The 120,412-nt window shown below is 45.6% G+C and overlaps 2 protein-coding genes across 5 annotated transcripts in view; both read left to right on the top strand.

Moving 5' to 3' along the window:
* The window catches only part of PLEKHM1 (pleckstrin homology and RUN domain containing M1), a gene marked incomplete at its 5' end in the record, with an annotated part of 19,837 nt that extends 14,999 nt beyond the window's left edge, over positions 1–4,838 (top strand). The window contains 1 exon segment of the mRNA XM_077458520.1: positions 1–4,838. This exon segment is cut by the window's left edge and continues 573 nt beyond it.
* Positions 4,839–11,009: 6,171 nt separating this feature from the next.
* LOC143935157 (uncharacterized) lies at positions 11,010–117,272 on the top strand. Of its 4 annotated transcripts, XM_077458810.1 has the most exons (24): positions 11,010–11,320; positions 24,623–25,332; positions 27,567–27,689; positions 29,123–29,245; positions 30,864–30,983; positions 31,427–31,549; positions 32,258–32,731; positions 33,135–33,605; positions 34,119–34,529; positions 81,343–81,753; positions 84,575–84,763; positions 84,860–84,940; positions 88,652–88,762; positions 92,012–92,088; positions 98,561–98,648; positions 103,509–103,613; positions 104,182–104,289; positions 107,112–107,199; positions 108,682–108,783; positions 108,857–108,955; positions 112,137–112,214; positions 114,335–114,469; positions 115,762–115,867; positions 116,886–117,272. In XM_077458810.1, exons 2-24 carry the CDS (start codon positions 24,640–24,642, stop codon positions 117,055–117,057), a joined length of 4,488 nt encoding a protein of 1,495 aa, XP_077314936.1. In that variant the 5' UTR covers positions 11,010–11,320; positions 24,623–24,639; the 3' UTR covers positions 117,058–117,272. The 4 variants fall into 4 exon arrangements, with proteins under 4 accessions (XP_077314936.1, XP_077314938.1, XP_077314939.1 ...); XM_077458812.1 differs by lacking the exon at positions 29,123–29,245; XM_077458813.1 differs by lacking the exon at positions 27,567–27,689.
* The last annotated feature ends 3,140 nt before the right edge of the window (positions 117,273–120,412 follow it).

Genomic DNA, 120,412 nt, shown 5'->3' on the forward strand with positions numbered 1-120,412 from the left:
TTCAGCCAGGCAGCAATCTCCTCCATCCTCGCTAATATGAGAACTGTCCGCCACCAGAGCCTCAGCCAGGCAGCAATCTCCTCCATCTTCGCTAATATGAGAACTGTTCGCCATCAGAGCCTTGGCCAGGCAGCAATCTCCTCTATCCTCGCTAATGAGAACTGTCCGCCACCAGAGCCTCGGCCAGGCAGCAATCTCCTCTATCCTCGAACTGTCCGCCATCAGAGTCTCGGCCAGGCAGGACACCCCTCTTCCTAACTAGTATGACAACTGTGCGTTATCAAAGTCTTGGCCAGGCAAGAATCCCCCTAATCACTAATATGAGAACTTCCACCATCGGACCTCCCTTCCTTTCTAATACAAGAATTGTCCTGCATCAGATCTTCAGGCAGGCTAGACAACCCCCTTGCTAACTAATATAGGACAGCTGTCCAAGCCTTGGCCAGGAAGGACACCCACTTCCTAAGTATTGGAGAACTATTTGTCTTCAGAGTCTTAGCCAGGCAGGACACCCCCTTCCTCACTAATACAAGAACTCTCTGTCATTGGAGCCTCTGTGAGGCAGGACACGTCTCCTCCGAACTAATATGACGGCTGTCCACCATTGAAGCCTTGGCCAGGAAGGACACCCACTTCCTAAGAAGTAATAAGAGAACTACCTGTCATCAGAGTCTCAGCCAGGCTGGGCACCCCCTTCCTCACTAATACAAGAGCTGTCCACCATCAGAGCCTCGGCCAAGGAGGACACCCCCTTAACTATTAATAGAAATAATATGAGAATTTCCACCATCGAAGCTTCTGCTAGGCAGGACACCCCCTTCCTTTCAAATACAAAATACTTTATTAATCCCTTTGGGAAATTGTTAATACAAGAATTGTCCTGCCTCAGATTTTCAGCCAGGTTGGACACCCCCTTGCTAACTAATATGACAGCTGATCAGCATTGAAGCCTTGGCCAGGAAGGACACCTACTTCCTAAGTACTAGGAGAACTATTTGTCTTCAGAGTCTTAGCCAGGCAGGACACCCCTTTTTTCACGAATATGAGAACTGGCCGCCATTGGAGCCTCTGTGAGGCAGCTGTCCACCATTGAAGCCTTGGCCTGGAAGGACACCCACTTCCTAAGTAATAGGAGAACTATTTGTCCTCTAGAGTCTTAGCCAGGCAGGACACCCCCTTCCTCTAGATTACAAGAACTGTCTGCCACTGGAGCCTCTGTGAGGCAGGACGCCCCTCCCCCGAAAAAATATGACCGCTGTCCACCATTAAAGCCTTGGCCAGGAAGGACACCCACTTCCTAAGAACTAATGAGAGAACTACCTGTCATCAGAGTCTCAGCCAGGCTGGGCACCCTGTTTCTTACTAAGATGAGAGCTGTTCACCATCAGAGCCTCAGCCAAGGACACCCCCTTCTTCACTATTAATAGAACTGTCTGTCATTAGAACCTCATCCAGGCCGGACACCCCCTTCCCCACTAATACGAGAGATTCTCGCCATCGGAACATCAGCCAGGCCGGACACCCCCTTTCTAACTAATGACAACTGTCTACTATCGGAGCCTCGGCTAGAAAGGACACATCTCCTTCCTCACTAATCCTGACGTATCATGAAGAGTTACTCTTTATTATTTTTATGCAAATATGAAGTTTACAGCTTGTAATATTTTTCTAGTTTTAATCATCTTTTTAATGAATCAGGTGCCTTTCTGACAATGGACAGTAGTGAGTAGTAGCCAAGCATCATGGGAGTTGGAGGAGGACAAAGCAGGGTACGTTGACTGTCTTTGTCTTCCGAGTAGATTGACTGAAGTCCACTTATAGGGTGGATGACTCCTGATTGGACAGCAAGGTGAAATTGCAGCATTACCACTTCACCCAATCACTGTAGGAAGATCCAGTCCCAAGTTTTGGGCTTATAGTTCAGGGAAATCTGGATCCTAACAGTTTGCGGGCCTATACAACTGTTCTAGGCAATTCCTCCGTTTACTTTAACAGATTGTAATGTGTGAAAAATCCTCTATTTTTAAAGGAAATTTTCCATTTGGTGAAGAAAATCACTCTCATTCTAAGGTGAGCGTAATTCGTTATTTTTAGTGGCGGGAAGCTGATAATGACACTTTCCTCAAAGCATCTTTTTATTTTGTTTTCAGTTTTTTTTTTTTTTTTTTCAATTTTTGTCATACCATTCAAAATCCTATGAAGGAAAGGCTAAAGTGCCACAAAAGGGAAGTCCTAAATTTTGCTGATCTTTATGAATACGTAATCATGGTCAACAACTCCTCCAGCAGCCAATCACTATAAATATCTAATCATGGTCCTCAACCCCTCCAGCAACCAATCTATATAAATACCCACTTATGGTCAACAACCCCTCCAGCAGCCAATCAATCTAAATACCTAATCATGGTCCACAACTCCTCCAGAAGTCAATCTATATAAATACCTAATCATGGTCCACAACCCCTCCATATAAATACCTATTCATGGTCCACAGCCCCTCCCGCAGCCAATCAATATAAATGCCTAATCCGGGTCCACATCTCCTCCAGCAGCCAATTTATATAAACACCTAATCATGGACCACAACCATTGCAGCAGCCTATCTATATAAATACCCCATCATATCCCATGACTTTTCCAGCAGCCAACTTTTCAAAATACCCCAGTCATGTCCCAGGGTTCAACAGCATCCTATCCTATATTAATGCCCTTTTATGCCCCAAGAAAAATCGTGTCCTATGACTCCTCAAGCAAACAATCTTTATAAAGGCCAACCCTGTTCTATGACTTCTCTAGCACTCAATCATAAATACCAATCATGTTTTATGATTCGTCCAGCAGCTTATCTTTATAAATACCAATCTCGTCCCATGACCCATCCAGCAGCCAATCTATTATCAATTAATTTAAATACTACATCTTGTCCCATTACTTGTCCCCCCAACCACTCTTCATATCTACCTCATGAATGTTGCTTTTAGCAGCCAATCTTTAGAAAAGACCCATCGTGTCCCATAACTTCTCCAGTATTCAAACCTAAGGCCCTCATGCACATGGAAGCTTTTGTGTGTCTTGCACAAATTGAGAGCATGCGGCAGCCGCAGCATACAACCACCCATAGTAATAGATGTTTGAATGCTAGCTGTATGTGGGTCTACACCATGCTTGCAAAGGTGGGCATATGTGCTGGAACATAGCTGTTGTATGTTCTGTGATTTGAGTTTATGCTAAGTACAGCTAGCATCCAACCATTCGTTACTAGGGGTGGCTATACACTGCATGCCCGCAGTTTACATGAGAAACATAAAAGTGTCCCTGTGCATGAGGCTCAATTAAAATACCCCATCATAGCCCATGATTTTTTTACCAACCAATCTTTATAAATACTGCATCATATCCCATGACTATTCCAACAGCCAATCTTTATAAATACCCTATTCTGTCCCATGACTCTTCCAACAGCCAATTTATATCGATACCCCATTCCGCCCTATGACTCTTCCAACAACAGCCAATCTTTATAAATAACGCATCGTGTGCCACGACTCTTCCAACAGAGTGTCTTTATAAATACCCTATCGTGTCCCATCGCTCTCCCAACAGCCAATCTTTATAAATACCCCATTTTTTCCCATGACTTTTCCAACAGCCAATTTATATAAATACCCCATCGTGTCCCATGACTCTTTCAACAGCCAATCTTTGCAAATACCCCATCGTGTCCCATGACTCTTCCAACAGCCAATCTTTGCAAATACCCCATCGTGTCCCATGACTCTTCCAACAGCCAATTTATATAAATACCCCATCGTGTCCCATGACTCTTCCAACAGCCAATCTTTGCAAATACCCCATTGTGTCCCATGACTCTTCCAACAGCCAATTTATATAAGTACCCCATCGTGTCCCATGACTCTTCCAACAGCCAATTTATATAAGTACCCCATCGTGTCCCATGACTCTTCCAACAGCCAATCTTTGCAAATACCTCATCGTGTCCCATGACTCTTCCAACAGCCAATTTATATAAATATCCCATCGTGTCCCATGACTCTTCCAACAGCCAATCTTTGCAAATATCCCATCGTGTCCCATGACTCTTCCAACAGCCAATTTATATAAATACCCCATCGTGTCCCATGACTCTTCCAACAGCCAATTTATATAAATACCCCATCGTGTCCCATGACTCTTCCAACAGCCAATTTATATAAATACCCCATCGTGTCCCATGACTCTTCCAACAGCCAATTTATATAAATACCCCATCGTGTCCCATGACTCTTCCAACAGCCAATCTTTGCAAATACCCCATCGTGTCCCATGACTCTTCCAACAGCCAATTTATATAAATACCCCATTGTGTCCCATGGCTCTTCCATCAGCTAATCTATATAAATACCCCATCGTGTTCCATGACTCTTCCAGCTGCCAGTTTTATAAATGCCCTGCTCTGCCACATTCCTCCAGCCACCAGTCTTCATAAAGACCCTATAATGTACGATGATCCCCACACATTGACACATGATTCTGTTCTGGAGAAGCAAAATAACTGACATATCCATATTATATTTGACTGCTCAGGAAGGTTGCAGTCATTGCCCATTGGGCTCTTCTTCCTGTAGCCCGGCCTTGCTGGATTTGGAGGTTGTAGTTGACCGCACAGTAACCTGATGGTGTGATTAGCAGCTTCCATCCTTCCAGGACTCAGAAGACGTAACCTAATCTAACTCCTTTATCTGGAGAGTGGTAATGAGGAGCTCACGTGCCAAACGTTTACTAACCAAACCTGACATCTTTTTAAATTATTCTGTCAATAAAAAAAAAATTTGCCCCTATGGTGTGTGTAGTTTCATTTCATGTGTGTTCAGATTCGTTTCCTTATTCCTCCAGTGTTGTACACTTATAGAAAGAGATGAATACAAGACAACCCCCCAACCTCACCCTTCCTGTTTTCCTGTATCCTCTTCTGTAGACTGTCACACTTTAATTACAACATTATACAGTGTGTGTGTGTGTGTGTGTGTGTGTGTATATATATATATATATATATATATATATATATAGTGATATCTCTCCTGAATAATAATATAACTTATGTCTGGAGAGCGGTGTTGTCACTTCTGAATAATGTGGATGATATTTAGGGCCGGTTCACACTGCGACGCGAGGCGACACGGCTCGCCTCGCCTCGCTCCCGCAAGTCGCCCCCATTCAGTACTATGGAACCGTTCTGAGAGGAGCGACTCGAGTCGCTCCGACTCAGAAAAAAGGTTCCTGTACTACTTCGGGGCGACTTCGGGGGCGACTTGCATTGACTTCTATGCAGAAGTCCTCTGCAAGTCGCCTCTGAGGTCCCCGCAAGTCGCGGCGAGGTAAGTCGGAGACGCCTCGCCGCGGCTCGCTGTGTGAACCGGCCCTTTAGAGAGCAATGATGTTGCTCCTGTACAATATAACATATCTGAGGAGAGGCAGTGTCACTCCTATATAATATAAGATATCTGGAGAGCGATGATGTCACTCCTGTATAATATAACTTACAGTATATCACAAAAAGTGAGTACGCCCCTCACATTTTTGTAAATATTTGATTCTATTTTTTCATGTGACAACACTGAAGAAATGACACTGATGCTACAAAGTAGTGAGTGTACAGCTTGTATAACAGTGTACATTTGCTGTCCCCTCAAAATAACTCAACGCACAGCCATTAATGTCTAAACTGCTGGCAACAAAAGTGAGTACACTCTTAAAGTGGTTGTAAACCCTTACAAACCACTTTGACCTACAGGTAAGCCTAGATTAAGGCTTACCTGTAGGTCCAAGAAATATCTCCTAAACCTACACGGTTTAGGAGATATTTAGTAAAAGACGGTGACAGCTGTCTACGGCGCATGCGCCGTAGACAGCGGCACGCAGGCGCGCTATCGCCGTTAGCAGCATGCCGCTGCTAACGGCGATATGCCGTTAGTGGCGGCTCCCGTGCGCATGCGCGGGAGTGACGTTATCGCTGCTCCGGCGCTGTGAGTGGCCGGAGCAGCGATACCCAGAAGAAGATGGATGCTCCAGACTACAGGGGACAGCGGAGACATCGCTGGCTCCTGTGTCAGGTAAGTGACACATAATGGGCTACTATGCAATGCATAGTAGTCCATTATGCTTTACCTTTGCAGGGAGACAAAGAGGAAGTAAACCTATCAGGGCTTACTTCCTCTTTAAGTGAAAATGTCCAAATTGGGCCCAAAGTGTTAATATTTTGTGTGGCCACCATTATTTTCAAGCACTGCCTTAACCCTCTTGGGCATGGAGGTCACCAGAGCTTCACAGGTTGTCACTGAAGTCCTCTTCCCCTCCTCCATGATGACATCACAGAGCTGGTGGATGTTGGAGACCTTGTGCTCCTCCACCTTCCGTTTGAGGATTTCCCACAGATGTTCAATTGGGTTTATGTCTGAAGACATGCTTGGCCAGTCCATCACCTTTACCCTCAGCTTCTTTAGCAAGGCAGTGGTCACCTTGAAGATGTGTTTGGGTCATTACCATGTTGGAATACTGCCCTGCGGCCCAGTCTCTGAAGGGAGGGGATCATGCTCTGCTTCAGTATGTCACAGTACATGTTGGCATTCATGGTTCCCTCAATGATCTGTAGCCCCCCAGTGCCAGCAGCACTCATGCAGCCCCAGACCATGACACCCCCACCACCATGCTTGACTGTAGGAAAGACACACTTGTCTTTGTATTCCTCACCTGGTTGCCGCCACACACGCTTGTCACCATCTGAACCAAATAAGTTTATCTTAATCTCATCAGACCACAGGACATGATTCCAGTAATCCATGGCCTTAAATTAAATCTGATGGTCAAACACGATCCATACCCCCACACTTGAGGCCCCACCACTGCGCCTAGGACACTTAAATATGAATGCTACCAAGTAAAAGTTAACTAATAAAAATAAAGCTGCCACTTTAAATCAACGAAATATAAAAAAGTGTTTACCATATAAATAAATAAAAGTAAATAGTGGTACTAATAACTCTAATCAAAAACACCCAGTGTTACGTGTTAACAGACTAAAGATACATAAGTATAAATAAATGTGATCATCATCTGTGACTAAATAGTCCAGATATAAGACATGATGTTTAAAACCGTCTTCGACAAAACGTGATCTTGAGTTCTTCCACCACACCACGTGCAACTCGGTGACTCCACTCCCCTCCGGATGTGCAACCCTCACAGGGTTAAACATTCACCGATATCCAATCGTGAACCGGATGTCATTAGACTCTCCACATATAATAAATCAAAGTGCTCCAATAGTGCAGTAACGTTATGGTGAATTTTATTAAATTTTAAATTTAAAACCTGCACTCGCATGAAAGCAGATATACAACAGCATAAAAGTATCCACGTGCAGCAGCATGTACTGGCGTGGTATGGTCACAGTGGACCCAGCGTGTGTGTGATCTGTGTCTCGCCCCCACACAAGATTGCAAGCCCTCGGAACGGCACTTCCAGTATTACAGCAAGCGTCACAAATTGTCGCCGCAGAGCCACGTCCCGACGCGTTTCGTCGTCACAACTTACTGTACATATTGGCTGTACGGCATGACAACCTCCCCTTTTATAGTATTTCATCTAATGATGATAAGCATCCTGTAGCCCATGCGCCGCCTTCGTGTCCCCGCAACCATATTGCAGCCAGCACTTCCTCTGCTTACAATTAATTTGCGGTATATCATAATAATCAAAATAAGCATATTAATACTAAAAAGACATGACATCACACGTAAGCGACTCTGCAACTACTCATGACCGATTAAACAAAGAAAAATGCAAACTATATGATCAATATAGAGGCACGTTAGTAACTAATTAACATAAATACATTAAATTAAAACCTATATATATATATATATGTGTGTGTGTGTGTATGTATATGTGTATATATATATATATATATATATATATATATATATATATATATATGCACCATTTATTTAAATCTTAACGTAAAGCTGTGAGATAATCACTCAATAACTTTTACAATATATTCCTTATATTTTTTTCTTTTTTGTCTAAGACTGTTTGAAACCTCATGTCTTGTATATGGCCTATTTAGTCACAGATCACATTTATACTTCTGTATCTTTAGTCTGTTAACATTGTGTTGTGTTTTTGATTAGTTATTAGTGCCACTATTTACTTTTATTTTTTTTATATGGGAAATGCTTTTTAAATCCATGTCCTTAGTCTGCTTGTCTTCAGCAAACTGCAGGCTTTATTGTGCATCATCTTTAGAAGAGGCTTCCTTCTGGGATGGCAGCCATGCAGACCAACTTGATGCAGTGTGCGGCGTATGGTCTGAGCACTGACAGGCTGACCCCATCCCTTCAACCTCTGCAGCAGTGCTGGCAGCACTCATACGTCTATTTCCCAAAGACTTCCTCTGGATATGATGCTGAGCACGTGACCTCAACTTCTTTGGTGGACCATGGTGAGGTCTGTTCTGAGTGGAACCTGTCCTGTTATACTGCTGTATGGTCTTGGCCACCGTGCTCCAGCTCAATTTCAAGGTCTCTGCAATCTTCTTGTAGCCTAGGCCATCTTTATGTAGAGCAACAAATCTTTTTTTTCAGATCTTCAGAGAGTTCATTGCCATGAGGTTCCATGTTGAACTTCTAGTGACCAGTATGAGAGAGTGAGAGCGATGACGCCAAATTTAACACACCTGCTCCCCATTCACACCTGAGACCTTGTAACACTAATGAGTCACATGACACCGGGGAGGGAAAATGGCTAATTGGGCTCAATTTGGACATTTTGACTTAGGGGTGTACTCACTTTTGTTGCCAGTAGTTTAGAAATCAAAGGGTAAATTCACCTTTACAGAAAAATCTGTAAGGTGAACTTGCACAGAACCCCCTCCTTAACCAGCCGTCCCCCCTTAGTGCCACTAGCCCTGCTGTGGCCGCCTCACTGGACCGGGGCTTAGAAATCCCCTTGGCTTAATCTCTAAAACGTCTCCCATCAGGAGGTACGTTTTGGAGCATTCTAATTGGTCGGCACATCACATGAGAGGCGCCGACCAATCAGATCCCACGTAGCCCGTCCTGTCAGCGGGGAAGAAGTAGAATGCTGAGGGGATTTCTAACCCCCGATCCGGTGAGACTGCGACAGCAGGGCTCAGAACAGGAGATTGACACATTGCAGGTCAGCGGGACGGAGGGGGGGGGGGGGGGGTGTGAGGGGGGTTCTTATGTGTAAGTTCATCTTGCAGATTTTTCTGGAAAGGTGAACTTACACTTTAATGGCTGTGTGTTGAGTTATTTTGAGGGGGACGGCAAATGTACACTGTTATACATGCTGTACACTCACTACTTTACATTTTAGCAAAGTGTCATTTCTTCAGTGTTGTCACATTAAAAGATATACAGTGGAACCTTGGATTGCGAGTAATGCGGTTTACGAGCGTTATCTTGCAAGATGAGCAGGATTCAGGCCTCTGGAGTGTGCAGTACCGCATTTGGCCAGTAGTGTGGGGGGCGTCGGAGCCGCTCGGAAATGCTCAGAGACACTTGGAAACACTCCGTTCCCGAGTGTCCCTTAGTATCTCCAGCGCCACTGCTCCTCTGGCCACATGTGGTACTGCAGAGACAAGCAGTGGCTGTGGAACGGTTATCTGAGTTTCCATTATTTCCTATGGGGAAACTCGCTTTGATATATGAGTGATTTGGATTACAATCATTCTTCTGGAACAAATTATGCTCGTAATCCAAGGTACTACTGTACTAAGTGATTTACAAAAATGTGAGGAGTGTACCCACCTTTGTGAGATACTGTATATCTGGAGAGCAGTGATATAGGTTATATTATACAGGAGTGATATCACCACTCTCCAGAGATAAGTTATATTATACAGGAGTGATATCTGGAGAGCGGTGATGTCACTCCTGTACAATATAGCTTATATCTGGAGCGCAGTGATGTCACTCCTGTATAATATAACATATCTGGAGAGCTGTGATGTCACTCCTGTATAATATAACATATCTGGAGAGCTGTGATGTCACTCCTGTATAGTATAACTTATATCTGGAGAGCGGTGATGTCACTCCTGTATAATATAGCTTATATCTGGAGCGTGGTGATGTCACTCCTGTATAATATAACTTATATCTGGAGAGCTGTGATGTCACTCCTGTATAGTATAACTTATATCTGGAGAGCGGTGATGTCACTCCTGTATAATATAGCTTATATCTGGAGCGCGGTGATGTCACTCCTGTATAATATAACATATCTGGAGAGCTGTGATGTCACTCCTGTATAATATAGCTTATATCTGGAGAGCTGTGATGTCACTCCCGTATAATATAGCTTATATCTGGAGAGCTGTGATGTCACTCCTGTATAATATAACATATCTGGAGAGCTGTGATGTCACTCCTGTATAATATAACTTGTATCTGGAGAGCTGTGATGTCACTCCTGTATAATATAACATATCTGGAGAGCTGTGATGTCACTCCTGTATAATATAACTTATATCTGGAGAGCTGTGATGTCACTTCTGTATAATATAACTTATATTTGGAGAGCGGTGATGTCACTCTTGTATATTATAACTTATATCTGGAGAGCTGTGATGTCACTCCTGTATAATATAACTTATATTTGGAGAGTGGTGATGTCACTCTTGTATAATATAGCTTATATCTGGAGAGTGGTGATGTCACTCCTGTATCGTGTTTATCTTGGAAGGATTTGACGCAGAGGATGAAGAAGATACTCTGTATTTTTAGTAAATTTGCTTTGTATGTTGTATTGCGAGTACCAAAGAGGTATTGCATGATGACTCCTGTGTGCGGTCAGTCTGTGCCGGCATCTCCTGTGATTGTATGTAAAGGAAACGTGTGAATCTCATCTCTGAATTGTACTGAACAGGAAATATCAGAGGCAGGCTGAGACACAGCCTCTCCGACAGGCGCGCCTTCCGTGCTCACTGAAGTGCTGCCTCTCTCTTTACAGAGGTTTTGGCACTGACTGCTGTGCTAACCTCCCAGCTCCTGCTGCACCTTACACTGACCCCGGACACTGTTCTCCATTACACTTACCAGTTGCCACTGGATACCCTTGTCCCTGTCCCTTGTTGGTGACACTTCCCTACCCAGTGTCCCCGTCTGCTCGGTAGGCAGCGGCTGGCTCTTAGCTGTACAGGGGGCATCTAGCAGATCCTCTGTGTTTCTGTACTCTTCGGGGATGAGGATGACGGTGGATGTGTCCACTCATCACACAGTGCTTTGAGGATTGCCAGGTAAGACGTTTTACTCCTGCCGGATATAAGATATTTCTGTTAGTATCGAGTATGAGATCTCTGTGTTAGTATCGGATATGAGATCTCTCTTTTAGTATCGGGTATGAGATCCCTCTGTTATTATCGGGTATGAGATCCCTCTGTTAGTATCGGGTATGAGATCCCTCTGTTAGTATCGGGTATGAGATCCCTCTGTTAGTATCGGGTATGAGATCCCTCTGTTAGTATCGGGTATGAGATCCCTCTGTTAGTATCTAGTATGAGATCCCTCTGTTAGTATCTAGTATGAGATCCCTCTGTTAGTATCTAATATGAGATCCCTCTGTTACTAACAGAGGGATCTCATATTAGATACTAACAGAGGGATCTCATATTAGATACTAACAGAGGGATCTCATATTAGATACTAACAGAGGGATCTCATACCCGATACTAACAGAGGGATCTCATACCCGATACTAACAGAATGTTAGTATCGGGTATGAGATCCCTCTGTTAGTATTGGGTATAAGATCCCTCTGTTAGTATCCAATATGAGATCCTTCTTAGTATCAGGTATGAGATCCCTTTGTCAGTATTGGATAGGCGACCCCTCTGTTAGTATCAGGTATGAGATCCCTCTGCTAATATCCGATATGCGATCCCTCTGTTAGTATCGGGTATGAGATCCCTCTGTTAGTATCCAATATGAGATCCCTCTTAGTATCGGGTATGAAATCCCTTTGTCAGTATTGGATAGGCGACCTCTCTGTTAGTATCGGGTATGAGATCCCTCTGTTAGCATGAGATCCCTCAGCTAATATCCGATATGAGATCCCTCTGTTAGTATCAGGTATGAGATCCCTCTGTTAGTATCAGGTATGAGATCCCTCTGTTAGTATCAGGTATGAGATCCCTCTGTTAGTATCAGGTATGAGATCCCTCTGTTAGTATCAGGTATGAGATCCCTCTGTTAGTATCAGGTATGAGATCCCTCTGTTAGTATCAGGTATGAGATCCCTCTGTTAGTATCCAATATGAGATCCCTCTGTTAGTATCCAATATGAGATCCCTCTGTTAGTATCCAATATGAGATCCCTCTGTTAGTATCCAATATGAGATCCCTCTGTTAGTATCGGGTAGGAGATCCCTCTGTTAGTATCGGGTAGGAGATCCCTCTGTTAGTATCGGGTAGGAGATCCCTCTGTTAGTATCGGGTAGGAGATCCCTCTGTTAGTATCAGGTATGAGATCCCTCTGTTAGTATCAGGTATGAGATCACTCTGTTAGTATCCAATATGAGATCCCTCTGTTAGTATTCAATATGAGATCCCTCTGTTAGTATCCAATATGAGATCCCTCTGTTAGTATCCAATATGAGATCCCTCTGTTAGTATCCAATATGAGATCCCTCTGTTAGTATCGGGTAGGAGATCCCTCTGTTATTATCGGGTATGAGACCCCTCTGTTAGTATCAGGTATGAGATCCCTCTGCTAATATCCGATATGCGATCCCTCTGTTAGTATCGGGTATGAGATCCCTCTGTTAGTATCCAATATGAGATCCCTCTTAGTATCGGGTATGAAATCCCTTTGTCAGTATTGGATAGGCGACCTCTCTGTTAGTATCGGGTATGAGATCCCTCTGTTAGCATGAGATCCCTCAGCTAATATCCGATATGAGATCCCTCTGTTAGTATCAGGTATGAGATCCCTCTGTTAGTATCAGGTATGAGATCCCTCTGTTAGTATCAGGTATGAGATCCCTCTGTTAGTATCAGGTATGAGATCCCTCTGTTAGTATCAGGTATGAGATCCCTCTGTTAGTATCCAATATGAGATCCCTCTGTTAGTATCCAATATGAGATCCCTCTGTTAGTATCCAATATGAGATCCCTCTGTTGGTATCGGGTAGGAGATCCCTCTGTTAGTATCGGGTAGGAGATCCCTCTGTTAGTATCGGTATCGGGTAGGAGATCCCTCTGTTAGTATCGGGTAGGAGATCCCTCTGTTAGTATCAGGTATGAGATCCCTCTGTTAGTATCAGGTATGAGATCACTCTGTTAGTATCCAATATGAGATCCCTCTGTTAGTATCCAATATGAGATCCCTCTGTTAGTATCCAATATGAGATCCCTCTGTTAGTATCCAATATGAGATCCCTCTGTTAGTATCCAATATGAGATCCCTCTGTTAGTATCGGGTAGGAGATCCCTCTGTTATTATCGGGTATGAGACCCCTCTGTTAGTATCAGGTATGAGATCCCTCTGCTAATATCCGATATGCGATCCCTCTGTTAGTATCGGGTATGAGATCCCTCTGTTAGTATCCAATATGAGATCCCTCTTAGTATCGGGTATGAAATCCCTTTGTCAGTATTGGATAGGCGACCTCTCTGTTAGTATCGGGTATGAGATCCCTCTGTTAGCATGAGATCCCTCAGCTAATATCCGATATGAGATCCCTCTGTTAGTATCAGGTATGAGATCCCTCTGTTAGTATCAGGTATGAGATCCCTCTGTTAGTATCAGGTATGAGATCCCTCTGTTAGTATCAGGTATGAGATCCCTCTGTTAGTATCAGGTATGAGATCCCTCTGTTAGTATCAGGTATGAGATCCCTCTGTTAGTATCCAATATGAGATCCCTCTGTTAGTATCCAATATGAGATCCCTCTGTTAGTATCGGGTAGGAGATCCCTCTGTTAGTATCGGGTAGGAGATCCCTCTGTTAGTATCGGGTAGGAGATCCCTCTGTTAGTATCGGGTAGGAGATCCCTCTGTTAGTATCGGGTATGAGATCCCTCTGTTAGTATCAGGTATGAGATCCCTCTGTTAGTATCAGGTATGAGATCACTCTGTTAGTATCCAATATGAGATCCCTCTGTTAGTATCCAATATGAGATCCCTCTGTTAGTATCCAATATGAGATCCCTCTGTTAGTATCGGGTAGGAGATCCCTCTGTTAGTATCGGGTAGGAGATCTCTCTGTTAGTATCGGGTAGGAGATCCCTCTATTAGTATCGGGTAGGAGATCCCTCTGTTAGTATCGGGTATGAGATCCTTCTGTAAGTATCGGGTATGAGATCCCTCTGTTAGTATCCAATATGAGATCCCTCTGTTAGTATCGGGTATGAGATCCCTCTGTTAGTATCGGGTATGAGATCCCTCTGTTAGTATCGGGTATGAGATCCCTCTGTTAGTATCGGGTATGAGATCCCTCTGTTAGTATCGGGTATGAGATCCCTCTGTTAGTATCGGGTATGAGATCCCTCTGTTAGTATCGGGTATGAGATCCCTCTGTTAGTATCGGGTATGAGATCCCTCTGTTAGTGTCAGGTATGAGATCCCTCTGTTAGTGTCAGGTATGGGATCCCTCTGTTAGTGTCAGGTATGAGATCCCTCTGTTAGTGTCAGGTATGGCATCCCTCTGTTAAGCAAAGAAAATTCATAGCTCAACTCACTGACCAGCCTGCAAACAACCAAATTGTCCAATCTGAGATCCCTCATTTAGCATCAGGCGTGAGATCCCTCTGTTAAGGAAATGTCCCAGCTCAACTCACCAAACAGCCTGCAAACAACCAAATTGGCCTGTCTAACAGTTTTCTCTGAAAACGGGTTTAGTTTGCAAATATATGCATAAGGTGCAGAGCCTCTCCAGGGCACCCTGTATTATCTGCAGTCCTACCTCTATAAATTTTTGAGAGCGTCCATAGTGGAAGCACATGCCTTATAATGGATAGATAGAGGGCAGGTGAGCCTGGCGGGACCCCACCCCTCCTTGGCTGCCATTGTGCTGAGTGTCCAGTGTGCCCCTGTGCCTTTAAGGAGAGCTGGGCTCACCTGTCCTCTATCCATTCTTATGCATATGCTTCCACCATGAAGGCTCTCAATTATTTATAAAGTTAGGACTGCAGATAATACACGGGGTGCCGTGACGCAGCCTCTGCAGCTTAGGCATGTGTTTGCAAATGTGTGCAAACGAAACCCCTGTTTTTAACGCATACTGTTAGACAAGACAATTTAGTTGTTTGCAGGCTGGTCGGTGAGTTGTGCTGGGAATTTTATTTGCTTTTGTTTGCTCTGTTGGAATCGGGTATGAGATCCCTCTGTTGGAATCGGGTATGAGATCCCTCTGTTGGTATCGGTTATGAGATCCCTCTGTTGGTATCAGTTATGAGATCCCTCTGTTGGTATCGGTTATGAGATCCCTCTGTTGATATCGGTTATGAGATCCCTCTGTTGGTATCAGATATGAGATCCCTCTGTTGGTATCAGATATGAGATCCCTCTGTTGGTATCAGGTATGAGATCTTTTGATTAGTATCGGGTATGAGATTCCTCTGTTGGTATCAGTTATGAGATCCCTCTGTTGGTATCAGTTATGAGATCCCTCTGTTGGTATCAGTTATGAGATCCCTCTGTTGGTATCAGTTATGAGATCCCTCTGTTGGTATCAGTTATGAGATCCCTCTGTTGGTATCAGTTATGAGATCCCTCTGTTGGTATCAGTTATGAGATCCCTCTGTTGGTATCAGTTATGAGATCCCTCTGTTGGTATCAGTTATGAGATCCCTCTGTTGGTATCAGTTATGAGATCCCTCTGTTGGTATCAGTTATGAGATCCCTCTGTTGGTATCAGTTATGAGATCCCTCTGTTGGTATCAGTTATGAGATCCCTCTGTTGGTATCGGTTATGAGATCCCTCTGTTGATATCAGTTATGAGATCTTTTGGTTAGTATCAGGTATGAGATCCCTCTGTTGGCATCAGGTATGAGATCCCTCTGTTGGCATCAGGTATGAGATCCCTCTGTTGGCATCAGGTATGAGATCCCTCTGTTGGCATCAGGTATGAGATCCCTCTGTTGGCATCAGGTATGAGATCCCTCTGTTGGTATCGGTTATGAGATCCCTCTGTTGGTATCGGTTATGAGATCCCTCTGTTGGTATCGGTTATGAGATCCCTCTGTTGGTATCGGTTATGAGATCCCTCTGTTGATATCAGTTATGAGATCTTTTGGTTAGTATCAGGTATGAGATCCCTCTGTTGGCATCAGGTATGAGATCCCTCTGTTGGCATCAGGTATGAGATCCCTCTGTTGGCATCAGGTATGAGATCCCTCTGTTGGCATCAGGTATGAGATCCCTCTGTTGGCATCAGGTATGAGATCCCTCTGTTGGCATCAGGTATGAGATCCCTCTGTTGGTATCGGTTATGAGATCCCTCTGTTGGTATCGGTTATGAGATCCCTCTGTTGGTATCGGTTATGAGATCCCTCTGTTGATATCGGTTATGAGATCCCTCTGTTGATATCGGTTATGAGATCCCTCTGTTGATATCGGTTATGAGATCCCTCTGTTGATATCAGTTATGAGATCTTTTGAGTAGTATCAGGTATGAGATGCCTCTGTTGGTATCGGATATGAGATCTTTTGGTTAGTATCAGGTATGAGATCCTTTGGTTAGTATCAGGTATGAGATCCCTCTGTTGGCATTAGGTATGAGATCTTTTGATTAGTATCAGGTATGAGATCCTTTGGTTAGGATCAGGTATGAGATCCCTCTGTTGGGATCAGGTATGAGATCCCTCTGTTGGTATCAGATATGAGATCCTTTGGTTAGTATCAGGTATGAGATCAGGTATGAGATCCCTCTGTTGGGATCAGGTATGAGATCCCTCTGTTGGGATCAGGTATGAGATCCTTCTGTTGGCATCAGGTATGAGATCCCTCTGTTGGCATCAGGTATGAGATCCCTCTGTTGGGATCAGGTATGAGATCCCTCTGTTGGGATCAGGTATGAGATCCCTCTCGGGCTTCCTATGGGTGTATGAAGCTGCCGTCAGAGAACGGGTGACATTGTGTGGTGACATTGAGCCTGTCTCCGTTTTTGTCTACTTCCTATTCCATGTTATCTGATGAACCTCTCTGTGACTCTGCTGGTTTGATGTCCGTGGTTTCAGGATGTGACAGGCCGGCGGTGATTTGTCACCTAGTTTCGGTTATCTATATGAAGCAGCTGTGTGGGGTCCCGGTGACATACAGGAACCCCCCCCCCCCTTCCTGGTCTCCGCACTTGTTGTGTCTCTACAGATACATAATACAGGAAGAATTGCCCCGACAGGCCAAGAACAGGATGAGAGGTGTGGGGGGGATGGGGGAGAGTATTGGGGATCCGGACTCCCGGAGGCCCGGCCGTTTCCTCTTTTGTCATCTCTGACACGCCGCCATAGATCGTCTGCTTTTTGGCTCAGCTTGACGTTCGTAGGCTGGAATTCTGGGAAGTTGAGGCTGATTGTTCCTCTTAGAAAATGTTGTTTTTAATATTTAGTTGGAGCTGATTTTAGGAAAACGGGATGCACTGGCAATGATACCCAATCAGATTATTTTTCATGTTCTGTAATTGACGGCAACGTCTTATGGCGGGGTCTGCACTGTACACAGCGGGTTACCCCTACTCAGCACTCGCCTAGAACAGGATGCGCGCTGCTTTCTGGATTTCCTGTGTGTGCTTACAGGAAACAATGTGGTGAGCCCCTCTTCCACGTATGACTTTGCTGCACCTTAGACTTCAGCCCTATGCTATGTATTGGGGTGCCGCCACACTCCAGTCTGCACCCCTGTCCTGGAACCTGAGTATTGAGGTGCTCCGACTCCAGTCCGCACCTTTTTATCCTGAGGCTTGTGTATCGGGGTGCCCTGACTCCAGTCCACACCCCTATCCTGAGACCTGTGTGTTGGGGTGACCCAAATCCACTCTGCGCCTCTTTTTCTCTGAGGCCTGTGTTTCAGGGTGCCCCACACTCCAGTCTACACCCCTGTCCTTAGGCCTGGGTATTAGGATGACCCCACTCTAGTCTGAACCCTATTTTCTGAGGCCTATATTCAGGGTGCCCCCATTCTCTAATATGCACCCCTGTCCTGAGGTGTTTGTATACTGAGGTGCCTCAACACCAGTCTTCACCCTTTTTCCTGAGGCAGGTGCTTTAGGGGGTGCCCCACACTACAGTCTGCACCCCTGTCCTTAGGCCTGTGTATTAGGGTGACCCCACTCTAGTCTGAACCCTATTTTCTGAGGCCTATATTCAGGGTGCCCCATTCTCTAATCTGCACCCCTTTCCTGAGGTCTTTGTATACTGCGGTGCCTCAACACCAGTCTTCACCCTTTTTTCTGAGGGCAGGTGCTTTAAGGGGTGCCCCACACGCCAGTCTGCACCCCTGTCCTGTGGCCTCTGTATTGGGATGCACCCACTCCAACATGTGCACCTTTTATTTTTTATTTTTTTTAAGCCTTTGTTTCAAGGTGCCCCACACTCCAATCTGCACCCCTGTCCTGAGGTCTATGTATTGGTGTGCCCCCCACTCCAATCTGCACTGCTTTTTCTAAAGCCTGTGTTTCAGGGTCCCCTCGCATTTATATCTGCACTCCTGTTCTGAGGCCTGTGTATTGGGGTGCCCCTATACTCCAGTCTGCACATATGTTCTTGAGACCTTTGTATGCATCCCCCCCCCCCCACCAAACCCAACCTGCACTGCTTTTTCTGTGACCTAAGTTTTAGGGTGGCCCCATGGTCCAGTCTGCACCCATGTCCTGCATTTTGTGTATTGAGTTGCCTCAACACCGGTCTGGACCCTTTTTTCTGAGGCTTTTTTTAGGGTGTCTCATACTCCTCACTCCCTATTGGGGTGCTTTATTACAATCTGCACCCCTTTTTCTGAGACCTATGTTTCAGGGTGGCCCCATGGTCCATTCTACACCCTTGTAATGCATTTTGTCTGCCCCCTTTTTTCTGAGGCTTTTTTTAGGGTGTCTCATACTCCTCATTCCCTCCCTATTGGGGTGCTTTATTACAGTCTGCACCCCTTTTTCTGATGCCTGTGTTTCAGGGTCCACCCACATTTATATCTCCACTCCTTTTCTGAGGCCTGTGTATTGGGGTGCCCCCAATGCATTCTACACCCCCTTTTTTTTAATGAGGCCTGTTTTTCAGGGTGCCCCACACTCCAGCTATCACCTCTTCCTTGAGGCCCGTGTACTGGGGTGCCCCCACATACCAGTCTATATCCATTTCCTTGCAGCATGTTGTATGTCTGGTCTGTGTAAAGTGGTAGTTGGCTGGTATTTCTTATCTGTCCGTATGCAGCTGGTTTGGCTCTGAGTTGTGGGTGTCTCCTCCATGTATGAGTCAGCGGGGTGCCAGCGATAATTACAGCCTGGCTTCAGATTCCTATTGTCATAACACACACTAATTCACACATGTATATCTCATCTGCTGTACCTTTTGGAAGTTATACCTGCTGAGGTCAAGTAGGTGATCCCTCGCTGTTGTCAGGTAAAGTGGTCCCTGTCTTGTGTCGGGTAGGTAAGTGATCCCTTGCTGGTGTCTAGTACATATTTCCTTGCTGGTGTCTCGTAAACTGTCCCTTGTTGGTGTCAGGTAAGTGATCCCTCGCTGGTGTCTGGTACGTATTCCCCACTGGTGTCTTGTGAGAGGTTCTTTGCTGGTGTCAGGTAAGTGATCCCTCACTGGTGTCTGGCAAATGGTTCTTTGCTGGTGTCAGGTAAGTGATCCCTCGCTGGTGTCTTGTGAGAGGTTCTTTGCTGGTGTCAGGTAAGTGATCCCTCACTGGTGTCCGGCAAATGGTTCTTTGCTGGTGTCTGGTAAGTGATCACCTCGCAGGCGTTGGGTAATTGACTCCTTCCCACACTGGGGTCTGGTAAGTGATCCTTCAGGTATGTGACCCCCTTCCCACACTGGTGTTGGTTAACTTAATCTTCGCTTGTTTCTGGTAAGTGATCCCATGGTAGTGTCTGGTAAGGGATCCGCCATTAGTGTGGCCCATCACTGATGCCCGACACGTGATCCCTCACTGGCAACTTGTAAGTGATCCCTTGTACGGCTACACTATATTACCAAAAGTAATGGGACGCCTACCTTTGCACGCACGTGAACTTTTATGGCGTCTTAGTCCATAGGGTTCAATATTGAGTTGGCCCCGCCCTTTGCAGCTATAACAGCTTCAACTCTTCTGGGAAGGCCGTCCACAAGGTTTAGGAGTGTGTGTATGGGAATGTTTGACCATTCTTCCAGAAGCACATTGGTGAGGTCAGGCACTGATGTGGATAAGAAGTCCTGGCTCGTAGTCTCCGCTCTAATTCCTCCCAAAGGTGTTCTATCGGGTTGAGTTCAGGACTCTGTGCAGGTCAGTCAAGTTCCTCCACCCCAAATTCGCTCATCCATGTCTTTATGGACCTTGCTTTGTGCACTGGTCCAAATCATTTGGTGGAGGGGGGATTATTGTGTGGGGGTTGTGGGTAAGCGGTTGGGCTTGGCCCCTTAGTTCCAGTGAAGGGAATTCTTCAGCCCCATACACACTATCAGATTTTCTGCTGATTTTTTTTTCCTTCAGAGTTACCAATATGAGGTCAAACGTTAGGAGTTTAAATTTGTATGCAATCAGGCCGGCACTTGCACTACAAGGTTTTGGTAAATCTGAAGACAAAAATCAGCAGAATATCTGATAGTGTGTATGGGGCTTAAAAGCGTCAGCATACCAAGACATTTCGGACAATTTCATGCTCTCAACTTTGTGGGAACAGTTTGGAGATGGCCCCTTCCTGTTTCAACATGACTGCCCACCAGTGCACAAAGCAAGGTTCATAAAGACATGGATGAGCGAGTTTGGGGTGGAGGAACTTGACTGGCCTGCACAGCGTCCTGACCTCAACCCGATAGAACACCTTTAGGATGAATTAGAGTGGAGACTGCGAGCCAGGCCTTCTCATTCAACATCAGTGCCTGACCTCACAAATGCGCTTCTGGAAGAATCGCCAAACATCCCCATAGACACACTCCTAAACCTTGTGGACGGCCTTCCCAGAAGAGTTGAAGCTGTTATAGCTGCAAAGGGTTGGCCAACTCAATATTGTGCATGTAAAGGCAGGTGTCTCAATACTTTTGGTGATATGGTGTACATGGTTCATTTTTACAAGGTTGCAGCAGTAGAGCCATAGCTCCCAACTGTCCCTGATTTCGAGGGACTGTCCCTGATTTGGCGCAATGTCCCTCTGTCCCTCATTCCTCATCAGTTTTCCAGCATTGGTCTGATTTTATATAGAAGTATATAAAATGCACTTTTTATCTATCAAACCTTTCATCTGATTTCTAAATTGCTGGATTTGTAATTTCCGAAAGCCAATATAAAGGAATTGTAGTGGAAAAAAAAGCACTTGTGGGTGTAACCCAGATGTGCGTACTCAGGTTCCGGGGGTTATACCGAGGTGATGCCCGCACCTGCAGGCATCATCCTGGTACCGTTTTTCAGAGCGGGCAATTGGCTTTACAGCCATAACAAATGATGCGGCTAAAAGCCGCTTGGCTGTTATGCCGGTGGAGCGGGAGGGGACGTTCCCACCCCTCCAGCCGCCTCCCGTCGCTCTTACCGGTGCTCCCGTTCAATCGGGAGCACCGATCGCACATCCGATTCCTCCTGCGGCTGGGCAGGGACTGGAATGAAGCCATAAGCGGCTTCATTCCAGTCTCCTAATGATAAACACGGAAGCGACGTCACTTCCTGTTTACTCGGCTGCCAATGGCGCCAGATTTAAAAAAAAATACACTATTCAGAATCGATCTGAATACATTGAAGTGTAAAGGAGGGGTGGGGGGTCTTTTAGTCCCCCGATCCCTCCATAAAGAGTACCTGTCACCACCTATTACTGTCACAAGGGATGTTTACATTCCTTGTGACAGCAATAAAAGTGATCAAAATTTTTCATTTTTTTTTTTTAAAACAATTTATTAATGTAAAAATAAAAAAAATTTTTTTAAAGCGCCCGCCATCCCCGCGAGCTCGCGAAGCAAAGAAAACACATACGGAAGTCGCGCCCGTGTATGTAAACGGTGTTCAAATCACACATGTGAGGTATCGCCGCGATCGTCAGAGCGAGAGCAATAATTCTAGCACTAGACCGCCTCTGTAACTCTAACCTGGTAACCGGATTTTTTTTTAAAACGTTGCCTATTGAGATTTTTAGGTACTGTACTTTGTCGTCATTCTACGAGTGCGTGCAATTATAAAGTGTGACATGTTTGGTATCTATTTACTCGGCGTAACATCATCTTTCACATTATGCAAAAAAATTAGGCTAATTTTACTGTTTCGTTTTTTTTTAAATTCATGAAAGTGTCCATTTTCCCAAAAAGTTGCGTCTAATGGCGCATACACACAAGCGAATTGTCCAGTGGACTTAGTCCGGCAAACAATCCGGCGGATAGTCCGGCGGACTTTCTACCGAACGGACTTGGCCACACACGGACACACAGAAAGTCCGGCATTTGCTAGCGCGATGACGTACAGCACGTACGACGGGACTAGAAAAAGGAAGTTCAATAGCCAGTAGCTTCCTTTTTCGTACTTGCTTCTGAGCATGCGTCATTCTTAGTCCGCCGTACTAGCACACTGACGAACGTATTGTCCGCTGAAACCCAAGTCCGACGGAAAGATTGGAGTGCAAAAATACTTTCTTAGTCCGCCGGACTTCACGCTGGAAAAGTCCGCTGAAGCCCACACACGATCGAATTGTCCGGTAAAATGGGTTTCATCGGAATAAGTACGCCAGACAATTCGATCGTGTGTACGCGGCATAAAACACCGCTGCGCAAATACCGTGTGACATAAAATATTGCAACAATCGCCATTTTATTCTCTAGAGCAGGGATATGCAATTAGCGGACCTCCAGATGTTGCAGAACTACATGAGGCATAGCAAGACTCTGACAGCCACAAGCATGACACTCAGAGGCAGAGGCATGATGGGACTTGTAGTTCTGCAATACCTGGAGGTCCGCTAATTGCATATCCATGCTCTAGAGTCTCTGCTAAAAAAATTATGTATAATGTTTGGGGGTTCTAAGTAATTGTCTAGCAAAAAATACGGATTTTAACTTGTAAACGCCAAATGCCAAAAATAGGCGTAGTCATGAAAGGGTTAAGCAATCTTTGTTTTTGTTTTTTGTACAATTCCCCTTTAACCACTTCCCGACCAGCGCACGATGATGTACGTCGACAGAATGGCACGGGCAGGCATATTGGCGTACAGGTACGTCCAATATTCAATGCCGCCCTGCCATCGGGAGCGCGCCGCCGGCGGTGCGCTCCCGCGCTGGTCGGGACCCCCGTGAGTCCGGTCGCGGGACCCGCGGACTCGATCGCCGCGGGCATCCCCGCGATCGTCTCCCGGAGCGGCCGAATCGACGAAATGCCGAGTAAACAGCATTTCTCCATTCTGCCTAGCAACTAGTGACGCTGATCTCTGCTCCATGTGATTGGAGCAGAGATCAGTGTTCACTAAATGAAAGCCCAACCCCCCCACAGTTAGTTAGTAACACACCCCTAGGAACACTTAACCCCTACACTGCCACCCACTGGTTAACCCCTTCACTGCCAGTGTCATTTACACAGGAATCACTGCATTTACATAGCAGTGATTACTGTATAAATGACAATGGTCCCAAAAACGTGTCAAAAATGTCCGATGGGTCCCCCACAATGTCGCAGTCACAATAAAAATCGCTGATCGCCGCCATTACTAGTGAAAAAAAAAAATTTATTAATAAAAATGCTATAAAACTATCCCTATTTTGTAAACGCTATAACTTTTGCGCAAACCAATCAATAATCGCTTATTGCGTTTTTTTTTTACCAAAAATATGTAGAAGAATACGTATCGGCGTAAACTGAGGGAAAAATTTTTTTTTTATATATTTTTGGGGGATATTTATTATAACAAAAAGTAAAAAATAATGCGTTTTTTTTCAAAATTGTCACTCTATTTTTGTTTATAGCGCAGAAAATAAAAACCGCAGGGGTGATCAAATACCACCAAAAGAAAGCTCTATTTGTGGGAAAAAAAGGACGTCCATTTTGTTTGGGAGCAACGTCGCACGACCGCGCAATTGTCAGTTAAAGCGATGCAGTGCCGAATCGCAAAAAGTGGTCTGGTCTTTGACCAGCAAAATGGTCCGGTCTGCAAGTGGTTAAGGGGGCGTGGCAAGGGGGTGTGTCATATGTCTGCATACTTTTGCTGATAGGTGTCCCTCATTCCCATCTCAAAAAGTTGGGAGGTATGGTAGAGCAGGCAGGTGGGGAATGAAGTGAAGGTTCCTCAGCTCTTTCCCCGATCGTCCCTCCCGTGAATGTAAACTATGTTAGCTATGTGTGCAAGTCTGTTCTCGCATTCAACTAGAATATGAATCTCTAAGAGAATAATATTTTGATTGAGCCACGCTAGGCCTCCTCTAACTATTCCTTACCTTTGCAGGCCAGCTGACGGTCAGGATGCTGAAGGCCAGCTCTGCGGACAAGGACTATGTGCTGGTGGAACACGGCTTTGAATACACAGCCAAAGACGGCACACTTGTATCCATAAAACCCAATGAGAGGTATATCCTTCTAAAGAAGACCAATGAGCACTGGTGGCAGGTGTGCCAGGACTACAAGTCCAAGCCTTTCTACATCCCAGCGAAATATGTCAAAGTTCTGTCGCCCTTTTCCCAGAATTGCACTGGGATGGCCCGGACTGGTTCCGCGGAAACGATGGACGTTCCCAGTACGGAATATAGCTACAAATACGTGCCAGCCAGAACCGGGGCTAATGTCGATCTCCATCGCTCCAGCATCGCAGTGGGTGCCGGCGCACATTCTCTCTGCGACGTATCTATAACGAGGGAGGATCCGGATGAAAGAAAATTCTTACCGGATAAAAAAGACACGGGACTTACGCTGGGTCCGCTCAGAACGTTCCAGAATTCCAAAAAGATTCTCGACCCTCTAAAACGTATTAGCTACATGTGCCCCCCTGACTTTCAACCCAGTATTAGGCCGTCTCAATCTCTAAATGATCTACAGGTGATTAAGTCTGGACCCCCTGTACCCAGCCCCCGGCGGGTAGATGTCCAAGGTGAAATGGAGCAGCTGTCCATCCAGGAGAGTCATATGGCTGGAGCTCGGGCAGATTCACCTCCCGAAAAGGTAGGTGAACAACTGTATACTTGTGACTTCCTGTTCTTATCTGTGATTAATATCCTGTTCTCTGTACTTACCTGAGATTGGTGACTTGTGCTCTATACTTACCTTAGATTGGTGACCTGTTCTCTGTACTTACCTGAGATCGGTGACTTGTGCTCTATACTTGCCTTAGATCGGTGACCTGTTCTCTGTACTTACCTGAGATTGGTGACTTGTGCTCTATACTTACCTGAGATTGGTGACTTGTGCTCTATACTTACCTTAGATCGGAGACCTGTTCTCTGTACTTACCTTAGATTGGTGACTTGTGCTCTATACTTACCTTAGATCGGAGACCTGTTCTCTGTACTTACCTGAGATTGGTGACTTGTGCTCTATACTTACCTTAGATCGGTGACCTGTTCTCTGTACTTACCTTAGATTGGTGACTTGTGCTCTATACTTACCTTAGATCGGAGACCTGTTCTCTGTACTTACCTTAGATTGGTGACTTGTGCTCTATACTTACCTTAGATCGGAGACCTGTTCTCTGTACTTACCTGAGATTGGTGACTTGTGCTCTATACTTACCTTAGATCGGAGACCTGTTCTCTGTACTTACCTTAGATTGGTGACTTGTGCTCTATACTTACCTTAGATCGGTGACCTGTTCTCTGTACTTACCTTAGATTGGTGACTTGTGCTCTATACTTACCTTAGATCGGAGACCTGTTCTCTGTACTTACCTTAGATTGGTGACTTGTGCTCTATACTTACCTTAGATCGGAGACCTGTTCTCTGTACTTACCTGAGATTGGTGACTTGTGCTCTATACTTACCTTAGATCGGAGACCTGTTCTCTGTACTTACCTTAGATTGGTGACTTGTGCTCTATACTTACCTTAGATCGGTGACCTGTTCTCTGTACTTACCTGAGATCGGTGACCTGTTCTCTGTACTTACCTGAGATCGGTGACCTGTTCTCTGTACTTACCTGGGATTGGTGACCTGTTCTCTATACTTACCTGAGATCAGTGACCTATTCTCTCTACTGATGTGCATTTAGTGAACTGTTATCTGTGCTGTCCTTTGATTGGTGAACTGTTCTCTTTACTGACTTGGAATTGGTGACCTGTTCTCTATACTGGCATGTGATTGACCTATTATCTGTACTGACCCGGGATTGGTGGCCTGTTCTCTGTACTAACCCAGGATTGGTGGCCTGTTCTCTGTAATGACCTGAGATTGGTGGCCTGTTCTCTGTACTTACCTGCGATTGGTGGCCTGTCTCCAGGGCCGGGACAAGGGGTGGGCAGGAGGGACGGCTGCCCTGGGCACTGTGGCGCCATGTTAGGTGGAGGGGCACCACAAGGAGATTGGGGAGAGGATATTTGTTTGGGGGGGGCAGGGGGTAAGAATCGTTCCAGGAGGGGGAATTTGGGGAGGTGGGCTAGGAGTGATGATTTGGGGGGATTTATGTTGGGAAGGGGGATGGGTGAAGATTTGTGCTGGAAAGGATAATATGGGAAGGGGGAAGGGTATTTGTGCTTAGATCAGACATTTGGGGGGGGGGTGTTACGCTAGTAGGGATGTTTGGAGGGGATTTGTGCTGGGGGGGTTGGAGTAAGGGGAGAGAATTTGTGCTTGGAGGGGAAATTTTGAGGGGTAAAGGGGAGAGAGAGGATTCGAGCTGGGGAGGGCAAGGATTTGTGCACTTTTTTTTTTTTTGGTGGGGGATTTTTGCTGACACATAATCATACATCTTGGAGGTGGGGGGGGGGGGTGCTACTTGATATGTTCGCCCTGGGCTCTAGAAGACCTTGACCCAACACTGCCTGTCTCTCTACTGACCTGGTATTGGTGACCTGTCCTCATGCGACCTTGATGCATTTTTAATGTGTTTTGCATTTTTTTGGAGGTGTCTTTTGTCATGCATAAAAAAACAGAAAAAACGCAGCAGAAATGTATCAAAAAACACAAGCATTGCATTTTTGATGCATTTCAGGCCTCAGTGCCAATCTTCAGCATTCCAGCATCACACTTTTTTTTTTTCTGTGCTATATCTGTAATAAGGGAAAATCTGACAGAAATAAAACCCTTACTGGATAAAAGGGTCACTGGACATACGCTGGGTCCACTAAGAACCACATTGCACAATTCCAAAAAGATTCTGGACCCTCTAAAATCTATTTAGTTATATGCGCCCTCCTGAATTTCAACCCAATATAAGGCCATTCCAATCTCTAAATGATCTACAGGTGATCAAGTCTGAACCCCCTGCACCCAATCCCTGGCAGCCAGACCTCCAAGGCAAGATGGACCAGCTGTCCATCCAACAGAGCCTTATGGCAGGGGCTAAAAGAGACTCATCCCCAGAAAAGGTAGGTGAGCTGTATGATATTTGTGGCCTTCTGTACTGACCTATGATTAATATCCTCTTCTCTGTACTTGAGTGCTTGGTGACCTGTTCTGTATTGACCTGGAATTGGTGATTTGTAACCAGTGACCCGTTGTCTGTACTGACATGTTTGCTGACCAGGGCCGTCTTTAAGGCAGGGCAAAAGGGGCAGCTGCACTGTGCCCTGTCATTGTTGTGAGGCCCAAAGCAGCTGCCTCATACTTGCCAACTATCCCAGTTTAAATTCCCTTGTCCCTTGAAGTTTTAATCCTGTGTTGTGTCCCGATATCTCAGTGTGAAATGCTGCCCAGCTCTGCCCTATTGTTGTGTACAGATGACTCGCCTGCAGACCTTGTGTTTATATGTAAATAACTGGAATTCATATGTAAATTACTGTGGCTGGCAGCATTGATATGTAAATAAAGGCAGCATTCATATGTATATCATGCTCCCTTGCAGTGAGGAGATGATGTGCTGTAACCTCTAGCAACTAATCAGTGAGCCGTAATGTGTGCTGTAACCTCTAGCAACCAGTCAGTAATCAGTAATGATATGCTGTAACCTCTAGCAACCAGTCAGTAATCAGTAATGATATGCTTTAACCTCTGGCAACCAATTACAATTTCTGCTTGATCTGATACAGTAAACTGATTTTAAGTCTAGCTTCTATTTATTGTATGTCTCAGAGCAGGCGGAGAGTGAAATTGCATGGGGGGGGCCAAGAAAATTTTTGCCCAGGGTCCCATCAGTATTAAAGACAGCCCTGGTGCTGACCAACGAGCACTACTGTTTGGTGACCTACCTAGGATTGCTGACCTGTTCTCTGTACTGACCTGGGATTGGTGGCCTGTTCCCTGTGCTTTCCTGGGATTGGTGATCTGTCATCTGTACTGATGTGTGAATGGTGACCGATTATCCGTACATACCTGTGATTTCTGATCTGTTATCTGTACTGACCTGTGTTGGCGATCTGTTTTCTGTACCAACCTTTGTGCTGACCATTGAACACTGATGTCAAGTGTGTCAGGACTACAAGTCGAATTCTTTCTATATTCAAACAAAATATGTCAAAGTCCCTTCACCCTTGTCCTACTGGGATGCTCCCGGCTGGTTCAGAGGAGATGATGGACAATCTCAGTGTGGAATATAACTACAAATTTCTGCCAGCCAGAGTTGGTGTTAATGCCAATCTCCAGCATTTCAGCATTGCGCAGGGTGCCGACATATCTGTAATGAGTGAGGATCTGGATGAAGGGAAAACTTTTATATGGACATGGGACATATGCTGTGTCCCACTCGGAATATTCCACAATTCCAAAAATATTTTGGACCCTCTAAAAAAAAAAGATTAGCCATATGTGTTCCCCTGAATTTTAACCCATTATCAGGCCAGCCAAATCTTTAAATCATCTACAGGTGATCACATGTGAACCCCCTGCACCCAATCCCCGGCAGCCAGATGTCCAAGGCAAAATGGAGCAGCCGTCCATTCATGAGAGCCATATGGCTGGTGCTAAGAGAGACTTCTCTCCAGAAAAGGTAGGAGAACAATTGTATGATACTTGTGACCTCCTGTGCTTACGTATTATTAACACTCTGTTCTTTGTACTTACCTATGGTTTGTGACCTGTTATCTTTACTGACCTGGGATTGGTGACCTATTCTTTGTGCTTACCTGGGATTGGTGATCTCTTCTTTGTACTGACCTGGGATTGGTGATCTCTTCTTTGTACTGACCTGGGATTGGTGATCTCTTCTTTGTACTGACCTGGGATTGGTGATCTCTTCTTTGTGCTTACCTGGGATTGGTGATCTCTTCTTTGTGCTTACCTGGGATTGGTGATCTCTTCTTTGTGCTTACCTGGGATTGGTGATCTCTTCTTTGTGCTTACCTGGGATTGGTGATCTCTTCTTTGTACTTACCTGGGATTGATGGCCTGTTATCTGTACTGACCAATGAGCACTAGTGTCAGGTGTGCCAGGACTACTAGTCAAATTCTTTCTATATTCCAGCAAAATATGTCAAAGTCCTGTCACCCTTTTCCCAGAATTGCACTGGAATGCTTTGGGCGCGTTCATAGGAGATGATGGACATTCCCAATACGGGAATACGGTTTATGGATAAGATTTCTGTTGTTTGTTCTTACCTGGGATTGGTTACCTGTTATCTTTCCTTCCCTGTGTTTGGTGACCTGTTATCTATACTCTCCTGTGTTTGGTGACCTTTTCTCTGTGTTTACCTGGGATTGGTGATCTCTTCTCTGTACTAACCTGGGATTGGTGATCTCTTTTCTGTACTGTCCTGGGATTGGTGATCTCTTCTCTGTACTGACCTGGGATTGGTGATCTCTTCTCTGTACTGACCTGGGATTGGTGATCTCTTCTCTGTACTGACCTGGGATTGGTGATCTCTTCTCTGTACTGACCTGGGATTGGTGATCTCTTCTCTGTACTGACCTGGGATTGGTGATCTCTTCTCTGTACTGTCCTGGGATTGGTGATCTCTTCTCTGTACTGACCTGGGATTGGTGATCTCTTCTCTGTACTGACCTGGGATTGGTGATCTCTTCTCTGTACTGACCTGGGATTGGTGATCTCTTCTCTGTACTGACCTGGGATTGGTGATCTCTTCTCTGTACTGTCCTGGGATTGGTGATCTCTTCTCTGTACTGACCTGAGATTGGTGAGCTGGTCTCTGAACCAACTTGTGTACTGACCAATTAGCTGTAGTGTCAGGTGTGCCAGGACTACTAGTCAAATTCTTCCTATATTCCAGCAAAATATGTCAGTCCTGTTGCCCTTTCCCCAGAATTACACTGGGATTATTTGGGCTGGGCCATAGGAGACAATGGACACTCCAGATTCAGAGTATAACTACAAACTTCTGCCAGCCAGAGCTGGTATTAATGCTAATCTCCAGTGTTTTAGCATTACACTGGGTCCTGCCACACATTCTCTTTATGATATATCTGTAATAAGGGAGGAATTGGCTGAATTAAAACCCTTACCGGATAAAAGGAACACTGGACATATGCTTGGTTCACTCAGGACTTTACGTAATCCCAAAACATTCTAGGCCCTCTAAAATGTATGAGTTGTGTTTCCCCATTCATTTCAACCCAGTATCAGGCCATCACAATCTCTAAATGATCTACAGGTGGTCAAGTCTGAACCCCCTGTACCCAATCCTCAGCAGCAAGACATTCAAGGCAAACTAGGACAGCTGTTCATCCAAGAGAGCCATAAGGCTGGAGCTAAGGGAGAATCTGCAAACAAGGTAGGTGAACATCCTGCATGATACTTGTGACCTCCTGTACATACCTGGGATAGATGACCTGTTCTCTGTAAGTACCAGCTAAGTACCTGAGATTGGTGACCCCTTATCTTTGTTGATCTGTACTGAACCGGGATTGATGATCTGTTCTTTTTTATTGATCTGTGTGTTGACCAGTTAGCGCTAGTGGCAGGTGTGCTGTGACTACAAGTGTAAGTCCTTTCTACATTCCAGCAAAGTATGTCAGAGTCTTGTCACCCTTTTCCCTGAATTACACTCGGATGCTTTGGGCTGGTTCAGAGGAGATGAGAGCCTTGGTGGACATTTGCTGGGTTGACTCCGAACACAATTCCAAAACGATTACGGACCTTCTAAAACATATTAGCTACATGTGTCCTTCCTGAATTTCAACCCAGTATCCGGCCTTTACACTCTCTGATCTACAGGTGATGAAGTCTGAGTCGCACGTACCCAATCCCTACCAGCCAGATATCCAAAGTAAGATGGAGCCACCATCCATCAAAGAAAGCCATTTGGCTGGAGCTAAGGGAGATTTACCTTTAGAAAAGGTAGGTGAACGACTATATGATACGTGTGACCTCCTGTTTCTACCTGGGATTGGTGACCTGTTTTTTTGTGCTTACCTTGGTTTGGTGACCCCTTTCTCTCTACTTTCCCTGGGATCGGTTGACTTGTGCTCTGGACTGACATGGGATTGGTGATTGTGCTCTGGACTGACATGGGATTGGTGATTGTGCTCTGGACTGACATGGGATTGGTGATTGTGCTCTGGACTGACATGGGATTGGTGACTTGTGCTCTGGACTGACATGGGATTGGTGACTTGTGCTCTGGACTGACATGGGATTGGTGACTGGTGCCCTGGACTGACATGGGATTGGTGATTGTGCTCTGGACTGACATGGGATTGGTGACTTGTGCTCTGGACTGACATGGGATTGGTGACTTGTGCTCTGGACTGACATGGGATTGGTGACTTGTGCTCTGGACTGACATGGGATTGGTGACTTGTGCTCTGGACTGACATGGGATTGGTGACTTGTGCTCTGGACTGACATGGGATTGGTGACTTGTGCTGTTTGGTGACCTGTTCTCTTTACACGCTTGGGATTGCTGACCTATTCTCTCTCTACTGATGTGGGATTGGAGACGTTCTCTGTATGGACCACTGAGCAATAGTAACAGTGTGCTAGGATTGCAAGTCCAAACCTTCCTACATTCAAGCAAAATATCAAAGTTTGTCACCCTTTTCCCAGAATTACAGTGGGGTGTCCCAAGCCAGTTTAGAGAAGACAAAGGATGTTCCCAGTACGGAATATAGCTGCAATATTCAGCCAGCCAAAGCCGGCGCAAATGCCAATCCTCAACGTTTTAGCATCATACTGTGTGCTGAAACACATTCTCTTTCTGATGTGTCTGTGTTAAAGGGGGATCCAGCTGAACGAAAACCCTTACTGGATAAAGGAGACATTGGACATACACTGGGTCCACTCAGAACATTCCACAATTCCAAAAAGATTCTGGACCCTCTAAAACGTATTAGCTATATGCTTCCCCCTGAATTTCAACCCAGTATCAAGCCTTCCCAGTCTCTAAATGATCTACGAGAGATCAATTTCGAGCCCCTTGTACGCAGTCCCTGCCAGACGGATGTCCGAAGTAAGATGGAGCCGCCATCCATCCAAGTGACCCATGTGGCTGAAGCTAAGGGAGATTCACCTCCAAAAAAGGTAGGTGAAAAATTGTATGATACTTGTGATCTCCTATACCTGACCTGTTCTCTGTGCTTACCTGTGATTGGTGACTTGTGCTCTGTACTGACCTGTGATTAATATCCTGTTCTGTGTACTTACCTGTGATTGGTGATTTGGGCTCTGTATTGAACCGGAATTAGTGACCTGTTATTTGTACACATACCTGTCATTGGTGACTTGTTTTCTGTACTGACCTGTGATTGGTGACCTGTTTTCTGTACTGACCTGTGATTGGGGACCTGTTTTTTCTGTAGCGACCTGTTCTCTGTACAGACCCATGTACTGGTCAGTGAGCACTAATAACAAGTGTGCTAGGACTGCAAGTCCAAAGCTCCCTACATTTCAGCAAAATATCAAAGTTCTGTCACCCTTTTCCCAGGATTACAGTGGGATGTCCCAAGCCAGTTCAGAGAAGACAGAGGATGTTCCCAGTACGGAATATAGCTACAATATTTTGTCTGCCAAAGCCAGTGCTAATGCCGATCTCCAGCATTTTAACATCTCACCAAGTGCTGACACACATTCTCATTCTCATATATCTGTAGTAAAAGAGGATCCAGCGAAACAAAATCCCTTACTGGATAAAGGAGACATTGGACATACGCCTGGTCCACTCAGAACATTCCATAATTCCAAAAAGATTCTGGATCCTCTGAAACGCATTAGCTACATGTGTCTCCCTGAATTTCAACACAGTATCATGCATTCCCAGTCTCTGAATGATCTGCGGGAGATCAAGTCTGACCCCCTTGTACCCAATCCCAACCAGCTGGACATAGTGAAGATGGAGCCGCCATCCTTTCAAAAGAGCCATGTGGCTGGAGCTAAGGGAGATTCGCCTCCAGAAAAGGTAGGTGAACAATTGTATGATATTTGTGTTCTCCTTTACCTACCTGGGATTGGTGATGTGTTCTCTGTGCTTACCTGGGATTGGTGACATGTTCTCTCTACTGGCCTGCGATTAATATCCTGTTTGGTGTACTTATCTGTGATTGGTGATTTGGGCTCTCTACTGACTCGGGATTGGTGACCTGTTATCTGTACATACCTGTCATTGGTGACCTGTTATCTGTACATACCTGTCATTGGTGACCTGTTTTCTGTACCTACATGGGATTGGTGACGTTCTCTGTGCTGGTGCTTTTGTGCTCTGTGGTGACCTGTTATCTCTACTCACCTGTAATTATTACCCTGTTATTTATACTGACCTGGGATTGGTGATCTGTTATCTGTACTGACCTGGGACTGGAGACCTGTTCATGGTACAACCATGTACTGACCATTGAGCACTAGTAACAGGTGTGCCAAGTCCAAACTTTCCTACATTCCCGCAAAATATCAAAATTTGGTCACTTTTTCCCAGAATTACAGTGGGATGTCCCAAGCCAGTTCAGAGAAGATGATGGACGTTCCCAGTACGGAATACAAATACAATACTCTACCAACCAAGACTAATGCCAATGTCCAGCGTTTCGGCATCGCACAGGTTGCTGACACACATTCTCTTTCTGAAATATCTGTAATAAGGGAGGATCTGGCTAAACAAAAACCCTTACTGGACAAAAGAGACCCTCTAAAACGTATTAGCTGTGTGTTTCCCCCTGAATTCCAACCCAGTGTCAAGCTTTCCAAGTCTTTAAATGATCTACAGGAGATCAAGCCTGAGCGCCCTGTACCCAATCCCTGCTGGCATAATGTCCAAAGCGAGAAAGTGCCACCATCCAACCAAGAGGGCCATGTGGCTGGAGCCAAGGAAAGCTCCTCTATAGAAAAGGTAAGTGAACAACTGTATGATATTGGGATTGTTGACTTGTGCTCTATACTTACATGGGATTGTTGACTTGTGCTCTGTACTTACCTGGGATTGTTGACTTCTGCTCTTTACTTATCTAGGAATGGTGATCTGTTGACTGTACTGACCGGTGATTCTTGTTCTGTTATTTGTACATACATGTGATTGGTGACCTGTTATGTGTACTGTTTTGGAATTGGTAACCTGTTATCTACACTTGCCTGTGATTGGTGACTAATGTTCTGTACTGACCTGGGATTGGTGATTAGACATGGGCACTGGCGCGTATTTTTTTGTTTCCGTTTCATTCTTTCTTTTTTTCGGGTCATTAGTTATGGTCGAAATTCGTTATTACGAATAACTCAGAAAATCAAAAATCCAAAAAGAAGACGGATATTCGAAAGAACGAAAATTCTAAAATCAAAAATAACTGACTAATTAACTAGTAACGTAACGAATACTAATTTATCCAAAGATACGAATTGAATGGTACAAATTAATAAGGAATAATAATAATAATTTATAGAACATTTTTATTATTATTTATTATTGTTCATTACGTTTCATTCGTTTAGATGCGCCATTCGTTATTTTGGATAATTCTTAACTTCGGATAAATTCGTATTAGTTACGTTCACTAATTTTGAAAGGAAATTCCAATACCTATAATTTAATATTTATTATTAGTTATTATTTTGGATTTTGTTTCTTTTGAATTTTTGGATTTTCATTCTTATTTTTGGATTTTTGAGTTTCCGAATTTTTGAATTTCCATTTAAGATTTGCACATTTCTATTGGTGATCTGTTCTCTGTACTGACCTGGGATCGGTGGCCTGTTCTCTATACTGACCGGGGAATGGTGATCCATTCTCTGTACTGACCTGGGATCGGTGGCCTGTTCTCTATACTGACCAGGGAATGGTGATCCATTCTCTGTACTGACCTGGTATTGGTGGCCTGTTCTCTATACTGACCAGGGAATGGTGATCCATTCTCTGTACTGACCTGGTATTGGTGGCCTGTTCTCTATACTGACCAGGGAATGGTGATCCATTCTCTGTACTGACCTGGGATCGGTGGCCTGTTCTCTATACTGACCAGGGATTGGTGATCCATTCTCTGTACTGACCTGGGATCGGTGGCCTGTTCTCTATACTGACCAGGGAATGGTGATCCATTCTCTGTACTGACCTGGGATCGTGGCCTGTTCTCTATACTGACCAGGGAATGGTGATCCATTCTCTGTACTGACCTGGGATCAGTGGCCTGTTCTCTATACTGACCAGGGATTGGTGATCCATTCTCTGTACTGACCTGGGATCGGTGGCTTGTTCTCTATACTGACCAGGGAATGGTGATCCATTCTCTGTACTGACCTGGGATCAGTGGCCTGTTCTCTATACTGACCAGGGATTGGTGATCCATTCTCTGTACTGACCTGGGATCGGTGGCCTGTTCTCTATACTGACCAGGGAATGGTGATCCATTCTCTGTACTGACCTGGGATCGTGGCCTGTTCTCTATACTGACCAGGGAATGGTGATCCATTCTCTGTACTGACCTGGGATCAGTGGCCTGTTCTCTATACTGACCAGGGATTGGTGATCCATTCTCTGTACTGACCTGGGATCGGTGGCTTGTTCTCTATACTGACCAGGGAATGGTGATCCATTCTCTGTACTGACCTGGGATCAGTGGCCTGTTCTCTATACTGACCAGGGATTGGTGATCCATTCTCTGTACTGACCTGGGATCGGTGGCCTGTTCTCTATATCGACCAGGGATTGGTGACCAACAATGACTCAAAGCCATAGGAATTGATCCAGATAACCTTTATATTCATCATTATAAAAGAGGTTATTAGGAGCACAAATCCCTCTTCATCAGTGCTAAAAATTCTGAACGATTTAAATTGACTGCTAGAAACCGACGTCTAAAAACGCCCATTTAGCCACGTTTACATGCCGTGTTTAGCCGCATTTAGCTGCGTTTGCGTCTAAAAGCGTTTTTAAAAAAAACTTTTTTTTTTTTTGTTAAAATGAAAAACGTCTGTAAATGAAATGCTGCTAAACGAGAGTTACCACGTTTAGAAGCATTTACAGGCGTGTCAAAATGCCTCCAAACATCCGTCTTGAGCGCATTTTTTTGCTTTACAAAAAATGCTTCTAAACTCAACTGCCTAGAAACGACTATAAACGGCCATAAACGACCCTGTGTACATGTAATGATAAGATAACATAGAGGAGATTTCAGGGGCAGCTGCAAAAATGCCCAACTGCTCCTAAGGCCCGGTTCACACTTGAGCGATGCCAGACATCGCATATAATTTGCAGCGCACTGCTGTTCACATTACATACAATGTCTGTGCAGATAGTATGGCTGATATTGCACCACAATCGGTCCAAACACGCTCAGGACCCTTTTTTCTGTTCGGACCAGAATCGGATCACATGTGTGTTCACACACATGCAATCCAATTCATGTCCGATCTGTCAGTTTGCAGTGCGACATGTGAGCTGAAATGGGGGTGTCGTTAACATATAATGACACTCCCCAGCAGTTTGCATATGGCAATGTGAACTGCCGCGTGTGTCCGGTGCGATGCGGGAACCCTCAGTTGATTCGCAGGGTTCTCGCATCGCACAAGCGTGAACCGGGCCTAAGCGTCTGTTTAGCAGCAGCCGTGTACATGAGGCCAAAGAACTGGAAGGAGAGAGCCTGATGAGCTGGTCGGTACACTGGGAAGACTCGATTCTGGCAGGACAGCATTGCCTAGGAGATGCCTTGATGCTCTCCTGCCACTCTGCTACCCAGCCAAGTTCTTCCTTCGTTATCATCTGCAGTATGCAACCCCCAGGAGCCATGCAGTCTGCAACCCCCAGGGCCTGCAGAGATCCTCTGTGTTCCAATCTCAGGCTCTCTCCTTCCAGTAACCCTGCTTTTCAGAGGGAATTTGACAGGCAGTGAGGAAGTGCTATATCGCCTCCTCACTGCCTGATTTAACCCTGCAACATGCTGTTGCGACATGGCCCCATTGAACTTAATAGGTAAGTTTGACAAGTGAAGTCGCTTGTCAGACTCTGCACCCCAAATTAAAAATGCTGCAGCCGCAAAGCATCACGGCCACAGCATGTGAACAGCCCCATACAGCTGCTATTTTACAGTTCGGGTAGCTGGCCTGGGGGTGGTTAAAACTATGTCTCAGCCACCTGTTTTTACCATACCCCCGACCAACCATCTGAAAGAGACCTATTTCATACCCATTATTCCTAGTGCAAGGTGTTTGTAATTACGGACCTTCTCATGTCAAAAATTAATATTGAGCATGATTAAGTTCGGCCCTCTACAACAGTCCCAATTTCTCATGTGGCCCTTTGGGAAAATAATTGCCTTACCACTGGTGTAGGAGGACCTGGCAGATCTAGCTTAGGCCTAGAATTTCTTCAGTAACAATCCGTGTGCTGGGATGCTGTTAGGAAGTCACTGACGCTGGTGTTTAGTCACGTGGATGTCGGCACTCTCAGCCGACCATTCATACAGAGAGTGCTCTTCCTTCCTCAAGGTCACCATGGTTTTGTTTTCCTTCTGAGGAATGACAGAAGTTCCTGCCATTCTTCGGGATAGACACGCTCATGGGAATTGCTCCAGCTGCATGAATAGGTCACCTCCAGTTGTATATATATTTTTTTAAATGGCCTTGGTGTTATGTGATGTCAGTATCTTGCACATCCGCTACTATTATTTTACTCACCCGACAGAATACATGAATGGTGGGGAAAATCAACATGGAGTCACACTCAGAGCAGGACTTAGGGTGGTGGGGGCCCCTGGGCTTGAGTCACTTTCGGGCCCTATCTTCTATATATTACCGTATTTATCGGCGTATAACACACACCAGTTTATAACACGCACCCCAAGTTTAGGAGAGAATTGGAAGAAAAAAAACTTGTTGGGAAGTTTAAGGAAAAAGCTTACATTTAAATGCCCATCAATGCAGCCTTATAAGTGTCCATCTGCAGCCTTGCCCATCCATCTGCAGCCTTGTCCAGTGTCATTTGCAACTTTGTCATTTGCAGCCTTGTCATTGCAGTCTTGAAGTTTAACCACTTGCTTACTGGGCACTTAAACCCCCCTCAGTCCCAGACCAATTTTCAGCGCTGATGCACTTTGAATGACAATTGCGCGGGCATACAACACTGTACCCAAATTAAATTTTTATAATTTTTTTCCCACAAATAGAGCTTTCTTTTGGTGGTATTTAATTACAGCTGGGAGTTTTATTTTTTGCTAAACAAACAAAAAAAGATGCAAAAAATAAAAAATCATGTTTAATAGTTTGTTATAAAATTTTGCAAACAGGTAATTTTTCTCCTTCATTGAAGTGCGCTGATGAGGCGGCACTGATGGGCTGCACTGGTGGGCACTGATAGGCTGCACTGGTGGGCACTGATAGGCATAGTTAAGGCGGCACTGATGGGCACAGATAAGATGGCACGGATGGGTGGCACAGATGAGTGGCACGGATGGGTGGCACTAAGGGGCACTGATAGGTACCACTGATAGATGGGACTGATGGGCACTGATAGGTGGCTCTGATAGGTGGCACTACTGGGCACTGATGGGCGGCACTGCTGGGCACTGATGGGCACTGGTAGATGACACTGATGGGCACAGATATGTGGCACTGGGGTGCAGCACCTTAGTTGAGGCAGATTGTGGGCACTGCTGGGTGGCACTGCTGGGTGGCACTGTGGGCACTGCTGGGTGGCACTGACCGGGGGGGACACATTTTTTATTGAGGTGGCAAAGCAGGGGGCAGGTGGGCACTGGCAGGGGGCAGGTGGGCACTGGCAGGGCTGGCCGTGATCGGGACTGATGTCCCGATCACGTCCGCCGGTGATCGGCTCTTTTTTTTCTCCTCGCGCTGTCAGCGCGAGGAGGAATAATAGCCGATTACCGGCTCCGTTGTATCACATGATCAGCTGTCATTGGCTGACAGCTGATCACGTGATAAGGGGTCGGGATCGACCCCTTGCTCGGATCAGTGATCAGGCGAGTCTCATAGCTCGTGCACGGGGCGACGTCAATAGACGTAGTCCCGGAAAAGGAGATCCGCGCTGTAGCCGTCATTCTGCTATAGCGCGGGTCCCAAGTGGTTAAAAATGGAGCAGCCAAGATACAGAGTCCTGTATATCTCGGCAGCTCTCGGGTACCTCTCGGCGGCTCTCGGGTCCTCTCGCAGTCCTGAGCGGAGCCGAGAGTAGCCGAGTGTACTCAGCTCGGCTCACAGTCGGCTCACAGTCACGCCCAGACGCTGTGTTATGTCCATCATAGGGCGGGACAGGGCATGACTGTGAGTGGAGACCAGCCAAGTATACTCGGCTATGTATCTCGATGGGGCCCCATATTGGGCAGGGCCCATGGGCTTGAGCCCAGTCAAGCCCAATGGTAAGTCCAACCCTGGTCACACTTGACCCTGAGAGGCTTCGGTATCTAGTTTGAGGCAGAAGGTCACCTGGCTGATAGAGGCTGGATCCTGAGATGCTTCTCTGTGTTGATTTACTAAAACTGGAGATTTCAAAATCTTGTGCAGCTCTGCATAGGAACCAATCAGCTTCCAACTTAATTGGAAAAGCTCAAATTAGACCCTGATGGCTACCATGCACAAGGCTTTGTACTCTCCAGTTTTAGTAAATCAACCCCATTGTGTTAATTTTCCAAATGGCAAGTGTTCTGTGTGTATATATAAAAATACCACAGGAAGCAATCTATATTCAACAGCACAATACAATGTGGACCTTGTGGTTGGGGTTGTATGATTCGCCGCATTGTGACGTCAAGATTCTCTGCATTGTATAATCACGTAGAACAGATTAATGTAATGTGTTGCTAATGTCCACTCATTGTATGCAACTATGGGAATCCCTCTGTATTTCCATCAATTGTCAGCAGGTGGAGCTAATTGACTGCCTCTTCTGCCAGTATTACTTTACCTCTCGAGGTCTGGACGAGGGCCACTGACAGTCGGACGCGTCTAACATCATTGTGAATCATACAGTACATAGTATCTGTTGTTGTTATCAGATATTATACATAGCTGTGGATAATTGGGATAGTTGGCATTACACACAATATGTATTTGGACATAATGGAAATTTTTTATTTTTACAACAGTGTAATAACCCATGACAACCAATTAACTTACATTTTGTAGGCGGATAAGGAGAAATACAAAATATCTTTACTACAACAGATTAGATACTTCAGCAGATAGATGACTGGATAGAGAGTGCCATACCAGATAGATGATGCCAGCCTGGAGTTTGGATAGAGGGCTCAAGACCAGCTAGATCATTTCAGACATGAGACTGGAGAGAGGGTGCCAGACCAGTTGGGTGATCCCAGACTGGATAGTATGTGACAGACCAGGTGTACAATCCCAGACTGGAGACTGGATAGAGTGTACCCGGCCAGATAGATCTAAAATTGGATAGAGGGTGGCAGACCAGGTGGATAATCCCAGATTACAGATTGGATACAGGGTTTCAGACCTCAAAAATTATCCTATGCCTCAGGCTAGATTGAGGGTGCCAGGCCAGATAAATAATGCCAGACTGGTGACTTGATAGGATGTGCCAGACCAGTAGGGATGGGCTCAGGTGTGTTCAGATCCTATTCCCAACCCACCTGAGCAATCCCGCTAGGAAGCCGTCACTGTACACCGCCAATCGTAGGCAGTGAGGCACTTCCTAGCCCACAGGAGCAGTGAGGCTGCTTATGATTGGCAGTGTGCAGTGTCGGCTTCCTGGCGGGATTGCTCAGGTGGGTTGGGACTAGGATTCGAACACTCCTGAGCCTATCGATACAGACCAGATAGATAGTTCCATACTGGAGCCTGGATAATGGGTGCCAGGCCAAATGTATGATGCGACACTGGAAAATGGATAGATGATTCAAGACCAGATAGATCATCCCAGACCAGAGACCTGCATAGAGAGTGTCAGACCAGATAGATCATCCTAGACTGGATAATGGATGACAGACCAGGTAGATAATTCCAGACTGGATTAAGCGTGCCAGGCCAGAAAGATTCCAGACTGGTTAGAGAGTGCCAGACCCCATAGACAATCCCAAACCGTAGACTGGATACAGGGTTTAGGACCAGATAGATGATGTTAGACCTCCAGCTAGATAGAGGATGCTATGCCAGATATAATATTCTGTATAGATGGGTCCAGTGCAGTACAGTGATCTCAGTCTGGAGACTGGATAGAGGGTACCAGACCAGATATACAGTGGGGGAAAATAATTATTTGATCCCCTGCAGATTTTGTAAGTTTGCCCACTTACAAAGAAATTAAGGGTCTACAATTTTTATCATGGGTGTATTTTAAATAATAGAGACAGAAAAGCAACCAAAAATCCAGAAAAAAAACACATAATGCAAATGTTATAAATTGAGTTGCAGTTCAGTGAGAGAAATAATTTGATCCCCTACCGACCAACAATAATTCTGGCTCCCACAGACTGGCTACAGTTATTAGAAAATAACCATCAATCACCCGTGTTGTGGCGCTCCATACAAGAATTGGACCTCATGGGGTGAGGATGATCATGAGAAAAGAGAGTGATCATGCCAGAACTACATGGGAGAAGCTTGTAGATGATCTCAAAGCAGTTGGGACCACAGTCGCCAAACAAGCCATTGGTAACACAATACGCCGCCATGGATTGAAATCCTGCAGCACCCGCAATGTCCCCCTCCTCAAGAAGGCACACATACAGGCCCATCTGAAGTCTGCCAATGAACATCTAAATGATTTAGAGAAGGATTGGGAGAAAGCGCTGTGGTCAGATGAGACCAAAATTGAACTCTTTGGCATTAACTCAGTTTGCAGTGTTTGGAGGAAGAAAAATTCCGACTATGACCCTAAGAAGACCATCCCTACAGTCCGGCACAGAGGTGGAAACGTGATGCATCAGGGCTGTTTCTCTGCCAAAGGTACAGGCCAACTTTGCCACATTGAGGGGCCTATGGACAGGGCCATGTATTGTAAAATCTTGGATAAGAACCTTTTTCCCTCAGCCAGAACATGGAAGATGGGTGATGGATGGGTCTTTCAGCATGACAATGACCCAAAACATATCACCAAGGCAACAAAGTAGTGGCTCAAGAAGAAACACATTAAAGCGGGAGTCCGCCGGGACTCCGCGTTTTATTTTTTATTTTTTTAAAAGCCAGCAGCTACAAATACTGCAGCTGCTGACTTTTAAAATAGTGACACTTACCTGTCCAGCGCGCCCGCGATGTCGGCACCCGAAGCCGATCTGTAGATCGTTTCTCGGGTGCTGCCGCCGCCATCTTGGGTATGGGAATCAGGAAATGGAGCCTTTCGGCTTCATTTCCCGGTTCCCTACTGCGCATGCGCGAGCCGCGCTGCGCAATAAGGACGGTCCCCGCTGCCTCTGGGATCTGTGTGTTTTCCCAGCAGGCAGCGGGGCACTTGCGGAAAGGGGCGGGCACTTGCGGAAAGGGGCGTAATCTACGCCCCTTTCCGCAGAGAGCTATCCCGGAAGTGGGTTCAGTTACCTGGATTATCCAGGTAACTGCACCCCCCCTCCCCCCTGAAAGGTGCCAATTGTGGCGCCGGAGGGGGGGAGGATTCCGATGAGCGGAAGGTCCATTTTAGGGTGGACCTCCGCTTTAAGGTCATAGAGTGGCCTAGCCTATAGAAAATGTATGGAGGGAGCTGAAACTTTGAGTTGCCAAGAGACGGACAAGAAAGGTTTTAGATTTTTACCCAATGAACTGCAATTCAATCTATAACATTTGTATTGTGTGTTTTTTCTGGATTTGTGGTTGATATTCTGTCTCTATCATTTAAAATACACCTATGATAAAAATTATAGACCCTTTACTACTTTGTAAGTAGGCAAACTTACAAAATCTTCAGGGGAGCAAATTATTATTTTCCCTACTGTATAAACCCAGACTTTAGATTTGATAGAAGGTGCCAAACCAGACAGATAACCAGAGACTGGATAGAGGGTCCCAGACCAGATAGATGTTCCCTAACTGTAGATAATATATATTGTGCCAGACCAGGTAGAACAGTGTTATAATAATTTTCACATCCGAGGGAACCCCTGCTAAAAATAACTATACCTAAATCTCATAGCAGTGTAACATAATCAATAAGTTGCATGAAGGTTTAAAATAATAAAAGTTGGAGCTTACTTAGCATATTTAACACCGAGGGCAAAAAAAATTGTTCAGCACCGCCAGGGCTGGGACAAGGGGTGGGCAGGAGGGGAGGCTGCCCTGGGCACTGTGGTTTCATGTGAGGTTCAGGGGCACCACAAGGAGATTGGGGAGGGGGATTTGTGTTGGGAGGGGGAATTGGGGGGGGGGGGGGGCAACAGGAGGTAAAAATCATTCTAGGAGGGGGAAGTCTGGAGAGGTGTGCTAGGAGTGGTGATTGGGGGGGGGATTTGTGTTGAGAGGGGAGGTGGGGGAAGAGGATGGGTGATTTGTGCTAGGATGGGGGATTTGGGAGTTTTTTTGCTAGAAAAGGTAATATGGGAGGGGGGTTTGTGCTAGGAGGGGACTTTTTTGGGGGAGAGGGATTTGTGATATTAGGGATGATTGGGGGGCATTCATGCTAAGAGGGGAAATTTGGAGAAGGGCCATTTGTGCTGGGAGTGTGGGGAAGGGGCGGGGGGAGGGGCGGGGGTTAGTGCTCAGAGCGGAAATTTGAGGGGTAGATGGTTTATTCTAGGAAGGGGGAATTTTTGTGGGGGGAAGGGGAATTGTGCTGGGAGCATGTGTGGATTTAGAGGATTTGAGCTAAACATGCAGATTATCGCTCGTTTTTCGGGGGTGGGGGGGATTTTTGCTGTCACATAATGCTCATACATCATGGGGGGGGGGGGGAGCGCAGTTTGGCATGTTCGCCCTGGGCTCTAGATGACCATGTCCCGGCACTGAGCACCGCTCTACACAGCAAAATTATTTTCACTAATATTCTTGAAATCAAATAAATAGAATAACAGAAAAGAAACAAGACTGTAAAAATAATGGTGTCCCTTAACGTTAGTGGTCAGAATAGACCCCTCACATTGGTTATTTGCAGAGGTTTACCTCCTGGAGTTGGTGGCCTGTGTAGGTGAGAGATAATTTTGCAATTGCTCAAGTTACCCCTAGTAACCTCAGGTGGAACACTAGGGTTCTACAGAACCCCGGGTGAAGAGATGGATGATGCCTGACCTCAGACTGGACAGATGGCACCAGACCAGATAAATTATCAGACACTGGAAGCTGGATAGGGGGTGCCAAACCAGATAGAAGATCCCAAGATTGAATAGAGGGCATCGGACCAGATAAAAGATCCCAGGCTTCAGACTGGGTAGAGAGTGATGATCTAATCACAAACTAGAATTCCAAGTTAAAACGGTATTGTGAAGTAAAATAGTGTGCACTGGAGTGTCAACAGCTTCAGGGCCGTCTTTAAGGCAGGGCAAAAGGGGCAGCTGCCCTGGGCCCTGTCATTGTTGTGGGGCCCAAACCAGCTCCCTCATACTTGCCAACTATCCCAGTTTACATTCCCTTGTCCCTTGAAGTTTTAGTCCTGTGCTGTGTCCCGATATCTCAGTGTGAATTGCTGCTACTAATGCTGCCCAACTCTGCCCTATTGTTGTGTACAGATGACTCACCTGCAGACCCCGCGTTTACATGTAAATAAGCGGCATTTATATGTAAATAGCAGTGACATGCATATGTAAATAGCTGAGGCCAACGGAATTGATATGTAAATAAAGGCAGTAATCATATGTATTTCATGCCCCGCTGCAGTGAGGAGCTGATGTGCTGTAACCTATAGCAACCAGTGAGCAGTATTACTTTACAGTAATCTCTAGCAGCCAATCAACAAGCAGAAATCATGTGCTGTAACCTCTAGCAACTAATCGGTGAGCCTTTAAGGAGTGCTGTAACCTCTAGCCACCAGTCAGTGAGCGGTAATGATATGCTGTAACCTCTGGCAACCAATCGCAATTGCCTGATCTGATACAGTAAACTGATTTTAAGTCTAACTGCTATTTTCAATATTAAAGACGGCCCTGAACAGCTTACTTCAGAGCTCCTTGGGTAGAAACATTTCCATAGTGTATAGATGGTGGGATCATGGGGGCAGGTGGTGGATGGAGGCAAAAGAGGTTCAGACAACTCCTTCAGCTCCTCAGCTAAGATATGGGAAGGATCTTCAAAGGCAGTAGGCAAAAAACAGAGCAAGGGCCCTGGAGTTAGTAAAACCATATGCACAACAATCTTATTAAAATAGCACACTTACATGCTAAAAACTGGATGTTCAGCAAGTAAGAACCAATACTGGCCCCGCAAATATGATGGAGTACAACAGCCACAGGAAGCCAAGCCATACATGTAGCAGGTAAGGACACTGCGAACACTATACACCGCTCTGGAAGCTGGCAGGCAAAGCAGCGGTGTCAAGTGTCCACCACATGGTGTCCACCAAATGGGAAAAATAACAGCTGTCAAGATCCAACAGTGATGTCGGTAGTGGACGAGATGGATACGCCTGTCTACTGGGGCCAGTGATGTCGTAAATGAGAGAGACCACTACTTATTTCCGGGGCTCCACCTCCTTTATCAAGCAGCCTACTTGATAAAGGGGACGGGCCCCAAAAAACACATAGCGGGATCACTGTTGAATCTTGATAGCTGTTGTTTCACCCATGCGGTGGAGGACGCCTCTGCTTTTCCTGCCCGCTCCCATCGTGTGTGGTCACTGTGTCTTTACGTGCCGCATGTCCTGCTCGGCTTTCTGTGGCTGTTGTACTCCATCATGTTTGCGGTGCCAGTGTTGCTTCCTTCTTGCTGAACATGAAGTTTTTAATAGGTAAGTGTGCTATTTTTAATATGCAAGTATGCTATTTTAATAAATTATGCATATGGTTTTACTAACTCCAACGCCCTTGCTCTGTCTTTTGCATACTGCCTTCAGAGTTCCAAGTTAGCCTGTGATCTTTACATTATTATTTGTCACTGTAATGCCGCGTACACGCGATCGGATTTTCCAAGAACAACACCATGGATTTTTTTTTTTTCCGAACGATGTTGGCTTAAACTTGCCTTGCATACACACGGTCACACAAATGTTATCGGAAATCCTGAACGTCAAGAACGCGGTGACGTACAAAACGTAAGAGGAGCCGAGAAATAGGAAGTTCAATAGCCAGTGCGGCTCCTTCTGCTTGATTCCGAGAATGCGCGAGCTTTTGTGCGACGGACTTGTGTACACATGATCTGACTTTTCCGACAACAGGTGAAGTTGTCGGAATATTTGAGAACCTGCTCTCAAACATTTGTGGCCAGAAATTCTGACAGCAAATGTTCGATGGAGAGCATACACACGGTCGGACTTTCCGACGACAAGCTGACATCGAACATTTCCCGTTGGAAAGTCCGACCGTGTGTACGCGGCATTAGTGTGTGTTTTCTGGATCATTTTGTGCTTAAAAAAAGTGTCCAGTAAGTATTCAGATATAATTAAAGTACTGGCCTGTGATTGGTTGCTATGGGTTAACGTATCTGTTTTTGTGTAAATGATTAGATGTGCCCTGAGAACCAGGCAGACAACTAATTGAAGCTAAGCTTTCTGGCTGTGCTGGTTTTTTCTTGGACAGCCCCAAAGCTACTGATAATCAGATAGGGGAGTGTAGAGTCCATAGAACTAAAATCGGTTGTTGAATTTTCAAGAATATTTTTATGACTTATCTTAAGCAATCTGTCTCTGTCCCCTCTAGGCAGATTCTGCCTTGTTATCGCAAAAGAATTCTGATGACAATGTGTCTAAGCCCTTATACACACGGTTGGACATTCCGACAACAAAATCCGTCGGATTTTGTCCGAAACTAGTGTTGCATACACACGGTCGGACAAAGTTGTCGGAAAATCCGATCGTTCGTAACGTGATGACGTTATTTCGTTACGACGGGACTACGTTCAGGCTAGTAGCCAATAGCTTTGGTGTAGGAATTTGATCTGAGCATGCGTGGTACTTTGTCCGATCGGAATTCTCTACAAATGATCAGACAAAGTTGTCGGAAAATTTTATAGCCCAGCTCTAAAACAGTCCAATGGAGCCCACACACGGTCGGATTATCCGACAACACGGTCCGATATGACATTTTCCGTCGGAATGTCCGACCGTGTGTACAAGGGCTAAGAGGGGATTTCATCTCACTTTGGAGAGATTTCTTCTCGTTTCCCATTGAGAGATGAAAGGAAATCCCCCCCCCTGTGGAGCTGATAACATAAAAACAGACGGGCATTTCCCTACTCTCTCCAAAACGTAAAAAGTTCTGGTTTTAGATATAATTTAGAGCAGCCTTTCCCAAAGCAGTGTTCAGATACAACACTTGAGGAAAGAGAAGATTTTTTTGGGCTATGGACTTTCTAGGCACAATTACAACAACTTAATACTTAAAAAATATAAATTTTATTTACAAAAACACAAAAAAAAATACATGAAATAGTCATTAGTAATCAGAGGACTCGTCCCCAATTGTGTTACCGCTATTATAAAATATGGGTGCTATATTTGGTGGAAAAACACCATACATCACTCTCAAAGGTGAAATGGTAGATAATCCAAGATGGCGGAAAAACATCAATGAGGGTTGAACGATTATAATATGCTCGACATGTTTCGCATGTCTTCGCGCTTCTTCTGGAGCTTATTGTGACTGACTAATAAAGTAACAAGAAAGAAAATTAACAAAATATTAACAACAAAATAATAATTAATATAGCAATATGACATAAAGAGATATTCAGCGCAGTCTGGTTTGAGGACACGGAGCACCGGTGCACAAAAGGACAGTATGTAAGGAACACCATGGGGGCGTGTGTAACATAGTAAAAGTAAATTACATGGGGATCAAGGGGATACAAGATGTGTAAGGCCGCGTACACACGCGGGGACTGTTCGCTCAACTTTGTCCGCTGAACAGTGTTTCGGCGGACAGTCCGCTCGTGTGTGGGCTTCAGCGGACAGTTTCAGCGGACAGTCTGACGAACAAAGTTTTTCGGAAATTCCGAAAAAATGTCCGCTGAAACTTGGTTTGAGCGGACAGTCCGCCCGTGTGTAGGCTTGTTCGTCAAACTAAGTCTCGCGCATGCTCAGAAAGAATTTACACGCCGAAGGTTGCATTGCAGTGTATAGGACGTCGTTTTCTAGTCCCGTCGTACGTGCCGTTCACGTCATCGCGCACGGTTTCAGCGGACTGTTCGTTCGTCGTGTGTGGGCAAGTCCGTCCATGCTAATTTTGAGCGGACTGTCCGCTGAAACTGTTTGACGAACAAAGTTGAGCGAACAGTCCCCGCGTGTGTACGCGGCCTAATAAAACAGTATATCATGAGCCAGAACTTACTGAGTCTAAAATTGGGGATAGCTAGACCAATGCCATGCAAAGAAGACATTCCAAGACAAAGACGCACCCACTACAGATATCAATCTGCTTACGCCAATGTCTGCCCAGCAGGGCTAAGCGCTGGTATATTTGAAAATCCCCAGGATAGTGTTCTAAAATATGGATAAAAGATGAAGAATTTGTTTAAACAGGCAGTGAGACATTGCCTGATCTCTGCAGCCGCGCATCGGGGCAATGTCTCGCTGCCTCTGATTAGCGCAGCGCTGCGCCGACTTCCTGGCGGGCTCTGCACGTGTTCCATGCGAACACGCCTGAGCTCATCCTTACTGACCACCTGTGTAAGGAGGCCTTTCTCCACTGACCAGCAATGTGAGCGTAGAAAGCAAATTTCACAGTTTACATTTATTTTCTGGTCATGATATTTACTAGTTACATTTAATTGTTCTTACTGAAAATAATGTTGTTACATACACTAAGTCAGGGCTGGGACAAGGGGTGGGCAAGAGGGATGGCTGCCCTGGCCACCATGGTATCATGTGAGATGGGGGGGCACCACAAGGAGATGGAGGGGGGTTTGTGTTGGGTGAGAGAATTTTGGGGGCAGCAGGGGATAAAAATTGTTCTAGGAGGGGAATTTTTATATTGGGGGGTGGGGGGGGGGTGCACTAGGAGAGGTAATTTGGGGACATTTGTATTTGGGCTGGGATGGGGGGAGAGGATAGGGGGTTTTGGGGTGTTTGTGCTAGAAGAGGGGATTTGTGCTATGAGGGTAAAAAAAAAATGGGGGGGGGGGGGGGTTGTGCAAGCAGGAATGATGGGAGGTACTTTTGCTGGGAGGGTGGATTTCAGCAGGGAGGCAGATTTATTTTGGGAGGAGGGAGAATTTATGCTTAGGGGGGTAAGTGTGCACATTAAAGCAATTTTAATGTGCATGCTTACCCCCCACCCCCTTAATGCTCATACATCTTTGGCGCAGTTTGGCCTATTCACTCCGGACACCACATTCCTGAGATTTTGTATTTACTTTTTTATCTCAACTTCTAGTTCACAATACTGTGCATTAAGCAGTAGATTCAGTAATGATTAGCAGGGATTCCTAAGACCTAAGAAATTATTATAATGTTCCTCCATATTGAAAAAGAATAAATGGTTGGGAAAAGGCTGGTCTGTAGAGGGAAAGGCTGGTCTATAAAGGTAAAGGTTGATCTATAGAGGGAAAGGCTGGTCTATAGAGGGAAAGGCTGGTCTATAGAGGGAAAGGCTGGTCTCCAGGCTGACCAGAGACTTGCGAGTGTACTGGTCACTGGAGCTTACAATTGAATAAGGGACCGAAATTCAGGAGCCAAGCTAGGTAAAAAAAGTCTTGAAGGATTATCTAAGCTTTAACGTTGGAAAGATAATGTCACTGCCATAGTGCTCCCCTCCTGCGTCCCCTTGGATTGGAGCAATGCGCATTTTCTTGTACCACCAAAGAAGGAGGTCAGTGGATGTCAAAGACGCGTTATGTGGATTGTGAAGGGTTCTTGCAATATTCACTCTTTGTTATGCAGCAGACAGGAAGCATTGTCACTGTGAGGAGCTTTGCTGAACAATGTAGCCAGGAAGGATGACGCAGCCTGGAGGTTTGTGTGAATTATCCCTGGAAATGTCCCTGAGTTTCCAAACTGAATAACTTGACCAGCTTTTCTCAATCGCTCAGGTCCCAGGGAACCCTTACTAAAGACAATTTGTTGCCAGTCAATGGGGAAAAATGCCCTTTACATTAGTGGTCAGTAAGAAGAATGCCCTTATGCCCCATACACACAATCATAAATTCTGCCAGCAAAAGTCGGATGAGAGCTTTTGGTCAGAAATTCCGACCGTGTGTAATGCTCCATCGGACTTTTGCTGGCAGAATTCCAACCAGCAAAAGATTGAGAGCAGGTTCTCTATTTTTCGGTCGGAAAAAGTTCCGATGCGAAAATGCGTTAGTCTGTATGCAATTCAGACGCACAAAAAAAAAATCACGCATGCTCGGAAATAATTTGACGCATGTTTGGAAGCATTGAACTTCATTCTCGTCGTGGTGCTGTACGTCACCGCGTTCTTGACGGTCGAAAGTTAAGAGAACTTTTGTGTGACCGTGTGTATGCAAGGCAAGCTTGAGCGGAATTCCGTCGGAAAAAACATCCATGTTTTTTCTGACGGAGTTTCTGATCGTGTGTACGCACCATTACAGTGGTGGTCAGAATGCCACCCTTACCAACAGCTAAAAAGATATTTGATGTCATGCTACTGGCTTTGCCAAGTGCCATTGGCTTTGGAACTATGGCCTTCAAATTGAAGATCAACCAGCCACAGCTCAAGGAACCCCTAGCAACCTCTGGAGGAACCCAAGGGTTTCACGGTACCCTGTTTGAAAATGGCTGAACTAGACCATAAAGTTCCTCCTTTTACAGCAACAGAAAAACTGTCCTTGGACATTAATTCTTTACTTTTAACAAAATTGAAGCAAAAGGTAAACATTTTCAGAAATAATGTTTAGCATCGACCCGCACAGTTGTTCATAACTTTCATAAGATATTAAGTAATGGGGCCAGTTCGGGTACAGATGGGATTTTTTTTTCTATCGGACAGCGAGGTTGGCACACAGTCACTGAGATGGGCGCTGTACAGAGAGGGCGTGCAAATATTGTTCATATCCTAGATGTGTGTCCACACCTCTGGGCTAGCTGTCTCAGGTTGTCTGACCTGTGCCTGGTTGTCCTTTGGAATGAGCATTTTGCTGAATAATGGGAAACCTCCCTCCACCGCTCTGGAATCCAGTCAAGCAAGTCAGCAGCGGAAAGCGTTAACTCTGCATAAAGAGGAAAGTCACGCCACGCCTTATTTAAATGGGCTGCCACCTTGTTACCTGATCCAGGATATGTGGAGCCTCCTGACATCAACTAGGTGAGGACAAGCGTGCGCAGCTCCGAGGACCTGCCTGGCCACAGGTACTGTTCACCACATATGATTTATACCTTCTGTATACGCCCTGCGATGATTGCTAGCACTCTGCCACTCTATGTGTTACCTGCTTACAGCGTGGGATGTATTATTATACATTTTTTTACTTGTGATCACCTGGCGGTGTGGGAAGGGGGTAAATAATGCAAGCTCGCCTTTTTCGAATTTCCATAGCCCTTGGCTTGAATGCGACTCCTACAGTAATAATGCTAGAACTTAAAAAAGACATTTTGTGGTATTTGGGGGCAGTGGTGCATTGGACAACACCTTGGCGATGGGTTTACTTAGAATTCTGTCCTTTGTATATAAATGTTTCACATAGTTATTGGATGCGTTATGGAATGGGGCTGTGCCTCACCACACCTGTACAGTTACAATGACACTCTGTCACTCTGATAAATGTCATGGCTGTTTGTTTGCACAATTTACGGTTGTCATTGAGAAAAAAAAAGCTTTGTGTTCTCATTGTAAGATCAGAGAGACAATGCCTGCATACCCAGAGGGCACATAGCACTGAGCCCTGACCTCGTTATGCTCGTTATACCCAAATGGAGGGGTCCCAGGTGCCCAGCACTTTGCCCTGACCCTCTGCCTGTTTGTTATACCAAAGTGGGGAGTCAGCCATGCCCAGTACTAAGCCCCGACTTCTACCTGCTTGTTATATCCAAGTGGGGAAAGCGGAGGTGCCCAGTATGAAGCACTGACCTCTGCTTATTTATATCCAAGTGGAGGAAAGGGTGGTTCAGAGGTGCCCAGTACTAAGCCCTGCCTAACCTCCTTTTGTTTAATATATCCAAGTAGGTGATCAGAGGTATGCATTACTATGCCCTGAACTTTACGTGTTCATTATACCCAAGTGGGAGAGTTGGAGATGCCCAGTACTAAGCCTTGACTTCTACCTGCTTGTTATACCCAAGTGAGGGAATCGGGGGGGGGGGGGGGTGCCCAGTACGAAGCACTGACCTCTCTTTATATCCAAGTGGAGGAAAGGGGGGGGTTCAGAGGTGCCCAGTACTAAGCGCTGATCTTTTTTTGCTTAATATATCCAAGTGGGGTATTATAGGTGTCCATTACAAAGTCCTAACCTATACCTGCTTATTATACCCAAGTTGGAGAATTGGAGGTGCCCAGTACTAAGCCTTGACTTCTACCTGCTCATTATACGCAAATGGTGGAATCGGAGGTGCCCAGTACGAAGGTCTGACCTCTACTTGTGTATACCCGAGTTCAGGGAAGTGGGGGTTCAGAGATGCCCATTACTAAGCCCTGACCTCTACCTGCTTGACATACCCAAGTGGGAGAATTGTAGGTGCTCAGTACCTAAGCCCTGCCCTCTACCTGCTCATTATACCCAAGTGGGGGGCTCAGAGGTGCCCAATACTAAATTCTTACCTCTACCTGCTCATTAGACCCAAGTTGGGGTTATGAGAGAGCCAGGCACTCCATGGAAGCTTTAGCTTTAACCTCAATACCTGGTATATGAAAACCATGACAAGTCAATCATATGTTTCCACTATCTCATTGTTTATTTGATGTTGCTCTCCCTGTAATGCAGTTTTTTTTCTGGCATAGGTGAGCTGGGTATAAAGTAAACATTTACCCAGCCTACAGTATGTGATATTCTTGCATACCCTGCAGGAATGTTCCCCATACAGAAGCATGTAGGGGATTACCGGTATATTGCCTTCATATAAAGACCTGAAGAAAGGACTCTGGCACCGGTGGAGTGCGCACATCATGTTGAGTTTGGGCTGTTTACGTCCCTTCCGAAGGTAGTAGAGAGTCCGAAAACCATAAATATATCCCATATTTGGTGGAGCTTTATCAAGTTCTCATGTAGGATTGCAACCCAGCTGTGAAGAGGTTAAGGACAGATTTTTAATTATCCTCAACACACGCATATAATGACCCATGAGGTCTCCATGTTACTGAGTGTGCTCCTCTGCAGTCCTTATAGAAGGATCCAGCACAGCAATGTGCACCAGTCCCTCCATTATGTCCTGTGAGCCATTACTGACCACTCTGATCTGGCTGGCTCTGTCTGTGCTGCCTCTATGGTTACAGGTGGTTATCCTGCAAGCTTTAAGCCTTCTAATTATCCACAGCAAATACACGTGTGATCATTAACTGGGCCAAACCTGCTGCTGTTAGTGAGGAGGTGGACAGAAGGATAGTTAACCGTGCCTGGTGGAGTACGGCTTTGACTTGGGGTGGCCATGTGGGCCATGTATTGGAAAGCGTATTGCATTATCTCTGGATTGGCCAAGAACATGTCTGATGTGGCCTGCTAAGCCATTGTGGCAGTGACTTGACAGTTTTGGACACAGTTTCTTTGGCCACAGTAAGTTTTACTAAAGGCGCCCCAAATTTGATATGATCAAAAGAGCCCTCTTTAGTTCTGCTTGAGAGCTGAACCTTCATAATTGAAATACTGGCAAATAATTTCTTTAGGGATCAGTGTACCAGCTATAAAGCTTTCTTTCCTTTTTTTTTTTTTTTTTTTTTACTTATTTTTTAAAATTTTTATTAAATTTTTTTTTAGATAATAGCTTGAAATATAAAAAAAAAAAGAAAAGAAAAAAAACAAGAAAAGTTTGTAGATTTGTATACATTTTTTTTTTCTCTTCAAATAATTGTTTTGTAAAATACACTTATGACAACATCTTAGAACGTTATGTAACATTACGCATTCCGGTATTAATGAACGATGTCAGTTTAATTACAGTGTTATGGTACATCCGGTATGTTAAGATTTAATTAGGTTGAAGATATGTTAGGATATCAACTATCACTATAACAATTGATCTTTACGGATAGGATATATACTGTAATTGTATCTGTTCACCATGTGTATTTCCAAGATTTTCTATGTAGCCAAAAAAAAAGAGTGAGTAAACGAACCAGTTTATTTAGGAATTAAAGGGAAGTGTTGAGAAATATAGAAAGCAAAGAGTCATCCCTCAGCAAAAATAGAGACTGAACATAGAAGAGTGATAGCAGAAAAGAGACCGAGTGGCCAATGAAGTCTGTCACTTTTTTTTTTTTTTTCTGTATCTACAGTATTTTTTACATTTTATTTTTTTCTTGACTGAGTATAAGGCTGGGTTCACACCATTGGGAATTGGATGCGAGATCCCCCCATCCAATTCGCAATAGCAAGAGATTTTGACCGGCTCTCTACGGAGCCGGTTCACATATCTCCGCAGCAGGTCCAGTGCGTTTTGCAGAAAAAAAAACTATGTGCGTCTTTTGGTTCGTTTTCAGGTCTGAATTCGGGCTGAGATCGGACCTGAAACGGTGACCCAACACGCACCGGACCCCTGCTGTGAGCCACATGTGGCTCATATGTGAACCGGGCCTAAATGTTTGTCCCAAGCATGTTTACATCTATTTACTGTTGGTTGACTCAACTACCTCTGCCGGAAGTCTATTCCAATCATCAACTACTCTTTCTGTAGAATAATACTTTCTAATGCCGCGTACACACGATCAGATTGTCCGGCGTACTTAGTCCGCCGAAACGCATTTCAGCGGACAATTCGATCGTGTGTGGGCTTCAGCGGACTTTTCCAGCGTGAAGTCCGGCGGACTAAGAAAGTATTTTTTCACTCCAATCTTCCCGTCGGACTTGGGTTTCAGAGGACAATACGTTCGTCAGTATGCTAGTACGGCGGACTAAGAATGACGCATGCTCAGAAGCAAGTACGAAAAAGGAAGCTATTGGCTACTGGCTATTGAACTTCCTTTTTCTAGTCCCGTCGTACGTGCTGTATGTCATCGCGCAAGCGAACGTCGGACTTTCTGTGTGTCCGTGTGTGGCCAAGTCCGTTCGGTAGAAAGTCCGCCGGATTGTATGTCGGACTAAGTACGCCGGACAATTCGATCGCGTGTACGCGGCATAAGATTACTTTTGAACTTTCCTCCTGCTAGTTTGAGGTCTTGCCCCACGTGTTCCCTTAGCTTCATATTGACTGTGCCCCTTTCTGTTTATATACTGAATCCATGGATTCAAACCCCTTTGGCATCTCTCCTATGCTGTGATGACCAGCTTACATGCATCTGTGATCATTTGGGTTTGGTTAGCTCAAAAATGACTGAAGGTTTATATATATATATATATATATATATATATATATATATATATATATATATATATATATATATATATATATATATATATATATATATATAAAATATATGGGTCTATCTGCCCTTGTTGCCCAAAGCAGCCTCTCTCAACCTTTCTGGCCCCTTTCATGCAGGATGCACTGCAGCTGCGATCCGCTTGCGCAGCAGGGGATCTCTCTGCTGATCCCCGCTGAGCAGGCGGATGACAGGTCCATGTATGTTAATACAGAGAGGACATGGACACAGACCGCTCTCCTCTATAAGCAGCCAGATGCAAACGGACCACCTATCTGTTTACACCTGACTGCCACTGGATGGAAGGGGAACGGATCCCCATCCATCTCTTTTTGGCAGATCGGATTGGATTGGATGTAGGTGGACATATGTATGTTTACAGCCACATCTCCATAGAAAAAAAATGGAGGTTTCCGATCGGGTCCGCTCGAACATCTGTGTGAAAGGGGCATTTAACATGGATGAACCTTTGAAATAACTATTTGGTCTCAGGGATCCCTTACAAATATTGACTTTACAGTATAAGTACAGTGGAGAAAATTATTATTTAATCCCCTGCAAATTTTGTTTGCCCACTTGCAAAGAAATGAGGGGTCTATCATTTTTATCATAGGTGTATTTATGATAGAGACAGAATTTCAACCAAAAATCCAGAAAAGACACATGATGCAAATGATGCAATGTGCGTAAAATAAGTATTTGATCCCCAATCAAAACATGACTTAGTACTTGGCAGAGAAATCCTTGGTGGCAAGCTCAGAGGTGAGATGTTTCTTGTAGTTGGTTACCAGGTGTGCACACATCTCAGGAGGGATCTTGTCCACTCTTCCTTACCGATCAAGTGGCTGTCACTTAGAAACTTGTAGTGTCAGCTTCCTCCATAAATTTTCTATAGGATTAAGGTCTGGAGACTGACTAGGCCACTCCATGACCTTAATGTGCTTCTTTTTGAGCCACTCCTTTGTTGTCTTGGCGGTATGTTTTGGTTCATTATCATGCTGGAAGACCCATCTTCAGTGTTCTGGGAGTACAAGAATGTTCTCACCTAAGATTTTACAATATATGGCCCTGTCCTTCGGCCCCTCAATGCGGCAAAGTCTGCTTGTACCTTTAGCAGAGAAACTGCCCCAAAGCATCATGTTTCCACCTCCATTTTTCTTCCTCCAAACACGGCACAGGAAGGCACATGTACAGGCATGTCTGAAGTTTGCCACTGAACATCTAAATGATTGGGAAAAAGTGCTGTAGTCAGATGAGACCAAAATTGAGCTCTTTGCATTGACTTGACTCGACGTGTTTGAAAGAAGAAAAATGCTGACTATGACCCTAAGAACACCATCCCTACAGTCAAGCACAGAGGTGTAAACATGCTTTGGGGCTGTTTCTCTGCTAAAGGTGCAGGATGACTTTGCCATATTGAGGAGCCAATGGACGGGCCCATGTATTGTAAAATACTGGATGAGAACCTTCTTCCCTCAGCCAGAAAAGATGGGTGGTGGATGGGTCTTTCAGCATGACAATGAGCAAAAACATACCGCCAAGGCAACAGAAGAAGCACATTAAGGTCATGGGGTGGCCTAGCCGGTCTCCGGACTTTAATCTTATAGAAAATTTATGGAGAGAGCTGAAACTTCGAGTTGCAAAGCGACAGCCAAGAAACCTTAAGGATTCAGACAAGATCTGTATAGAAGAGTGGACAAAATCCCTCCTGAGATGTGTACAAACCTGGTCACCAAGTACAAGAAACGTCCCACCTCTGTGCTTGCCAACAAGGGTTCTCCACCAACTACTAAATCATGTTTTGATTGGGGATCAAATACTTATTTTTACTCACTGAACTAAAACTCAATTAATAACATTTGTATCACGTGATTTCTGGATTTTTGCTTAATATTCTGTCTCTATCATTTAAAATACACCTATGATAAAAATTATAGACCATTAATTTCTTTGTAAGTGGGCAAATTTACAAAATCTGCAGGGGATTCAATTATTATTTTCCCCACAAGTACCGGGATAACCCACCACAATCGCATACCAATCGATAAAGCTTTGGAAACTCATGATAACTTGATAAGTGTTTTTTTAAAGGTGGTCGGTCTCTTTGAATAAGGCCACAAACAACTCCTAAAATCAACCGTTTTAATTCCATTGAAATCCTAATGCCGCGTACACACAATCGAATAAGTCTGCCGGAGCACAGTACTCCAGACAATTAGATCGTGTGTGGGCTCCAGCAGACTTAGAAAGTAGTTTTGACTCAAAATTTGTCCGCCGGACTTGGCTTTCAGCGGACAATTCGTTGGTCAGTGTGCTAGTCCGGCAGACTAAGAATGACGCATGCTCTGAAGCAAGTACGAGAAGGAAGCTATTGGCTACTGGCTATTAAACTTCCTTTTTCTAGTCCCGCCGTACGTGCTGTACGTCATCGCGTTAGAAATCGCTGGACTTTCGGAGTGTCCGTGTGTGGCCAAGTCCGTTCGTTATAAAGTCCAGCAGATTGTTTGCCGGACCAATTCCGCCGGACAATTCGATCGTGTGTACGCGGCATAAGCATAATAGGTGATATATCTCCCCCTGTACTTAAACATAAGGCATGTACATTAGAGCATAATTCCATTCAGGACATCAAACCCTCAGTATAAGGTTATGTTTTAACCAACAATGCTCATTTCCAACATTAGACGTGTGGCACCAAATCTGTGCTGATCTCAACTTGGTCTGAGTGGCCACTTGGACCACGCTTCTATTGATTTTTGCCATCAGCCAAGCCACCTAAGGGCAACTGGGACCCCCCTGAAGGGTGATTTGAAGGGTGAAGCCCTAAAGATCTGTGACCATTGAACAATTACTGGTGGGTGGCTGTGCTACACTTTGATAGCCTATTCGTGGTCTGGTTCACTTACTATATTTTGTTACAGTTGAACAAGCGTAATCCTAACATTTGAGGATTGGACAGAACAAAAGAACCGTAATCCCCTAAAGAAACCCTCTGTGGGCGAAGCACCTCGGGAGTCATTTGATACAATATTTGTGTTTCCATTAACACTTGCATGTTATCTTATACTAAGGATTTGATGTCCTGTGTGGAATTATGCTTTAATTCAGCCTTCCTCAACCTTTTCAACACAGAGGAATCCTTGATACTTTTCCAGTCTAAGGGAAGCCCTGCTAAAAATGACTAGATCGACAACTTATGCTATATTAGTGTGATGGTCAGTGGAAAGAACTCTTCTTACGCTTGTGGTCATTGGGGAGAAATACCCCCTTACAGATGGCTAATAAGATCAATGATATCAGTGGGAACTTATCTGAGAAGCTGAAATTACTTGAAACCTTGCTCTCTAATGCAGTGGTCTCCAAACTACAGCCCTTTGCTTGCTTTTATCTGGCCCTTGGGGCACTATTTCATCCACTGATACTAACATTGGGGAATAATTGCCCCGCACTGAGACCAGTGAAAGGGCACAATACGTCCCCTATGACTCTAACGAAGGGGCACAATTCCTCCCAATGATGCCAACAATTGGGTGCAATGACGCCAATAATGAAGCACAATTGATCCCAATGGCAACAACAATGGGGCACAATTCCTCCCACTGACATCAACTATGGGGCATTATTTTTTTTCCACTGATGTTGGGACTTTTTCTACTCCCAATGGCCAGTGTCCATTCAGGGGGTCCCTAAAGTCTGAAGGACAGTCAACTGACCCCCTTTTTAAAAATTTTGGAGACCCCATGCTCTAATGTATGACTTGTTTTTTAGTACAAGGGGAGGTATATTCCCTATTCGATTTAGGATTACTATGGAAAAACATATTTTTTTTGTTATGTGACCTGTTTCTCAGAGAACATTCACCTTTTAAAATCCACTTTTTTAGATTATCGCGTGTTTCCCGAGATTAAGCAATATTACTTTACAGTATAACTGAAGGCAATTTTTTTTTTATAGTTTTAGATATAACTGAGAGATTAGAACACCTGATTATTACTGTCTGCGTTCCTGTTAGATACATTTACCCTCGCTATTTGTCCTGGAGACTGTTCTCAGCGAAAAAAGGCAAAGAAAATACCAAACCATAGGGTGGTCACCAGAACAGGAGGGGAAATCTACCAATGGGGACACTAGTTCTGGGGACACTAGTTCTGGGGACCCTAGTTCTGGTGACTCTAAAGAAAAATTTTCCCAATGATGATCAGGGGGAAGAACGTCCCTTACATTTGTGGTTAGTGGGGAGAATCTCCCCCCTTACAGATAGTTTAAAAAAGATGCTCAGATCAAATTCCTAGACCAAAGCTATTGGCTACTAGCCTGAACGTAGTCCCGTCGTAACTAAATAACGTCATCACGTTAAGAACGATTGGATTTTCCGACAACTTTGTCCAACCGTGTGTATGCAACACCAGTTTCGGACAAAGTTTTGTTGTCGGAATGTCCGACCGTGTGTACAAGGGCTAACGGAGACATTGAAACCCGCCTCCAATTTGAAATAATGTAAACCCAGCCTTAAATTCTATACACTGGTGTGGCAATCAAATGGAGACCCTAGTTCTGGGGACACTAGTTCTGGGGACCCTAGTTCTGGTGACTCTAAAGGAAAATTTTCCCAATGATGATCAGGGGGAAGAATGTCCCTTACGTTTGTGGTTAGTGGGGAGAATCTCCCCCCCTTACAGATAGTTTAAAAAAGATAATTTATACCAGTGGTTACTTATCTCAGAGGTTGAAATTGCTTGTTGCTCAAGGGACCCAAGCATCCACTGAAGGGACCCTAGGGTTCCATGGGACTTTGGTGGAAAACATTTTGGTCTAAAGCATCTCGGTGGGATATCTGGGTGGATTATTAAGCTGAGGTCCTCAAAACTTCAAAAAGAACCATGTGAAATCCCAGAAAAGACCGAGACCTTAACTTCAATCACGTAAAGTCCTGTGTGTGGTCGGTATTTTTCATAGAACGCTGTGTCCTTGTCTGTGGTGGGCGATGGTTCCATCTATTACAAGTCCCATCACATTAAGCCCTTGTACACACGGTCAGACATTTTCGACAACCAAATCCGTCGGATTTTGTCCGTCGGATTCTGTCCGTCGGATCTTGTCCGAAACTGTTGCATGCACACGGTCGGACAAAGTTGTCGAAAAATCCGATCTTTCAGAACGTGATGACGTAATTTCGTTACGACGGGACTACGTTCAGGCTAGTAGCCAATAGCTTTGATGTAGGAATTTGATCTGAGCATGCGTGGCACTTTGTCCGATCGCAATTCTCTACACATGATCGGAGTATGTCCTAGTCGGAAAATATTTCCAACATGTTGTAAAATTTGGTCCGACGGATATTCCGACGGAAACAGTCCGATGCAGACCACACACAGTCGGATTATCCGACAACACGGTCCGATAGGACACATTCCGACGGATTCTCCGACCGTGTGTACAAGGGCTAGGAGTCACGCAGATCGTCTTTCTGTACACTGTGTCTTACAGAAAGCAAATAACAAAGGGAAAGGGATGCAAATAAGGGAGGGTCAAACTCTGCGTTCTCATGTTCCTTCAGCTATAAATGTATGGAAAAGGGAGTCACTTCATATATGAGGTGTAATTACACCTGAACTTTCCCTGAGGAGCATACACTTGGGATGCACTATCCTCTGTGCTAATGTATGTGAGTTTACGTTACCGTACTTGTTATTGTTTGGATTAACCAATCAAATAATACTCTGTTATTTCCCTATGTTTGCCTGGTTTTGTTAGATCTGATAGGTGATGTGAGCAGAGAATAATTCATATCAAAATGTGTTTTCCATGGTGGAGATTTTGTTCAAGGTAGGTACTTTGGTTTCTGCTTTTTTGGTCATGATAGTCAAATCACTTAGATGGACATGTTTGTGGTTAGGAGGGCCTGGTAAAAATTCCATCTCGCTTTAACCTTGCTGTTAGAAACATCATATGTAACCAACGTATTTCAGAGGAAAATTCCCTCTTCTTCAGGGTTTGAACGCATTTTTTTAAAACAATCTAGATGGAATATAGATATAGTATATCTATATATCTATATAGTATAGAATCCTTAATTGCAGGTAGTTAGGCCAGCCTGTTTTGTTGGTAAAATATATCGCTAACTAAATACAATTAGGTCAGAGAATCCGAGAAATTCTGACATAGAGGAAAAAAAGAATGTGCTACCGTGAAGGAAATGAGATCCATGTAGTAGATCAGAGACTTATCATTGAGTGTTCCCTTAAGTCACCAACTGTTTTTTGTTGAGGGCCGTGCATTACACAGGAATGCCTATAATCCCTTGTCAGGCCTGGAATGATAGACGGGTCTTCTGATAACTTTAAGCCCTTGTACACGCGGTCGGACTTTCCGATGGAAAATGTCCGATCGGACCATGTTGTCGGATAATCCGACCGTGTGTGGGCTTCATCTGACTTTTTCCCTCGGAAATGTCCGACCAACAAAGTTTGAGAGCTGGATATAAAAATTTTCCGACAACGTGATCCGATCGGACCTTGTCCGATCGTTTGTAGAGAATTCCGATTGGACAAAGTGCCATGTATGCTCAGATCAAATTCCTAGACCAAAGCTATTGGCTACTAGCCTGAACGTAGTCCCGTCGTAACTAAATAAGGTCATCACATTAAGAACGATCGAATTTTCCGACAACTTTGTCTGGCCGTGTGTATGCAACACCAGTTTCGGACAAAATTTTGTTGTCGGAATGTCCGACCGTGTGTACAAGGGCTAACAGAGACATTGAAACCCGCCTCCAATTTGCAATAATGTAAGCCTTAAATTCTATACTCTGGTGTGGCAATCAAACAAAAATGTTTTGAGTCAATTGATGGAAACATTTGCATACTCTGTCCAATGATCTTTCACAAACGGTTGTTCAAAAATGTAACAGTGTATGGCCATTTCAACCCTGAATGTAACTGTAGCCCAATACAAAGTTCTACCCAGGGTTACCCATGGTTTGGCTGGATGGCAGCACAATCAGGCAGAGGTTTTGGACATATCTGTGTATACGACTCTTCACTGACGGGGAGGGTGCTCTAGACTTTATCTTCATGGGAGCTGGATGCATACAAGGCAAAATGGTGACCTTCAGCAACCAATCAGAAATCGCTTCTTAGCTGGTCAGACTGTAGTAAAGTATAATCCAGTAGGTTTGTAGGCAGGTAAAGTTTAATTCTGTCCCAGTCAGGAGGGTTAGTGTTAATTGGGTTTCCCGGTTCTTCTTTGGCGGCCTTTCCTAGGTCTGATCCACTGGACCAAGGGACAGGGGCCCAGATCAAAGAGGGTCGATAGGGAGAGTGGGAAAAGAGGTTCCTGCTGTCGCCGTTGCCGGAGTCTGTCCTGTTGGCCTGCTGATATGCTGAGACCGGAGTACCAACTAAGAAGCATCTGCCTTCAGGATCCATCTACAGCTTAAAGGAAATGCTGGGACCTGCAATCTGCCCTGAACCATGCCAAATATAGACCCTATCCTGTGCAGGTATGCTGGGGCAGCCACAAGCCTGAGTTAGGGATTTGTTTAGCTTTTGAAACTTTACCTTTTGCCTGGTCTAAAGTTACTTAAACTGGTTCTAAAGGCAGAAGGTTTTTTTTTTTTATTATCTTAATGCATTCTATGCATTAGGATAAAAAAAAAAAAAAAACACCTGTGCGCAGCAACCCCCCTCAGTCCCCCTAATACTTACCTGAGCCCCATCTTGATCCACCAATGTTCCATGAAAGCCTTGCTTGTCCGGGGATGCTCCCATATTGGCTCCTGCTGCTGTCAATCAAACCCAGTGAGCCAATGAGGAGGGGTTGCACACACAGAGCGGTGGCTTGGCTCGGGTGCCCCCATAGCAAGCTGCTTGCTGTGGGGGCACTCGGCACTAGGAAGGGGCCAGGATCACTGGTGGAGGATCCGAGAAGAGGAGGATCAAAACCATTACACAGAGCAGGTAAGTATAACATGTATGTTAATGTTTAAACAAGGAAAAAAAACAAAAAAAAAAAAGACATTAATATCACTTTAAGGAGGAAGTAAACCCTGATGAGTTTACTTCCTCTTTCATTCCCTGCAAAGGCAAAGCATAATTGACTACTATGCATCGCATAGTAGCCCATTATGTGTCACTTACCTGACACAGGAGCCAGCGAAGTCACCGCTGTCCCCTGTAGTCCGGCGCATCCATCTTCTCAGTGGGGTCTCGCAGCTCCGCCGCTGTCATTCGGCGAAGCCGTGATGACGTCACTCCCGCGCATGCGCACGGGAGCCGACACGCGCGGCAGCTCCGTCGTTGAAAATGCCGCGCTCAGTGCGCCGTAGACAGCGGTGCCTGTATTCGGGCAAATATCTCCTAAACCGTATAGGTTTAGGAGATCTTTCTTGGACCTACAGGTAAGCCTTAATCTAGGCTTACCTGTGGGTCAAAGTGTGTTGTAAGGGTTTACAACCACTTTAAGGGGTCAGCTAAGCAATTTGGGATATGAAGACACAATAGGTTACCAAGGGTAACAAAGGTTTCTCTAGCAGCCTGCCATAAACGTGTACATGTGACCGGTGGGGTAGCTTCTTGCAGGTGGAGCTGTTATCGGCACACACTCCGCGAGAAGGTCCGTCCATCTCCCATAGTAACGGGAGCTGATCAGCACTGCAGAAGTCCCAAGCCTGTACACCGGTACGGAAGAGTTGAATAAAGTGTATGCACGGAGTTGGCACTCGGTGCACGGCGGGCCTCTATACCGTTACTTGGATTGAGGTATCTGTGTGCCCCTCCTAAATGCATCCATTGCCCCTCCTAAATTGACCGTGGTGGTGTATAATTACACCACAGGAGTCTACTAGAGTTCAGTGGTCTGGTTTGGGTCCCTGCCTTTACTTGAACAAAGATCCTAGCGTAGCCCAGAAGAACCCAACTCCAGGGTAGGCCTCCTATGTGACTCACACTTGGCATCCAACAAGGAGGAGAACATGGAGGAAGTATCACCCGCCTACTACCCCACCCCCTCACAGTTTACAGGTTGATCTATATATTGTTTTTGCACTTTTTTTTGTTTTTGTAATATGCTTAACAATATGGATAGTATACAACAGACTGCCGAAATGGAGCAGGACATCCTGTTGCCATTCAATATACATATAAGACTGTCCACGTGAATTGTGGGCCGGCTTCCCTGTAGACTGATCTGCAGGTAACTTTTGTGTTTTGTGTGGGAGAGGAGCAAGAGACAAATGAGCGTTTCCTCTGCTCAGCTCAGCACGGCACAGGAAATGTACGAAACTTTCACAAGTCTCTCTGGCCAGCAGTTCTCCTTTCTTATCTTTCTCACAAGAGCGATGTGTATGGAAAGACCTCCTGCATGAAGTGCCAGCATGGTGGACTTCTTTGCTCGAGCCTCCCGGAAGATGAGGAGGAGAGTGCTCAGCCTTCCCAACACCAAAACGATACAGGTCAGAGGGTGGAGACTGGAAGCCATTGTGTCCTCTTTCTGTAACACCCTGTGTTGTAGGTGAAAAGAGGGGTGCGGAGAGTGTGGCAGACTATTATCTCTGAATTCGTGTCTCAATACCGGCCTCTCTATACAGACCGGAAGGGGGAATACTGCCCACCCACCCATCTTTTGATAACGGACCCTTTTTATATTCTCTTAAAGGAGAACTGCTGGTCAGAGCGACTTGTGATGCTAGCTCTGTCTGATACCAGACCTCAACACGGGCAGAAAAAGGAACAAAGGGATTAATGTCCCTCTATCTTGTGATACTGGCCCCTCTACATTGGCTGAAAGGGGAACTGAGGGGTTGTTGCCCCCTATTTCCCGATACCAGCCTCCCTGTACTGGCTGGAAGTACAGAAAAGAGTCCCCAAGACGTTCCTGGCATTGGCACAGTGTCCTTTACCTGCAACGTCAACACTCTTTGCTGCAGGTGACACTCGGGAAATTGACAGAGGGGTGCCGAAAACACATTGTGCCGCCCAGGGGTGGATTTACTTCTTTGTCGCTTGGGCAGTCTACTTTTATCTCTGAATTAGCATTTTGATACCAATCCCTCTATACTAATTGCAAGGGAAACTGAGGGGTCACTGCCCCCTATTATCTGTATTATCTGATTCTGGGTTCTCTACACTGGCTAAAAGGGGAACTGAAGGGTTACAGCCTCCCATCTTCTGGTACTGGTCCTCTATACAGACTGGAAGGGGAACTGAGGGGTCAATGCCCCCCATATTTTGAATCTGGCTTCTCTATATAGGTTGAGTGGGGTACTAAGGGGTCAATTCTGCTAGTCTTCTGATACCAGCCCCTCTACACTGGTTGAAAGGGTGGGTCGAGGGGTCGATGCCCCCATTCCCTGATAAAACCCCTCTATACAGGCTAGAAGGGGGACTGAAGCATCATCGCCCCCAAATCTTCTGATACTGGCCCCTCTACACTGGCCGAAGGAGGAACATGAGAGTGGGGTACTAAGGGGTCAATTCTGCTAGTCTTCTGATACCAGCCTCTCTACACTGGTTGAAAGGGTGGGTCGAGGGGTCGATGCCCCCATCCCCTGATAAAACCCCTCTATACAGGCTAGGAGGGGGACTGAAGCATCATTGCCCCCAAATCTTCTGATACTGGCCCCTCTACACTGGCTGAAGGAGGAACATGAGAGGTCACTGCCCCCCATCTCTTGATGCCAGCCCATCTATAGAGGCTGGAAAGGGAACTGAGGGGTCACTGCCTCCCTTCTTTTGATACCAGCCCCTCTATACTTGCTGAAAGAGGGGTCACTGCCTCTATTTGCTGATACCGACCCCTTTATACTGACTGGAGGTGCAAAAAAGTGACCCCCAAGGCAAAGTATGGTGTCAGACTGCTAGGAAATGTAGCTATTAATTTTTCTGCTGTGATAGTTCCCATTTTGTGCAGTTATTGTTGTTTTTTTTTTTTTTGCTAGCAATTGTTTCAACATGATTGATGTTGGGTTACATAATATCTACCCTCAGTTATTTGCATTTTATGGTAGAATGTACAGTAGGTGCTTGCAAGCTATACAATGGAAAGAGAGTGTAATCGGATACAGAGAGATAGGTGTGTGATCAGTTGAGGAGGGATATGGTGAGTTGAGGGATCCATATGTGGTCAAGTGAGAGGGTTCAAAAAGTATGCAAATGACAAATGTAAAGGGTGCCAGAAAAAAATTGTCAAAATTGGGCACTTTACTAATTTTGAATCCAGGTTTTTCAAATTTACATTTTCTATATTTTTACTAGTGGCTTGTCCAGCAGAAAAGAAAAGTGTGCACAGAAAAGGTAGAAACAACAGGTAGGGGATAGATATTCTGGTGTCTTTTTGGTTGTGCTCTGTACATAGTGCACCTCTTAACCCTGTACTCTGTACATAGTGCATCCCTGAACTCTGCACATAAGGCACTCCTGACAACTACACTCTGTATGTAGCATAATCTTGAAGTCTGCACTCTGTACGTAATGCACTCCTGAACTCTGCACTCAGTACATAACACACTCCTAAACTCTGCACTCAGTACGTAACGCACGCCTGAACTCTGCACCCAGTACGTAACGCACGCCTGAACTCTGCACCCAGTACGTAACGTAAGCCTGAACTCTGCACTCAGTACGTAACGCACGCCTGAACTCTGCACTCAGTACGTAACGCACGCCTGAACTCTGCACTCAGTACGTAACGCACGCCTGAACTCTGCACTCAGTACGTAACGCACGCCTGAACTCTGCACTCAGTACGTAACGCACGCCTAAACTCTGCACTCAGTACGTAACGCACACCTGAACTCTGCACTCAGTACGTAACGTACGCCTGGACTCTGCACTCAGTACGTAAGGCACGCCTGGACTCTGCACTCAGTACATAACGCACGCCTGAACTCTGCACTCTGTACGTAACGCACGCCTGAAATCTGCACTCTTTGTGTAGCATAATCCTGAACACTGCACTCTGTACGTAACACACTCCTAAACTCTGCACTCTGTGCGTAACGCACTCCTAAACTCTGCATTCTGTACATAGCCTAATCCTGAACTCTGTACGTAACGCACGCCTGAACTCTGCACTCTGAACGTAGCCTAATCCTGAACACTGCACTCTGTACGTAACGCACTCCTAAACACTGCACTTTGTACGTAGCCTAGTCATGAACTCTATACGTAACGCACTCCTGAACTCTGCACTCTGTACTTAGCGTAATCCTGAACTCTGCACTCTGTACTTAGCGTAATCCTGAACTCTGCACTCAGTACGTAACATAGTTAGGTTGAAAAAAAGACACAAGTCCATCCAGTTCAACCAAAAAAAACCATAAACCTATACCCACAGTTGATCCAGAGGAAGGCAAAAACCCAAGCAAAGCATGATCCAATTTGCTACTGCAGGGGATAAAATGCACTATATGGACCCCTTATAGATGTCCGGAGTAACGCACTCTTGAACTCTGCATTCTTTACGTAGTGTAACCCTGAACTCTGTACTCTGTACGTAACGTAATCCTGAACCCTGCACTCTGCGCACCCCATAAATACGGAAGGTATGTTTGTTATTTGCATATTTGTTCCATAAACCTTTCAAGAAGAATGTTGGCAGCATGTGAAATCCATCCAAGAATGAAATGACAAGGATATAAAATTCAGACTAAAAATAGGGTAGAGTGGGACTTTTGAGTGTGCCTCGGTGGGATTAAAATAACAATCTATACCGAAGATTTAAAAATGTACAAAAACTTTATTCACCATCCATGGATGGAGCATGGATTACCCCCATCCCTACATAGACAAGGATAGAAATTTGTGTGCCCATCAGGCTTCGCTCCATTTTGCCGCTGGCTGCCAGCGACTGAGATCTGCCTTATGTCGTGATTTGGCTGCAGATCTGTATCTGATGTCTGACCAATGTGACTCGATACCGATATCCTGGGCACAGACAGCCTATTTTATATATGTTTTTCTTTGCTGAGAATGCTTTGTGAAATATATACTCAATCAAACCTTTTCTGACTTTTGCGTATGTTTGCTGTATATTAACAAAAATTGTGTAGCGCTAACTCCCGAAGGAGCTGCTGGTTTTATTTGGGCTTACCGTTACCTCACCCGCTCGCTTCTCCGTCACAGGGGTAGAAAGTAGCCCAAATGATGTTGAATCCGACACGTAGTCCTTTTTTTTTTTTTAACATTTATTCGGGATAAACACAAAAGTCCTTCAATAGAGGCTTAAAGGATAAAGGGGAAGTTCAGGCACCTACGGTAGTAATTGCGGGTTAGCGTTATTGGTCAGATCCAGAGGACAAACCGCTCCACGGACTGGATCCAGCAACCATCGGATAGGCCCCTCTCACTTGACCTAGCAGCCGATGAGATGCCCAACAAAGTCTCTGCCACAGACTTGTCAATTAACCACTTTCAGACCGGACCATTTTGCTGGCTTAAGACCAGACCACTTTTTGCGATTTCGGCAATGCGTTGCTTTAACTGACAATTGCGCGGTTGCGCGACGTGACTCCCAAACAAAATTGACGTCCTTTTTTTTCTCCCACATATAGAGATTTCTTTTGGTGGTATTTGATCACCCCTGCGTTTTTATTTTTTGTGCTATAAACAAAAATAGAGCGACAATTTTGAAAAAAACGCATTATTTTTTACTTTTTGTTATAATAAATATCCCCCAAAAATATATATATATAAAAAAAATTTTCCCCTCAGTTTAGGCCGATGCGTATTCTTCTACATATTTTTGGTAAAAAAAAAAAAAAAATCGCAATAAGCGATTATTGATTGGTTTGCGCAAAAGTTATAGCGTTTACAAAATAGGGGATAGTTTTATGGCATTTTTATTAATAATTTTTTTTTTTTACTAGTAATGGCAGCGATCAGCGATTTTTATTGTGACTGCGACATTATGGCGGACACATTGGACATTTTTGACACATTTTTGGGACCATTGTCATTTATACAACAATCAGTGCTATACAAATGCACTGATTCCTGTGTAAATGACACTGGCAGTGAAGGGGTTAACCAGTGGGTGGCAGTGTAGGGGTTAAGTGTTCCTAGGGGCGTGTTACTAACTGTGGGGGGCTGGGCTTTGTTTTAGTGAACACTGATCTCTGCTCCAATCACATGGAGCAGAGATCAGCGTCATTTGTTGCTAGGCAGAACGGGGAGATGCTGTTTACAATGGCATCTCCTCGTTCAGCTGCCCCGTGAGACGATCGCGGGTATGCCCACAGCGATCGAGTCCGCGGCACCCGCGACCGGACTCACGGGGCTCCCGACCGGCACGCGAGCGCGCTGCCGGCGGCGTGCTTGCGATGGCAGGGTGGCATTTAAAACTGGACGTACCTGTACGTCAATATGCCTGCCCGTGCCATTCTGCTGACGTACATCGGCGTGCGCCGGTTGGGAAGTGGTTGAATTTAAGAGATCTTGAGGGTTTTGAAGAACTACCATACAGTACCAGATTATTTCAGCCCACCCAGTGAATACTGTATGGGTGTTGATCCGGGTTGCGTCCTCTGAGTTTCCAGGCTCCTCCAGAGACACCAGCCTTGCGCTCTGTCCTCTACTAGAAAAGTCCTCCCCTGGATCCTCCAGTTTTCTTGGCTTCTCCCCGCAGGCGAGACAGCACAGGACTACCCCTGGATCAGTAGGCCCCAAGACTTTTCTGGGCCTACCCTCTCAGTTGCAGAGCCTCGGGCCAGCCGGCCCCGAGGCGCAGGACCAATGCGACACAGACCCCAGGCTAGGAGGGCCATGAGGTCGGGATAGCGGACCCCGCAAAAGAACCACCAAAAAATGGTGTCGGTACCTTAAATACCCCCTCCCAGAATGCACAGCAGAGAAGACACTCCCACTGAGCTATTTCTGAGCAAGAGGTGGTATTCAATACATCCAGCCTGCTGCATTTCCACACTTACCGGCGGTGACAGCGACACCTACGGTCAAGTGGGAACCAATGCAACCCAGCTGGACTGGCACAGAAGCCAGAACTTTTAGGAAAAAATTCGCCTGAGCCCAACTGCGGCTTCAGACAACTAAATTTGAAAAATAATAGCGTCTGCCCATTAGGAGCAGATCACTACAATTGTATGGTATCATTATGTGGGAGGGGGCTTTTCTGCCGTTTCCAGATGAGATTGCTCATGTGTGGTTGTATCTTCAGTATGATAATGGGATTGTATCCCTGGTTTATGTTCTGTGGTTAAACGTTATCATTGTGTGATGATCTGATTGTATCCCTGGTCTGTGGTTAATGATCGTATTCTGAAGTGATTGTCTATGTTCTATGATGGAATGTTTCCCTGGTCTATATTCTGTGATTGTTTTGATGTTGTGACAGTACCCCCAGTCTTCATTTTGTATAATCTAATGATTGTATGGTGATATGATTGTACCCCCCATCTATGTTCTATGATTATATGATGATTGATTGTATCCCTGGTCCATGTTCTACGATTGATTGGTGATGGATTGTATCGCCCATTCTGCATTTTGTATGATGATGTGATATCCCTGGTCTATATTCTATGATTGTATGTGACCGGTATACCCTATCTACATATTGTATATCGCACTTGACCTCCGGAAGATTTACCCCCTCTTTAAGACCAGGCCATTTTTTTTTCTATACGGCACTGTTCAATTAACTGACAACTGCGCGGTCACGCAACGCTGTACAAATAGTTTTCTTTTGGTGGTATTTGATCACCACTGGGTTATTTTTTTTTTTTTTTGCACTATAAATGAACAAAGACCAACAATTTAAAAAAAAAAAAAAAAAAAAGGATATTATTTACATTCTGCTATAAAACATATCTAATAAAAAAATTTAATAAAAAAATCTCATTTCTTCATAAATTTAGGCCAGTGTGTATTCTCCTACATATTTTGGTAAGGAACGAATCCCAATAAGCATATATTGATTGGTTTGCGCAAAATTTATAGCGTCTACAAACTATGTTATATATGCTGGAATTTTTATTTTTTTTTAATAATAGTAATGGCGGCGATCAGCGACTTATAGCAGGACTGTGATATTATGGTGGGCAGTCTGAACCAGTGATACTAATACATTTATCAATGGGAAAAATATGCACACACTAACCAGTGTTTGTGTGTACTGTGAGGTGCTTTCACTAAGGGATCTGCTGTTTTTTTATTCCCTGCTTTTCAGGGAAACAAAATCCTGCACATCCTCGCTGACGGGAAAGACCTCTTCATTGTTTACATAGACGAAGCTCTGTCCTGTCGTCTTCCTCGCCCATTAGTGGGTGCCAAGTGGTCATTCATTTGTCGGTACCTGCTGACTAATCACAGCATGGGTGACGCCTCCCCACCCAGAAGAGCAGAAATAAATAAATATAAATATATATATATATATATATATATATATATATATTTATCTCATAAAAGTAAGTACACCCCTCATTTTTGTAAATATTTTCTTCTATCTTTTCATGTGACAACACTGAAGAAATGACACTTGTCTACAATGTAAAGTAGTGAGTGTACAGCTTGTATAAATTTTCTGTCCCCTCAAAATAACCATTAGCCATTAATGTCTAAACTGCTGGCAACAAAAGTGAGTACCCCCCTAAGTGAAAATGTCCAAATTGGGCCCAAGGTGTCAATATTTTGTGTGGCCACCATTATTTTCCAGCACTGTCTTAACCCTCTTGGGCATGGAGGTCACCAGAGCTTCACAGGTTGCCTCTGGTGTCCTCTTCCCCTCCTCCATGATGACATCACAGAGCTGGTGGATGTTAGAGACTTTGTGCTTCTCTACCTTCCATGTGAGGATGTCCCACAGATGCTCAATAGGGTTTAGGTCTGGAGACGTGCTTGACCAATCAATCACCTTTACCCTCAGCTTCTTTATTACCAGTCATCTTGGAGGTGTGTTTGGGGTCGTTATCATGTTGGAATACTGCCCTGCGGCCCAGTCTCTGAAGGGAGGGGATCATGCTCTGCTTCAGTATGTCACAGTACATGTTGGCATTCATGGTTCCCTCAATGATCTGTAGCTCCCCAGTGCCGGCAGCACTCATACAACCCCAGACCATGACACTCCCACCACCATGCTTGACTGTAGGCAATACACACTTGTCTTTGTACTCCTCACCTGGTTGCCCCCACACATGCTTCACACCATCTGAACCAAATACGTTTATCTTGGTCTCATCAGACCACAGGACATGGTTCCAGTAATCCATGTCCTTAGTCTGCTTGTCTACAGTAAACTGTTTGCGGGCTTTCTTGTGCAGCAATGCTGGCAGCACTCATACGTCTATTTCCCAAAGACAACCTCTGGATATGATGCTGAGCACGTGACCTCAACTTCTTTGGATGACCATGGCGAGTCCTGTTCTTAATGTAACCTGTCCTGTTATACCGCTGTATGGTCTTGGTCACTGTGCTGCAGCTCAGTTTCAGGGTCTTGGCAATCTTCTTATAGCCTAGGCCATCTTTATGTAGAACAACAATTCTTTTTTTCAGATCCTCAGAGAGTTCTTTGCCATGAGGTGCCATGTTGAACTTCCAGTGACCAGTATGAGAGAGTGAGAGTGATAACACCAAATTTAACACACCTGCTCCCCATTCACACCTGAGACCTTGTAACACTACTGAGTCACATGACACTGGGGAGGGAAGAAAATATTTACAAAATGTGAGGGGTGTACTCACTTTTGTGATATACTGTACCTCTAGTCTATGATTGTATTTTAATGTGATTGTGTCCCCAGACTATGTTCTATGATTTTTACCTTTTATAGTGTGTCGGTTTAGTGATGAGATTGTACGTTATGTTTGCACCGTATATGGATTGATTGCATGTTGCTGTAATGGAGGTGCAGTGTGGTTTGTATACTCTCCAGTGATATTATCCTTACTCCTGTGGTACCTGACAATGTATTGCATGGTGTTTTGAGCGTGTGGGGGTGCATTATGTTGTAAATGTGTGGTTGGAACAGGAAACCTTATTGAGAAGTTCTTAATTTCACAAGCTCTCAATTATATTCCTGTGGAGTTGTGTAAGGAGTAATGTGCTGCAGTGCAGGTTATGGAGGTATAATGCGAAGTGTTGAGAGGAGTAAAAGGCTGCAGTGTATAAAGGAGTAATGAGCAGTCTATGGAGGTATGATCTGCTGCACTATATGGAGGACTAATGACCTTCAGTACAATGTATGAAGAAGGAATGAACTGCAGTACAGTGTATGGCGGTGGGATCTGTTGTAAAGAGCTGCAACGTATGGAAATGTGCTGTGCTGCTAAGCAGGGTATAGATGAGTACTGAATACTGTGATGCAGTGTACAGAGGCTTAATGATCTGTGATGCATAGAGGAGTGGTGTGCTGTAATGCAGTGTATGAAGGAGTAACCTGCTGTGGTTTTACTGTATAAGGGAGTAATGATCTGCAGTATATGGAGGAGTAATGTGCTTCAGTTCAGTGCATGAAGGAGTACCATGCTGTGGTGCGGTGCATGAAGGAGTACCATGCTGTGGTGCGGTGCATGAAGGAGTACCATGCTGTGGTGCGGTGCATGAAGGAGTACCATGCTGTGGTGCAGTGCATGGAAGAGTACCATGCTGTGGTTCAGCGCATGGAAGAGTACCATGCTGTGGTGCAGTGTATGAAGTAGTACCATGCTGTGATGCAGTGCATGGAAAAGTACCGGCAAGTGCATGGAAAAGTACCGTGCAGTGCATGGAGGAGTACTATGGTGTGATGCAGTGCATGGAAGAGTACCATGGTGTGGTGCAGTGTATGAAGGCGTACCATGGTGTGGTGCAGTGCATGGAGGAGTACCATGCTGTGGTGCAGTGCATGGAGGAGTACCAAGCTGTGGTGCACTGTATGTACATACATGAATTATTTTTTGTATGCCATTGTCTTGTGTATATCTATAAAAATATTCATGTTTTGCCAATTAAACAATATTACAATTTCTCCTACCACGTAGCAAAGTCCCCAAAAACACTTTCTTATGCTGTGGTGCAGTGTATGGAGGAGTATCATGCTGTGGTGCAGTGTATGGAGCAATACCATGCTGTGGTGCAATGTATGGAGGAGTACCATGCTGTGGTGCAAGTGTATGGAGGGGGAGTACCATGCTGTGGTGCAAGTGTATGGAGGAGTACCATGCAGTGGTGCAAGTGTATGGAGGAGTACCATGCTGTGGTGCAGTGTATGGTATGGAGGAGTACCATGCTGTGGTGCAGTGTATGGAGAAATACCATGCTGTGGTGCAGTGTATGTGGGAGTACCATGCTGTGTTGCAGTGTATGGAGGAGTAGTACCATGCTGTGGTGCAGTGTATGAAGGAGTAGTACCATGCTGTGGTGCAGTGCATGGAGGAGTACCATGCTGTGGTGCAGTGTATGGAGGAGTAGTACCATGCTGTGGTGCAGTGCATGGAGGAGTACCATGCTGTTGTGCAGTGCATGGGGGAGTACCATGCTGTTGTGCAGTGCATGGGGGAGTACCATGCTGTGGTGAAGTGCATGGAGGAGTACCATGCTGTGGTGCAGTGTATAGCAGAGTAACCATCTGCAGTGTAATGTGCTGCATTATGCAATGTGACATTCCCTTCTGTAGCTAATAGAGATCTGTCCGCTCACGCTGCCAGCACGGGCTCTGTGTTTGGGGCTTTGTGGCGGTTCTGCTATTAGATATCCTGTTTGCATTGACAGGAAGGTGTTTGTGGCTTCTGAATTTAGCTGCGATGCTTCTGCCCTGCAGCTTTCAAACTGTCTGGTTTCTTTGTTTTCTCTTGTCAGCAGTCTGAGGGCACATTGGGTGATCCGATAGGGAGATCATCAGACCTCTGAGTGGCCATACACATTCCACAGTACAGGCCCTATAGGACATCAGAAGTAATCAGCACAAACGTTTGGTGGGGTCAGGGGCCTCCCGCCTCTAGAGGTCCACCTATGTGCCAGGAAACCTATTTATATCTACTTGTCTAGGGAGGGAACGTTCCAGTGCAGGTATTATGAATAGTGCTAATACATCATGGAGGAAGTACGGTATCTGTGGGTGATGGCAGCTGTAAGCCAACCAATTCAGCAGTCCTACACCTTAGGCAATGAAATAAAGACCAATTCTATTTTTATGTGTTGCACCAACTTTTCCTGTTGTGTAAAATGAATTATCTGTGTGAAAAATACACCATTTAAATATGTTAGTGCTGGGTGAAGACCCTAGAGCAGGCATGTCCAAAGTCCGGCCCGCCGCCCGGTTTTGAACGGCCCCCGACGATCTCCCAGTGCCGGGGCCACAAAAGATGTATGTGCTTCAGAAGGGACAGGGAGGGGGTGGAACCGAGCGCAGTACACAGGAGAATTTCCTGTTTACAGGCGGCCTCTGTAATAGGAAGTCCTGTCTCCAGTGCTGCCATTGGACGATTGTTCTGTCCATCAAAGGAGGTGGGACTTTCTATTAAAGAGGCCACTGTGTAAACAGGAGATTCTCCTTTGGCGCTCGTCAGTACATTCCTGACAATGGTGCTGCGTTCCTGGCATTGCTGCGTTGCTGGCAATGGTGCTGCGTTGCTGGCAATGGTGCTGCGTTGCTGGCAATGGTGCTGCGTTGCTGGCAATGGTGCTGCGTTCCTGGCTATGGTTGTGCATTCCTGGCTATGATGGGGCATTCCTGGCTATGATGGGGCATTCCTGGCTATGATGGGGCATTCCTGGCTATGATGGGGCATTCCTGGCTACGGTGGGGGCATTCCTGGCTACGGTGGGGGCATTCCTGGCTACGGTGGGGGCATTCCTGGCTACGGTGGGGGCATTCCTGGCTACGGTGGTGCATTCCTGGCTACGGTGGGGGCATTCCTGGCTATGGTGGTGCATTCCTGGCTATGGGGGGGCATTCCTGGCTACGGTGGGGGCATTCCTGGCAATGGTGGGGGCATTCTTGGCTATGGTGCTGCGTTCCTGGCAATGGTAAGGCTACATTCATGGCAATGGTGGGTCTGCAGATGGGCACTGATTGGGCTGCATTGATGCTCATCTCTTCCCACACACAGCCACAAAGGCAAGAGAATTTTTGTTGGGCCGTGTATTAGAGCTCGAATGAACACACTTAGACCGAATTTTAACAGTTCAAAGAATGTCAAGCAAAATTGTCGGCCCTCACGCATGTTCACTTCATCAAATCCGGCCCTCTTTGAAAAAAAGTTTGGACACCCCTGCCCTAGAGTCTCAGCAGCGGAGTGATGGGTTTCGATTACTCAGAGGCCCAACACAGGAACAATGAGGTCTCTGGTGACCCAGCACAGGAATATTGGGCCATACGGTAATTGGAGGGATCTCTGGTATCTGAAGGCCCACTACAAGAATAATAGGGTCCTGGCGTAACTAGAGGCCCAGCACAGAAGTAATGGGGTGTCTGGAATCTAAAGGCCCAACGGAGGAATAATGGGGTGTTTGGTATTTGGCAGTCTAATACAGGAATAATGGCATCTCTGGTATTTGGTGGTCCGGGGCAGAAATAATGTGGTCTCTGCAATCTGGAGGTCAAACACAGGAATAATGGAGTCTCGGCTATCTGGAGAAGGCCCAGTAAACAATATTGAGGTCATTTGAGGTCCAACACAGAAATATGGGGTATCTGGAGGCTCAGTACGGAAATAATGAGGTCTCCGATATTCGGAGGTCCATTATAGATATCATTTCTATTATTTGGTGGCCATGTATAGATTCAATGGAACATGTATAGATTCAATGGAACCTTGGGTATCTGGTGGCTCCAGTCAGAAATGTTGGGATGTCTGGTATCTGGGGGCCCATTATAGATATCATAGGATTTCTTATATTTTGTGGCCATATGCCAAGTACAGTCATAAGTTTACATACAGTCAAACAATTCTTTCACTCGTGGTTAGTGTTTGGCTGAAGCTATTTATTATCAAATCAACTGTGTTTTCTCTTTTTAAATCATAATGGCAACAGAGTACCCAAATGACCCTGATCAAAAGTTTACATACCCCAGTTCCTAATACCGTGTATTGCCACCTTTTAAGATCAATGACAGCTTGAAGTCTTTTGTGGTTTTTGTGGATGAGGTTCTTTATCTTCTCAGATGGTAAAGCTGCCCATTCCTCTTGGCAAAAAGCCTCCAGTTCCTGGCAATTCTTGGGCTGTCTTGCATGAACGGCACGTTTGAGATCTCCCCAGAGTGGCTCAATGATACTGAGGTCAGGAGACTGAGATGGCCACTCCAGAACCTTCACTTTATTCTGCTGTAGCCAATGACAGGTGGACTTGGCCTTGTGTTTTGGATCATTGTCATGTTGGAATGTCCAAGTATGTCCCATGCGCAGCTTCCTGGCTGATGAATACAAATATTCCTCCAGTATTTTTTACATACTGCATTCATCTTGCCAACAATTTTGACCAAATTTCCTGTGCCTTTGTAGCTCACACATCCCCAAAACATCAGCTGTCCAACTCCTTACCTTTCATCATAGGCCTTGTTGACTCCAAATGTAGCATTTATGTTTGTGGTCAAAAAGCTCAATTTTGGTCTCATCACTCCAAATGACTTGGTGTCAGAAGGTTTATGGCTTGTCTCTGTGCTGTTTGGCGTGTTGGAAACAGGATACTTTGTGACATTTGCGTAGTAATGGCTTTCTTCTGGCGACTCCACCATGCAGCCCATCTTTCTTTAGGTGCCTCCTTATTGTGCATCTTGAAACAGCCACACCACATGTTTTCAGAGTCCTGTATTTCACCTGAAGTTATTTGTGGGGTTTTCTTTGCATCCCAAACAATTTTCCTGGCAGTTGTGGCTGAAATTTTAGTTGGTATACCTGACCGTGGTTTGGTTTCAACAGAACCCCCTCATTTTCCACTTCTTCATTAGAGTTTGAACGCTGACGATTTGGCATTCTCAATTCCTTGGATATCTTTTTATATCCCTTTCCTGTTTTATACAGTTCAGCTACCTTTTCCCACAGATCCTTTGACAACTCTTTTGCTTTCCCCGTGATTAAGACTCCAGAAACATCAGTGCAGCACTGGATGAAAGATTCAAGGGTCTGTCAGGGATCCAGAAACTCATTGACCTTATATACACACACAAACGAATTACAAGCCAACAGATTGCAGGTGAGGATGGTTACCGTTTAATAGCCATTCAAACCCCTTTGTATCAACTTGTGTGCATGTTATCAGGCCAAAATCACCAGGGTATGTAAACTTTTTATCAGGGTAATTTGGGTAGTTTATGTTGCCATTATGATTTAAAAAAAGTAAACACAGTTGATTGATATTAAATGGCTTCAGCCAAATACTAACCAAGAGTTAAAGAAATGTTTTTGTGTTATCATTCCTATTCTCTGAAAAATGGCCAAGAAATCATAAATTCTGCCAGGGTATGTAAACTTATGAGCACAATTGTATATGGAATCTTTGGTATCTGGTGGCCAAGTACTGCAATCTAGAGGTCCATCACAAGTATATTGGAGCAGGGCCGTTTTTAAGGCAGGGCAAAAGGGGCAGCTGCCCTGGGCCCTGTCATTGTTGTGGGGCCCAAAGCAGATGCCTCATACTTGCCAACTATCCTGGTTTAAATTCCCTTGTCCCTCGAGGTTTTAGTCCTGTGCTGTGTCCCAATATCTCAGTGTGAAGTGCTGCTACTAATGCTGCCCATCTCTGCCCTATTGTTGTGTAAAGATGACTCGCCTGCAGACCCTGTATTTACATGTAAATTACCGGCATGCATATGTAAATAGAGGCAACATTCATATGTAAATGGGAGATATCATGCTCCCCCCTGTGGTCATAGCCACAGTAATCTCTAGCAACCAATCAACAAGCAGAAATCATGTGCTGTAACCTCTAGCAACTAATCAGTGAGGCGTAATGTGTGCTGTAACCTCTAGCAACCAGTTAGTGAGCGGTAATGATACACTGTAACCTCTGGCAACCAATCGCAATAGCTGCCTGATCTGATTCAGTAAACTGATTTTGGGTCTAGCTGCTATTTATTGTTTGTCTCAGAGCAGGTTGAGAGCAAAACTGCACAGGGGGTGGGGGGGCCAAAGAAAAGTTTTGCCCAAGGTCTAATCAATATTAAAGATGGCCCTGTATTGGAGTCTTGGGTATCTGGAGCAGATATTGCCAGCAGAACAATAATTGGGTCTTTTGAGGTCCAACACAGAAATAATGGGGTATTCCATAAATAATGAGCTCTCTGGTATCAGGAGGCCCATTATAAATATATTAGGATTTTCTAGTATCTGGTGGCCATGTACGGTTACGATGGAATTTCTGGTATCAGCTGGCCCAGCACAGAAATATTGGGATCTGGAATCTGAAGGCACGGCAGAGGAATAATAGAGTGTTTGGTATTTGCCAGTCTAGTACATGAATAATGGTATCTCTGGTATTTGGTGGTCCAGTACAGAAATAATGTGGTCTCTGCAATCTGGAGGTCCAACAAAGGAATAATGGAGTCTCCGGTATCTGGAGGAGACACAGCGAACAATATTGGGGTAATTTGAAGTCCAACACAAAAATAATGGGGTATCTAGAGGCTCAGTACTAAAAATAACGAGGTCTTCTTTATTCGTGGTCCATTAATGGAGTCTTGGGTATCTGGAGGAGGGCCAGCAAGACAATAATTGAGTCTTTTGAGGTCCAACACAGAAATAAAGGGGTATTGCATAAATAATTAGATCTCTGGTATCGGGTGGACCATTATAGATATATTGGGATTTCTAGTATCTGGTGGCCATGTACGGTTAAGATGGAATTTCTGGTATCTAGTGGCTCAGCACAGAAATATTGGGGTCTCTGGTATCTGGAGGCACATTATAGATATCATAGGATTTCTCTTATTTTGTGTCCTTGTGCCGGGTATATTGGCATCTCTGGTATGTGGTGACCAAGTACCGAAATAATGGGATCTTTAATAGTTGGTGTCCCAGTGGAGGAATCATGGGACTCTAGTACCTCGCCCAAGATATTTTACCTGAGAAAACAGAACACAAATGATAAGCAAGAGATATGTCTTGGCTCGGTGATAAGGCAGAACGTGCAGTTCATGGAGGGTGACGGGTTTTTCAACATTCTACATGCAGTTCCACTCCCAGATGTGGGAGGCCACCTATGCAATAAACATTTTCTACAAGGACATTTTATTGCTTTGACTGATGGAGCTGTTTATTCATTCATTTTTCTGTTTGCATTTAGGTGGTGAATGAAGACGAGGAATCCTTCTATGTTAACTTGGAAGAATTTCGGAAAGACAAGGAAAAGCCAAGATCATCTTCTCAAAAGCTCAGTTCCTCCAGCACCTTAGATGACTGGGAGACGCACACAGACCAAGGCAGCGGTCAGCTCTTCTACTATAACAGTGTGACTGGGGAAACTACCTGGGATTGTCCCTTTGACCAAGCTGAGGAACAGCTCATCTCCCCTGCATCCCTGAGCTCAGCTGAGGAAGACTCTAACTGGGATAAACATTTTGATGAATCTAGTGGACAATTCTACTTCCATAATCCAGTGACGGGGGAGACGTCCTGGGACCCGCCAGCACAGGACGATCTGCATCCATCAGGGGGCAAACCAATGTTTTCCCCCTATGATTCAATGGAGAGGAGGGTAAGAGTTTTGACTGTAAGCAATTTCCTGAAACTGTCCGGGTCAGCCAAGATCTGGTGGTGCTGCTGTTACTGCTTCCATTATTTTTCTAATAGCATGTTTCCTATGGCTGGAGAAAAAGAGACATCTGAATTATGTTTCTGGAATCCCGTTTTCTGCCCCCTACATGTGATTTGCCCTGTAAGATGGAGCAAAGGAGATTTCCGGAGTTATGTTTTAGATTCCCATTGTCTATTCCATCATGTGACTGGTCCCGTAAGATGGAGGAAAGGAGACCAGGGTTGCCAACCATCAGTAAATTCACGGTCAGTTTGTAAAATCCGTGATTCACAGGCCGATGCAAAAATCATGGATTCTACAAACTGTCAGTGAATTTACTGACGGTTTGCAACCCTGAAGGAGAAATCTGGAGTTCTGTTTCAGATACCCTTTGTCCTGTCATGTGATTAGTCCTGATTGATGGAGGAAGGGGGACATCTGGTGTTATGTTCTGGGTTTCCCATTGTCTGTTCCATCATGTGATTGGTCTTGTATGCTGGAGGAAGACATCTGTATTACGTTCTACATTCCTATTGTCTTTCTCCCATCATGTGATTGGATCTGTATGCTAGAGGAAAAGAGACATCTGGATTATGTTCTGGATTCCCATTTTCTGTCCCCCATGTGATTTGTCCTGTAAGATGGAGGAAAGAAGATATCTGGAGTTATGTTTTAGATTTCCATTGTCTATTCCATCATGCGAGTGGTCCTGTATTCTTGAGGGAGGGAGGTCCTCCGGTTTATGTTCTGGATTCCCATTGTCTGTCCCATCATGTAACTTGGTCCTGTATGCTTGAGGGGGGAGTCCTCCAGTTTATGTTCCGGATTCCCATTGTTTTTCCCATCATGTGACTGGTCCTGTATGCTAAGAAGGAAGGTATCCGAGATTATGGTTTGAATTCCCATTGTACCATTATGTGACTGGTCCTGTATGCTGGAGGAAGGTAGACCTCTGGACAGGGTGGATTTGATTTAAATCACTAGTAAAGAGGCTTGATGTAAATCAACTCAATTTAAATCATAATTTTTAAAGAGCAACTGTCATCTCTGTCCCACGGCGGCTCCTCCTCTGACCCGCTGTTGACTCCTCCTCTGACCCGCTGTTGACTCACCGACAGTCCCAGTCAATTTAATGGGACGGCTGGTGATGCAGCAGGGACACAACAAGGTGAGGGACGTGGCGGCAACAGGTGAGTGGACGCCCACTAACAGGCGCTGCCATGATGGATCTGAAATGACCGGTGCTCTTTAAATGGAAGGACTAATTTTTGTTGGTAGTTAGAATCTGTAATATTTGCAAACAAAATGAAGGTTTCCTATTTAGAATAATAAGCTGCCAGGTTAGTAGAACAGTGATTTTTTTTTTTTCAATGAAAGCCTGTGGCATGCAAAACGCACTTAAAAACTTCACCCGGTGCCAAAAAATGTGCACTCACAAAGAGTGAGACCAAAAAAGTGCAACGGGTGCACAAGCCCTCTGACATCGGAGGGCCTTGCCCTGAATCCCCCAGGGCGTTAGGCTCCAGACACGGACAAGGACACTTAAAACTTGGTCCATCTGGCCGAAACCAGGAGGACCCCGTTCTTTGGAAGGTCTGCCAAAACAGACCCACCCAAATACTAGGTGAGGAACCAAGAGAGAGGGCGAACTAAGCCAGAAGGCCATGTCCACCCCCTCCCCAGACTTTCAGGACAGGCCCGAGGACATGTGACCCTACTCATCACACAGCGCACAGTGACAAAACATAAAAACGTGACACACACACACACACACAAAGAAATAAATTAAATAAAGTGGGGAAGGGATAGTGGAGAGGAGAGTGAAAAGGCGGCCATTGTGTAAAAAAATGACCAGGCCTTCCGGCCAGGAATAAAAAATTCCTCTAGTCCCAGCCAAAAGGCCCGGCCCAAGAGGCAGGTGCTAAAAAAGCGTGCTATTTGTGCAGTGACCTTGGTGCCCAAAATCAATATGACCCTCACTCACAGTGACTTTTAGGCACCCCTGGACTGCCACTCCAGGGGCACATAATCCAAAGGCTTTCAAGACCGCCCTGACCAACGCTCTGGACCACAGCAGCCCCCACCCCAGGCAGGAAGGCATGAAGTTCAGGGAGCTTGGTGAGAGCCCTTTGCCATCAGGCTCCACCATTGCTCCCATCACTCCTTCCTAATTACATTCAGGAAGTACTAACCGCTCCTCCCCACCCAGAAAAGAGGAGCCAAAAACTGTCCGGGACTAGAACTACCCTAATCCAGACCAGAAGGCCAGGTACTCGACCCTCTAGGTCAGACAAATAGCAGCACCCATCCTCATCAGGAGCACCCTTCCAGACGGCTCAGACTTGATCATGCACCGGCCCCCAGTTTCTGTCGGGCAGCACGGCGCGAACCCTACCGAAACCGCCTTTCAAGGGGCTAACTACGCCATTGGAGAGTGCTGACCAAACCCTCTCTATAGTGATGGAACAGCGCCTCCTTTGGCAACTGGTTAGTAAAACAGCAATATCCGAACCGATTCGACCATACAGTTTTTAGTGTACATAGATTTGAAAAACAATGGGATAAAGGAATATTCCTGAACTTTGTCTTATCTCATGGTTACGGTACAATTGTTTGAATGCATCAATGCAGGGCATGTTATCTCAGTTTGCAGAGCTTGGATTCATTGAATACGTTTACCAAAAGTGTAAATATTGTAGAATATACAGCCTCATGCTACATTAACTAAGCTCCATTTCATACACTCGACATAAATATTAATAAATTGCTTATTTGTTTTCAGCCACCGACTCCTGAAGCAGATTACCCGGATTATCCACAGGAAGACCTAAATTACCCAGAAACCGACTATGGAATCCCTTACATTCCTCCTCCACCTTACAGTGCCCCCTCTGAAGAGCAACGTTCCGACTGGACCTATCATTTCAAGGATGGGCAGAAGTTCTACACAAATAATTACAACGGTGACACGGTAAGGATAGCGCTATATACACTCCTATGAGGATGTGCAGAAGGGGGTCCTCGTCCTTTACCCCAGACATTGCTGAGTAGTTTCCTATCATTGCAGTGGCTCCAATCACAAGACCAGGACGGAAATACCTTTTTTTGTTCCCCAGATGGCTCTGTGTCACAGTGGACGCTACCTCCGGTCAGAATCTCCGATTTCTTGTAATGCTGGGTTTTAAAGCTTACGCTCTGGCTTTATTATTTGCCCAGTTTCACATAGGCTTCAGCTTGCATAACAGCAGCGTGAACAGCGAGCTTTGACAAAACAGTTACAGGGATTTCAGCAAGCTTTGTTGAAGCCCAGGTGACTAGCCACAATACTAACCGTTAGGTCTGTTTCACATTGGCTTCAGCTAGTATAAGAGCAGTGTGAACAGCAAGCTTTAAAAGTACCGTTCAAGTCCAGTTTGCAAATTTTGTACACAGATCATAATAGGAGTGCTGATTGCCACTTTAAACAAGCACAAGCTGGTAGCAGGCTTCAGCAGGCTTTAAACAAGCTTCAAGAAGTGCTGAAGCCTGCTAGCAGCTTGTTTAAAGTGGCAATCAGCACTCCTATTAGGATCTGTGTATAACATTTGCAAACTGTAAAGATATAAGGATTTTCACCTTGTATTAGGCTGCTTGTCTGCTTATATGAACTCCAATACTCAGGGCTTTTTTTTCTCAGAGAATAGGTGCAGGAACTCCCCCCTTCTGAGACCCGCCACCTTTGATACCACCCCCTACCCACCTCCCAGTACTGTCCCTAGTATCATTTGCTAAATAATTTGTATGGAATTTGTTCTTGTCTGATAACAAGAAAAGCAATAAAAATAGATGCACTTGAGCCAGCAACAATAGACCCCACTCCAGTAATAATAGATCCTCCCAAGCAAAAATAGATTTCCCCTCCCACCAATAATAGACTCCACCCCAGCAACAATAGATCCCTCATGCAACAATAGACTCCCCCAGCAATAATGGTCCCCATCCCAGCAACAATAGTCCCTCCCCCAGTAACAATCGTTCTCCACACAACAATAGACCCCCCACACAGAAACAATGGACCATCCACAACAAAATACCACCCTCAGCAACAAAAGATCCACCCCAGCAACATTAGACCCCCCCTCCCCCCGCCAAGCAGCATAAACAGATCTCCCAGCAGTCAGCATTAATAGACCCTCCAGCAGCCAGCGACAATAGGCCTCTTCCTTAACAATAAATCCCTACAAGCACCAGAAGACAGCCCCCCCCTCCAATCCCCCACAAGCAATAATAGATCCCCACCAGTGACCATAAATCCCCCAGAAGACAGCATCAATAGACCCTCCAGCACACCCTTTGCTATTACATACATTTGGTGCTGGAGGTGCTGGAACTATGTGTTCCCCCCCCCCCCAAACCCCCCCGCCAACCCACGTTCCTGCTGAAATAAAGCCTTGCCAATATTTAACATTAATTATTCACTGAAGCCTGGATGACTAGCCACAATACTAACCCTAAGGCCTTTTTCACATAGGCTTCAGCTTGTATAAGAGCAGTGTGAACAGCAAACTTTGTTGAAGCTTTTAAAGTACCATTCAGTTCCAGTTTGCGAATGTTATGAATGTTTGCGAATGTTACAGATCCTAATAGGAGTGCTGATATAAGGATTTTCACCTTGTATTAGGCCCCTTTCACACATGCGGACAGTATGTCCGTATTTCATCCATCCGTTTGCGGATGAAATACGGACATACATGCATCCCTATGGGATAGTGGTTGTCTGCGGATAAACATCCGCAGACAACCACTATCGTCCGCCTCCGCAATTGTCCGATTCTGCAGACGGAGGAAAATCCTATTTTTCTATCTGCCTGCAGAGCGGATCGGATGAACATGGACAGACGGTCCGTGCTCATCCGATCCCCATAGAGGAGAGTGGAGAGCTGACAGGGCAGACAGTGTGCAGAGACTGCCCTGTCCGCTGCCGGCCAAGTGTTGCATTTAGAGGTTTAAAACGGGCAAAGCGGAGGCAACCTATCACCACCTTTCAAATGCCTCTCTGTAAAGCGATTCAAGCACTGACTGCTTTTCAGAGGAGCAGCAGTCCTTGCTGTAAGTGTAAACAAGCCGTTAGTAAGAACGCCCTGCAGGATCCAGCTCTATGTACAGAGGTAATGATGATGTTGATTCAATGTCTAATGAGAACAATGGAGCAAGAGAGGTAACAAAGGTAGCTGAATTGCTTTAATCTGTGGCCCCATGTGTCACCAGTATAGCAGCTCAGTGTGAAAAATCATATACCTGGCTGCACAGAAATACACATCATTGGCGGGTAAAACAGGCAGGGAGAAATCTTCCACTAGGGCAGTGATTCTCAACCAGGGTTCCTCCAGCGGTTGCTAGGGGTTCCTTCAGCATTGGGCAATTTCTGCCTCTCAGATAAGTTCCCACTGACACCATTGATCTTTTTAACTATCTGTAAGGAGGTAATTATTCCCAATGACCACAAGTGTAAGGATCATTCTTCCCACTGACCATCACACTAATGTATCATGAGTTGTAGAATTCTAATTTTTAGCAGGGGGTTCCCCGAGACCAGAGAACTATTTCAAGGGTTTCTGTGTTGAAAAGGTTGAGAAAAGCTGCACTAGGGTGTAGGGTTCATCCACTAGGACAGTGGTCTCCAAACTACGGCCCGGGGGCCAGATGCGGCCCTTCGCTTGCTTTTAGGTGGCCCTTAGGGGCGCTATTTTATTCACTAACAACAGTGAATGGCACACTTCTTACCAGTGACATCAACACTGGAGTACAGTTCCTCCCAAGGACACCAACAATGGGACCCAATAACACCAATGATGGGGCACAATTCCTCCCAATGACACGAGCAATGGGACCCAATGAAGCCAACAATGGGGCACAATTCCTCCCAATAACATCAACAATGGGGCACAATTCCTCCCACTGACACTAATGATGGGGGGGATTGTTCATTCCCACTGATGCTGGGACATTTTGTACTCCCAATGGCCACAATCTGGCCCTTTTAAAGTCTGGAGGACAGTAAATTGGCCCTTTGTTTAGAAAGTTTGGAGACCCCTGCACTAGGAGGTCAGGCCTTCCACCAGGAGGTAACAGGGATTGGTATCCACAATGGAGTCTGGGGACCTTCACCAATGGGTAGAGGAAGGGATGTCCACTAGGGATAGGGTTTGGTGCTATCCACCAGAAAGGTAAGGGAAGGATTGCCTGCTAGAGACAGAGGAAGGTGCTATCCACCAGAGGGTAGGGGAAGGGACATTCACCAGGGTATAAGAAAAGGAGTCGAACACTAGGGGGTTGGCGAGGGGGGGGGAAGTGAGAGGAGTCCATAAACAAGGAGTGGGGGGAAGTGACAACCAGTAGGGGGAAGGAGAGTCCACTAGATGGTAGGGTAAGGGAACATCCAACAGCAGTAGGGTTGCTAGAATGAAGAAAAGGAAGTGATAATACATATTTGAACAGCAATAATAAGCAGACATTTCAAATATTTTTAAGGCCTCATTTGCACGGGCTTACCTTTGTGCAAAAAGGCTGTGTTTGCCCGCATGGGATGGGCAGTTGCATTCATGCCCACTGGGATGCAGCGGCTGCACACACACAGCCACTGGTCCCAATATGACAGCCATGTAGGTGCGAATGCATTTCTCTGAATGCCCCCTTCGCATGGATGTACGCTTAGATACGACCTCATGAACAACGTCGTAAAGTTATGCTATATGAAAGGGAACATGTATCAATTATAAAATTGGTGTTATCCCAATTTTTTGCTGCAAAAGTGGAAATGCACTTTACGCCGACATCCTCCATCTTCCTGTTTCTCTTTACCATCTTCTCTCGTCCACAGCTCGGATCTCCTGAATTCCAGAGAGGGCACAGGGACGCCAATCAGAACAGCGTGCCCATTACAGGCTGGAGGAACAACCATCCAATCTACGCTCCGCAGAAAGAGACAGAGGTGGGAACACTGGCGCACACTTCCAATGATTTGCACCTTGTCCATCCCTCATGTCTGCATAGATCGCCATGCTGAGGCAGCCATGGAGGCTCCCGGAGAGGGTCACATGAGTGTCACGGATAGCATTCCCAATAAAAGCACCTAATGTTTGTGTGGCTACCAGTGTTAATTTTGGCAGCAAATTTCGATTTAGTTTTAGTCTTAGTCTTAGGACTAAAATGGCATTTTAGTTTTAGTCCCATTTTAGTCTTCTGCAATTGTTTTAGTCGTATTTAGTCGACTAAATCTCCAGTACATTTTAGTCGACTAAAATGTCCTATGTTTTAGTTGACTAAAATCTCCAGTACATTTTAGTTGACTAAAACAAATTTTAGTCGTCTAAAATCTAAGAGGTATAATTAAATTGTAATGCACCAGTTAACACTTCTCTACAATTTCCCAACTCATTATATACTGCTAGAGTGAAAAATCGAATGGTTTATTTATTATGGCATTGAGGTATGAACATGCACTACAGACCAGTGTTAATTTTGAAGTCAAATTTCAATTTAGTTTTAGTCCCATTTTAGTCTTTTTTTACTAAAATGCCATTTTAGTTTTGGTCATATTTTAGTCCTCTCAGTTGTTTTAGTTTTAGTCGTATTTTAGTCAACTAAAATAATATTCATTTAGTCGAATAAAATGTTTCAACGCTGGTGGCTGTTACTACAGCTGTGAAGAAGTAGCGGGTATCCCTTACATCATTACTCATCATGAAAAGAAAAAAGAGAAGTTTACAATAATAATATGGGAATGTTGGAACTGAATGTGGAGACACAGTCCATCTGCTGGTCAGTGAGGACGCTGATGGGCAGTTTGTTATCCATTGAGTGTATCTCCTGTTTTTGATTGACTTCGTTTTGTATTGTTTAGCAGATGTAGATGATAGATTGCTAGGCACGGTGCAACACTGGACAACCTCCCCCTCCCGGTCCCCGCTGTACTTACCTCTGGAGCTCTCTGTGCCCCGGCATCCTCGTCTAGCAGTCCAGGGATACGAAATCCCCGCTCTTCCTTTTCTCCATCGGCACCTTCGACACAAGTCCGATTGATTCACAGTGATGGTGCTGACCAATCAGATTTGATCTGGTCCGTCCTGGAAGCACTGACAGAGAAGAGTGGACATTTCATATTCCTGGACAGCTGGACCAGCTCCACAGAGACAGCCCAGCAGCCCCAGAGATAAGTACATGGGGACCGACTGGGAGGTGAACTAACCACCCTTCATAGAATTGGACTGTATTCTACTATTACCGTGACTTTATTCTCAGTGCTCTTCCATACATTGTTAAAGAAAGGAGACTCCTGTCGCAGAAGCCTCGTATTGGTGTTGTCACTCCTAACCTCCAGGACATGCTCAGTCAAGCTGATCTTTTTCAGATTCACAGCAACTAAAATCCATTCTAGCTTACTATACCCCCCCCCCCCCCCCCCGTTATGGAGTATTATACTCACTCTGTTATACAGCATCATACCCCCTTTGGATATAGATCAATATATTCCCTTTGTTATAGAGCAATATACTCCCTCTGTTGTAGAGCATTATATCCCCTCTAAGCAAAGAAAGGAATGGTCCTGAGCGCTGCACACCTCACAAAATCCCATAGCCCCCAACTGTCCCTGATTTTAAAGGACTGTCCCTGATTTGGAGCAATGTCCCTCTGTCCCTCATTCCTCCTCATTTGTCCCTCATTTTGGTCTGAGCTATATAGTTGTATATAAAATTCACTTTTTATCTACCAAAAAAGCATTTCTCAGTGCTAGACCTTTCATCTGATTTCTAAATTGCTCCATTTGTAAATTCCAAAAGCCAATATAAAGGAATAGCAGTGGTAAAAAAAAAAAAAAAAGCACTCGTGGATTTAAAGCGGAGGTCCACCCTAAAGTGGACCTTCCGCTCATTGGAACCCTCCCCCCCCTCCGGCGCCACAATTGGCACCTTTCAGGGGGGTACAGGTACCTGTACAGTACAGGTATCTGCACCCACTTCCGGCGTAGATTCTACAGAAGGTACGCCCCTTTCCGCAAAATCTACGCCCCTTTCCGAAGGTCCCCCGCTGCCTGCTGGGAAACACACGGATCCCAGAGACAGCGGGGACCATCCTTATTGCGCAGCGCGACTCGCGCAGTAGGGAACTGGGAAATGAAGCCGAAAGGCTCCACTTCCTGATTCCCATACCCAAGATGGCGGCGGCAGCACCCGAGAGACGATCGAGAGATCGGCTTCGGGTGCCGACATCGCGGGCGCGCTGGGCGGGTAAGTGTCATTATTTTAAAAGTCAGCAGCTGCAGTATTTGTAGCTGCTGGCTTTAAAAAAAAAAAAAAAAAAAAAAACGGCGGACTCCCGCTTTAACCAATCTTGTTTTTTTGTACAATTCTCCTTTAAGGGGGCATGGCAAGGGGTGTGTCCTATGCCTGCATTCTTTTGCTGATAGGTGTCCCTCATTCCCATCTCAAAAAGTTGGGAAGCATGAAATCCTGGGTGAATAGTAAGAGCAGCCTTGGCCCAAACGCCACCCTGGCCATGCCCCCCCAAATGCGTTTTTCCCCACCCACAGGGCTTAGTCATGGAGGATATAGACTGACGGGAGCTTGGAGTGGCACCCCTTAGCTTTGTATAGGTTCACATTATACCCCCTATCTTTGAGAGACTTATACTCCCTCTGTTCTAAAGCATATTAAACCCTTCTGCTATGGAGCACAATACCCCAGTGTTATGGGGCATTATACCCCTTTTGTTATGGAACATTAGATCCCTGCGCTATAGAGAATTATACTCTCTTTATTATAGACCATTAATACCCCCTTATTATAGAAAGATTGGGAAGGTGGAAATGTGAGGGCAGTTGCTGACACTGACCAACATACACGACCACCTAAAGTCATTAATGGACTATCTCGGTACTGATACAATGACAAATTGAATGTGATAAAAATCAAACTTTAATACATATAAAACATACAAAAATGTTTCCCAATTTTTCATATATCAACCTGCATGATGGTACTTTTTATATTATATAGTATCTGTTAGGCTATACTCAAATTTTTGTCCCTTTACTATAGAGCTGTAATACCCCCTCTGTTATAGAGCATTCCACACATTTTAATGGATAATTATACCCCCTTTGTAATAGAGAATGTGATTATCTCCTCTCTTTTATATTATAAAATAACAATGTTTGTGTTTTTACCTCCTCACCCAACAGATGACCCAGATGAAAGGACTGGTAAAAGCGGGACTTTTGCAGAAGGCCAAGACTGCAGAGAATGGCAAACGGCTGCGGTGAGTGCTTGGGAAACGTTTATCTGCCAAGTTTTAATTAGGACTACATAGAAGCGAGATGGTGCTTGTTCTCTGCAGATAGGTCAAACATTGACTTTGAAATGTCTCCAACACAAGCTGCCAAAGGCATGTATATGAGGCCTGCCCTGGCTCCTTTTTAGGGTGACCATGTGTCCCAAATTGCTCGGGACAGTCCCGCATTTTGCAGGTCTGTCCCGGGTACCTTCATTCCGGGACAATACAGTGTCCCGGAATCAACCTGACACAGCCACCCCCCCTGGGCCGATCTGATGTCCCCAAAAAAGGATGCCACTTCACCACTTTACTCACTGGCAGTACTTGTCTTGGCCGGGAATGTCTGGAGAGGCACAATCCCCTCCCCCTTCATGTGATTGGAGAAATCATGAATCCTGCCATTTGTGTTTAATCACTGCAGGGCAGTGTAGAGTCAGCATTGGAACAAGGTAAAGCGGATCTCGGCCGGACAGGACAAGTACTGTCAGTGAGTAATAGGGATGAGCCGAACACCCCCCGGTTCAGTTCGTACCAGAACCTTCGAACGGACCTAAAATTCGTACGAACTTTAGAACCCTATTAATGTCTATGGGACTCGAATGTTCGAAATCAAAAGTGCTAATTTTGAAGGCTAATATGCAAGCTATGCAACAGACAACACCAGCAAAAAGGGGTATCTTCAGGTGTATACTGTGCTGGAGGCACACAACACCCACTTTAACTCCTGCAGATGCCTGTATTAGAGAACACCAGCAATAAAGGGTAGAAACAGGTGTATACTGCGCTGTGCTGGAGGCACACAACACCCACTAACTCCTGCAGATGCCTGTATTAGAGAACACCAGCAATAAAGGGTAGATACAGGAGTATACTGCGCTGGAGGCACACAACACCCACTAACCCCTGCAGATGGCTGTATTAGGCCCCTTTCACACTGGGGCGGTGCGGGCGTCGGCGGTAAAGCACCATTATTTTTAGCGGCGCTTTACCATTGTTTTAGCGGCGGTATGCGACCTCTAGCGGGGCAGTTTTAACCCCCGCTATCGGCCGAAAAAGGGTTAAAACCGCCCGCAAAGTGCCGTTGCATCGCCGCTTTGCCGGCGGTATAGCCGCGCTGTCCCATTGATTTCAATGGGTAGGAGCGGTTTAGGAGCAGTAAATACGCCGCTCCTTCACCGCTCCAAATATGCGGCTAGCAGGACTTTTTTCACCGTTCTGCTAGCGCACCGCTCCAGTGTGAAAGCCCTCCAGCGTTCACACTGGAGTGAAAGGGGTCGGTTTTTTTCAGGCGCTACACAGGCACTATTTTTAAACCGCCCCAGTGTGAAAGGGGCCTTAGAGAGCAACAGCAATAAAGGGTAGATACAGGTGTATACTGCGTTGGAGGCACACAACACCCACTAACTCCTTCAGATGGCTGTATTAGAGAAAAAGAGCAATAAAGGGTAGATACAGGTGTATACTGCACTGGAGGCACACAACACCCACTAACACCTGCAGATGGCAGATGCAAAAGAACACACTGTCCCTGCCTATCTTGCTCTTTCCCTGCACGCCAACACATTACACAACGCTGGCGGCCTTATATAGTGTGGGGCGTGTACTAAAACCCCTGAGCTATCGGGCATCCTGCCTGTGGCCAATTATGGCTCTCCTCGCTCCCGGCGCTGTGATTGGCCAAGCATGCGGGGTCACAGTGCATGCTTGGCCAATCATGAGCCAGCAATGCACTGCGATGGCATAGTGCATTGTGGACCGTTCATGCCACACGTGCGAACAGTCCACAAAGTTCTGAATTCGCCGGATAGACGAATGGCCGATGTTCAAGTCGAACATGGGTTCAAATTGAACACCAAGCTCATCCCTATTGAGTAAAGTGGCGATGCAGTGGCCTTTTTTGGGGGCGTGATCAGAGCTGCTGGGTAGAGAGCGCACTTGCCGCCTAGGCTGTGCAGCACAAGCTGATTTTTGAGAGGGGGTGTGTCCCTGTTGGCAGTTTGGAAATGCGGTCACCCTACTCCTATTGTACGTTGATAATCCAAATAGCAGGAATCCTCTTCCCTCCTTTACATCTGTAGGAAATTTCATAGGGTCATTGGATGTTGTGTTCTAAGTGAAAAGGACAGACACAGTCAAAATGGTTGCGTATTGTCGCATGTTGTGAAATATTATTGCATTTCTTATTTTGTAGTACTTTTTGATGTGACCTCACATTTTCACATGCATGCTCATTCAAAATTTGTGATTGTATTAAGTGTAGAGATTTGCAGATTGGCCACTAGAGGGAGCTTTCAATGGCTAAGTAAAATAACTAATTTAACAGCTGCTGAGATAAAATCTCAGCCATGCACAGTTTTTTTTTTTTCTGGCACAATAAACTTTATTGTAGAGAAGAAAAGCATAACATCTTGACAGACAATCACAGACGCAGGGGTACACCATAAAAACCATAACAAAGAGGTGTGGGCTGGAAAGACCCGATTAAATGACTTTTATTAGTATTAACTGTCTACTGGGTGACCTGGAGCAGGGGTTTCCAAACTGCGGCCCGAGGGCCAGATGGGGCCCTTTGCTAGCCTTTATGCGGCCCTTGGGAAACAACTCCTTACACTAATATGAGGCACTATTCCTCTCACTGACACCAACAATGGGGCATTATATCTTCCACCAATACCAATGATGGAATACTATTCCTCCTACTAATAGGGGGAATGCTCCTCCTATTGACCACCAACCCTGGCGCCATATTTATTCTCACCGATGCTGGGCCCGTGGCATTTTCTGCCCCTGCTGGCCACAATCCGGCCCTTCTAAAGTCTGAAGGACAATAAAGTGGCCCTTTGAAAAGTTTGGAGACCCCCTTACCTAGAGGGATAAAACTAAAAGTCCATATGGGTCACCAGAGCCTAAGGGCTGTCCCAGGCTGCAGGTGCACTGGTGTACAGTGGAGGGTAATGCTTGTACTGGTTTGTTTACCACCTGATGCCCCCGACCTAGCACAGGTCGGTGTGAGCAGTCTGTGGTGAAATACAGAAAAAGGAAAAGAGAGAAACATTTTGGGATCTAGCAACCATGGCCACTAGCCTACCAAAAAAAGCCACCAAGTTCGGGACCCAGGGTCACCTCAAGCAGAAGAGTCCAAGGGTGATTAAAAGCATGGTCTCAACAGTGAAGAAAAGAGGGGGAAAAAGGAAAAGACAAAAGCATAAGGAATGAGATTGGGGGGGGGGTAACAAATCACTTCTCAGGAGAGACCCAGGCTGTTGGGATGAAAGGTGGGGAGAGCATAGGGACCACCAAGGTGACAGAGTTTTTTTTCAATTAGTCAACTCGGTTGCAAACTTACATTGTGAGAAGGAGCAGTAAAGTGTAACCACTGTGCAGTGCTGCAAGCAGAGCCTGAGTATGTACTGAGAAAATATGTCTACTCCAATGTACACTTATAATTGCAAACTATACATAGAAACAAGTTGATAAACTTATTTCCATAAGCTGATATCTTTTACTTGTATATCGAAAAATCCTTAAAAAGGTGGTATATTTCCTTAAAAAGTCTCCTAGGTAACATAGATTTCTCATTGTTCTACATATAAGTAGATAAACACTGTACCTGGACATGATTTTGGGAGTGGCTGTGTTGTTTTGAGTACAGTAATGTTGGTAACTGGTGTAGAAGAGGAGGAAGAGAGCAGGTATAGAGGAGGAGAACAAATGGATAAAAGAAGGAGAGGACGGAGCAGGTGTAAAGGAGGAGAGCAGAAAGCAGGCATAGTGGAGGATGAGAATGGAGAGCAGGCATAGAGGATGAGGAGAGAACATATCAGGAGAACAATGCCCCGTACACACGAGCGGATTTTCCGTAAAAAAAAACTTGGATGGTTTTTCCGACGGAATTCCGCTCAAACTTGGCTTGCATACACACGGTCACACAAAAGTTCTCTGAACTTTCGACTGTCAAGAACACGTAATGTACAACGTTCAATGCTTCAGAGAATGCGTCGAATTGTTTCCGAGCATGCGTAGGAATTGTGCGTGTCGGAATTTGTACAGACGATCGGAATTTCCGATCGGAATTGTTACCGACCTAAAAATAAAGAACCTGCTCTCAATCTTTTGCTGGCGGGAATTCTGCAAGAAAAAGTCAGATGGAGCATACACAGGGTCGGAATTTCTGATCAAAAGCTCACATCCGACTTTTGCTGGCAGAATTTCTGATCGTGTGTATGGGGCTTTAGAGGAAGAGAGCAGAGAAGGCCTAGAGGAGTAGAAAAGCTGTAGAAGAGGAGGAAAGTCGAGAGAAGGCCTAGAGCATGGGTCTTCAAACTACGGCCCTCCAGTTGTTCAGGAACTACAATTCCCATCATGCCTGGTCATGTCTGTGAATGTCAGAGTTTTACAATGCCTCATGGGATGTGTAGTTTCACAACAGCTGGAGGGCCGTAGTTTGAGGATCCCTGGCCTAGAGCAATGGTTCTCAACCTTCCTAGTGCCGTGACCCCTTGATAAAATTTCCCAAGTTGTGGGGACCCTTAACAGTAAAATTATTTTCGTGGCATGGGTTGTCAGCAACCAAGGCAAGACAAGTAATTGCGCCCCTAACCCTTTGACATTTAGCGCTCCCTGAGTCCCTTCCACTTGTACAGTGTTAAAACCCCTTATGATACATTTTAGGATGTACCACTCTTTCTCTTTGTTCTCCTTTCTTTCCCTTTTAGCTCTCTCTATCCTCTCCCTTTTAATTAGTTCCTCCCCCTCTTTTCCTCTGCCTTCCATGTATTCTCTAGTTTTATTCCTTCTCTTACTCCTTGGTGTAGGGATTGGAATGAGTGGCAGTGCTAGCGGGAAGGTGGGATGAGTGGCAGGGAGTTGGGATGAGTGGCAGTGCTGGCGGGAAGTTCTAATCAGCCAACTTAGATGCTCTTGATTAAGGTCATTTGATGATCTGAGAACTGTAGTGAGGACTTTTAATGGCAACTATAATCACAGGTAGTGTTACTCACTATCTCCGGCTTCACTGTGTCTCTGACTTTGTGGTGTCTCGTAGCTGTGACCCCTATGCCAAAATCAGGAGATAGGGTCTCCTCCAGCCCCTCCCACTTCACGTTCCTCACCAGTCAGCTGACCTCTAGTCTCTGCCCCCCAGCCATGCCGTGAACTGAGCGGGTGGCTACGAAGAGGCTGAGTGGGCGGCCGCAGGCTCCAGGAACAGTCCAGCTGGGCGGCCACAGGCTTAAGGGACAGCCCTGCTGGGTGTCCACAAAGAGGCTGGTAGAGCAGTGCGGGCTTCAGGAACAGCCCAGGATTCGGTGACCCCTGGCAAATCATCATTCGACCCCCTAGGTTGAGAACCACAGGCCTAGAGTAATGAAGTGGTGAGCAGGTGTATAGGGGATAAAAATAGAGAGCCTAGAAGAGTAAGAGCAGGCATGGAGGAGGAGCAGAGCAGTAGTACAGGAGGGGGAGAATGGATAGCAGAAATTAGGAGGAGAGACGTTGTAGAGTAGGAGAATGGAGGCATAGAGAAGGAGGAGAGCAGAGAACAGCAACAGAGGGGAAGAGGAGCCATGAACAGGCATAGAGAAGAAGAGTGGGTGTAGATGAGGAGGAGAATGGGTGTAGAAAGGTAAAGTGGAGAGCTATGAAAAGCAGAGAGCAGGTGCAAAATAGGAGGAGAGGCATTGAGAGCATGTATAGAGGATGAGGAGAACAGAAATAGAGGAGTGCGGACAACTGAGGAGTAGGAGGAAAACTGAGAGAATGCCTAGACAGCAGGTGTATGGGAGGATAAAAACAAAGAAAGCCTAGAAGAATAAAAGAGCAGGCATGGAGGAGGTGGAGAATGGATAGCAGACATTAGGATGAGCGAGGCAAGAAGGCATAGAGTAGGAGGAGAGCAGAGAATAGGCACAGAGGAGAAGAAGAGCAGCAAACGGGCATAGAGAAAGAGAAGAATGAGTGTAGAGGAGGAGAGAGGTCACAGAGGAGGAGAGTAGAGAGCTGGCATAGAGCATGAGGAAAGCTGTGAGAAGGTGTAGAAGAAAAAGAAAGCAGAGAGCAGGCATGGAATAGGAGAAGGGTTGAGAGCATGTGTGGGGAGAGCAGAAGTTGACAAGGCGGAAAACTGAGAGGCCTAGAGGAGAAACGGAGCAGAGAAAAGGTAAGGGGAAGAACGATAGTAAAGCACAGGAGTAAATGAGGAGAAAAATGGAAAGAATGCCCAAAAGGAGTAGGAGAGTAGGCATGGACAAGAAGAAAAGGAGAGAACAGGCGTATTGGGAGGAGTGGGAAGATGGAGAGCCACTTGGAGGACGAGTGAAATGAAAAAGAAGTATGGAGGTGGACACATGTAGGGTTTCTTTGTGCTTTGCTGTAATTTAAGCTGTATTCCAGTTTATATTTTTCCACATCATATCTCAGATTAGTATACTTAGGCTTTTAATGTTTCTCTTCTCCACAGCAAGAACTGGAGCACTTCATGGACTGTTCTGGAAGGAAGGATTCTGACGTTCTTCAAAGATGCTAAGAACCTGTCATCAAACAGCCTGGTGAGACTCGCTCCTTTATGCTAAATCTCTGTTGATATATGTATGTATGTATGTATATCTGGGGGAAAAGATGGTGTGCTATACAGCGGGAAGGGAGAAAGACGGAATGCACTTCTGGAGCACCCAAAGCAAAGATTTCTAGTGTTGTAAATACCTTTATTAATCACTGTGAGGTTTATCACTTGTTATCGGTATGCAAAGCACCTTTTAATGACTCCATCATAACGAGACCGCAGATTCATAACAGAGGGACAGTATGATGGTTGGCAAATGTTCTGCCACCCAATGTCTGTCGGCAGGTACTGCACGCGATACAAGCGGTAATCTTTACAAGAACACCGTGTTGACTCTGTAACTTATAAATTTTTATTATTCATACTAAAGGAGCTAATTGGGAAAGTCGATGTACAAAGGTTATAAGACTGTAGCACTTCCTTTTGAGCTTTACCAGGTACACATGATAAAAATGGCAGATCTGCTTGATTGCCCTCTAGCCCCCAGGGCAGGATCCCTGGTGGGTGTGCACTTTGGTTAGCCAGGGCAAGAGAAGACACTGCAATGGAGCATACCATTTATTTTTTTAAGACAAACTGGAAAATCAGAACATATTCGTGAACTGACCATAGCAAATGTTGATATAATATTCAAGAGTGAAACAATCACCCACATTCAAATCAAAAGGATATTGTAGTTTTAAAATGGCAAGACTTTTTAATGAAACTCAGGTCATCTAAAACTAAGTAAATAGAAAAGGTGAGACCTAAAGTGTTAATTATGGGTGTGCTGTCCCTATGCTAGCTACCTAATCCCCTCCCTCTACAGACCCAGGACATAAACTCCTCCCTCATCTAGTCCTCAGTGACTGATTTTTTTTTATTTAAGATTGCCAGCCCTTTCAATTCAGTCTGTTGTTTCATAGTAGAACCGTCCAAATGCAATGTCAGATTCTGGTCTACAGAAAGTTTTCAGAAGAGAAGTCTAAAGTTTTTTTTTTAAAGCAGAACTAAACCCCAAGAAATACACTCCTCCACATTCCAGGGGTGCAGAATTTTGCACCCCTCACCAGTCTCTGTCATCTTCTCCATGGCTACTTCTGGGTGCCAGGGCACCACCCCCTTGTGACATCATTGACCGGTGCATGCTGGGTCGGTGATGTCACGAGGTGGTGGTGGCACCCAGTGACATCGCTGGGTGGCCCCGCCCCTTAGCTACTTAAGCACTGTCTGACAGTGAAAGCCTTTTGGCGCGTGTGAAGCTTTTTTTTAATTTTTTTAATTTTTTTCTTCCTTGGCAGCGGTTGTCGTGAGTGACACCAGCCATCTACACCTGCGACATTGTTTTTTTTTAATATATAAAGGAATTGTCAATAACGGTCTCTGGGTCGATTACTTTTGTGAATGAGTAGGGGGTACAATGTACTCCTACTCATTCACATGGGGGGGTGGATCTGGGGGCTTCCGTGTTAAAGGGGGCTCCCAGATTCCGATAAGCCCCCCCTGCCTGCAGACCCCCAAACCACTGGCAGGGGTTGTGGGGAAGATGCCCTTGTCCCCATCAGTATGGACACGGGGGGATGTCGAAGGCCTGGGGAACCCATGCCTTTTTTTGGGGGGGGGGGGGGTCGTGGAGTTCCTGCAAAAAAAAAAAAAAGTACCATACCTGAAAGTTTTTTTTCGGATAGAATTTGTGTTTTAACGTGATCAGATATGCTCCCATAGAAGGCAATGGGCCTGGAATTTGCATCTGAATCGCACCGCAGTGCTCAAAAAACACTCAGGACTCTTTTTAAATTCGCAGCAAAATCGGTACTGCTGCTGCACCACCTATATGTGAACTGGCTCCAGAGAAAGACGGCTTGATTCACATGTCATGAATCAGATGCCAAAGCTGTGCTAAACACATCGGATTTAACATCTCCAAACAACAATTATCATTCCCGGCATGTCGGGAATGATAACTGATAACTGTCACAATTGCTTTCAGCCAACATGCCAAACCATCCAATGGCTGTTGTCATAACTGATCACATGTGCAGCATCAAGCAGAAGCCAAGATGGCAGCTTCCTTGACAGGAAAAGGATAGGAGGGTTTAGTTCCACTGTTAAAGTAGTAGTATTTTAAAATACATTTAATGGTGATCTATTCTAAAAGTCTACTTTAATAACATAAAAAAAAGACAACTATTCGCAGTTCTAGTGGCCATCGTGGCAGTACAATGGAAGATGCCTTCACTCACAATTTTCCTTCTGTAGCACCGTGGAAATGGAGACCAGACCAGCGCCCCTCTATATTGAGGTGTGTGAATTCTAGGTGAGGAAAATCAGAAAAAATCAGAAAAAAGCATGAATCTCCGAACAGCTTTGTCTGACGGAGAACGAATCCCAGTTCAAAGTGTAGGACTGTCTAAGATCCTCCTAGGTTTTTCCCTCATCCTCCTTTCATTCCTAATAGAAATGTCATTGACAGGAATGTGATAACAGCATTCCCAGCAGTGCGCCCAGTCCCGGTCACGTGTACGATGCTAGTGAAAGCTGCTAACCTTGCTAGAATGATGTAAACACAATCAAATCTTGGGAGGGGATGTTGTAGAACCTGTTTTGAGATAAGCTCTGCCCTGTCTTTTTTTTTTTTCTTTTTTTTCTTTTTTTTTTCTTTTTTTATTACATTTAATACATTAATTGACAAGGATAAAGGTCACCATGTTTGGAGTATGTGAACAGAAGGGTTCCTTCACACCACCTGTGCTAGGCTGCATTATTTAGTCCCAAGATAAGGACAGGCCTCATAGCCTTGTTTTCAGTGGTGCCGGTTCACACCAATACCCTGCAAAAAAAACAAAACATTGCAGTGCCGCATGGTGCAACACGTTATGTATTGCAATATTAAATGGACCAAAAAAAAAAAAACGCACTGCAAGGTATGTAAAATATGCAGATACATGTGAGATCACTTCTCTGTTGTATCACCTTGTTACAAAACCGTATCTCATAAATGACTGCAGGAGGCAATGTGGGCACAGATTTTGTTTCGTATTCTGTAGTTGTGGCGTGTTGCCGTTACAGAAATTTCCAGTACTGTCTCAGGAAAGGTGTTCATATGATTACTATGCTGGGAAATTGCGAGACCCTTGTCCCTCTGTCATGTGATACCCATAGTCAGGGTATAATTCATAGGGATTTGTCTCCTCACACCCCAATTATTGATCCAGTGACCCACACACATCACAGAATCTACTCACAATGCTCATGGTACAGGACCTTCAACAGGGTTATTTACCCAGTGGCCTTCTCACAGTATAGGACCATCATTATTGATCCAGGAGTGAAGAGAATTGTTTGGCCAATATTTTGAGATGAGGTTGAGGATGTAGCTTGGATGGCTTTGTATGTTGTCAATATTTTTAATATTATTTGTTGGGTGAGTCAAAGCCAGTGAAAAGATTGGCAAAAAGGAGTAGCAGATACCGAATGGTTGGTAAGGTGGATGAATCTGGCAGCAGCATTCCTGATGGATTGAAAGGGGGATAGCCTATGTAAAGGTAAGCCAACAAGGAGGACGTTGCAATAGTCGAGACGAGAGATGACCCGAGAGCAGTGATTCTCAACCAGGGTTCCTGGGTTCCTTCAGAGGTTGCTAGGGGTTCCTTCAGCATTGGGCCATTTCTGCCTCTCGGATAAGTTCCCACCGACACCATTGATCTTTTTAGTTATCTGTAAGGAGGTAATTCTTCCAATGGCCACAGATATAAGGACCATTCTTCCCACTGACCATCACACTAATGTATCATGAGTTGTAGATTTCTAATTGTTAGCAGGGGTTCCCCGAGACTGGAGAAATAGATCAAGGGTTCCTCTGGGTTGAAAAGGTTGAGAAAGGCTGCCCGAGAGTGAGTCTTGGGGTGCCATTGGTTAAGAAAGGGCATATTTTGTTACGGAGGTTAATGTGGCATGATTTGGACAATGAGTGGACGTGGGGTCGAAAAGAGAGTTCAGAGTCCAGGATTACACCTAAAACCATGGGCTAAAGTGAGGGTCCAGTAGTTGTGCTATTAATCCTGCAGCAAAATCCGGAGGCTGTGCAGGATTACTAGCATGGTTGTGTTTATGCTCCCTTTGTGAGTAGTTTCACTTTTGACTTATCAGTAAATGGTTTACCAATACTGCACTTAGGGGCTCGGTGTTTCTTTTCCTTTGTTGCATTGCAGAGACTGCTTCTAGCTCTTCACAATGGCTGCCATTAGTGCTGTTACATGGATTCCTCTCCCTCTTCATCTTAGAGACTGTTGCTATGGACTTTGTCCCTTCTATTGAGAGACTTTATTAATCACATTTATTTGATCTGTGTACACCTCCAGGGGCTCTCCTCAAACGAGTGCTGAGTTTATTTTTTGTATGTCAGCTAGTAAATAAGGAGCAAGGAGACTAAATGGGTGAATAGAGAGAGAGATTTGAGTGTTATCAGCATGGAAATGGTTTTCAAAGTCATCAGCTGACCCAGAGAAGGAGATGTAGATGAAAAATGGAAGACGTCCAAGGACGGAAGCTTGGGGGATTCCTTCGAAAAGAGGAGAGGAGGATGTAGAGTTGGAAGGGACCCAATAGGTGTGGTGAGATTGGTAAGAGGAGAACCAGAAAAAAGCAGAGTCATGGAGGCCAAGGAAGTGGACTTTTTTTTGGAGCGGAACGAGTGGTCAACAGAGCTAACAGAGAGGTCTAAGAGTAAGAATACGGAGTAGTGACATTTTGTTTTAGCAGTTAGTAAGTCGTTAGGTATGGGTGTTCTATGGTATCTTCTAATATTCTGTGATGTTATTGGTGTCATGTGATAGTATACATGAAGTGGCTTCTTCTGTCATTTCAGAAACAGTCGTCTCTGATGACCAGCCCAGAGCACACGGTCAAGCTGCAAGGGGCATCTCTTAGCTGGGCCAGCAAGGAGAAGTCCAGCAAGAAGCATGTGATGGAGGTGAGTGTGCCACACAATCATATAATAACTGTCATTCAGTCAATGTGCATTGGTAAAAAAAAAAAACACACTCCATAAAAGTCATCCTGTTGGGTTTAGTCAATGTCCCCAACCTAGGCCATGCCCCTTCTGATGCATTTTACCCAGCTTGGACGAAAGTCCAGTCAGGGTGAAGTGTGTCAGTGTGGTGTGGCCTGGGGGGGGGGGGGGTGGGTTTGGTGTTTTATCTCTGCTATACTGGCTGAGATGGAAGAGCTCTTTTCTAACCAGGAACCCTGAACGGTGGAGAACCTCAGAAGCTAGTCTGGGACTTGAATTCCTTTTCTCCTTGAACTCTCATTGTGCTGTTGTTTTGTGTGTAGAGATGAGAGCACAAAGCAGAGCTCATAGGAAAAAAAAAAATAGTAGACCGATGTGGACCATGAACCGGGGACGGCCAGACGTAGGTGTCAGTGCGCTGTACCAGAACATTTATTGTGAAGTGTTTCTATGGGTGTTTTTCAGTTGGAATGATCTGTCTCCTCTATTTATGGTCTATTAGAATAACAAAATTCTTTTCATCTTTCAGTTAAAAACCCAAGATGGCTCAGAGTATCTGATTCACCATGAATCCGATATGCTCGTGGGCGACTGGTTCACCGCAATAAATAAATGTATCGGCAAAGATGCACGCATGGTAAGTATTTCTCATTATGGCAGCTCTTCTGATGTATTTCTGTCATAACCATCACCTTGCTAACTCTGTCAAACTATATGCCGAACTACCTGTCAACCCATATTGTTACCCCATTCTTCTTTCTGCCTGCACCTGACAGCCTGTCACCTTGTACACCTGACTGCCTGTCAGCTTGCACCCCTGACCTTCATATATCCCTGACAGCCTGTCCCCCTGTACATCTAAGGCCGCGTACACACGCGCGGACTGTTTGCCCAACCTTGTTCGTCAAACAGTTTGGGCAAACAGTCCGCTCAAAATTTGCATGAGCGGACTTGCCCACACACGAGCGGACTGTTTGACGAACAAGGTTGGGCAAACAGTTCGCTCAACTTTTGAAATGAACGGACTCGCCCACGTAAGGAGGAGGCAAATCCGCCCATTTCGAGCGCGTGTACAGGTAGGCGGGGCCCGCGAAGGAGACGTCGCGGGCTCCGCCGCCTGGAATGGGCTTAAAGGGGAACCCCAACGCCGAAAAAAATCGGCGTGGGGGTTCCCCCCAAGTCCACACCAGACCCTTGTCCGAGCACGCTACCCGGCCGGCCAGGAAAGGGGGGCGAGCGAGCGCGCCCCCCCTCCTGAGCCGTACCAGGCCGCGTGCCCTCAACATGGGGGGGTGCCTTGGGGAAGGGGGGGCCGCGCGGCCCCCCCACCCCAAAGCACCTTGTCCCCATGTTGATGAGGACAAGGGCCTCTTCCCGACAACCCTGGCCGTTGGTTGTCGGGGTCTGCGGGCGGGGGGCTTATCGGAATCCGGGAGCCCCCTTTAAGAAGGGGGCCCCCGGATACCGGCCCCCCACCCTATGTGAATGAGTATGGGGTACAATGTACCCCTACCCATTCACCTGTGAAATAAAGTACAAAAAAAAACACAACACATGGAAAAAGTATTTTATTGCACAGCTCCGGGGGTCTTCCGTCTTCGGGGGTCTTCTCGCCGGACTCCTCCGCTATGTGTGTGTAGCTCTTTTACTAGCGGAGGAGTCCGGCTTTCTTCCTCCCCGCCGCCGGCCTCTTCTCCCGACTTCGGGGGTCTTGTCCCCCTCTTCGGTTCTTCTGCCGGGCCACCGCGCCTGGTCCGGTGGCCCGGTCTTCTGTCGCCGTCTTCCGTTCTTCTGTCGCCGCCTTCGGTTCTTCTGCCGGGCCACCGCGCCTTCTTGTAGCTCTTTTACAGGCGGTGGCCCGGTCTTCTGTCGCCGCTGTCGTCGCCGCCGCCGCCGCCTTCCGTTCTTGTTCTTCTTGTTCTTCTTCTTGTTCTTCTCCTGGAGATGTTGACTCGACGATCTCTCCGGCCGGAATGCCAGAGCCGCGCTGTGCGGTCACTTATATAGTGACAATGGGGCGGTGTCACATGGTATATGTCACATGGGTTGGTCACATGGTGACCCCGCCCCCTTACGATGTCATAGTCCCCATGTGACATCAACCCATGTGACCAACCCATGTGACATATACCATGTGACACCGCCCCATTGTCACTATATAAGTGGCAGCGGAGCGTGTCCCTGGCATTCCGGCCGGAGAGATCGTCGAGTCAACATCTCCAGGAGAAGAAGAAGAAGAACAAGAAGAAGAAGAACAACGGAAGGCGGCGGCGGCGACGGCGACAGAAGACCGGGCCACCGCCTGTAAAAGAGCTACAAGAAGGCGCGGTGGCCCGGCAGAAGAACCGAAGAGGGGGACAAGACCCCCGAAGTCGGGAGAAGAGGCCGGCGGCGGGGAGGAAGAAAGCCGGACTCCTCCGCTAGTAAAAGAGCTACACACACATAGCGGAGGAGTCCGGCGAGAAGACCCCCGAAGACGGAAGACCCCCGGAGCTGTGCAATAAAATACTTTTTCCATGTGTTGTGTTTTTTTTTTGTACTTTATTCCACAGGTGAATGGGTAGGGGTACATTGTACCCCATACTCATTCACATAGGGTGGGGGGCCGGTATCCGGGGGCCCCCTTCTTAAAGGGGGCTCCCGGATTCCGATAAGCCCCCCGCCCGCAGACCCCGACAACCAACGGCCAGGGTTGTCGGGAAGAGGCCCTTGTCCTCATCAACATGGGGACAAGGTGCTTTGGGGTGGGGGGGCCGCGCGGCCCCCCTTCCCCAAGGCACCCCCCCATGTTGAGGGCACGCGGCCTGGTACGGCTCAGGAGGGGGGGCGCGCTCGCTCGCCCCCCTTTCCTGGCCGGCCGGGTAGCGTGCTCGGACAAGGGTCTGGTGTGGACTTGGGGGGAACCCCCACGCCGATTTTTTTCGGCGTTGGGGTTCCCCTTTAAGCCCATTCCAGGCGGCGGAGCCCGCGACGTCTCCCTCGCGGGCCCCGCCTACCTGTACACGCGCTCGAAATGGGCGGACTTTCCGAGCGGGAACAGTCCGCTCATTTCGAAAGTACAGCGGACAGGCCCACACACGGGCGGACTGTTCGCTCAAACACAGTTTCAGCGGACAGTTTTTCGGAATTTCCGAAAGACTTTGTCCGTCCAACTGTCCGCTGAAACTGTCCGCTGAAAGCCCACACACGAGCGGACTGTCCGCCCAAACACTGTTCAGCGGACAAGGTTGGGCGAACAGTCCGCCCGTGTGTACGCGGCCTAACTACCCGTCACCCTGCACCCCTGACCTTCATATATCCCTGACAGCCTGTCACCCTGCACTCTTTTCTGCCTGTGAGCTTGTACCCCCCGTCTTATCTCTTTTCCTACACTCCTGTCTGTCACCCTGGACTGACGTTTCACAATATAAAATGTCTGTAGATTTTCCTGATATCTGATGGTAAATTGTTGTGTTTCAGTCCACTGAGAACACCTCTGAGAATGAGACGGAGTCATTGCAGGAATTTGGCTCCACCGAGAAGTTGGGAATGAAAGATGAGAAAAAAGGTAAAAAAAAAATTCACATTCAATCTTTGACTTGAGAACGCTACCGAAATAAAGACCTCAGGCCATCATGTCCACAGACGTATAAGCCAGCCTTTCTCAACCGTGAGGAAACCTTGAAATAATTTTCCAGTCCCAAGGAACCCCTACTATAAATGACTATATCTAAAACTCCTGATACATTAGTGTGATGGTCAGTGGGAAGAATGCTCCTTATACTTGTGGTCATTGGGAAGAATTACCCCCTTATAGATAGCTATATGTGACCCCAAGAAAATGCTCAATGTGACCCCAAGAAAATTCTGGAGAAACCCCAGTTGAGAAGCCCTGGTATAAACAAATTAGGCCTTTAGTGCCTGCAGGGCTGGACTGGGACAAAAATTTGGCCCTGGACTTCATCCAGACCAGCCCACTTTAATTTTGCAAACAAGCACAAAAACCGTATATAAAACTATATGCAATTGTGCAAAAAACATAAGTAGCATAACATAAGGAGTCCTCACTAACCTCTTTTATTATTTCACTTATTCTCCTCTGTATTTTTCCTCATCTTTCTCACATCATTGCGTGAAGTTGAGGGCAAGCCGTGCAGCTATAACGTTGTCACTGAAACCGGCCCACCGGGAAACTCCCTGTAGTCCCAATGGCCAGTACATGCCTGAGTGCCTGATGAAGCCCCCAGATCCTAGGCAAAGGCTGTATAATGCACATGCCTCAACAGGCTTGCATAATTTAAGCGCCATCTGGCACAGCGCTCCCCCCTCCTCCTTTTTTGGTTGTATACAGTGTCCTGACTTCTCCCCAAGTTGACACTAAACACTGGTTGCCACCATGCTCCCACCCTGTCTATCAAATGTCATATTGCCATTGGTCAGCAGATTCTGATTTGACAATGGAATGTCATGGGGGGGTGAAGCTCAGTGCTAGGCTAACAGGTCCTGTATACAGCAGCCTGGGCACAGGACTGGGGGGGCCTCAACAGCCACAAAGGAATGGCTTTTAGGACAAACAGAGTTACTTGCAGGAACTTAAAGCGGAGCTGCACCCAAAAGGGAAAGCTCTGCTTATTTGTTTCTGAGCCCCATGTTGATCCAGTGATGTGCATCAGCTCTCCGGTGTCTCTCTTCCCTCTTTTTCTTACACAGCAGTGGGAGCCATTGGCTTTTGCTGCTGTCATTTACAGCCAGTGAGCCAAAGTGGAGGAAAGTGGGAGGGTGGGGCCGAGCCATGCTCTGTGTGTGAATGGGCAATGTCCATTCACAGGAGCACAACTACGGATCGAGCTTACTCGACTGCTCCCCTTGTAAGAGGCTTGCTACTGGGGGCACACAACCACCGGCAGGGCACCCAAAACTAAGAGGATTGGGGCTGCTCCGTGCAAAACCATTGCACAGAGCAGGTAAGTATAACATGTTTATTAAAAAAAATAAAAATAAAAAAAAATGTAAAATGGAAAGTTCACTTTGATATTGGTTTATGTTACAGGACAGAACACTGACAGCGACCGCAATGTTCGAACGAAACTGCGGAAATTCCTGCTGAGGAGACCCACATTGCAGTCGCTCCGAGAGAAAGGATACATTCGAGGTAAGAAATGATGCCAAGCGAGAGAGCTAAGCTTCCAGTGTTCTCCTCTCTGAACATCTTTCCTGTCCCACAGATCAAGTGTTCGGCTGTGACCTTCACCATCTGTGTGAGCGAGAGAAGAAACCCGTGCCGCAGTTTGTCAGCAAATCCATCCAAGCTGTGGAGAGAAGAGGTGAGATGACATAAGACGATGAATCTGTAGCAGCATTACGGTTTATTGGTAAAACGAGTGTACATTTTACTGCTGTAGAAAATACAGCTGGCCATACACTGAAAATGTCAGCTGGTTCTTTATGAACTGGTTGAGTGCCCACCTCCTGCTCAACATCTTCTGAGTGACAGAACAGAGCCTGCATCCAATCAATGCAGTTGCTGTTTGGGTATTCTGACAGCCATGGGTGCCGACCACGAGTATACAATAGGTACAGTGGGAGATTTATCTATTCATGCTGTTTAGCATGGATGAATCTGTTAATTTTATTTTTTTTATTCAGTCTACAGACTGGCTATGGAGAGCTTTATTCTATTTCATGTAGCTTCTCTGCTTACATCCCCTAAGACAGTAACACCATTATCTGCAGAGAATGCACAAACAGGGCGGCACTCTTCCCAGTAAAAGGCCCAGTTCTCAAATTCTCCCCAAGGGTATAAAATCCAGCTCTTCTGTTATCCTGCAATCAAGGGCGACCGCAAGGGTGGGCAAGTGCCCCTTCTCAGAATTGGCAAGATGTGATTGGCCCTTGCAAGGTCCACTGCTGACTTTTTTTTCTGAGTCTGCTCAGTTCTCCCTCTGAGGGTGACATTGGACTCACTGACACTGTCTGAGAATGACCGTTCCATAATCGGCCCTCCTCGCTTCACACTGACAGAGTGAGAGGAGAGCCCATCAGTGGCATCTCCTCACAGAAGACATCTAGGGATGTAATCAGGGCACTGATCATCAGTGCCCAGATTACATTTAAGTGCCAGTAATGCCACTGCAGCAATCAGAGCCCACAATTGGCACCAAATCAGTGCCAGCAATCAGTGGCCATCAGTGGTGCTCATCACTGCTGCCCACCAGTGCCACCCATCAAAGTGTGACAGCGCAAAAAAAATGGCCTGGGCAGGAAGGGGGTGCAAGTGCCCAGTATTGAGGTGGTTAAAGGGTAACTAAAGGTTCAGTTTAAAAAAAAAAAAAAAACATGTTATACTTACCCCCTCTGTGCAGTTGGTTTTGCACAGAGTGGCCCCGATCCTCAGCGGCGCTCCTGGCTCCTCCTGTTCTCGAGTGCCCCGTGGGAGAGCCGTTCTCCCTCGGGGCACTCGTGCGGGCATGCTCCCTTGCCCTGTTGCTGCGTCTATTGACACAGACAGGCCTCGGCCCTCGCCCCCCGTCATTGGATTTGATTGACTGCAGTGGGAGCCAATGGCTGCGCTGCTATCAATCTATCCAATCGGGACCCGAGACACCGGCTGGAGTGGGTGTGCTCATCCCGGCTATTTGAAAGACCGGGTGCAGGTAAGTAAAAGGACGGCTCTGGGGGGTGCTGCATCACAAGAGGCTTTTCACCTTATTGCATAGAATGCATTAAGGGGAAAAACCTTGAGGGTTTACAACCCCTTCAAAATGATGCCGCCCGCGCCCCTCCAAAAAAGAAGTTCTGCAGACACGCATGCATGCAATGTTACTGTATGTCAATACTCTAAACAGCATGGCAATATTGCTGTTTAGAGCTTAGAGCAGTGTTTCTCAACTCTAATCCTCAAGGCACCCCAACAGGTCATGTTTTCAGGTTCTCCACTATTTTGCACAGGTGATTTGATCAGTTTCACTGCCTTAGTAATTACCCCAGCCGTTTCGTCTGAGGGAAATCCTGAATACATGACCTGTTGGGGCGCCTTGAGGACTGGAGTTGAGAAAAACTTAGAGGTTACAATGTCACTGTATCTCTGACATAATGCCCGGGGGGTCAGAGTTTACATCTTGCATGGAATTTAGAGAGCGCGTGTCTTTTAACCATAACATTCACCAGTAACTTCTCCAGTGCCTGCCCAGTGATGTGATTCACTTCTGTTCTGATACCCAACCAGCCCACAAACCCCTTCCGGTGGTGAATGTTAGCTTCTGTGGGAAGCAGCATACAGGTGAAATACATAGATGAGAGCTGTTTTACCTACCAACGTATTGGTATATCTGTCCATCCTGTCCTGAGATTTACACAGCCCTGTCTGACAGGGCAAGAGATCTGATTTTTCTCTGTTGCAGCTCAGTAATATTTACAGGTCTTGTTCCTCCCTTACAAGCCCTTGACTGGACAGTGAAAGAGAAGCAGCAGACTGATGAGCTCCTCTCTTGGTCACTCTGCACTGGCATTTAATCAGCATGATCCTTGTTAGCACAAACCCCAAGACCCCTTTCACACTGGGGCACTTTGCAGGCGCTATAACGCTAAAAATAGCGCCTGCAAAGCTCCCTGAACGAGCCGCTGCTGTGTCTCCAATGTGAAAGCCCAGAGGGCTGTCACACTGGAGCAGTGCGCTGGCAGGACGCTAAAAAAAAGTCCTGCTAGCAGCATCTTTGGAGCGGTGAAGGAGTGGTGTATACATCGCTCCTGCCCATTGAAATCAATGGGGCAGTGTGGCTATACCGCCGGCATAGCGCTGCTACAGCACCCTTTCTCAGCCGTTAGCGGGGTGGGGAGTGGTAAAAGCGGACAAATTTCCGCCAACCCTGCCCCAGTGTGAAAGGAGTCTAAAAGACCACATTTTCAGCATGCATGACATTTTCTTAAAGTAGACAAGGATTAGAACACCCGGTTTTTATTTCTGTCTTTCACCCGCAATATTTGTCCTGCTTACCATTATCATTGAACGTGAAATGAGAAAAGTAATAGAGGGGGAAACCTTCCAATGGGAACACCAGTTCTGGTGGCCTGGAGGGCTCCAATGAATTCCCTTAATTGGCAGGGATTTCCTCTCACTTCCTGTTTGGCTATGGGACAGGAAGTGAAGGGAAATCTCCACAATGGGACAGAGAGCTCTACATTAACCTCTTTCACATAATCTGTCAAGGTCATCCTTGTCCACCTCTCTACTATGACATCTTCTGCTTCCTTTATTTCAATCTCCTTTGCCTCTGCATTATCTTTTACATTGGCATCATCCATGCCCGCTATGTCCGTGTCCTCCATGACTGTCTCCTTTCTGCTTCCTTAATGCCCAAATCCAATGTGTTGATCTCCATTACATCCGTGTTCTTCCATGCTCAAGTTCTCTACATCTGTGAATATGACCTCTAGTCATCTTTGTGGTCTTGTGCTCACATCTAATATTTATCATTCTTTTATACCTTTTTTTTTTTTTTAATCCAGGTTTGGACATTGATGGTTTGTACAGGGTTAGTGGAAACCTGGCCGTTATACAGAAGTTACGTCACAAGGTGGATCAAGGTGAGGAAATTGCACATCTCCTTTATCCTCCTAAGGCTTTTTCACATTGGGGGGGGAGCGGCGTCAGCGGTAAAACAGTGCTATTTTTAGCGCCATTTTAGCGGCGCTATTCAGCCACTAGCAGGGCTGTTTTAACCCCTGCTAGCAGCCGAAAAAGGGTTAAAACCACCCGCAAAGTGCTGCTGCTGCTGCAGCAGCTCTATGCCGGCGATATGGCCGCGCTGCCCCGTTGATTTCAATGGGCAGGAGCGGTGAAGGAGTGGTGTATACTGGTCCAGTGTGAAAGCCCTCGGGGCTCTCACATTGGAGGCACAGCAGCGGCTCTTTCAGGGCGCTTTTCCGGCGCTATTTTTCGCACTGTAGTGCCTACAAAGCGCCCCATTGTGAAAGGGGCCTAAAGCAGGCTACACACATTACAGGCTGATTGTGAAACCTTGCACGCTATGTCCACAAGGTTATGACTGTAAATATTTTTTTTATAGATGCCCAAGTAGAGGTTTAATAAAAAGGGATGGGAGGGGGCTGCACACGGCTCGCAACCAAACTGGGAAGCTGTACATGGAATAGTCCACATCTCATCCCTTGGAGGCTAGCATGGCCTGGTAGTCTGTGGAGAAGATAAAGTTTGTGTAAATCCTCCTTTTGAGTTAGCGTTACTAACCCCACAACAGTAAAAATCAGTCTGTATATGCAGTAAAGCATGCTTGTTATACTCACTGTGGAACCTAAGGGGTTAATCCTTTGCATTGTGTAAAAAGACTGATCCTGGCTTCTCTGATCCTCCCCTTTTTTTTTACCACCCCCAATCCATCTGCTGATAGTACAGAGCCCTAGGAGGCACTCTGCACATGCTCAGTTTGGTGTGTATTGCTACAGAATGTTTTATTTTATTTTTTGCATGTGATTAGCACTGTCAAGACCAGTGGAGGCCTGTTCATTAGGGACACAGGGATGCCGCCCCTCCCCCTAATGTATGCATCCTGCCCCCTAATCTACATGCAGGGCACCGGACGCATGGATTCCAATGGGTTTTTTTTTTTTTTTTTTTTAAAGCGTGACTCCGCCGTTTGTTTTTTTTTTTTAAAAGCCAGCAGCTACAAATACTGCAGCTGCTGACTTTTAAAATAATGACACTTACCCGCCCAGCGCGCCCGCGATGTCGGCACCCGAAGCCGATCTCTCGATCGTCTCTCGGGTGCTGCCGCCGCCATCTTGGGTATGGGAATTATTTCCCGGTTCCCTACTGTGCATGCGCGAGTCGTGCTGCGCAATAAGGATGGTCCCCGCTGTCTCTGGGATCCGTGTGTTTCCCAGCAGGCAGCGGGGGACCTTCGGAAAGGGGCGTAGATTCTGCGGAAAGGGGCGTAGCTTCTGCAGAATCTACGCCGGAAGTGGGTGCAGATACCTGTACTGTACAGGTACCTGCACCCCCCCCCCCCCCTGAAAGGTGCCAATTGTGGTGCTGGAGGGGGGGAGGGTTTCAATGAGCGGAAGCTCCACCTTAGGGTGGACCTCCGCTTTAAGCACGTCATTAAAGCCAGAGGCTCTCATGGGCTTCAAAAAGGTGGGCTTGAGGCGCTGCGCCTCAAGCACACCCACTTGTGGGACAATAGCGATTATTCATTTGCTATTGTTACACTTCTTTTCCTCCCGACCAATTGGGAAGCGGGTCCTAAAGACCCGTTGCTTGATTGCCCGAAAGCAGTGGTGATCCAATTGGCTGCGTAGGAGGAGGAGGAGGAGGAAGGAGATGCATGCGTGATGCTGAGAAGGGGAAGCTGCCCCGCCCAGACCTAGATGGGGTAAGTGCGGGGCCCAGACTGACCGGCGAGTGGTGGCAGGAGGTGCGGGTGACCTGACCAGGGAAAGGGGGGGGGGGGGATGGTTGTTGGTACATTGTTTGCCGCCCGCAAAAAAAAAAAAAATATATACCACCAGCCGCCACTGGTCCAGACAGAGGGTCAGGGGTCATGCAACCTCATAGGACAGTCTAGAATGAGAACTCCTCCTACAAGCTTTAACCAGTGCTCGGTCGGACACTGATAGAAGTAACAAGACTGCTATATACTGCTGATGACAAAAAGGTATTTATCCATTTATATTTTTACTATATCTTCTAGATGAGAACTTGAACTTGGAAGATGGAAAGTGGGAAGATGTTCATGTCATCACTGGGGCCCTCAAGCTGTTTTTCCGGGAGTTGCCCGAGCCTCTCTTCCCCTACAGTCACTTTACAGATTTTGTTGAAGCAATAAGTAAGAAAACTTTTCCTGTTCTGTCTCCCAGGGGTTCAGTCAGTGTTCACAGCCAAGTCGAATGTTCCCAATTAGTGACTGATGAGCAGAATCTTAGTATGAGGTCTGGGTAGACGTGTGTGTGTTTTTTTTTTTCGTCCTGAATTAATAGTCGGACTCATTTTTCGTTATTTGGATATATGCAAATACCCGAATTACAATATAAACAAATTTTAGGGAATGTGCCGAACAACGAAACGAAATTCATCCGAATTTTGGAAATTCAGACTGAAATTCAAATCCAATTTTACTTCGAACTCAAGTCGAATTCCAACTGTACACATGTTGCTGAATTTGCTGAAATGGTGATTTAACCGCTTGCCGACTGCCTGCCATCGATTGACGGCGGCAGACTGGCACTCCTGCGCGAATCGCCGTAGCTATACGGCGAGCACTTCAAGGAGTATAGGGGGCGTGTCCCTAAGGAGCCGATGCACATGCCTGGCGGCTGCGATGTCCGCTGGGCACCCGCGACTGCTCCTGACAGAGCGAGAATGGGAATTTGTGTGTGTAAACACACAAATCCACGTTCTGTAAGGGGTGAGGAGACTGATCTGTTGTTCCTAGTATATAGGAACAACGATTGATCTCCTCCCCAAGGCAGTCCCATCCCCCCACAGTTAGAACACACACTGAGGGAACACATTTAATAAGGACACTTACCTGTCCAACGACCCCCGCGATGTCGGCCGCCCGGAGGGCGATCCGTCCATCAGACCGGCTGCCGGTGCCTCCATCCTAACGAAGGGAAACAGGCAGTGGAGCCTTAAGGCTTCACTGCCCGTTTCCTACTGCGCATGCGTGAGTCACGCAGCACTTTGTGAATGGCACCGTTGTTTTCTGGGACACACATATGTCCCAGAAGGCAACGGGCCACTCACTGAAGAGGAGGATGCGCCGCGGAATAGGAAGAGGCAGATTAGAAAGACTGCCTAGCAACAATATATTTTTTTATTTTTTTTTATTTTATTAATGCATTTTTTTTTTATTTTTATTTTTGGGTGGCCCTCCACTTTAATACAATTTATAATAGATTGGGGAAGATTTACATACATGTTTGCTTGAGATTACATAAAACATCACAGTCATCAAAAATTGCTTACTCTTTTTTTTCTAAAAATCTAAAGACCTTGTATGTTTGATTGGCATTTTTTGATTTTAAAAGTTCTAAAATGTGGCGTCCCAATTTGATTTGCCTTCGTAAAATTAATCTTGAAGAAACAAAAATGTTCTCTTGTTTGCGTTTATAATAGAACTGAATGACCAGAGCCAGAAGCTGCGTCGTATGAAGGAACTCGTCCTGTCGCTGCCTCAACCCAACCTGGAGACCATGAGGCTGCTCTTCCGACACCTGTGCAGGTGAGCCATGGAGGGGCCCACATGAGAATTCTGGGAGAGGCCCAGAGGTGGAGTCCAGCCTACCCAGCTTCAGAAAACAGCTAAGAGCTCCACATAAAACCAAGACATGTATTTATTATCTTTGACATTTACTCTATAATGTCTGGGCTGTGGTTATGTGGAATCCTGTGTGTGGGTTGGAGTTCTCAGATTGTACAATTATCGTATCCTGAACATTGTCACTGAGATGCACACGGGACGAATATGAGCCAGTTCAACAGAAACTGTCCAACATTCGACCAGCGTGTACAGCAGACTGTCCAACAGAAGCCAGTCTAATGACCGGCTTCTGTTCAACAGGCATGCTGAAAAAGCAGCATCCAATCAGCACTGGCGGCCAATGGCTGCGAGCGCTAATTAGTGTGTTTTTGCGGTGGGGGGGGGGGCACAATAACACAGTGGGCGAGATTGCTGCACTAACATCACTTGGCTGGTACGATTACCTCAATTTTTTTTTTCTTCTGTTCAGCCCTCTGGGTTGAATGAAAGAGAAAATGTCTAGTGTGTACCAAGTATTAGTTCTGTGTAAGATCAGATTGCTTAGAATCTCTCCTGGGCTTCAGAGAAGAACATTTGAGATTTTTAGTTGCATCTTCCCTTCAAAGACGGAGGCAGTTTTAGCAGGGAAAGCACAGCGAACCCCACAGGTACGCCGTGCTGCTTTTGCGGTGCGGTCAAACTACACCCCATCAGCCTGAAAGTAGCCTTAGGTGGATTTTTCACTTGGTAGTTCAAAGAGAAGACAATATGGGACTGGTACAGAGATAAAATACAAACATCTTCCACATAAGAATGGGAAATGTACCGAAAGCGGCAGACAGGGCAAACCTCGCCATTTTTCCCATCCAGGAAGCTCCATGCGTAGAGAGATCTCATAGAGACCAATCACAAGCTAGTGTTCAGCATCTCACTAGAATTGTGAGCCGACATGGGATTGGAACATGCATCTCATTTTCCCTTTTTTTTTTTTTTTTTTTAGCGTTATTGAACACAGAGAGTCGAACCGGATGTCTGTACAAAGTGTCGCCATTGTATTTGGGCCAACGCTGCTTAAACCGGAGGAGGAGGGTGGAAATATCGCCATGTACATGGTCTTCCAGAACCAGATTGTGGAGCACGTCCTCAACCAGTACAAAAATATCTTCAGCTGATGGTGTGACGAAGACGCTCAGAGACCGCGATATGAAGGCGCAGGACCGCCGGAGGATGTCTCCTTATTTAATATGTATATATGTACAGACTCTATAAAAAAAGGAATGATGGGGGTCGCATTCCACATCGCAAGAACTGATTACAGACTCCATATATAATATTTGTCCTCTCTGTTGGAGGCGCTTTGTGCCATATAAAACGGGTCTACAAAACATCTGCGGGAAAGCTGCTGTCTGATTTTCTGGGTACATTTTATCCGAGCTTTACCAAAATTGTAGAAAATTGGCGCAGTGCGCCTACAGTGTACACATTGTTTTTCGGGTGAGATATCAATTGGTATAATAGATCTGCTGAGGCCACTGAAATCAAGTCTACAAAAAAACGAGAGAAGCGCTTATCTGTAAAGATCTGGTCTTCACTCCTATAGGAAATCATGAAAGTTGCTGCAGGCTCATCTCCAACATTGGTACTTTGTCGCTGACCCAAACATGGACGCAGAGCAGTAAGGCTTCATGTATTATACAGCCTCTAAAACTTGAGTTTAGGAGCTTTGGCAAAAAAAAAAGGCTAAAAGCTCCCTTTTTTTTTTTTTTTTTTTGCCAAAGCTCCTAAACTCAACTCCATAAAAACAACGTCCTATGTGCCGTGTACACATAAGTGTTTATTTACTAAAGGCAAATCCACTGTGCACTTGGAAGTGCAGTCGCTGTAGATCTGAGGGGGACATGCAAGGAAAATAAAATAAAGCATTTTTTGCTTGTACGTGATTGGATGATAGAAATCAGCAGATCTTCCCCCTCAGATCTACAGCGACAGCACTTCCAAGTGCACAGTGGATTTGCCTTTAGTAAGTCAACCCCAATGGCTTTTACAAGAGTTTAGAAGCTGCTGCGGTTAGGGGAGGTTCAACCTCCTTCTCCTGAAAGCAAAAAAACGCATTCAGGATAGGAACATTTTTGACCGCTGGCCACTGCAAACCCGCGGCACGATTTTGCAGCGTTTCACGTTTTCCCACGGCTGGCGGTCAACCAAGGCTGTGTGTACATGAAGCCTAATGCTGGCCGTACACTCTACGAAAAATCGGCCAAAATTCAGCGATTAAGGCTCCATGCATGCTGGATGTTAAAATAACGTTATAAAAATGGCAGTTGCTTTGCAGTGAGTTAACGTTTTTTTGCAATAGCGTTTTTTTTTGTTTTTTTCAATGGATCAAAAACGTTAAAAGCTGGTGAGCCACGTTTTTGATCATTTATCGACGTTTATCAGTGTTTGAGCGTTTGCCATTTTTTTTGGTCAGAAAAAATGACTCCAGAACGCGATTTTATGGCGTTCAGAAAACAACCCATAAACGCCACTGCTGATAAACATCCAAAAACCTCCATGCGTGCATGGACACAGAATAACATGTTTATGGGCTGTTAAAAAAAAAAAAAAACGCCCAAACTCCCAAAAACGTCCGTTTATGAGCTTCAGTGTCCATGGAGCCTAAGCCCTTGTACACACGGTCGGAGATTCCGTCGGAATGTGTCCAATCGGAGCGTTTTGTCGGATATTCCGACTGTGTGTGGTCTGCATCGAACTGTTTCTGTCGGAATATCCGTCGGACCAATTTTTCCAACTTGCCGGAAATATTTTCAGACAAAATTCTCCGATCGGACATACTCCGATCATGTGTAGAGAATTCCGATCGGACAAAGTGCCACGCATGCTCAGATCAAATTCCTAGACCAAAGCTATTGGCTACTAGCGTGAACATAGTCCCGTCGTAACGAAATAACGTCATCACGTCGGATTTTCTGACAACTTTGTCCGACCGTGTGTATACAACAGTTTCGGACAAAATCCGACGGATTTGGTTGTCGGAATCTCCGACCGTGTGTACAAGGGCTTAGACAGTTTGTTCGTTTTTCAGGCAGTTAATGGACACAAAATCGATAATCATTGGTACGTTTTTCAGCTGAAAAAACAAAAGACAAATTTTGAAATTTTCTGCCGAATGAACGCTAAATTGAAATGTTAATGTGTTTCCTGTTCGAGCTGTCTACACTAGGTATATGTAAAAAAAAAATGAACAAAAAATGCATTCGTTTATGTCCACTGAACGATTTATCGGTCATTACATGATGGCACTATCGTTTGCGCCAACGGCTGAATCTTCATTTTTTTTTAAAACTGGTTCGGCTGATTTTTCCTATAGTGTATGGCCAGCAGCATTAGGCCTGCTTCAGACGGGCTCCAGCTTGTATAAGAACAGTGTGAACAGCAAGCTTTGACAAAGCATTAACAGAGCTTTCAGCAAATTGTTGAAGCTTTTAGGCACGGTTTACACTGGTGCAACATGCGCTTCGACTATGAGAGCACAGCATGTAAAAATCAATGTTTCCCTATGAGAGCCGTCTTCACTGGTCCGACTTTGGAAAAGGTTCCTGCACTACTTTGGTCCAACTTCTGTCTGATTTCAGCCCAAGGAATTGAATGGAAGTCGCACTCCAAGTTGGATCCTCAGCCTAATTTATGCGATTTGGATTTGAGATTACACAGGCATTCCCTGAAGTCATGCAGTGCGAACCGAGTCTTAAAGAGGAAGTAAACCCTGATGGGTTACTTCCTCTTTGTCTCCCTGCAAAGGTAAAGCATAATGGACTACTATGCATCGCACAGTAGTCCATTATGTGTCACTTACCTGACACAGGAGCCAGCGAAGTCACCGCTGTCCCCCGTAGTCAGGAGCATCCATCTTCCTCAGTGTACCGCTGCTCTGGCCACTCACAGCGCCGGAGCAGCGATGACGTCACTCCCGCGCATGCGCACAGGAGCCGACACTAACGCCATATAGCTGTCACTGTCTTTTAGTAAAAACCGTGTAGGTTTAGGAGATATTTCTTGGACCTACAGGTAAGCCTTAATCTAGGCTTATCTGTAGGTCAAAGTGGTTTGTAAGGGTTTACAAACCACTTTAAAAGCTCCGGTTCTCAACTTCAGTCCTCAAATACCCCCAACGGGCCGTGTTTTGGCAACTTCCCTTAGATAAAATGGATCTTATCAATAACTTTTCATTGATATTAATGTAAAGCAACATTGTAAAGGAAAACCTGAAAACTTGGCCCATTGGGGGGGGGGGGGGGGGGTACTTGAGGACCGAGATTGAGAACCACTGCTTTAAAATAGCATTCAATTCCAGTTTGTAAATATTGAACACAGCTCCTAATGGGAGTTTTGATTGTCACTTTAACCACTTAAGGACCGGGCCTATTTTTCAAACTTGTTGGTTTACAAGTTAAAATCTTTTTTTTTTTTTATTTCTTTTTTTTTGCTAGAAAAATACTAAGAATAAAATGGTGGTTGTTGCAATAC

The sequence above is a fragment of the Lithobates pipiens genome, unplaced genomic scaffold (genome assembly GCF_037356315.1).
Source record: "Lithobates pipiens isolate NorthernLeopardFrog02 unplaced genomic scaffold, aLitPip1_a1.2 Scaffold_28, whole genome shotgun sequence".
In the NCBI taxonomy this organism is placed as follows: Eukaryota; Metazoa; Chordata; class Amphibia; order Anura; family Ranidae; genus Lithobates; species Lithobates pipiens.

Excerpts from the sequence above, each read along its gene's own strand:
- LOC143935157 (XM_077458810.1), top strand. The coding sequence starts at position 24,640 with ATGCTGAAGGCCAGCTCTGCGGACAAGGACTATGTGCTGGTGGAACAC. Across the intron at positions 107,200-108,681 it reads AATGAAAGATGAGAAAAAAG|GACAGAACACTGACAGCGAC; the intron begins GTAAAAAAAAAA and ends TTTATGTTACAG. Across the intron at positions 112,215-114,334 it reads ACGTCACAAGGTGGATCAAG|ATGAGAACTTGAACTTGGAA; the intron begins GTGAGGAAATTG and ends TATATCTTCTAG.